Source organism: Mytilus edulis, chromosome 12, assembly GCF_963676685.1.
Source record: "Mytilus edulis chromosome 12, xbMytEdul2.2, whole genome shotgun sequence".
Lineage (NCBI taxonomy): Eukaryota > Metazoa > Mollusca > Bivalvia > Mytilida > Mytilidae > Mytilus > Mytilus edulis.
In genome coordinates, this window is record NC_092355.1 from 41,939,555 (window position 1) to 42,051,471 (window position 111,917).

The window sequence follows — 111,917 nt, forward strand, 5'->3', positions numbered from 1 at the left end:
AAATGTAAAGAAAAGTTACAAAAAGGATACCACATGAGTATAGAATGGTCTTAGGCCATGTAAGATTAAAGATTATTTAGAGTCGATTTAGGCTGTAGCACATATTTACATATAAAAATGCATACAGAAGCTATCTGAAATGGAAATTTGTTACTGTTTGTTTATTTCTATGCTAAGATGATATATGATACAAGAAGTCTAATTGCAAAAATACTCATGCAAAATTGCATTCAACTTTTTTTGCAGACAGCATGGTCTGATGCACAGTTTTTTCACTTTTCAAGGAAAACTTGCATGCTGTTTTAGTCTCAATTGGCATATATTTGAACCACTAACTATCCTAAAGAAGACATTGAAGGTGGCATATGAAATGAATAAGGTGTACTGATCATTGTAAAGTGGTTGTTTTTTTTTTTTAGATTTAGTAAAATATTTATGATTGACTACAGATGGACACATACATGAAACAGGTTGTTTAACCAGGGCCATGAAATACAACATATTTTGCACATTTTTTCTGTGTTAAAATCTACTTTTTTATAGATTCAAAGTTCACTAATGGGTTATATAATTTGAATTATGTACAGAAACACAAATATCAAAGCATCAAAAGCTTTCAGATAAAAAGTCAGCATGCCTCTTATGCATAAACATGGAAACTGCTTTAAAATGCTTATTTAGCCGTAAAATGACAAAATTTCTATCAAACAAAGATTTAAATTCTTTACTTTTATTGAGTTTGACAAATTGAAACCAGCAAACTATTCAGGGAAGTTGCCAAAGTACAGAATCTACATTTACTGATTTTATCTCTTAGGCCTGAGAACAGTTATTTCGTAGTGCATTTCTTTTAGACAATAGATTCAAATTTAAAAAAATCTCACCAGTTCAATCTCAAAAAGATTTTTACAGTGTAGTGTACTACTATTGGGACAAATAATAGCAAAATTTTAGAAACTTCTACCAGCTCTAACTCAAAATATTGACAATTCTGTGTTTAGGGGGTCTAAAATTCAGTTTGACAGCTTCAGACATACTAATTTTAGACCTTTTGTAACTGGACCAAATCACTACTTAACATAGTTGAATCAGTTCGTTTTATGTAATGATAGGTGTTTATTCGCCTATAGTATGCATTTAGAACATAATAAGGTTTTAACTACATACAAAAGTTAGCTTCCATTAGGGATGGTGATAATAATTAATCCTGGTATTTTATAATATTATTTTTAAAGTTTTATTTATAGGTGATGTTCTATCTATAGCAGACTATAATATGTTATATCAATTAAGGAATACTTGCATTGATTAAACTTCAATATGTAGAAGTTAAGTTAATTGATTGACCTTGACCACTGCAGAGGTTATTATATCTGACATATTTTTGTTACGTTTGTAGGCAATGATAGGTGGCCGACTGAATAGTTTACATCCAGTAGGGTCATTAAGTATAATTGACCAATGTTTTCGTAATACTGATGATAGCTTCCGAATCGAGGGATGGTACTTAGTGACCATAGTTAAAGGGGTGCCCTTGTTATTATATTTCTTTTTATATTTCATTGCATTTTCTCTTTTAGTATTTAAGGCTGAATTTATGCAATTGTGAATTTCGTTGGATGAGTAACCTCTCTCTAATAACTTAGATTCAAAATGTTTGATAACCTTTTCAAGATTAGATTGATTGCTGTTTAAACGTAAATGTCTTAGGGTTTCCCCTTTTACAAAACCTTTAAATGTTCCAATAGGGTGTGCACTTGTTCTATGTAGAAACTGATACGTTTCGGTTTTTTTAATGTAGGATTTTGTATCTAATATATTAGTGGACTGAAAACTATCGCCCTTGTATATTGTGACGTCTAAGAAATTAACAGACGTTTTGGAATATTCAAAAGTAAACTTCAGTAGTTCATGTTCTGAATTTGCTATATCGAATAGCACTTTAAGTTGTTCTAATTTTCCAGAAAATAAAATCAAGCCGTCATCGCGAAATCTTTTGTGTAAGATAACTTGTTTATTAAATGGAAATTTTTCCAAGATTGAGCTGATAAATGTGTAAGCTCTAACATCACAAATAGAGGGTGGCGGAACTGCACCCATTGAACAACCAATTCTCTGGACGAAATGGTTTCCGGCAAATTCAAATTCATTAGTATATAGTACTAGTTTGAGTATATTTATAAGATAATTTTTATTGATTAATGGGATTTCATAATCGCTTTGTCTCATGTCAGTGTACGCATTTTCTATGGCGTTTATAAGTTCATTATAGTACATATTGGTATACATGCTTCCTAAGTCATAGGTGCATAAAATTATATCATGAGGACATACAGTATTTTCTATTACTTAAAGTATTTGTGTAGTGTCCCTAGTATATGTATTTTGTCGTTTCACTACGGGTTGGAGAAAGTAATTTAATAATCTACCAATTAATTCTGTAGGGGAACCACATTGTGAGATGATGGGTCGTCCAGGTATCTTAATTGTAATTCTATTATGAATGTTTTCTAGATTGTTTATTATAACGGTTATTACAAACCACTACATCCCTTTTACATTAAATCTGTATATACACCTCAATTTGCTAATAATGCAATCGAAACTTATATATTTCAAACAAAGATGGAAATTGACAACTTAAAATTTTCAACACACTATAGTAACTTATCTAAAAACGAATTACTGTCCAGGAACAAACAAAGATGTTACCAGTTAAATTAATCAATTAATCAATTAAAATTAACTAAAGATTCAAAAATATCCAAAAAGTTTAGAAGAAATAATAACTTTCTTTACAAGGAAAAATATAATAAAATTAAGCTTCTTACCTGGGAAAGAATAAAGAATTATAAATACATTTTCATAAAATTTATTTTACATGTGGTATGTCGGCTTATCAGCAATATAATGATAAAACCCGATGCATCTCGCAGGATACACATTATACCGTAAATCACCTAAACAACTGTATTGAAATTGTTACTATAATAATATAATAAAAATAGGATCCCTACTTTTTACAAAACTTCACTGTCTCACATATTACGGATCATTGTTTACAAACAAATCCATATGGCATAGGCTTTTCATCTGATAATCTATGTGATTCCTAAAGTAAACAAACTTAATTGCTTGAAGAGATTCGTTTCTATTGTTCTTGACCCATAATGCGTACACACGGAAGAAACTTTTTTAAAATCACAATCTTCAGCTTTTATTTTCTAGAGTTTATAATTTGAACAACGTTCATCTTGCTTAATACTGCAACTAGTTGTTATTTTCTAAATAAAGTGACACAGCTATATTTTATGCAATGTCAATTTTATCATGGAAGACTTTTTCCACAGTCAGGGGTTCATTAAAGGATGAAAATAAGTTTGAAATTTGTTTGACTGATTCAAATAGCTATGAATTTATTTATTTAAGTTGTAGTATGAAAACAATATTAGGTCAATGTCAGAAAAATATCAACTTTTTTGTACTCGGGACAACACTTGGGAAGGGCTCGGTAGAACCTCGTCCTTCCCATGTTTCTCAGCCTCATACATTGTCATACAAAAACAATGAAAAAGTTGATATTTTTCTTACATTGACCTAATATTGTATATTAATTAAGCTTTCAATTTTGATTGCTCCTATATATTTGAAGCCCAAAGTATATTTCGTACTAGCTTTTAAACGAAATTCTAAACATTGACATACTTATAATAATTCTACTTTCGTTATTGTACCTGATCGGATTCGGGTTACACATTTTATAAATAATGTAAATGTACCTGTGTTCATATTCCTTAAACAAAAATGACAAAATAATTCCAATGTTAAATATAACAGTATGATTGTCATTTAATGAACATAAATATATAATTGAATTGAAAACATATTTATAACTTTCATATATTTTCACGCTTCGATGATTTAAGTTCACACGCCTAAGATTAAATGAAACCACACAAACATGACAAATATCAACAAGAATTAAATAAAAATACAAATCTCAGATGAAAAATAAATCATACCAGGTTTGTCCTTTTTTCGAATTCCTTTGTCGATAGTTAGATTAATGTAACATGTGTAAGCAATCAATGTTTAACGAGCCTAAACAAAAATATAACACAACACGGAAATGATTGACACAATTAAATATAGCACACTTCTAAAACAACGTAGTCGGGTCTAAACATGTTAAAGGTTAGACATATATATATATATATATATAATAACTTTTAACATGGTAGATAAAGATTTATTATTTACACACTATGATTTTCATCATATTAATTAATTGTTTACAATATTAATGACAGGGGCGGATCCAGCCATTTTAAAAAGGGGGGGGGGGGGGGTTCCTAACCCAGGACAAAGGGGGGGGGGGGGTTCCGATTATATGTCCCCATTCAAATGCATTGATCGACCAAAAAAAAAGGGGGGGGGGTTCCAACCCCCGGAACCCCCTCTCTGGATCCGCGCCTGAATGATATCTGCTTTATTAGATACACGAACACTTTAATACTGATATCTTTAAAGGGGTATACCTTAATATATAGATAATAATAGTGCATTGACTTGACATATCAACGATATAAGGATGAAGCTTAGAAACGGGGAAATGCGAGGCTGTGCCGAGCTTTTTCCCCGTTTCGGGCCGAATCCTTATATCGTTGATATGTCAAGTCAATGCACTATTATTGTCTTTATACTGCAATCTAAAAAAAACATTTTCAATTGTTGTTTAATGCGTCAAGGTTATTTATTTGATTTAACAGGTCGGGACCACTACCTTATATGGAAATGCATAAATTAGCATACTTATGTTCCCGCACATGTAATTGTTTATTTACATGTGACGCAATTTATTTTTACCTAGGTTTTTGACCAATCCACTAAATTAGTCACAATGCATGATGGACTACTACGTGTTTACAATCAACCAAGAACACGTGTTATTTACTGAAATACAACACATTTTTTCGTGCAATGCGGGATTCACAATTTCGCTTAATTTTTTCATTTTGTGTATCCTCATTTATAGTTCATGATATAAAGTATTACTTCCATGCTCAGATTAACGAAGAGTTAATTCTATGCGAAGAAAAAAGTGTTTGAATTACCCGATATATAGTCATTAACATGTTTGATGATGGCACAGAGATTTCATGTATTTGTCCACCAGAAGCTACGAAACAACAGCGAAAAAACACAATTACCCATGAGACAAACTTACTGGTGTAAAGTAAGCCGTCGATAACAGCCGGTGCTGATATTCAAGAGTACAGCAATGTTCGTATAGATATTTAAAGACAAATGTGGGATCATTGAATTTTGTGATCGTAAAAAAGGCGAAGAAATATTTACATACATGGCAGTGTTAACAAAATCTATAAGTATGTTTGTTGGTCACATTTCAGTATATGGGAACTTTCAAACTGTTCCCTTTTTTATTAAGGTAGTGAAGTCAGCAACTGTAGTTTCAGTTTGTTCGTTTTTTAACGGACTCGGACATTTGCCAAACTGAATAAAATCATTACAGCTGATTTCTTAAACCTGCAAAGTAAAACTTTGGTTGGCTTGCTTGCTTTGTTTGTATAGTTGTTTATACAAGCTTTGAAAATAAGATTGACATCTTTAAATAATATATATATATATACAGGAAATACAGGCTCCTATACAACATTTTTTTTTTTGATGGGATAGATTTCTTGTCCTTTTATATATTTAATTGGGCCGTTTTTTTTTTTGTTTTTTTTTGGATAGTTTTACACAAGTAATTTTTGGGTCATTAACAGCTTACCTTTCAGCATTGGACCTATGACTGCTTACTTTACTAAATTATGTCTTTGTTGGAAAGATGTCTCATTTGGCACTCATACCTCATCTTCTTATTTCTATATACAAAGCACGTTTTAGAAAAAAATAAAATAATAGGTAATGTGGCACCCACTATGATCCAGAGACTTTTAATATTGGAGATATTGGAGATATTTTACATATGTCAACAGGACATGTAGCAGCCGAACGATAAAAAAAACCCTCTGAGGTATATGTTGTGATAAAATTAGCAACAAACGGATATTATCGATGGATGAAACTATAAAAAATGTATTGAGCTATATACCGTACCCGCTCAGTGGCGGATCCAGGGGGCGGGGTTCCGGGGGATGGACCCCCTTTTTTTGGACGATCAGTGCATTTGGATGGGGACATGTAGTTGGAACCCCCTCCCCTTTTGTCCAGGGTTAGGACCCCCCTTTTTAAAATGGCTGGACCCGCCCCTGCCGCTTTCATAACACTTCTTTTTAGCATACTGAATATTATGATGTTCAGGTCCTGATAAAAAAAAATACACATTCAGTACAGAAAGAAGTGTTTCAATGAAAGTTTCGTGTTTTTCTAGGCAGAAATGATTTTGCAATGACATTATACAGGTTTAAAAGAGCTCAAATGATTTTCTTACTGGACAGTGGTCACTTCATTGGATATTTCACTGTGTCATGTCGTGAAATTAATGCAGGTTCAATTCATAACAATGCACAAAACCGGTTCTCAACTACTTTTGCAAGGCGAAAAAGAAAGTCGAATCGTGAAGCCAATAAACAATATTTTTTTAATCTGAGCATGCAAATTGAAAATTACGTTATATATTTTACATTAAATATATTTGCAGAATAAAAACTTTGGTAATGAGAGTCCCAGACAATATATTAATTGACTGTTTTCCCACTAATTCCACGTGTTTTAAGTAGTAGTTTACTCGTAGTAGCCCACAATGCATTGTAGTTCATTGAGTCGATTGGTCAGTTTTTCAATGCCATATTGGCCTTGTGTTTTGGAAATTACTATGCAAATATATTCTGACGTCAGAAAATCTAGAGTTCTCGACCTGTTTAAATATTGGGGAAAATATCCTTTAAAAAGGCCTAACATCATGCTCGCGGAAAAATATACAACGCAATGAAATTTACATTTACCTGTTGAAACAAACACTCGATGGTGAACGAAATCGTTTGAGTATGGACTTAAATATCAACCATAAGCATAAATAGGTTGCAAACAAACAATATTAACAAATTAAATATGTTTTTCCAATAATTCTAAAAGAAACAATGTTGAGTCGTTCCACGCATTGTTGTATGCATTTGAAACAAGAACAGGTTGAAGAGGTCGTATGAATATTTCAATATTATTTCGGCAATTTTTATTTGAATATTCATGAGGAAAAGTGATATCGGGTCAGTGACTGTATATGACATAGAAATATACAGTCAACGCATTTTGACTGCTCAAATAGAACGAGTGCAGTATAAAACCTTATATTAAGGTATATAGGATTTTTTTTTCTGAGACAAGTGCCTGTGAAAGGGGACAACTAAGCTGGCAAATTCATATCACCGATTTGACTCAAATTATCATATTTGATTTATAATAATGTAAATATTTATACAAACGATTAAAAGTCTAAAATACACAATTTACAGATCATGAGATCAATAATATGAAGCTTCGTTTCCATGTGTATTATAGTCATAGACGCCATGATCTAATTAAATATCGAGTTGACCTCGTTAACCTGCTGATGCCCATATTAGGTATAATAAACATAAAAATTGATATAAATAGATTAAGCCAAATCGTGAAATTGGATTTTTCTATGTCTATTTAATTTTATATGACCCGAGAACACAGTTATTTCGTAGTGCATTTCATTTAGGCAATAAATTCAAATTAAAAAAAAAATTGCACCAGGCGGCCGTGTTTTCAAAAGTGTCCAAATTATAGGTATTTCTTATTACATATCTCAGACTGTACATTGAAGCCCGGCAGTGGCGGATCCAGAACTTGTCATAAGGTGGGGGCGCTGACTGACCTAAGGAGGAGCTCTCTCCAGTTATGAATCAGTGATTCCCTATATAATCAACCAAATTTTTCCCACGAAAGAGGGGGGGACCCAAGCCCCCTGGATCCGCCTATGGAAGGTATCCTAAGATAATGTAAGCAAGGATGTCCTATCGTTAATTTAGCATGCTGATGTTTCTAGTATTCATCAAATCATCAAATTTCAATAGGTTTGGTCTATTTAGTTAATATGGTTTCAATTTTTTCCCTCGTTCATGATTAAATTTCAAACATTTGAAAATATAGTAGATTTCATTCCCAATATCTCCTGAATTGCATAGTGTACAATTATGAATTTCTCAAGGTACATTTTTTCACCTTCCAGTTACACTAGGAAGTTCATGACTGAGTGAGTATCCTGAATCTACAAAAAGTAATATTATTTTTATTCGGATTTACTTTGAAATTATGTATTATACAGAAATTGTCCTCAACAAGTAGTCGTTTTTAATAGAAAATTTGTTCCTTCAAGTTCCTTATTATAATTTGGTCTCGGTTATGGATAGTCCTATAACATAAGAGCATATCCTTTGCATTTAACGATTTTTATCGGACATTTTTTTTTTACTTTCAATGCTGAACCAATATAGATTTGTGATTGCTAAGCATGAGATTACAAAGTTTCCAATGGTATATGCTATTTGAATAATTTTTATTGAAATATCCAGTGGTAGGAAATTTATCAAAACTGATCGATACACTGAAATGCATATATGAAATGTGAAGATTCGACTAAATTGTTTTAATCTTAATCCATGTAATCAGTTTATTACACGCCCATGATAAGAAGAGATATTTAAAATTATCCAAATAAAAAAGTATATTTTGAGGAAATTTCAAGATTTTAAGATTTTTAAATCCAGTTTATTATTATCAGTAAAATCTGTGCCTTGACCAGAGATAAGAAATGACTATTTGTTGCTATTTGCCAAGCCTATTGACGAACTGGCCTTTGTTTGTCCACTGAGGGAGATTAAAAATTCCTCGGTTACCAGATTTTTCCGTATTGAAGCAGTATATAATATTTACAACTTAAAGTAAACACACGAAAATGAAAATCATGTGCAATTTGAAAAGTAACAAGACTAAAAAACCTTTATACAAATTAACAGTTGTTGCCTGGAAGTAATTTCTTTGTAGAGTATCGACGAAAATAAATTTTGTTTCAATAATGAAACCCTGTTAAGTCATACTAGAATATGTCATAATGTAAGTGACACGGGTAAATACGATTGATAAAAAAGGGCCCATTTATTTTCACTGAAAAATAATTTAAGTTTTAGTAAAGTCATTTCCTAACCGCTCTTGTTTTGCAAAATGAAGTTTGAATGCAGAAAAAAAAAAAAAAATTAAAAAAAAATATTCATCAGAATTGACACAAATACATTGAAGACTAGATCAGCCTTTTCGCTTATGAGAATAAAAAAAAATGACCGAAGTTTGCAGTCCGATAAATATATTTTATAGATTAATCCAGAGACATCTATTATGATATTATTACGTGAGTATTTCTGTATTGGCCTTGTTATTGGTCCGAGGCTTGCTGTACTATAGCACCACGAAATCACGTCAAATTCATAGGTTCGTGCAATATATATCAATGTAAAAATATACCTGTACGAATATATTCTAAATAAAGTGTACAGGTTGAAAACCCATTTAATTTTTAACCGTGAGAATTTAGACGCCATTAAATTCCATGGAGATCTTCAATTCCCTTCCGTACATATTGGAAACAAATACACAGTTTTAATACGTTGTTATTGATGTTTGCAGTTGTACAAATTAGTATCAAACGCTCAAAGAAACATAAATTTCGTCTCGTTATTATGATTTTCCATGATGCATTACTAATTTCGGGACCTATATTCAAACAAAATTTGTGTCTTGTTTATTGGTATACATGTATATTGCTAAATTAAATTTCGTTATAACATAGATGTAAATGGGTATTACATCTATGGTTATTATAAGTCCGTTTATTATAATTGTGAAAAAATGCATCTTTTAGATACATGCAAACACGACGAAGTGAAATATATATAAAAATAAATAACTTCAAAAAACTTAAAGTTAATGTTAACACAAAAATTGCATAATTATATCAATATCTTTTTATTATTATTTTTTCTGTTTTATTTGTTTCCCATGATTACGTAAAAGATCGTCAGTTGCATAAGTGTAATAGAAACATGAAAGTAGTATCTGGTTAGATGTAACGTTAAATTGTTTCAGGTCTGGCTATTATCATCTTCAACCTTTCGACATAAGGTTACATAGATAAAATGTCTTAAGTTCCTTGGGAAATCTTTTTCTATAAAAAAATTTCAACAATCAAAATGACTTTTAGAATACATATTTTTATAAGGACAGTTTTTATTGGTTAGATCTCTTTTACCTTATTCACATTTTTGCATAATTTGGGGTTACTATTTTTAATTACTTAATACCTTGTTTTTACGGCCATTAGGGAAATCCGATTATTTTGGTTAGATAGAATTCTGGGTGAACAATAGAAAAGAATTTGATATATATATATATTTGCTAAAGAAAATACTTCTAAGAGTTTAAGCTGTCAAACCTTATTTATATCGTTAAGTGTCAAATAAGAAGATTCAGTTTCACATCTAATACTTATATATCAAAAGTTACATAACATTATAGTCTTTCTAATTATATCTTTTTATAGAAAAAGATTTATACAAGAATTAGTTATTTTCTTCAATTACAGAAGATTCACTTAGTTTTATATGAAATACTAACTCGAATAATTCAAGCCCTTACCGTCTCCGATTCTCTCCACCTTTCGCCAATAATCCAGTCGTTATATTACGCTCCCTATCGATCACTACATTAACGCCTGAATGCATCTACGATAAAAACGCGTCAGACCGGAAAATTGTGACGTGTTGAATAATAAGTGCCTGTGAAAGGGGACACCTAAGCTGGCAAATTCATATCACCGATTTGACTCAAATTATCATATTTGATTTATAATAATGTAAATATTTATACAAAGGATTAAAAGTCTAAAATACACAATTTACAGATCATGAGATCAATAATATGAAGCTTCGTTTCCATGTGTATTATAGTCATAGACGCCATGATCTAATTAAATATCGAGTTGACCTCGTTAACCTGCTGATGCCCATATTAGGTATAATAAACATAAAAATTGATATAAATAGATTAAGCCAAATCGTGAAATTGGATTTTTCTATGTCTATTTAATTTTATATGACCCGAGAACACAGTTATCACCGTGTAGAACGCCACATGCGGGGTGTCGGCTATGTTTGACATGGGGTGGCAATTTTGAAGCGACGAAAAAGTAACAAGGTAAGTTCAAGCATCAAAATTTCTTATTTTTAGAACTCTCAGTACCATATAATATATTGCACGGAAGGAACTGCAACGTAATCTATTTCCTGAAAGCAGAAGCAGTCGTTTTCAGTGCTCAGTTTTCTCAAACACCTCGCCCTAGTTTTCCGTGTTGCAGATTTTGAGGCTTTATATGCCAATTTCGGTATAAAAAACTACTTTACACAGCTACCCTCCGTATCATTTATATAGAATTGTATTCCTCTCATTGACTTATACCAAATACCAGTTTCTTAGTTAAAATCAATTGGTTTTAAAACTGTTATTCATCAAAATATAAAGTGTCGCTCGGGGTGTCAGATTTTGCGTCGCAAGGGGTAGAGGCTTGTCATAAAAAAATACATATTTGCATGTAAATTAGCCTTCATATGATACATTTTATTTCAAACACATCTACTTTACCATGGCAAAACAAGGATTTTTCATTTTGCCTGTTTTTGGTCTTATAAAAGATATGCTTTTGATTTCATTCACATCTACTTTACCATGACAAAATAAGGGTTTTTCATTTTGCCTGTTTTTGGTCTTATAAAACATGTGCTTTTGATCTCATTCATAGTAAAAAATGGCTCAAAATATTTAGTTTCCAAGCTGGTAAACGATTTTTTCCTTTTTCAGTCACTACCATGGTAAAAAAAAGGCAAGGCTATGGCTCAATAAACCAAAACATGGTGGAAAATCACAAAATAGTGATATGCCCGAAGCCTCCACCAGCCAAAATGCATCATAGTTCATCACCAGGTTTATCTAAAAAGCACTCGTGCACGCCGCCAAAAACCATCACTCCTAAAAGAATTAGAACACTCTCTCCAATAAAACACTCATTGAACTGTATGTGTGCACTAGTCTGAATAATTACCCATAATTATGCCCATGTTTACTGATCTATCTTAAAGGTAAGGTAATTGGTTCGTTGATCCCTTTTATTCAAAAAGAGCTCTTTCCAGGAGAATATCATAATAATATAGACAAAAGGGAAGGATGTGGGGAAAGCAACAAATGCGGCAAAATATGACATATAGAAAACAAAATGGTTATGGAGTAAACATTCGTGTGACAACAACTCAGACGATACATAAAAATCAGAATAATGAAGAAAAAGTTGGTTTCCCTATATACGTGTACCTGCAGTGTTAGTGTACGAGGCACGTTTATGATTTTCATTATGTTACTTGATATGAAAAATTGAAAAAAAATAATATTTTACTTGTAAAAGTAAATCCTGAGCCTGTAGTAGCTGCTTTTCTTGTTCCATTTGAATTTATAGAAACAACGCTGTCGCCTTTCTTGTTCTCATAGAATCATATGATATGAGCTCCATGTTTTGTGAACGTCTTTCTTAACTGTGGTATTAGACTGACCAGTGCATATCGCGCATGGCACTTTAAATGTATTTTAGCGCGAAAATTAACTTACATTTAGCTGGATTTATTGCCGTCGTAGTTCCATCTTGTCGCCTTCGTACTTTTATTCGATGGCAACACGACGGGATAACGAGGTCTTCACGAAGTCGTGTTGCCATCGTAAGACCTTCGGGTAGCTTCGTGATTCATTCGTGTAGACATCGTAATGTCAAAACTGCCCGATGGAAACGATGGAAACACGAATGCAATACGATGTACAAAGATGCATTCCCGGTGACATTACGATGGTGAGGATGGTGATACGAACTCAATACGAACCCTCAACATCGGACGCACCTTCGGGGATTTTTTAACATGTTAAAAAATTTAGAACCATTCCCGAAGTTGTCCCCGAAGGCTAGAAAAAGTGGCCGATGGTTCTACGATGGTTAAAGATGGCACTACGAATAGCCCGATCTGGATACGATCAGTTCCGATTTTGAAAATTTCCATTATCGTGTTGCCATCGGCGTAAAAATCGGGACAGTGTGACGCGGGCATAAAGACCTACATCGGGTAAATAAGTTCGAGGTACAATAAGTAGACAATAGAAATCCTTTGTGAAATAAGATCATCCCAGGTATCTTAGAAAATAAATTTGCGTTGAATAACAATGAAAAATGCACGAGCAGGTTTGTAAATGTCCATATTTTGTATATTTTTCTGTCACTATAGTAGTTCTTACTACAATTTTCTCGTTGCGGTATAATGATGCAATTATTTTAACAATAATATACACAAACAGTAGTATTTCTGTATGCTACTTAAGGTTTCACACATATTTTAAATCAAGTAAAAGGAAGAAAATAAAGAGGAAAATGCAATTTAAAATAAATACAATTCATACTGTTAAATTGTGTACACATGCATATACGGTAAAATAGACGTTTAGTTAAATTATATAATAAATAATAAGATGGACGAACTCAAAGATTTTTTAGTTCAAAGGGGAATCTCGTGTAATCTTGGTATAAAAACTCGAGACATAAATCATTTATTGAACAAAGAAAAGTGAATCATAATAAAACACTTAGATTTCGTATGTGTGTGGTTTTTTTTTTGGTTTTTTTTGGGAGGGGGGGGATATGAGTTCACTCCGATACAATTGTTTTGACAAAAACAACTTATCTTTTAACTTGACAAGCCGACAATTTATTTTTAATTTGAAAACAAACAACTGTTTTTATATATCCATTGTCCCTTGTCCCTACCCCTTCCTCAATCCCCGAATTTCAAATAGTTGCTATACTAGTGCATGATGACGGCAGCAATGTTTGTTTATATGCTAGAACATCGACTATCCTAAGACAGCTTATTCGTTGTCCTACAGCTGGAACCAAAATTAGGAGATATCATAAGATAAGATCTTTTCGATAACACGACTAAGAGCAAAAAAGTCCTAGGCGCCTTCGATAACACGGTCCCTGTTTTATATCAGTTTATAGATTACAAATATATGTAAATCATCGTTTTTACCTGTATAGACGTTACGCATGGTATTCTGTCTATGTTTCATTTGATCATTTGAACAGTAGGACAAAAACAAATCATTTCGGCGTATTATTAAATAGTAACTAGTCTTGATTCATCATTTGAATCGAAATTAAACAAAACCTGATTTTAATAAATTTAATGTTATGTATTATTACATAATTAAGCAATGATTCCGCGATCATACTGCCATTTTTGTCGTGTAAGACTTAACAACAATAACTGACCATCCAAATATAAACGAAGAAAAAAAAACCAAACTACTGAATGGATTCCGATGAAATTTGTAAATTTGGGATATAATGTGATCATGTTCATGTTGTGAAAAGGTCACGATAAATATCATGTCAGTTCGCAATCTGTTACATGGAGTCGTGGCTATATTACAGTACATTGTATCATGAATATTCATATTTTAGTAAACCAACCGTTGACAAGGACGAACCAAGCAAGCCAAGTAGGTGGAGCCGAGGAGGAGGGCTTGAGCAGCCTTGCCAATATGTGATTTGGGTTGGTAGACTGATCCTTGAAAAGGTAACAAAAGATTTAGAGGAATTAGATATCAGGCGGGTTTATCTAAGAGAAGGCCTTTGAATTTGAATTGATCAGGGTGACCAATGGCACGGTGGGTATGGTTGTCCTGCGAGAGAACGTTCTGTGCTGGTGATTCGGTCCTGACGGGTGCTGGTGATCAATGAAAAAATGTAAACAAAGACGAAAATGATGATTTTTGACGTTTTCACTCATAAAAAAATGGAAGAAAACAGTTGAGATTTTTCAATTTTGTTTCTTATGGGTTCATATGTAAACCATTGAAAACTTGACTCTCTAAACTGTTTCAGTAAGCGTAACACAAAAATGCTCATTTTCAGAAAATCTAGACCTGAAAAAATAAAACAAAAATGCTCATATAGTCCGCTTTCTACACCGCAATCCACACGACAAAACTATTTTGTGAAAAAACATTGCAATTTATTAAAATTTAGCATTTTCTCAATTTATTCATGTCCTGATACTGTGCTGGTGGGTCCTGTCTTTGTGCTGGTGGGTCCTGATACGGTGCTGGTGATTTTGGATAAGAAGTTGGTCGTATTTGAAACAAATGTTACAAAATCAATAAATTGTTGTCTATAGGATCTATGGCTCATATTTTAGCTCTTGTGCATCCATTTGGCTGTTTAATATGTGTTTTCAAATGATCGTAAATTGTATTACATAATTACATAAAAGGGCAACATCTTTCGTCCAATATAAGATTACAATATATAGTATCTAAAATAAGAATAGTTTTATTAAGATATTAAATGCCCTTAGGCAGCAACCATTTGATTTTCTGGGGGGGGCTATGGTTTTTTTTTCTGGACAAATTTTTTTTTTCGCCTGCGGTGAAAAACAATCTATTTTTTTCGCGACAAGTCGAAAACAATTTTTTTTCTTTCAATTTTAGCATTACATATAGTGGCAGCTGAGGGTGAAACAAACAATTTTTTTTTCTCAGAATCAAAAACAAATTATTTTTTTCTCCAAAAACTGGAAACAAACTTTTTTTTCCAAAAAAAACCATAGCCCCCCCCCCCCCCACCCAGAAAATCAAATGGTTGCTGCGTACATTGATGCTTCAACAATGATCAAAGCCCATGCCGCATAGACATGTTTGTTAGCGCTCCGCATACCCGCAGATACTGAAAGTTAGTTCAAAGCCGAATTTTCAACTAATAGATAAACCATGTTCTCATATACAAAAATCCTAATCGTGTCGATTAAAAAAGTCATAAAACTTAAGTTCACATTTTAATGTTTGATGAAGCAGAACTTTAAAAGTGTGCAGTGAATCTTGTGCTCACAACAGTTATTGTCATTATTATGATTACATAAGACTTCTGAAGGAATTAAGAAGGTATCAAGCAATATTTTACAGTTCAATTTAATGATCATGAATGGAAGGAAATGGTACGGAAGTTTACATAGGACAAAAAGAAATTGATAGTATTTTTTGGCGAAAGACTTAAACGCTTCTTTGCATTATATAGTACAGCTCTTCTATAAAAGCATGCAAAAAAAAAAACTTTGATTGACTTACTTGCTATGTTTGCTTGGATGTTTTCAAACAATAGGTAGGCGGAGTTTCAATACATACTGGGATTTGATTGGACAAATACAAACAGACAGGAATTGAAGTTAATGTTTATTGTCCAAACAAATTCTAGTATATAGTAAACAGACTACTTACCTGTCGTTTACAAACATCCAAACAATCATAGCAAGCAATTTGATCAATGGTTTGCTTTGCATATATATATTAATAGAAGAGCTGTAAATTCTAAAAAAAAATTCTTGTTGTCGTAGATGGTTAAATCCTCAACAAAATCTCAATAACTTTGTTGGAACGAATAAAGGTTTTAAATCAAATTTTCGTTGACTTTTTAGCTTCCACCCTGACGAGGCATATTAGCTGTTCGTATGCTGTTGCACCTGACACACGGAAACTTTCACATTTCCATCTTCTTTTCTGAAATATTTTACCAGCTCATACTTAACAGGATTGTTATCCTAGTAAAAGGTGTAACCAATGAATTGAACACAAATTAAAAATTCCACAATACTATATAATCCATTTTATGTGTCAATTTGTTCGAAAAAAGTCGAAAAGAAGAGAGTTTTTTTAATGTAATGATTATCTGCGCTTTCTAGATATATGCTTAGCATTTGTTTCAGATGACATGGACTCCTCATCCTGGTGATCCTGCTGCCTTTCATAACTTTATCCGTATACATATTTTAATAGATAAACAAAAGGTTGCAACTGGTATTTTTGTATTTAAAATGATTCGTTGTAACGAGAATATTTGTAGTGAATGGAAACTGTGAGTGTCAAAATCTTAAAATTGCTTATAAATGTTGCTGGACCAAGTTTCGTTATCTGATCTGAATTTTCTGAAATGTGCAAGGTAGATAGACACTGATTTTTTTTTACTTGGTAAGTTTTGCCCTAATTGCTTGAACTTTTGCAATATTAAAGCCGATTTCAATGAGTGTGTAGACAAAGGGAATATCTTTGGTTATCTCGCTTGCTGAACAGAAAAGTCATTGTTAGCTTATGTAAACTACCCTACTTTAAGAGTAGACTAGTCCGACAAATGACACATCTTTCTGTCTGTAGGACCAAGATACTTCGAAAGGAGGGTAGTATACCTCACCTAACAATGACTTCACGGTTTAGCTAACAATTAAGCTGACCAAAAATATTACCTTTGCCTACATACTCAATGGAATCGGTTGTAACTAAAAACTCGAATACATTTTAACAGACCGTGGTCATGTTTGTTGATGAATATTGTTTTTCCTAGATTCACTCTTGAAAAATCATTTGGTAACATTTGGTCAAGTAATTTCAGAAAAGATCTTTTTGTAATTGCGGACGCCAAGACAATACATGAACCTCACACGACCCCTCGACACAGGTGAGCTTATATATGATCTTATAGCGATTCGGGTTTATAACCAGTTGAAACTAGGCCAGTTTTGTGTGTGTGTAGATTTGTATTGTTTTAAAATGTTATGACCTTTTAAAGTTAAATGCAGGTGTTTAATCTAAGAATTTCTGTTTTAAACTTATATACTTGTTTTATACTCAATTGGTTGTATGAAGCTACGAGATATTTTAATGTTTGAAATTGACATATTCTAGTCTGCCCTTTCATAAAATAGTGAAATTTTTTTAGTGTTCTATCGAACTTTCGAAAAAAATACCTGATAACCGTTCAGACAAAAAAATTATGTTGAAAAAATCTTACAGATACAGCAAGTGATTCTTAATAGCTATAAGATACATTTTTCTTTTAAAATACAAGTTTTAAATCTTACGGGAAACTATTCCAAGCTTAAAACTTTCACTGTAACCTCGCTCTAACTTACCCCCCCCCCCCCAAAAAAAAAAAAAACCAAACAAACCCGCAATACTATTGTCATTTTTATAGTCAGCACTTTTAAATTGTTCACAAACAAATGTGTTTTAACCTGATAAAGACATATGATTCAAACGCTCAGAAAGTCCTTTGTTCTATATATTTGCTCTCCATTTTTATGCAAAACCTTTTACATTTTTATTTTATGGGTTATTGTTGAAAGTCGTACGATGACGTATGGTTGTTAACACATACTTCCTTTGGTTTCTTATGGAAATTTGTCCATTGACAACAAACATACCACATCATCTACTTTATATAAGTTTTGTATAAATTACAACGTATTTTGGTGATCTTGCAAAATTATCGTAATCCCGAAAATCGTAAACATATTTTCTTATCTTAAAAGGGGGCAAGAAGGGTTCCTTTAACAGGCCAATAAATAAGATTACAGTTAATTTAAAAAAAAAATATAAAAAAACAGGGGTATTTTTTTTCTCTCATAATAACAGTAAACAGATTCACAACAATGTCAATTTCAAGAAAGCTGACAACAGTTAATTAGTCAATAACAGTACAGCATCAATGATCTTGAATATATGCCACTTTTAACTAAAATATAAAGGCACAGAACCAGGACCGTTTTTCTTATCACCAGCACAGCGTCAGGACAAATCCGTCTAACGAATTTACACGACTTTTGCAATATAATATTGTTGTAATATACTTTGCATGGTACTTATGACGTATCAGAGAAAAAATTAAGCAACAAAACAGTCGTTTTATTGCCGTTCTGATACAATGTAAACAAACCCACCAGCACAGAATCAGGACCCACCAGCACCTGACAGGACCAAATCACCAGCACAGAACATTCTCTCGCAGGACAACTATATCCACCGTGATGGTCTTAGTAGTTTATTTACAGTAGTCTCTAGGGGGAACAACACGTGAAGGTTTTGAAATTTTTTACTTCTTTGCATGTAACATTCTGATCAGTACTTTGTCCCAATCCCAAATCAGACTTATTGTTTCTTGTTTTATAGTTTTAGTGTTCGAAACATGATAACCTAGTAAGATCTCACTAAACCGTATTGATATTGTTCATTGTCGAAGGCCATATATATGGTGATATATATCATTTGGATTCTAGTTGATTGATAGACAGATGTTTTATTGTTAAAATACTAGCATATTTTTTATATTATTTTATTTTCAGTTTACTACCAAATTTCTATGGTCGTTTCTTTCTTATGTATTGAGATTCTTCTTTTAACAAAATTTTTTATCATGCTTAACGATACCTGAAATCACCCACCGTTTTTGTTGGACTTGTGTTGTTCAGTCTATGTTGTGTCTTGTGTTTGTCTGTTTGTCCTCAAGTTTTCTTTTTAGCCATGGCGTTGTCGGTTTATGTTTTATCTATGAGTTTGAATGTGCCTTTTTATCTTTCGTCCCTCCCTTAAAGTAGGCTATATGTTCTCCCATTTGTAAATTTAGATCCTCCTTTAATTGTTTGGCATACGAGTTGTATTGATTAAATATCTTTTTGCAAATTAATTTAATCTTTTATATCCTTGGCTAAAAACAAATTCTGGCATGTATATATCAATTTATACTGCAATTAGCTATTTTACTATACAGATAAAGCTATACGTATAAACGTAAGCTTTATACGTCAATGACCTCGACTGACCTATAGGCCACGCCTACTTACCGGAACTACTTTTTAACAATGTCACGTCACTTCCTTGGGAATTGTGTCAACAATCGTTAAACTGTCGATAAACTGTCGGTGTTAAATAATAGAAATAATAAAAAAAATAATAATAGATTCGATAGTTTTGTTTTCTTACACCAATTATATGTTTGTTTTTATAATTTTTGACAATTTCAATGCATTCTTGAAAAGCCAACATATTCCAATGCCATAAACCCTCCCCCCAAACTTCGTCTGCTAAATTTCCAGAAAATGTCGGACGAAGTCGCAAATTTCAATCTCCTGTGGTCTCCTATGAATTTATTACAAGATGAACAAGATGTTAATCCAGATATTGATGAAGATCTGGAAAATGTCCTGATCCAAATAGATATGTTGGCTGATCAAGGAAGTACTGAAGTATGTCCTGAATACTCCCTTGAAACAAACACCACTGAAACTACAAATACATGTATTGCAACGGTTCCAACTGTTCCAGACACAACACATGAAAACATGGAACTTGAAGATAAACAGTTTGATGAAGAGTTTTTACATCTTGATGACAATGGTGTACAAAACTTTCTAGACAAACAGCAAAACAAAAACACTGCAAAGAAATCCTTTTATGATCTAGCATTGGTTACCAGGTTTCTTAAAAAGAAAAAGGAAACAAGAGAAATACAAACTATACCAGTCGTTGAGCTTGACTCGCTTCTGTCTAACTTTGTTTTAACTGTAAGAAAAAAAGATGGCCAAGAGTATGAACCGTCCACTATCCGTGGCTTCATAAGTAGTGTAGAAAGAAAACTGAGGCGCCACAAATATGGCCACTCTATCATGGGAGATGATAATGATGAGAGTTTCCATCTTACCAGAGAAACATTGAAGGCAAAGCAAAAACTATTGAAACAAAAAGGCAAGGGCAACAAACCTAAAAGGGCCCAGCCATTAACAGATGAGGAGATTGCCATGTTGTTTGACAAGAATGTTCTTGGTGACAATTCTCCAAAAGCCCTCCTCAACACAGTATGGCTGAACAATTGTGTTCAATTTGGACTGAGAGGTGTCTCAGAACATTACTCACTTCGGTATGTTTTTATATGAAATAAAATTTAAAGTTATTGTTAACACACACATTTATCTCCTAAATCTTGTCCAGTTGTTTCATAAGCAATCATATCACATCACATTTTTTTTAAAACATGCAGAAAAAAAATCAAAGGAATAAATCACATTTTATTTCTATAAAATATTTGGAAACCACAAGGATAACTTTTACTGCACATTTTCTCTAGTACAAACTAGATGGATCATTTTTACTGCTCATTTGCTCTAGAAACCACAAGGATAATTTTTACTGCACATTTTCTCTAGTAGAAACTACATGGATCATTTTACTGCACATTTGCTCCAGTAGCAACCACAATGATAATTTTTAATGCACATTTGCTCTAGAATGTAATCCAATTTTCATCAGTTGATTGATTGATTGAACGCCACTTTCCGCCCGCACAGTTATACATGTTTTGTGGTAAACAGTTACGTGTACCATATTTAGTGTACAAACTGCATCTGGTTGTCGCTTTTAATACACTGAATAATACATTTGTACATGCATAATAAATCCACTCGATGAATAAACTTAATACCAACTCATTCTTTACTATTATTATCTTCATGTATGTTTGTATCACATCTTCATCTGTTATAAACTACTGCCAGTGAAATTTTGCATCATACATTTAGTATAAAAAGTTTCTGTCACAGCTTGGAGTTTTTAATTCTATAAGTAATTCTAGCAGAATACTTGAGATCACTTGCAAATATCTATCAAATTCAGACGAATACATGTTACAACTCCTTAGTTAGTGAATGGTACATTTGTAGTGTTCAACTTCTTGCAGATAGCTATATAGCAGAACAGAATCTGAAAATATAAATAAATACAAAATTTAAATGAGACTAGCCACTTAATTAAGGTGATTGGAGTATAATTCATAATAATAAAATTAAAATACACAACAAACATGACATAAAGTGTACGATTAAATAAGACATTTTGTTTTCTTGTTAAAATAGAACATTTTGGCCCTTTATATATTTTCTATACATTGTAGAAGGCTCAAATATCAGATACATTTTTGTCAATCTACAAACAAAATTAGTCCAAATAATTATGACACCTTGGACGGCTATATAATTTTTTTGCTTTGACGTCTTCCGCCTTTCTATAGATGTATGGCGTCAAAGAAAAATATATAATAGCCTTTCAAGATGTCATAATTATTTGGACTACAGCAAAGTAATCAAAGAGCTGATAGCTCTGAAGTGGAAGAAGGTGAATAAAAGGTAACTTGAATTACCATAAAAGCAGCCCCACTTACCCAGGCTGCTTTGTTCCATTATCGTTAAAATGTATTTTTTTTCTTCAAACAAGAAAAGGTCATAAGTACATGGATTTCCCATCCGTACAATCATTTTCTATGTTCAGTTGACTATGAAAATTAGGTAAAATCTTTAATTTGGCAGTAATTAAGATCATATCAAGAGGAACACATGTGTACTAAGTTTAAAGTTGATTGGATTTCAACTTCATCAAAAACTACCTCGACCATAAACTTTATAACCAGAAGCAGGACGGACGGACAGACTAGAAAACATATTGCCCATAAATGGAGCATAAAAATAGTAAGACTTGTTACATACCTGCCAACTTTTGAAAGTTCCCATATGGGTTTTTACTGCACAACAACAAAATTAAAGGTTACAATTTTTAGCGATGTATTTTGCAAGATCTGGATTGTCTAGAAAAAGTGTCATATTTGTATGAACTTACATGACTTACATGCCTTTTCCTTAAGTCTGTTTGCATAATTCTAGTTATATATTAAATCGGTAGAAAAATTATACATGAAGCTAGCAGAAGCTAGACTATTTGCCTGGTTGCACATATTGTATGTTGACTTATAACCAATTATAAACAAATTTAATATATAAACTTCAATTTAATCCTTGAAAGGAGGTCTAAATTAATAAAATAATTTATAAATTTTAATTTTTTTATTTGTCCAAAATCATTTAAATTCATTTAATCAACATCCTTTTATGATTATTTGATTAAAATATTAATCATTTATAGTCTTTTTACCATTTACATTTTTAAAAGCAAAATAACTGAAAACAGGATAAAACAAAGGGAAGTAACAAAAAAGTATTTCAATATTCCCAATACACATCGTTTTGATAACACAACGGCAGTTAGCCGGAGGTAAACATCGTTGATTACCAGTATGTTTGACACCAAAGCTGTCAAGTGAAGCCATATAATTATACATCTTCTTTGATGTTCAGGTAAAATTTAACACAGGTGTCAATTACACCCGTACAGTAGTAAGAAATGATCAAATATGGCGTCTGAAAAATTTCATACACGGGAGTTTGTTCTCCTAAACGGGAGGTTCACATGTATGTTACGAAGGGCATCTAATTCACATGACAAAGGAAACCCATGAATAAAGATAACACTTTATATATCCTTTTTATTTATATAAAAATAAAATCTTCTTGTCTGCAGGATTGCAAATTCGTTACTTCAAGGGCGAACTTGTAAACAGGGCGAGTTGTACCGATACCAAATTCACGCATGCGTAATACAAATATCTACAGTTAAAACATCCTGTTACAAGTAAACAAATTACGTTCATGTGGATGAGATGAAACCTAATAATTTACATAAATAAAAGGGTCATATTTACGATAGTGATTGTTTTACAATCATAATTTACAAATTAAATGATTCAGATGCCCAATCATGTGTAAAAATCGGTGTCAGGAATCTAAGTTGTTTTGAAATTGTAATACACGAAATGAATGCGGCATACGGAGACTCAAAGCAAATGGTCGGCCCCTTAAGTCTTCAGAAGACTTGACGTCTTCTTCCACTAAAAACTAATTGTCTAATATCATGACATTGTTAACTGTGATTGACATAGTCCACTTGTGTAACTGTTCATAAATAAACTATTAAATTTTCAAATTGTAAAAAATATGATAACACTGTTGTTTTTTTTTCAGTTGGGGAGATGTTACTTTTAACACAGCATCTGATGGCACAAAATACCTAGAATTGAATGAAAGACAAACCAAAACTCGTACAGGGGCAAATGTCGCAGATGTTAGAGAAGTGTCCCCAAAAATATATGGAACAAATGGGGATCATGATCCAATTAAGTATTATGAAATATATAAATCCAAGAGGCCACAAAATTTCTGTGATGCAGAGGACCCATTTTACTTGGCACCGCGCACCATTTCATTGGCCGACACACGCTCCGAAATATGGTTTCTTCGCCAGAAAATAGGAGAGAGAAAAATGGGTGCAATAGTGAAATCCATGAAGATTGAAGGCGGGCTAGATGAGAACAAGCGGTTAACAAACCACAGTGCCCGAAAGTATCTCGTTCAGAAACTTAGATCAAATGAAATTCTAGCTGCGGAACCGTAGCTCTTAGGTCCTTATGTTATTTTTTGACTATTTGCGGACCATAGAGGTCCTTATGTTATTTTTTGACTATTTGCGGACCATAGATATCTATGGTCCGCAAATAGTCAAAAAATAACATAAGGACCTAAGAGCTACGGTTCCGCAGCTAATGAAATTCCTGACACGGACATTATGCAAATTTCGGGTCACAAGAATGTGAATTCCATAAACAGTTATAGTTCAATTTCAGAAAACAAACAGAGAAAAATTTCACATTTGTTAAGTAATACAAGCAGCGAGGAATCTTTAACTTGTCACACTTCCACCGGGCCAAACTTACCGTGCACATCAGCTTCAACAGTTCTCCCATCTTTGTCTCAGCCTGTCAGTCAACATAACAACCTTGATATGATGGCACCTTCTATTAGCTCTCAAACCAACATGTCGAGCCGTATTAATTCCATGTTTTATGGCGCTACTCTCCATATCAGCTCCCTCAATGTTTACATGGACAAACCGCCTCAACAGTAATGGCCGCGCGCCAAATACCGTTGGATCACAACGTGTAGTAACATTTGTCAAACTTTTGTAAATTTAAACTTTTTATGTCTTCAAACTGTTAATTTACATATTATATCTATTAAATGTCACTCTGTAATTAATCTTGTTCATTTTCTATTTCAATTTCCTAAAAATATCAATGTCTTATCGCCTGGACTTTTTAAATTACTACGCTATCAAGGGAAATACCCATAAATTGTACCCCAAAAGGGAAATTCTGAACACTTTTTCTTCTTTTTAACAATAAATATGTTACGATATTTATTTTTTATATTTTTTTATCGATTTCAGTATAAAAACAATATACGTATAGTGTCTTGAAATATGAAATTTATTTGTATTCGGCCTCATACAAATAAATTTCATATTTCAAGACACTATACGTATATTGTCTAATTATACTAAAGCTTTAAAAAGTCACTTTGCTGTTTATGATTGCAAATAACAGAACATCGGAATTAAGTCTAGACCACCGAACCTTAGTTTTGATCATCGCGTGTTGGCATCCCCATCACACTTAAGGGTCCTTACTATATATATTACATATTATACGAAGCTGTACAGAAATAAAATTTGAATATCTTATTTCTGAAATCTGTCCTAAAGGAAAAATTAATATAAATACAAATGATTACAGGAACCTCGCGGATTGTTTTTACCAAACGAGGTTATACGATATAGGTCAAAGATGAGGGGTTTACTTTGCACTCGGTAACAATAACAGTCGCAATGACCTATTAAATTACAGAACAGAAGAGGCGAAGCGAAATAGTTCCGTTTGATTTAACATACAATCCCGTTACACCAAAAAGTATCTAAGATCTTTCTCAAACCTCAGGCGCGGATCCAGAGGGGGGATTCCGGGGGTTGGAACCCCCCTTTTTTTTTGGCCGATCAATGCATTTGAATGGGAGCATATAGCTGGAACCCCCCCCCCCCTTTTACTCTGCGTTGGGAACCCCCCCCCCCCTTTTTAAAATGGCTGGATCCGCCCCTGAACCTTCTGTCTAAGATCACTGGGCCGATCTCAAAAACCTTACCATTACTATCATAGACCACAACGAGGATTGGTCAAGGGCACCAACAGACTTGCTCGGAAAATATTTGGATAATAAAGTTGAGGAGAGTTTCCCCAAGGGACATTAATGGAAAAAAATGAACATAAAATGAGTCCCTTCCATCGTTTGTTTTCAGCAACTTAAGCTTCAGTACATGACTTTTACAGTTTTGAGGAATTAATTCTTCCTCCCAAAAATCAATTGATTCGTGATAATTTGTATAACGATTAAGATTATTATTTCAGTTTTACTACCATATGCCAAGATAAGAATTATTTGATATCTTACTGATGAAGAATAGTTTCCAGAAATATTTAACATTTTTTCAGGATTTTACTAGTTTATTTATGAAGTATTCTTTTAGATAGTATTTTTTTTAATGTACTGTATCATATATAATATATATATATATATATATGATCCATTGCCCCGTAACATTTATAATTGGCTGTTATTTGTATCAGACTTTATATATTTAAGGAATGACTAATATTTTTCTGTCTATGAAGAAATAACATAAAAAATTTGGTGCACTCTCAATACCGCACGTAGCGGGATATTTAACAGTGTGCACCACATTTTTTATGTTATTTCGAATAGACAGAAAAGATATTACATTCATTTCTTATAATTAATTCTAAATTCCATTTTAAACCGTAGAAAACCACGAAGAAACGTTGATGACGTCACGGTCACATGACTAAAGTATGTGTGAATTTTTGATGAACAAATATTTTCATCTGAAGACATGTGAATTTTCGGTTGAGTCGGAATTTTTGAGGAAAATGTATTATCATCATTTGAAGGGTTTGTGCCAACGGTTATCTGAGCCCAATCATCCATTCTTTGGTTTGAGATAAATTTAACTTTAGATTCTCTTCTATTTCCTTCGTCAATTGTTGGGACTGATTTCGATATCTTATCTTCAGTTGCTGCATCATTTCTATACCAATAAAACAAAATCGATTTATTTTGAAGGAGATCAATTGAAACATTTACAGCCGATTACATTGTTAGCTGAACCGTGAAGACATTATTATGTTAGGTAAACTACCTTCCTTGAAGAGTAGACTATTCCGACAGATATTTAATCTATCTGTCTGTAAGACTAGACTACTTCGACAGGAGGGTAGTTTACCTTACCTAATAATGACTTCACGGTTCAGATAACAAGCAAGCTAACCATGGATTCTACCTTTCCTTACACACTCAATACAATCGGCTGGTAATCATAAATGATTATTACTTTATAATGAGACCCTTTTATTTTATTTCTCTGATTCGTATAAATCGAGTGAATTTGATGATGTTAATTTGTTGACGTCATATAGTGAGGAATCAATGAAGCCTACAATCCACAATACCAAATGCATATTTTCTGTGTACTTTTTTTGGTTATCATTTTGGATTGCTTATTATCAGAAATAACTAAGTAAAGAGAACATAGAATTGCAAGCGGTTTCTACTTTGGTGATTTAAATATTGAACCCAATTAGAAAATTGCACTTAACTTAATTTTAAACGAACCCAGTTCATAAGTAGAACAGTCATTAAATAAACTCATCATAGATACTAGAACTAAATTTTGTATATACGCCAGACGTGCGTTTCGTCTACAAAAGACTCATCAGTGACGCTCGAATTCAAAAAAGTTAAAAAGGCCAAATAAAGTACGAAGTTGAAGAACATTGAGGACCAAAATTCCTAAAAGTTCTGCCAAATTCAGCTAAGGTCATCTATGCCTGAATATTTGGCAAAAGCATGCAAATCATTGAACAAGCATGAAAATAATATAACGTACAGTTCATAACACAAATATTATGCGGTTTACTTAGCTTCTCTGTCATTTGGTTTCTGGTGGAGAGTTAATTGTCTCTTTTGCAATTATTCCACATCTTCTTACTATCATATATACGTTGTGTTCCATGTGCATTATAATGAGAATGATTGCAAATGAGACAACACTCGAGCAGAGGCAAAATGACGCAAATGTTGGCAAATATACGACCTTCAACAATGAATGAATCTAATGGATGTAAAAAAGGATACTAGTATAGATAAGCTTGACGAATGAAAACGTGCAGAGCTGCCAAGTATTGACAATTGAAGAAAAGAGAAAACCAGGTGGTGAAAAATAGCACAGATTCGCTGTATGTCATTGATATGTGTAGGAACAGATTTGAAAGACCCCCATCTTTAATAAGCTCAGAGATATTCCAAGCAAAATGATTAATTTACAAGAAATTAATTGGAGACATTCCAAACACTGACTTTTTAAAACTGATATCACGCAGTATTTTGAGTCAACAAATGTATCCTGTTGAACTGTTTGGTAAAAATCTCTAGACGATATGACCAACTATACATGTATTATAATGAAGGAGATATTATTGAATATGGTATGAACAAGGGGACTGCTGTTGTTAGTACCGGTTTCTTGAGAAAAGGTGTAGTGATACAATTCAATTAGTGTCCAAGACGAGGCACTTATACACAGTCAAGGATGAAATAACAGACGCCAGATACAAATTACACAATACAAAAATACAAAATTAAAAAAAAAAACGGATGTAAGGACTAGAGTGATGTGTATGTGATATCTACAATCGGGACATAATAGCCACTAAACAATTTTAAAACTGATGATTATCCGATCAATTATGTCTTACCGTAAACCAACACAAAGCATAGTTATTGAACGTCAAACGGACGGAGATCGTTGCATATGTTTGGAAATAAATTAATTTTTAAACGTTATGATCGTTATGGGGTATTTGTTTCACACTTCTCGAAACCAGAATCATGTACTCATTTTCGCAAATCAATGTGGCCTACTTAAAAAGACATGCTTTGTCACATGATTTGAGCGATACTACAGGTGAAATATGTGGATCAGGAACTCATTACCCTTCCGTATCACCTGAGATCAGCCTGGGTTTTTGATGGGTTCATATTGCTCAGTTGCAATTGGGGTTTTCTATGTTTTGTTTTATATTATGTTGTTTGTCACTCGATTGTCTTTAGTTTTTTTGTCGCGACATGTTCTGTTTGGCTCTTGTTATGAATTTGAAGGGTCCTTTGCTATTTTCGTCTCTTTCTCGTCGTAATTTTATCATTTTCATTGAAAACAGCAGTATTTTATTGAAATAAAGAATTTTGCTAGAAATGCTACGGTTCCGTAACATTGAAAGGGTAGGGGGTGAGGTGGGGGAAGGGACACATGATACGTTATCGTTACTGTTATATTCCCCAGTGAGGAATATTGCCCATGACATTAAGTTATGAAAAACAAGGTACTTTTTAGTTTCATCTTTCTTTGGTTTCTTTTCAGGTGAAGGTTGATGTGTCACAGCTGCTGGTGCAGGTCTTTCTGAGAGAGAGAAAAAGTTTATTAAACATAAACATATTGCATCAAATATAATGAAACGGTAACTTTTATATATTTTATAGAGACGAACCTTGCACCAACTTTTTCTGAGGTTTTTATGTTCCAGTCACTGCAAGCAGGGGACGATGACTACAAAAAAAGTGCATCAATGCAGACTGAATTGACAATAGCTATAAGAAGATGTGGTATGAGTGTCAATGAAACAACTCTCCATTCAAGTCACAATTTTTAAACAGAATCTTAAAGATCAAAGTACGGTCTTCAACATGGAGCATTGGCTCACACCAAACAGTAAACTATAAAGGTCCCACAAAATGACAAGTGTAAAACCTTTCAAACGAGAAAACCAACGGTCTAATCTATATAAAAGCGAGTAACACTTATGAACCACATACATAAACGACAAATACTGAACATATAGTTCTTTTAGGTACAATATATATCTTAAATACTACATTTTGACAAATTATTAAAAAACTACATTTTGATTGTTAACAACGAAGTTGTGGTTTTTATATCCTTACATATATGACGTTTACATTTTGACAAATTATTAAAAAAATCTATGAATTTTAATCAAGACGCCCCAGTCACCTGCACTCCTTTTAATTGATTTTCATAGTTCGTCTTCTAACTTTGTATTGTTACACCACTGTCCGAGGTTGCAAACTAGTTTACTCCCATCATATTATGTATGCGCATGTCCCAAATCAGAAGCCAGAAGTGTATTTCTGTCATGTTTTGTAATTTGCATATTGTTTTGTTAAAACTTAGGTTATAAGTTAGCCAAATTGAATTGTTTCATATTTTCATGTCGGAGCCTTTTATTGTTATATCTGACAAAACGATTCAGTTGCATATAATTGCTTTCATCCACTTCATTTGAATTTTGGTGGATAGTTGTATTTTGGTGGCATACAAAACATTTTATTTTTATACTGATCATCTAATTGTTAAAACTTTCTTGAGCAAGGAAAAAATACTAATTTATCGAAAGGGACAAACTGTAACACAAATAATTAAAACATTTCAAATAATGAGTAAACTACATTAACAATATGCTAATGCTCTTTGACCATTCGTGAATTAATGCGTTGTTCCTTCGCTCGCTGAATATTTCGCGATATTAAAGTTATTGCAATAGTTGAACTATATGTATAAAGACAGTAAAAAAAAAATCAAAATGAAGTTTTGTTTATGTTAAATCCTAAAGCATACATAATTGAACGTAGTTAGAGTACTTACTAAGTATTGTTGGTTTTACTTTAACCTCTACATTAACATCACCCCTTTTCAAACTCTGATAGTATAGTTTTTCTTTTGCAAGTAAGAGAGGAGGTCCATTTACCCTATCTTCGTTGTTCACAAACTTTTCTCGTATTTCATTGGAGCAAGATAGAGAGTAGATTACAATTGTTCTGCTCAAAAACTTTGCCATGGTTTCAACAACTTCTCTGTCCTTTTCAATAGTTGTTAAGTGTGTGTCCCAACTTTCATTGGCTAAATTGATAGATTTTTTCTTTTGCTTTAATAAAAATACTATTTGTTTGTATATTACGTGCATGTGTATCAATCTTTAACCTAGTGTGTAAATAGCAGAAACGAAAATCCATCTTGATTTGAAAAAAATAAATAACTGGCAATAACATCTCAATTTGATAACACTTGTAGCCCATGTGACCGTTTCTTATGTTATTATGTTATAGATAAAGCATAGGTTAAGGTTTTCTTTGATTGATAACACATCGGGGATATCAGGAATGTTCAAATGACCGATCGTAGGAATGTCTTTATATGGGGAATTCGGACATACCAAGATGCTCTAAAGTGCTCTAAAGAGCAAGCAAAGCTTTAAAACATAACTATAGGCATAATGACATGTATGTCACTTGAAAGATTATCTAAAGGTAATAGTTCAAATATAAACTGTATTATTTAGAATGATATACAAAAAATAGATATGAGAAAGCGCAAGTATTTCCCCACCCTTCCCCTATCCCGGATCCAATCTAAAAACGGTTCTATTACAATATTTCCTCTTTTTTTTTTATAAAAATACTACTACAGGTTTCACCCTATTTCAATCCTTTGTTCATTAAATGATCTAAATACCTGTTAGGTTATACGATATATGTCCTAAGGGAAAAGCTACTGAGCATTTGTTTACATAACAAAGTCTTATTTAGACAATACAATTACGTGTTATAACTCTTGGAATGAATTGGAATACTAAAGAAAATGAGAACAAGAGTTTATTAAAACTTTGCAATGCTACTTAGACAACTTCTGTTAAGATTTTTAAGTATGAGCTTATTGAGAACCCCATAAAACCCCGATTGAATGATGTGCATTGTTGCTAATTCATCTGTTATTTTTAAAAAAAATTTTTGTCACAATCGTCGTTGACAACACAACACAAAGAGGTAAAAATAACAAAATAGGATTAGTATTTAGGCGTATTTTTTGGCAAGGAATCGAACCAAATAAAACAATATGAAGCAACACAATCTGTAGCATATTTTTCCGGAATGAATTATGTAAGAAATGTGTGCACTTGTCAACCAAATACAAAAAGATAAAATGGGAAGAAAATATTATAACATTACATCAAACTTATCTCTCATTTGTAGAATAATAATTTGCCGAAGTTGTAAATGATCCAATTTAGGCAATCCAATACGACTCATCTGATCGCTACATGCTCGGCAAAATGAGTATTCATCATTTGTATCTTCGCAGCAGGAGTATAATCCGTTTTCTAGCAACTGACGATTTAGATGTTCAATTGCTGTTTGCTGAACATTGGTATTTGAAACTTGTAAAAACAAAAAACACAATACGTTATAAATTTTATATCAAAAGCGCTTTACACGAATTCATATCCACCAGGAACGCTCAAAGCCGAATATTTCTGACGTAAAGACCCTATGAGTTAATCAATATAAATTTAAAAACACACACACACATCTTTAATGGCTTGACAATAGTATCGTACCAATATCCGTTCTGAATAAGTCTGTTTAAACAAGTTTAGGGGTTGATTAGCTTTTGACGTGAATGACGACATTTTTGTTCTTTGAATAAACTTATACCATACAAGATAAATGGGATGTGAAAACCCTGAATGTTTAAGATGTATGATGTCCTTGCATACTCAATTAAAATTACAAAAAATCTTAATTAAATTACAAGCTATGCAGAGTTTATCGAATCAAAACAAAAAGTATAAGTGATACATCCAGTTTGATATAATTCATTACATGAACTCCTTTAATCTTTAGGTGGTATAAGGAGACATAAATTTGCCCCATCAGGCATATCTTAAAAAACAACAAAAAAACAAACGTAAAAAACAACATACCTGAATAGGCTTGTGATTCATATTCATCATCCTGTAACGGTCAAAACTAAATTAATATACGTTTGGCTTAAATTGCAATTTGACCGGTTATGATGCAGACAACACGTTACTGGAAGTACAGGGAAAGAGAAATACAAGTTAAATTCAATAATATTGCCCTGGACTCTTTATCTTTCGATGGTACTTTTGTAACATTGATTTGTTGTGACACTGTTGTTTTTTTTTGGAGAACCTACAAGTTATGCAGACCAAGTTCAAGTTAGTTTTCAGCTTTTTTTCACGTATCTTCGCGTTATTTGAACTACGAAGATGAATCTCTGAATGTTCCATCATCAACTTCCCATATAAACTTTCTGGTCTTCTCTTATGTCAGACAGGGATTTATTTGTCTTGTTCATAACCGATTAATCATGCGAGTAGTTGCTGCATTAGATGATTTAAAAAATGGATTTTTTATCTAAAAATGAATATAAATATATTTTTTTTTAATTTTCATTGTTCAAGCTCTTTTGTGGTTTACTATTTAATTTCTATAAACGAGTTAATTGTTTATTTGCACATCTAGATATTTTAATTTGTTTATATTTACCTTTATTCAAAACCTGGGAAGCTCATACTTACAGAATTAGAAGATTCTGGCTCAAGTTTATACGCTACATACACAATTCATCCCTTGTATGTTTCCTTTGATACATTTCCAATTTCGAATGATTGATTACGCATTCTTTCGTCCGGTTTGATTAATGCGAAATATTGAATCAAAGCTTGCTCCAGGGCAAGAGCATAATTTTGCTGATTCATTGCGATTGTTTTCTTATCCATTTGAATTGCCCTCTTGTTGCATTCTTTGATATTTTGCGGAATCAGATCCCTTTCAATGCATGCTAACACAATTAAACCGTCAAAATCATTTTGTTTGTAAAATTGCCATCTCCCATTTATTCCTCCTCCAAGAGACCACGAAGTCGGTTTCATAGGGTTAAAGATAGCCCCCAGTTTTTGTTTTACAAATGTTTTACCAATTGTATAATCGGTCACTTTTCGTGTAGTCTGTATTTGCAAATCACTAAAAGAATCTAATATTTTTAGTTTTAGACTTTTCAAAGCATCCAAAAAAGAAACTGCATGCCTATGTTGATTCAATTCGTCATGATCACATAATTCGAACAAGGCTGCAAGGTTGTACGAGTAGCCTTGATGGCCGCGGCAAAGGTCGTCAAACTCTGTAAATCCACGGACTGATCCAGTTGCTGACATGATTTAAGTTCTATAATATATTTTAAAAAGATATAAAATGTATAATTAGTTATCAAAGATACCAGGATTCTTATTTAGTACGCCAGATGCGCGTTTTGTCTACATCATAACATAATTTCATTAAAGATATTTCGTGCAACTAAAACCTTCAACACGCATGACCACAAATTAAGAAACCAACATCTGTTTACCGATTTACAGCATTTAAATCAAACCTATATATGATTTGCTGTTGCCTTTATTGATACCGATGTGTTTTCTTCAGCGTACACTGATCCTGTTGCAGGCTTTGGTGCAGCTCTCAAATATTTTTATCGAGAAAAATTGAAAACAAAATATCACTCTTCCCTATGATAACTCTTCAATTTAAGACAAGAATCTGTAAATAAATGTCACCCGTTTCAATTTAACCTGTATATAATTCGATACCAAAATAAAGGCAACAGTAGTATACCGCTGTTCAAACTCATAAATCCATGGACAAAAAACAAAATCGGGGTAACAAACTAAAACAGAGGGAAACGCATAAAATATAATAAAATTTAAAATACAAAATTCTTGCTGCTTCGAAAAACAAAACATGACATTTAAACATTGCTTAGTTTCAAGCATATTTCTATTGTGGCATAATATGCTGACCAGTTATATTAGTGTAACGACCGACACAAAATAAGCTTTACTGGATGTGTAATTTTTTACCAAGATCTGATTTTACAAAACATCACATATAATATTCTGAACACATTCTGTTATATTTTTTTTTGTGGCCAACAGTAATTGGATAAACTAAATAAGAAAAGGTGCTCACGAAATTTCAATAGAGAATATTAACCCCTTCTTCGAAGAATGGAATATATATGCCATTTGTTTAGGGACCTTTTGCCGTTTTGAATTTTTCTCGGAGTTCAGTATTTTGTGATTTTCCTTCTTATATATAAAGTAACTGAGACAAATACAGGAATTGTTAATCCGAAAGGAATATGATTTGAGCAGATTTAAGAAAAGTAAAATACTTGTATCCAATAAATGAAAGAACAATATTAGGTTTAAATACATTGCAGCAGTTTTCACATAACATATCAAAGTTTACGTGGGGGCCTCGGTGGCCGAATGGTATAAGTAGTTACTACTGTAATCACTAGCCAGTCAACACTAAGGTTGTGAGTTCGAACCCCGCTCGTGCGGGTGCACTTGACTGCAATCTTATTTGACTAGGATTGACAGTTTTCCTATCGAAGGTCGGTTGTTTTCTCCGGACACTCCTGCTTCCTCTGCCATTAAAACTGGCCTGCTTAAAAAAACACAAAAAATCAATCAATCAATCAAAGTTCACGTCCTTGTCGCGCAAAACAACAACAATAACATCAGAAATGATTTTGTAAAGATTGAGAGTCAAACGAGTTCTTTAAAAATTAAAACAAAACCAAATATCAGACAAAAAAACCAGAAGATGAACAGTGCAAATACGGAAAAAGGAAAAAGAATTTCCTGAAAAGCTTCGATGAATTATGATAGTTTTTATGCATGTACTGTAACTGTCAAATTATGAATATATAAATATTACACCTAATTCTAAAGTAAAAATATTTTTTTCTGATAATGGATATCCCATCACTCTGACGAGTATTTGTGTTTATTGCTAAGAGACACAGTTAAAAATACATACCATTTAGTGGGAGATATTATTGACATAATTGTGCAAATCGTGATACAAGCATAAAATTTGGTATATGGGTGGAGTAAATTATAATTAAAAAGATTCTGCTGCTGGCCATAAAAAAAAATAAAAAAATTTCAAGATGGCCACCGCTCATTTCGCCAATGGCGTCATATCCAATTGGTTACATTTCGTAAATCTTTTGAAAGCTGTGTAATAGGTATAATCCAATGTAAGTTCTGATGAAACTTAAATAACAGTTCCTAAAGTACGAAAAACCAATTCCTACATGAAGAAAAAAGTGACTTCCGGTCCTAAAATGGCGGCAAGACATGGAAAATGTCAATTTTATCATTTTTATCATCTTAACAATAAATATCACTGACTTTGTTTAGTTCAAATGCATATATATATCTGATATCTGACAGTTACCAATACACAAACCTGTACACGGAAGACCAGAACGGTAGCATTTAGTTACCAACACAGCTGAATTTCTTGCATCCGCATTCAAAAAAATCATGACACGAGGATCCGCAGCTACCAAAGAAGTCCATTTTGGTTTTCAATTGTCATTATTTATTTTTACTTTAACCGAACTCCTGTGTTCATGACTTGGTACATGAACCTGTCGCATGCATAAATCCGGAGGAGCCCAAACATGCCCACCTTGATATGCTTCTCTTTTGATGTGCTCCAGAAGATTACAATCGTTTGCAAGGAAGCAGCGGCCTTATGATGCTATTCCGCCTACCAAAGGTAATGATAATGATTTTGTGGTACATTTCCGTACATGATGCAAACACATACTTCTATGATGTCCATGTCTGTGTCTTCATACAAAATCGGGCAAAAACGTCCGTTTCATCTGAGAATACTTCCAATGTCTGCAAACTGACTTCTTCACTTTACGATGAAGCCGACACAGTGCCACACCCACTAAATGCAAGGAAGAATGGAAAAGCTGCTACATGAAATGTACAGGAAACCCTCGAAAGTCTTTATTCCTTCCAAAACCTATCCACAACTTGTCCACACCTAATCTTGCGATAACTGCAATTCCTAATACTACTACATCTATGTCAGTACTAATTAAAATTACTTTTTACAACCATTTTCAGTAGCATGCTTAACATGGACATTCATTCGTGTATCTGCTTTTTCATGGTTACAAGGGGATAGCTGGACAGTATCCGTATTGAATTTGCAAAGACTGTATCACCTTGAGTAGCATAAGCATTTTCATTAGTGTATAAAGAAGCAATTCTGTCGGCAAGAATATAAACAATTCCGTTTTGTTGTCATCTTCACAGAAAAAAATACTCCAAACCCTGGCGTTCTACCAGAACCAACAACTTTCCATCTAGCACCAGTACTTTGCCTTTTGTTTTCGTCCCAGTCTTTAAATAATTAATTTAGTAAACATCAAATCGATGTCTACTCTTGGAATCTTATTTAAGGGGAAGATTTTATGTAAGGTAGTATGATATCATTTGCATAATCATCAAATATGTTTTACCCAAGTGGTGGCAATAAATTAACCATTGCTGCCCCAACGATAAATGCCTCAGAATTTGGATCAGTTGATGGCAAATCGCAAGTATACCCATTTGCTGCTGTTTAATACCACAGAGGAGCAGTTTGGTTTTCATGGCTAAATAAGAAATTAAAAGTCTAGAAAAGAGATTGCAATCAGTGTTCAGGTTCTCTAGCTTTGTTTTTTTTTTTACAAAAAAGTTTCCAGTTTCATTTTTTCGGGTTTTATATGGAAAAGTTCTTGTTCATCTGGTAAAAAAAAGTAGATTATCATTCGTTTCGCATTTGCTTCAACCGATCGTACTGTTTGGACCCAATATCTTGGAGTTTATATACATATCTTACCTACTTCTGAATCAACAATTTCCTTAAAAGAGTAAATGTTGTACAAATCTGACGACTCTTCTAGAAATGGATTTCCAAACTCATTACTTAAGAAAATCTTTAAAGTTTTTCGAAGAAATCTTCTTCTGTTTTCGTAGAGTCTTCATGACGTCGTTCGTCTGTTGTAGAATGACCCAAACCACTAAATCATTCATATTCATCTACCAGTCTACTGACTTCTGGTCCAGCTACCATCCATCGTCTCGAAGGGATCTTATATTAAACGTATGGTACCAACATCGCCGTTCACGACTCATTATTATGTGTTTGTGCCTGAACAATTGTAATATAAGAAATAAACTTGCTGGTCTTACGTACAGAAAAAAAATACCATTTGCAAATTTCATTGACACCTGTGGGTGATTGTGAAGGGAAGCGATATCTTGGAGATGGATCGGTAACCATCGAGCAAAATCTACACGATCAGTACCAAGATTGGCATCATGCTTGGTATGAACTGTTTGTAAAGTACGATATCTGACTCGTGAAATAAGCGTACTACAGAGGGCACACTAAGTTCTTATATAAGTTCTCATAATTGAACGCCAGAAATGAAACTGTGGTCGATCTGACTCTCTTTCCTTACACCTGTTGATCACATACTTGAACGTCACAGAGTCATGCACTATATTTTCTGTGTTTACGCTTTCATAACGGCTGACATTATCAATTCAAGCAAACCACATGCAGTTATCTGATGCGCGTGTCTATTCCTAATTACATTTGAACATACATGGAAAGCATCTGCAATTCTAGGTGTTGCAATATCGGCTTCAGTGAGTGCACATGTCCATCCACTATCACGCAATATATCACTCAGAATTTTAAACAAGCCATTTTAATGTACAATCCACCAAACATGACGATAAACTTACGTTCTCCGTACAAACTGTCCGTACAACTGAGATTGCTTAGCCAATACCAAAGGGTTTATCTGCAGCTATAATTGATGTTTGCCCGATATTTAGAAAGTTAACCATCTTTTCACCTTATCCATCGAATGCTTGATTATTGCAACTGAAAGGGCGTGTTTTCAAATAGTTGCATCAAAGAAGTAACACTCTATACTCAAACAGAAGAGCCTAGATGCTTAGAGGAATGAATGACGACCAAGATATGATGAAGAAATTCAAATCATCATCTGTTAGAAGAACTACGATTTCCATCAGTGTGCCCTTGTAGTGCGTGTAATTCGTTCTTTATTTATAAATAGTTGTTAAATAAATAAATTGTTAAACGCATGTGTATCCTAACCTTAAAAAACGTCATCAACAAAATTCATAACATCATTAAAAATTCAAAAGCGCTAAGCATATAATAAATAGTTCAAATGTTTGTGTGTGAATTTTGTATCATTTTCACACATGCGCAAACCCAGAACATGTCAAATATTCATTTCTAGTATATATGTCACATGTTAAGAAGGTATCCACCAAACCTGATAATATTTTTTACTCAAAAAAGGTAAAAGTAAACGTTTTCCAGAACAATAAGTATTTCAATCTGGAAAAAAACAGCCATTTTAGAAAAGATGGTGGCCATCTTGAAAAAATAAAATTTTCTTATGGCCAGCAGTTTTTTCTTAAAAAGTATATGATAATGATGCTTCTTGCTAACTTTCATGCTTGCATCATCATTTGCACAATTCCCTCGATTTTCCTTGCTAATATCTTCCACTAATTCCTCGATTTAAATGATTTTGTCAATAAAAAAAATACATCATTACATCAAATATGTGAAAAGCTGGCATATTCTATAGCTAGTGACCACAACATATATTTGACAAACATAAAGAACGCATTCAAAATTCTAAGGTACCTTAATTTTTAATTGTCTGAATAGAATTTTATTTGATGGTCATCTGGGTTTTGTTCATACATTGTTGTCAATAATTTGAAACACTATTCGACTGTCAAACAAGTGAGAGGTTAAGCCAGCGATTAAACCAATTTTAATCCACCATTTTCCAAAGAGGGAAATGCCTGTACCACGTCAGGAATATTGAAGCTATTTTCCATTCATTTGATGTGTTTTAGCTTGTGATTTTGACATTTTCAATCTTCCTTGGAGTTAGGTATTTTTGTTTTTTTACTTTTCAATATTGTTTACTTTTTTTCTTATGAACCGTTATCTGAAATCTTCGTTTATTCATCAATTGGTTGCTTTCGTGTTGCTTAATGTAGGTCATTGGTATACGTTTCCCGAGATAGAATTTTCTTATTATTTGCCAAAATGAACATTTTACTTACGCTCTTTTCAAAAATATAATAGAAAGGATGGGTCAAGCTAAACGTTGTTGAAAATTGCCTAAATTTGCTCGTTGTTGAAGACCGTACTTTGACCTATAATATTTAACATTTACAAATTGTGACTTGAATGGAGAGTTTTCACATTGGCACTCATGCCATATCTTATATCTTATATCTATTTTAAGAAAACATGCTGAAGAGTGTTTTTTATGATTTCCATTGTACTTGCCTCACGACGTATCGCACTGGGAGGAATACAGTTTGTTTAAGCTCGCAAGCTTTTTTAAAATTCTATCTCAGCTCTGATTTTTCAATTTGAACAACATACTTATTGCATGTCTTGCTACGTGTAGCTATAATTTTCTTTTACTGATAGTTTGAAAAGTACAAAGCCTCATTTTATACAAGAATGTACAGGAAATGTTGAAACATTGTTTTATCTTCAGTATTGTAGCTGCTCGGATTCGAATTACAAATTTCTCAATAATGTATTTCAATGTATCTGTTTTCATATTTAAAAAAAATGATTTCACGCTTATATAATTTAAGAACACACGCTATGTCTCAAGTATAGCAAACAAAAATTCACAACCAATTGCAACTGAAATATAAAATGAGAATAAACATACCAAAGTTGTCTTTTTTCGTCCCTTGGTCGAACCAGTAAATAATATTTGATATAATTGATAGTCACTCAAATGTCAATCATAGTCTATGTGTAAAATTTGACACAACAGGAAAATAGGTAAGTATGATAGTTATTTATGTTAGATAACGGGGATAATTATTTGAACAATATGGTTTAACGTATGTTGATTATCGGCTGTTGTAAGATACTAACGAAATTTGATATTGATATCTGTAAGCAAATTTAAACCCTGAAAATTTAAATCAACATTTCACGATGGTGATTATGACAGCTATTAGTTAAATTTTTAAATTGATTGGAAGTGAAAAATTATTCTGTTTAAGTTATTTGAGTCAATGGGTGGAAATATAACATTGACAAACAATAAGTTTTCTCTTTTATCCATATATATTGATATAAATAATACATAAACAGAAATCTGAAGTCATAACAGGCTTGTTTGAGTTTTGATGCCATGAACAGTTACAACTATATACAAAAAGTTACGACAACAGGTTCTGTTTTTCTTTCTTTACTGTATGTTTTTTTTTCTTTTTCGGAAATAATATTCTTAAGACATAGTTTTATGGTGTTCATAATACAGAAACTCTGTAATTAGATAATTGAATATTGTTTTCATTGTAATAAATATTGATTTTGTTATCGGGTAGATTAAAATCCTACAAAATATTATAGTAACATACATATGTTTCACAGTTCTCCAATTTCTTTATACCTATATTTTAGATTGAATCTAAGGAATGAGAATGTTGAATTTGTTCTGATAGATATTTTCGTTATACATATATTAATTATTTTGTTGTTATTTGCTCTGAACTGTCTCTTATGCAAAAAGCTTCATGTTTCAGTTATATATCGAATTTCCGTCCTTCTGCTTACAAAACATACGTGTAGTATTTATTGAATATTTTCTTTCTCTCCATCTGCGTATCTGACTTGGACTTCCAATAAAGCACCTTGTATATTTGATAAAATACTACAAACATCACTGTTTAATTGAGAAAACTACATCATGATGTCTGCAGCACTACTTCCGATGGAAACTAATTTTGAAATGCTCAAGTTAGACGTTAATTTTACGAATGCAAATTTTTGCTTGAATTGAAGTATAAATAGGACATTAGAACATGAGACTCATTTAAGGTAGCACAATACAAAGATGTTTTTACTTCCAATCTCCAACATTTGAAAAGCTGTTATTTTCTTATTACTGCATATATCTTTATAAAAGAAGTATAAAAGAAGTATATATAGATAGATAAAAGATTAATCTTTCAAATGAATGCAATACTTTTGTTATGCAATCATTATGTAATCAATTATTATGCAATTAATGGCAAAATCTTGGTCAGTTCACATAAATGAATTTGGCTCTGACAAACTACACAAGAAATTTTATAGTAATCTTAACACAGCAGGAGCTACAAAAGGGTGTCTCTAATTATCGCTATAGTATTCCATTCTCTCATCAATCTGTAATTAGTGTAAACATCCTTACCACATAAAAGTAGAGATTGTTTTGTTAGGTGTAAAATTTGATCTATACATTCTATCCACAATATGAGACACCCTTTTGTAGATAATTGCTCTAGGAACAAAATATAATAAAATCAACCCTCTTGGGGTATCCATGAAGAAGCTAGTTTGAATCGAAAGTTGAAATTTCTTGTAAAATATGGTAGACACAATTAAAATTATAATGGATTATATAAATGTTGTAAAATATTAACATTGCATTAATTTGAAAGAGTTATCTGTTAGCTAAAAATACCAGTTTTATAAATTTCCAAGGATTATAAAGAAAGTTGCAGCATTTTAAAACTGGGGAGACAGAGGTATAAAATCTTTGTATTGTGCTACCTTAAATTGTTCGTTTTACCCAAACATAAATATGGTAAAATACTATTATGCTGGAAGCTTGGGTAAAGTCATATGTCATTATTGTATTTATCCCATTCTGCAACAAAACCCTGCTAAAAAAGGATGTTGGATTGTTTTGGATGTTATAATACTAAACCACAAAAGAATGAGGGACATTGGGCTTGAACGTACACTTTTTTTAAAAATATGTATTTTAACAGCTATCCCGAGTTACCTTCTTTGTATTTTTCTGGGTGACAAATTCGCTATGTAATGACTGAAAATATGAATTTCTTCTTGTTTGTCTAAGTGAGCAAGATATAATTTTGTTCAGAATCTGCTTCAGAAAAGCACGTCAGTTATGATTTTGAATTTGAGCAACTGCAAAAGGTTTGTTCCGATTTTTATCGTCACAAGAACAAATTATAACACATGTATAGCAAAAAAGACTCTTGAAATACATGTAATGTAGTGTACAAGAATAACATACAATTGTTGAAATTTGTTCGCTTTCATTCATTTATATTGCATGCAAATAAAATGCATAACATCATAGTTATGAGTTGACTTTTAACTGAAAAGGTACATAGGAGCAATAATAAAAGAGGGGCGAAAGATACCAGAAGAACAGTCAAACTCATAAATCGAAAATAAACTGACAACGCCATGGCTAAAAATGAAAAAGGCAAACAGACATATCATAGTACACAAGAAACAACATAGTATAATCCGGAAAAAATAAATAAAAATACGTGATCGCCATTGCTAATATTGACAAATAAACAAACAAAGTTCACAGCTAGGATTACACAAACTAGACACACAAGAACACAAACCAGAATAACGTCAACTGGAGCTAAAAGAACAAAACAAAAACTGATATCAGATTATTCAGTAAAAGTGTTTTTGGAATAAGAAAGTGTAATTTCAATATTATCAAACTACATATTAAAAACTATTAAGAAGACACATTTCAAAGAGTGCACCAATTCCAAAAGATGTAGCACGTCTCATGGTATGCATGGATCATTCAACAAGAGGATCAATTGTAACTTTATACATGTATACATATAATTATGGACAGCACAAGATTTTTTAATTCTTTTTCATTCTTTATGGCACAACATCTCAATTAAGATAAAGGTCCTGTTTTAAATGCATATGATATCAGATTTGTTTTATGTATTATTTATAGCATAATATATAAATAATATAAAAAGGGAACATATATCGATGCGATATATACTAAACAGCTCAATGAAACAATATGCACATCGTTATCAATAAAGTTGTTTTTATTAACTAACTATTTATAGACCCTTTATATCATGCTATTCGGTGTGAGCCAATGCTCCGTGTTGATCTGAGCGTCACTGATGAGTCTTATGTAGACGAAACGCGCGTCTGGCGTATAAAATTATAATCCTGGTACTTTTGATAACTAATTATAGACGGTACTTTGGCCTATACTGATTTTTCTTTTACATATTGTGACTTTGATGGAGAGTTGTTCCATTGGCAGTCATACTAGTGGAAGATATTAGCAAGCAAAATCGAGGGAACTTTGCAAATGATGATACAAGCATGAAAATTACCACAAAGCATCATTATTATATACTTTGTAAGAAATAACTGCTTGCCATTAAAAAAAATATTTTTTTCAAGATGGCCACGGCCATTTTCTAAAATGGCTGTTTTCTTTAGTTTGAAAATACTGATTTTTCTGGAAAACTTTTACTTGAACTTCTTTTAGTAAAAACCAATTCCTAGGTTTGGTGGCTACCTTCCTTACATCATATATTTATTAAAAAATGAATACTTGACATATACAGTATTTGCGCATGCGCGAAAATGTAACAAAATTCTTTCAACAACATTTGAACTATTTACTATATATTTCGTGTTTTTGGATTTCTAATGACATGAATGATATTATGAATTGGTTTAATAACATTTTTCAAGGTTATGAAACACATGTGTTTCACACTTTTGCGCATGTTCAAACTATTTATAGACATCAAGAACGATTTGTATGCACTACCAGGCAATTCTCAGGTATTCGATGGTTAAGGCGAAAATGTGGTTAATCCGGAGAAACATCAAATGTAACTGCATATCAGCCACTTTTAGAAATGCCTAAGCAAATTCAGTGGGAATGGCCTGATTTATGAGGAAAATATAAGTGTATCGTCATCTTTGGTGGATTGCACATTGAAGTGACTTGTGATATATTGCATGATAGGGGATAGACATGTTGTCTTACTGAAGCCAATATTGCAACACCAAGAACGGCAGATTCTTTTTATGTATGTTCAAATGTACCTAGGACTAGACAGGCGCATCAGACAACTACATGTATTTTGCTTAAAAATTGTTAATTTCAGATTATGAAAGCTAAACACAGAATATATAATTATGTCATAACTCTGTGACGTTCAATGATTTAAAAGACTGGTGTAAGGAAATAGAGTCATCTCGACCACAGTTTAATTCCTGGCCTTCAATTATAAATTAAGAACTTCTGATTTAAGTATTATGCTCATTTCATGAGTGAGATTTCGTACTTTTCAAACAGTCCATATAAAGCATGATAGCGTATTGTTTTAGGTCTTGATCGCGTAAATTATGCTCGATCGTTACCGACTCATCTCCGAGATATGACTTCCCTTCCCGAACATCACCCACAGGTGTTAATGAAATTTAAAAATGATAATTTCACTGTACGTAAGGCCAGCAAATTTCTTTCTTGTAACATAATTGATCAGGCACAAAAACAGAATAATGCAATTGTGAAGGGCGATATTGGTGCCATAGGATTAACCGAAGATCCCTTTTAGACAAATGTATGGTAACTGGACCAGGAGTCTGTATACTAGAAGATTAATTTGGAAGATTTAGTGGTTTGGGTCATTCTAAAACAGACGAACGACATAATGAAGACTCTACGAAAACACAAACAGATTTCTTTAAACAGCTTTAAAGGCTTTGCAAAGTGATTAACGAGTTTGGAAATTCATTTCTAGAAGAGTCGTCAGATTTGTAAAAATAATACTCCATTTAGGAAATTGTTGATTCAAAAACAGGTAAGATATGTAAATAAACTCCAAGATATTGGTCCAAACAATACGAAGATCTTTTGAAGCAAATGCAAAACGAAGGAGAACCTGCTTTTTATAACCAAATAAAAAAGTACAACTTCCTATTTTGGCCGCAAAATGAAACTGGAAACGTCTTTGTCAAAAACAAAGCTAGAGAACCTTAAAAGTGATTGCGATATTTTTTCTAGACTTTTCATTTCTTGTCACAGTAGACAGTTTTACTTGGAATATTTCTTTATCCATAGAAACCAAACTGCTCCTCCGTCTTTATCTCAGGATGTCACTTGAAATAGTGGTATTAAATCGCTGCAAATGGGTTTACTTGAAACATTCTGCGATTTGCTGATCCAAATTCGGACGCATTTATCAGTGGGGCAGCAATAGCTAATTCCAGGTCACAAAGTTGGGCAAAAATATTTGATGATTATGCTAATGATGACATACTGCCTTATATAAAATCTTGCATCGATAAGTATTCAAAAGTAGACCTTGTATTTGATGTTTACTAAATGAATAATTTAAAGGCTGTGACAAGACAAAGGCAAGGTTCTTGTGCCAGATGGAAAGGTGTTGGTTCTGGTAGAACACCAAGGGTATGGAGTAATTTTCTCTGTGAAGATGACAACAAAACGAAATTGTTCAAGTTTCTTGCTGACAAAATTGCTTCTTAAGAGACTAATAAAAATGTGTATGTTACTCATGGTGAAAATATTCTTTGCAATTTCAATAAAGATACTTCCTATCTATCCCCTTGTAATCATGAAGAAGCAGATACACGAATGTTTGTCCATGTTCGGCATGATTATGAAAAGTGCTGTAAAATGTAACTTTAAGTAGTACTGACACAGATGTAATAGTATCAAGAATTGCAGCAATCGCAAAATTAGGTAGAACAAATTGTGGATAGGTTATGGAAGGAATAACGACTTTTGATGGCTTCCTGCACGTGACATATCAAATGCGTTTGGTCCTTGTGTAGCTGCTCTTCCTTTCGTCCATGCATTAAGTGTATGTAGCACTTTGTCGAATTGTCACGAGAAAGACAAAAGGTCAGATTGGCTAACAATGGAAGGTTTTCCAGATGTAAAGGATGTTTTTTTTAGACTTAAGTATGAAGCGAGGCACGATGTGAATTGTTTGCCAGGAAGCAGCGGCATTGTGATGCAATTCCGCCTACAAGAGGTTCTTTTCCAGAGGACATCAAACGAAAAGTATATCAAGGAGGAGGGCTCAGCCTGATTCATGTATTCGACAGGTACGTGTTCCAAGTCATGAACACTGGGGTTGGATGAAAGAAAGAATCAATGACAGTTGGAAACCAAAATGGACTTCTTTGACTGCCGTTGCATCCTCGTGTTAGAAAATTTTGAAATGCGGAGGATAAAATCCAGCTGTGTTGGTAACTGTAGATGCTACAGTTCGGGCCTTCCTTGTACGGGTTGTTGTATAGCCAACTATCAGATAATTATAAAATAAGAAACCTGTCTTTCTAACCAAACTAGGCATTTAAACTTAACAAAGAGTGTTAACACTTGTTAAGTTGATGGAAATTATAAAATTATTTTCTACGTATTTGCCGCCATTTTGGAACAAGAAGTCACTATTTTTCTTCATTTATGGGTTGTTTTGTCGTACTTAGGAACTTTTATTTAACGTTTTATCATAACTTACATTGGATTATACCTATAACACATCTTTCAAGGATTTTCATCCCTTGTGAAGTTGCTTGAAAGTATAAAAATGGAAATTTTTTACTTTTTTGCCGGCATTTTGAAACCGGAAGTCACCTTTAGTTTCATTAATGTATTGTCTAGTCGTAATTTAGGAACTGTCATTTATTTTTTATCAAATCTAACATTGGATTTTACATATAACACACCTTTTAAAGGATTAACGAATTATTGTCAATTTGTAATGACGCCATTTCCGAAATGTGTGGTGGCCAATGAAAAACTGATTTTTTTTTCTGGCAAGCAGCGGATTTTTTTTAAGTATCATTTAGTCAACCTTTATACCAAATTTCATGCTTGTATCACGATTTGCACAATTATGTCCATAATATCTCCCACTACGGGAATGATGTATCAATTAGGAGAATTAAACTCAGTATGCAAGCGCTGCTAGAATGTTGCTTCATAGAAATTGAAAGTTCACAATTGGGAAGCTGAAATCATCTCTTTAATCGTAAAGTTTTGTTTTCAATCGACCCTCATTGTCAATTTCTAGATGTAAGTCAAGATATGAGGAAGACGAAACAGACGAAAACTTTAGGAGAAATCTTATAAAGTTTATCAGATATCTTGTGAAATATATAAGATATCTTTAATATAAGATATCTTATAAAAACAGATTATGTATGAAACCTGATATATTATGTGAGATAACTTATAAACTAAAGAGATATCATATAAAGTTTATGAGATATATTTTAATTTATATACGAAATCTTTTAAACTATACACGATATCTTATAAACTATATAAGGTATTTTATAAACTATATAAGATATATTATCATCTTTATAAGTTATCTTATAAAGTATATAAGATAACTAATGTAAAAAAATATCTTATAAACTTTAGAAAATATCTTATAAACTTTAGAAAATATCTTATAGAGTATATAACATATCTTATATTGAACTATATGAGAAATCTTATACAACATACAAGATATCTTTTATTACGTAATGAGATAATTCATATAATATATCAGATAAACTATATGATATATGAGATGCACTATATAATATATAAGATATAAGATATATTATGTAAGATAACTGATATAATCTATAAGATATCTCTTATATAATATATAAGATAAAAAGATATTAAGGTAGACACATGGTATACCGCCATCTTGGATTGTACAATCACAGTAAAAAAATCGGTCAAGTTATTTGCCTAAATCTGCAAATTTGGAGACAGATTTGCAATTTAAAGGATAGACTGTTAAATAATAATAAGAAAACTTGGTAATTTACTGTATAATACAAAATATTTAAACAAATATCATTTGTTTTGCTTAAAGAATATTTTTTCTCAAATGAGCCATTTGAGGGAAGATAACTCTTTTAGTAAAAAATTTACACTGGACGGATAGGGAATTTTTTTCTTTTTACAAGAAAACAAGTTCGGTGACACCATTTTTTCTTTTCATTTTCTTTAAATATATTACAAAACCTATCTTTTCACAATTTATTTCAAAATTCTATCCCATAGATTTTTTTTTATGCCCACAAATGTGGTTTTCCATGAACAATCTAACCAAATTTAGGCAATTTTCAAAGACTCATAGCTTAAAAAAAAGCACGGTGACCCATTATTTTTATTATATTTTTGAAAAGAGCATAGTAAAATCTTCATTTTTGCTAAGTATAAGAAAATTCTGTCTCAAAAAATATTTACTTATGATCTACCTTAATTTTATAATAGATATCTTGAAATTCGAATAAATAATAAAACGGCGTGCCATATGACTAGTATACGTTGTTTAAAAGTGTGTATATTTTATTAGGTCAAGCACGTTAAACGTGGATTTTGATTAACATTGAAAGACTATTAGTTCAATCTAGTTATCGACAAAGAAACTCGGAAAAAGAAAATAATTGGTATGACATTTTTCTTATCTTTTCAGCTTAGATTTGTTATTTGTGAATCTTGTTAATATCTATATAAATGAAAATCATAGTGTGCAAATAAAAAATCATTAATCTTACATGTTTAAAGTCAAAAGTTTTTATATGTATCTGTCTAATCTTTAACATGTTTAAATTTAGTCGACCTTAATTGACCCAACTACGTTGTAGCTTGTTGTACGTTTTTCAAAATTGCATGTGTAATAATATTTAAGTAGGTCAAACAACCATTTCCTTGTTGTGTTATATTTTTGTTTAGGCACGTTAAACGTGGATTTTAATTTTAAAACATTGAGGGAATATAAGTTCAATCCAATTATCGACAAAGGAACTCGAAAAAAGGGACAAACCTGGTATGATACATTCTTTTTTCATCTCAGATTTGTAATATTTTATATTTCATGTTCTTGTTAATATTTGTGTGGTTTAATTCAAACATAGCATTTGTTATCCAATATCTCAGTCCAATATAATACAAACGGGAAGCGTGAAAATATATGAAAATTAGATAAGTTTTAAATACAATAATACATTTATTTCATTAAATGGAAAGCATAATGCTATATTTTACATTGGAATTAGTTTGTCTTTCCTTTTTGAATGAATATGAACACAAGTACATTAACTTCGTCTTCTTCTTCTTTCCTGTAACTTCCTCCTACTAATGAGAAACACATCCAATAAGGATTTAAAACAGTTTATTGCTTATATACACGGGCACAATATTGTTAATCACCAATAGGACTTATATTACACGGGTAAAATTGGCGATGAGATCCATTTAAGAATATATCACTTTAAACTGCACATATTAAAAGTTTTTCATTTCCCATAACACATCTATTTACACGATTAAATGTAAAAAAATCCCGGCAATTGGAATTTTACAGTAAAAATATTGTTGAAGTATTAAATCAACACAACATAGCAAGACCATTTTAAAAATTATGCTTTTTAGGTTTTAATGTCAATGAGGCAAGCATAAACAAGCACTGTAGGTTGCATTTCTGTAAATATTGACAATGCAATTTCCCATAGGAACTCCTTTTACGGCGAAAACTGTACCACTTTTACTATGAAGTTTTGAAAAAAATCTTATCATAGAATTGAAAGTTCATATGCACCACAATTTTTTTCAAAGGTCAAAATATAGGGCTGTGCGGCATATTTTCAACGTTTATATGCCCTGAACTTCTCAGAGTTTAAACTAACACTAATTTTCTTAACTACCCCTACCTCGAATGAAAGGTTACCACAAATTTCAATGTAAACAATATGCACATGTATATTTACTGGTAATATTCCCAAGTTATGTCTCTGTGAGATGGAACACAGAGAGCATAACTGGGAACCAGTATGTAAACAAAATAAATTTTCTATGAATATTCAAGATATCCCCAAAAGAGGCGTGTTTTGAGAAACAGCTGTATTTACAAAGTGCAACCTGTAAACCACATAAATAATTTAGCCATTGATGTTATACAATCAAGCGTGCAACAGTCCAAGCACAAGGTGAAAATGAAAATTCACCAGTACTACTTTATATTAATTGAATTCAGACGTTTCACATGTAGGTTATAATTAACACATCCTCTATATTGTTCATTAAATCTGAATCGTGCTGTAAATATTCGACAGCAAGTTTTCTGCAGTCTGTAATTAATTGACAGATAATGTCTCTATTTCTAAATTTTTTATTCCACTGATCATTTCCAATTTTAAGGATAATTAGCTGTTTTATTGAGCCAAAATAATTTCTACGAATTCCTTCAAGAGCTGGACATCTGGTGATAAAATGTATCAGATTTTCATCTTCAGTAAAACAAATAGGGCAAGTTGCATTTACGTTTTCGATACCAAATTTTGCTTTATTAGATTGTAACATATAGGTTCCTGTAAGAATTCTTGCCTTGACAATAGCTCCTTTTGTTTCGCCCGGAATATTTAGAGCTGAGTTCCATACTGGGTGAGTTTCACCAATTTTGATTGAGTTTGTATCTAAACGATTTAATGTTGATTTTTGAGCTATTTCAGTCCTAAAAGTGTTGTTCTATTGTTGGCAGATTATATTGCTGTAAAACAGAATCATAATTAACATAAATTATTAAATTTGTAATCCGAATCCGATCATGTACAATATCGAAAGTAGAATTTTTACAAGTAGGTCAATATTAAGAACTACCTCAGTCTACAAAATAGTATTAAACTAGGATGTATACTTCAAACAAAAGACCAAATTAAAAGCTGCCTACCTCAATAAAGGCAACAGTAATATAACACTGTTCAATCAATAGTTGAAACTGAAGCAAGAAGTATATTGTTCAAATTCTTCAGAGCTTTCAAACATTGGTATCTTCTGCGTGTTCTAAGTTGTTTGTCAGGAACAATAGAAACGAAACTCTTCAACCAATTTTATTTGTTTACTTTAGGAAACATCTTGATAAACAGATAAGAAACATGTATAATATATTGATTTGTTGCAGAACACTGATCCGTTGAAGTCTTATTTGAAATATAAAAGCAAAGGCTTCACTTCTGTTGATTTTTCTAATACCCATAACGTTGTTATGTATGCGACGTCATAGTAAAAAACTTTAAAGTTAGATTCAACTGTAAAAGACAAAAATGATAGAACATTCAGTATAATTAATTAAATAACATATAGCTGAGAGGGTGATAGAGCAGATTGGTACCCCTCGAAAAGGCATTGTAAACCTTGGCTTTGCCTCAGTTGACTATGTTTTCTCGGGGTAACAATATGCTCTATCATCCTCTCAGCTATGTGTCTTGACTTCATAAAAAATGAATATATTGGTATAAACAAATCGATAAATAAAGTTGAATTTGCATATTTCAAAGATATAATATTTTATTTCGTATAAACCTAATAACTGTCATCCTGTACCGAATGAACAATTATGAATATAGTTGGTACATATGGACTGACGATGCAAGACAAGGTAAACAATAGTTACAAGTGTTTACATTGTTACTCGGATTTTAAATACATGCATTTAAACATAGTACTTAATTTCAGCCATTTGTTGTTTAAACTCATTAGGCTGATATTTTATTTACATGCTGTTTCTGATTAGCATTCGCTTTAAATGTACATTTTATTCTCTTTACAAAATCTTGTTAAATAGATACACAAAAGGGTTTTTTATACATGAAAAAGTTCACGAAACTTAAATGTAGAGGACATTGTGCACATGGATAAAAACATTTCCAGTTGTTATAAAAGTATGAATAAAAGAGAGCTAGACGATATTATTAGTTACACAGTGTGCTAGTGACCTAATACGGTATATATGGGGTCGGTAAATTCCATATTGGGTGAAAGCGAAGCTCGAATCCCCATATGGAATTTACTGACCCCATATATACCGTATTACGTCACTAGCACACTATGTAATGAATTTATCTTACCGACTTTTTGAATGTGTGAAAGTAAGACTAGTGATTTTCAAAATGAGCAAGTCTTCAATACTGTTAGCATTAAGAAAATACTTCCATTGATCCTACAAAAACAGATACCAACAATAACGACGTGTAGGTTTAAATGAGTTTTATGAATTTATTTCAATCTTAATCATCAATTTCTTCGTCTGTTTGAACTTTTAAGATTTTTTCTCAGTACCGTTTTGTTTTAATAAAGGGACATAAAACCATTACTAACCGTGTATGAAATAAGCCCCGCCCCTTCTTGCCTAATATGGAGTATAAAGGGACATAACTCCACTACTAACCGTGTATGAGATAAGCCCCGCCTCCCTACTAACCTAATATCAAATATACACGGTTTGCACGCGGACGCTTTTAACCAATCATATTCCTGGAAATGTATAGGAGGTATGATAAGTATGAATGCCCGTATGAATGAACTGTACATACGTTTTATAATTGAACCCCCTTGAATAGTCATTGCAAGGTTGATGAAGGTAATGTATCAGAATATTTCGAACAATTGTTTTTCTTAACACAATTTTGTTTATTATTAGCTAACGATCAACTTAAAATGGAGGCATTTACATCCGACAAGGAATGTTTGTACTACATGAAACTTCTGACTTTTACCCTTGGAATCGGGATGGATGTTCTCCACAATTACTTTGAGCAGAAAATTTTGAATGCTACAGAATTCTACCTATTTTTAGAGACACACAAACATTATTTGTTTCACGAATGTTATCCCAGAGTCCAGTGTTGTTGCTGTTCAAACAATTGTCTTGCTTCGTCTTCCAAATTCGGATGTTTGAATAAAAGTCAGTTTCAGTTATTGTTTGACATTGCATCTCCAAATGAAAATGACCATTGTCAAATAGGAAGACATAATGAGATTACAAAGGATTGCTTGTGTAGAATTGATGCGAAAAGATCAAATGAAGTTGACTGCATGGATATAACCTTAATGTGTGCAATTATCAAATCATGTTTCGTAGACAACAATAGAAGCATACACGGAAACCCAAGAGATTTTGAAACTATAAAAAATACGAGAAATTTTTTAGCCCATGTATCTGGCAAACGCATTTCTGAGTCCGATTTTAACAGCAAGTGGGATGAAATGGAGCAGGCAATTTTAGCAATAGCCCGTGCTGTGGGAAATTATTTTGCTAAAGCGACCAAACGGAAGATAAATGAATTCAATAGCAATGAGCTATCAATGGAAAAAATCAAAGAAATCATCGAAAGCAATGCTGATGATGTAAAGAAGGTAGGAAGAAATATAAAAGTTTTCCAGAAACATCTTTCATGGAATCAGTATCATTCATATATATTTTGAACAAAACAGACTATTTTCTAACTTTTGCCATAAAAGTATGCTTAATGAATGCGCATCAGACATGCTTTTACACTACGCCTCTTACAATGTAGCTATGCGTAAAGGTTAATATTGTCAAAACTATATGCAAAACATGCGCCGAGGAATGATAACAGTAACAACCCACACCTACAATAGAAATATTTACACAACGACTACATCAAGGGGAATAAATTTGTAAAACGTAGGGCTCTCAGATTCGCGCATAATAAGTGATATTTCAACTCTTTTAGCGACTCCAAATATTCATAAAATTCCAAACTGACTATTTTATAGGGATTTTTATGTAAATTATTTATGACAATAGCCGTTTATTAAGGAATAGAGGAAACCATGGAGACAATCAAAACCACAAATTTGAGAAATAAGACAACACCAATGAAAATAAAAGTCTTAAAAAACTACGAAAAAGACGAACACCAGTCTACAAACACCACACAGAAAAACTGAAAATTGCCAATCACAATCCCAAACAAAAGCTGAGCATAATATCAGGTGTTCCGGGAGGGTCAGTATTTCTTCACCAACAATTTGAAAGGTAATACCAAGCGATTAGGTGTGACCAAATAAAGAGTGTACCATTATTTTAATTAGATTTGAATAAAAAAACTTAAGTCAATATCAACAACGAAGGATTTCAAGGGCAATAGACAAACAAGTGACCCGACGAAAGTGCGTGATAAATAATCACAAAAGAAGACAAACAGCGTACAATAAATGAAAATAACTATAGAAAAATAATAATGATGATAATCTACAATCCCATTCAATGTATGCGTTCATATAACACACTAAAACTTGTTAAACAATAGTAATTCTTTATATTTTTAGAATCTTCGAGCCCTTATTGAAACCCAGAGGGAAAATACACTGTTGGTTCAACATGTTAAAGATGAGATGGGTAAGTGTTTGCATATATATTTGCATATTATATATATATATATTTATATCTCGTATCCCAATAGAATGAGTTCGAATACCGGCGAGGGAAGAACAAAAATTTGCTTCCGCAAATTAGCAGATTTAACATTATTGTGCTGATATTTAGAGAAGTTATGAATATAAAATTTGTTTTCAGCCATGTATCACCTTCACTGGTGATCCAATGAATGGATCTGTTGTTTAGACGTACTTATCAAAATAATTATTTCTTTGACTGTTTCATACGATCCCTTACAATAGATATTTAGCTAATTTGCAATCAATTCTGTTTTCATGCATTATATCTTGAACTGTGTCACAAGAGTCTATCCTAAATTGAGGTAAATGTTATGGCCTTCCAAATACCGTTTCGATTCCTAACATCACTGAAGAGACATTAATTGTCGAAATCCGGATATGGAGTACCAATTTTTGCACCTCATGTTTGCGGTATACCATCTTTTCCGCAAGTTTATTGTTTTCTGTTTGGTAATAAATTCATAGTTAAGATCTATTTTGTTACATTTGGTGATCCGTTTATTTGATTTCGCAATGGCAGTCAGCAGGGTTTAAGAACGTCCGTTGTTCGACCTGTTAGTCAAATGCGTTTTGTTAAAAATACTTCACTTTTTTGGTCTTTTGGAAAATGTTGTTTGTGCTGTATTTAGACCCCTCTACCAAGAAATTTGTTTTGCATGCCAAAGTATAAAAATTGCGGTTTTTATCCAACGAAATTATATGTTTGAACGTTGTTTTCAATTAAGAATTGTATATGAGTTGTCTAGCGCGTCGGATACAGTGCAGGCGATTTGGTGTCACGATATCTCAGTAGCATGAGTTCGAATCCCGGCGAGGGAAGAATAAAACAATTTGCGAAAGCAAATTTACATATCTAACATTAATTGTTGGGTTGATGTTTAGATATATATGAAATGTAAATATAAACGCCTAAAAAAGTGTACACAACATTTCCAAATACAAAAAAAATTGAACTATAAAAATCGGATTTTATTCAGATACATTTGAATCTATTATGAAAGTGATGTGTTTTTAAGTGTTTTTACTTCACTTGGATCGTCATATCAGATTTTTTTCATCTTAAAACATAATAAATGCAATAAAACTATTTATGTAACCCACTGATTCTATAACTATAAAAATTAATGTAATTATTTATAAATATTTCGGATAACAGATATCCTTCCTCAGTGAGATTCTGATGTTAAATGAATCATCTTTAAGTCTTCTTAGATTAAACTGAAATGTAAATATATATATATTTTAATGAATATTTTACTTCGTTAATGCCAGAATGATGTATGGTATTATTAGATCAATTATGAAATGCATGGTTCACGCGGTTATAGAGTCCTAATGCGGCTGAAAAGTTTACACAACCATAATATATTATTAAAATGAGGTATGGATAAATGGAATGGGAAAGATAGTCAAACGATTGATATAAAGAAAAACATTACATGAAAAAATACGGTTCACAACAATAGGTAACTGTCTACACAATATGTCGCTCCTGATCTAATGAAATTTGTATAGTGTTATGGTGTATGGTGCAATGGTGTATGGTCTATGGTGTTATACTGTTAGGTGTATTGTGCAAGAGGCATGTTGTAGAGGTTTTATGTTTAACTTAAATTCATAAAAGATGTATTGAAATTTGCAATTCCCTTAAACATTTTATATTGCGGGTAATTGTGAAAGCAGCGAAGAGTGTATGACTAATATGGAAAGAGAAAAGGGGTGTGGTGTATGGTATCTTGGGGGGGCTGCTGTATGTTGTAATGATGTATGATGTACAGTATAAAGGTTTATTGTATAGATGGAAATTTTAACCCATTCAAGGACTATAGTTAGGTTGTCCAAAGTCAGGAGTCGCTGCAGTGCTTCGTTTGCTGCTTTCAACTTACTAATTGAAAATACGACATTATGTGACGGACAATGCATTCTTGGACGGAGATCCTAATTCTTTTCATGCATTTTGGTCTTTATATTTTGATTCAGAATTTACTCACTGAAATATGTGTGATTTGAACCTGATTTTATGAGATGGTAACCAAATAAAAAAAAATACCTGTCTCTTCCTAAATTTTACTTTGTGCACTTACACATGCATTGATATTTCATTATTATTCAACGTGTTTGCATTGGATTGACTATTCTATTTTCCGCGGAATATTCTAACTAAAATTGTACAGATTCCGGATAGATAAAACTATCAGCAATTTCGTCAAATTCGTCAGATTTGTCGGGCGATTTGTTCACTTGAATGAAATAGTTGCCACTTGACATTTAACTTCAAACAAAATCAATCAATTGACATATTAGATTGACTGTATACTATTCCCAGAAGAGAACCTTATGTACTTTAAAAAAAACACCGTACAAATGAATTCAGACATGTCAGACATGTCAGTGTTTGTACTAGGATGATGGGGCCTAATAGTTTTGTTTTACACACCATCCTGAACTACTATCTCTTGTGACTGTTTAATGTTATTAATACAGAGATGAAATGCTGACATTCTCAATTGATGCGGAAACAAATTTGCATTATTCATTTGCCAATATTATTGCTCACATTTGCCGTCCTACTAAAATGTGCCAGGAGAAGACATAAAGGCGCCAGGTACAACCCATCGAAACATTTAAAGAAAAAATCTGATTTATTATGCAGCCATATAGATTTACAAATTAAAGTGTACATATGGTCAGTTTTGGTTGAAGCGGTCAAGTAAATTTATTGTAATTACAAGTCAGCATGAGGAATCAAAACTACTGAAATTCTGTTACATATCAATATTTTGAATATAAGGAGAACATTCTGGCACCCTTAATTTATGCGAACACAAATTTGTTGTTATTGTATTGCAATATTGCTGTCCATTGTATTATACATTGAATCCTGACATAAAAAAATATGGCTGATTTACTATGGATATATAGATTTACAAATTAAAGTGCACATATGGTCAGTTTTGGTCGATGCGGTCAAATAATTTTGTTGTACAAGTCAACATGAGGTATCAAAACTCGACCAAGATCGTTTTTTAATTGATAATAAATTGGCAGATCGCAGATAAATTTGTGTAACAAGCAACGTTTTATGCGTACTTTATTTTCAAATATTTGTTATAAATCCTGTTTATATAACGGATGTATTAGTTTTACTTTATTTTCGATGTGTATACTACGAAACAAAGATATTAAAAGCATCTTTAAAAAAACTGATGTAGAGCGGTACTGGTTACAAGTTAACTTAGTGTTGAGCAGACCAGTCAAAAGTTAACTTGGGAACAGGTCTGGTTTCGATCGGATTTGTCAAAGTAAAAGTTAACTTATGTTAACCTTGTGACAGGACTGGTTTCGAAGTTAACTTATGTTAACTTTACGGCAGGACTGGTTTCGAAGTTAACTTCTGTTAACTTATGACAGAACTGGTTCGAAGTTAAATTATATCAATACCGATCCTGTTTCCAAGTTAACTTTTTGGCAGACATAAAATCAGTCCTAGGACCAAGTCTGCTTTTCGAGTTAACTAGATTTTGGTCCTAGGACTGGTCAGAGCAGTCCTAAATCTGGTCACAGGTTAACTTTGACCAGTCCAAATGACTGGTTATGAAGTTAACTTGCTATACAGGTTAGGCAGCAACCATTTGATTTTCTGGGGGGGCTATGGTTTTTTTTTCTGTGCAAACTTTTTTTTTCGTGACAAGTCGAAAACAATTTTTTTCTTTCAATTTTAGCATTACATATAGTGGCAGCTGAGGGTGAATCAAACAATTTTTTTTTCTCAGAATCAAAAACAAATTATTTTTTTCTCCAAAAACTGGAAACAAACTTTTTTTTCCAAAAAAAACCATAGCCCCCCCCAGAAAATCAAATGGTTGTTGCCTTAGGACTGCACCCATCTGTACTATATATTGTACTGTTTTTATCCGTTTGAAATGTGCATCTCTTAGTTATGAGTAACTGATGATTTAAAAAACCAACCCTATATTGCATTTTGATTTGCTTAATAAGTCTTCAAGAATGCATGCTTTCTGTCTGCATTTTGGTAGTGTTTGCTTAACCTTTTGTTTTTGATGTAGTGCATTGTAATGACGTTGCACATGATGTTGCGTTACACGACGTTCCTCAAAATAAGGCGATTTCGACGATTGTAAAGAACGTTTCAGGCGTTCAAGCATATAATTGATGGGGTCAATTTTACTGTTGTCAATTTGGTAACCGATTTCGATTTGTCTGAAAAACCGCATAGTTTTACAAATAAAACTCAAAGTGGTCGTATAGATATTTTTTTAACTTGATGATGAATATTCATTTACAGGAGTTGTCAGTCTTTCTAGGCCACAATTGATAATTTCCCTATTGGCAGCAGTTCGCACTAAAGAATCATACATTAATTTCTAAATTTAGACAGATTTATTTTTAATATAAATTGGATTTTGAATTCATTTTCTCCTATTTTTTGCATATCTATACATACTCCTTTTGTTGCATTTCTTTCTGTTTCCGTTTCCGTTTCCGTTTCCTTTCTATATTTTATCATTTCCCGATGCTTTCTTTGTCGCAAAATATCTAGCATGTCTAGGTAGTTTTAAAACATTTTGGATTCATGTTTTTCTCATTTCCGTATTTTTGTGGCATTATGTATAATTATCCTGTGTTTGTTGTAATTGCCAGAAATGGTTTTTCTCTATTTATCTTATTAACAAAAAGTTATACGTGTTGCTTTTGACGATTTAGAACTTGCAGATAGACAATGTTCCTTAAATAAAACAAATATGTTATAAAAATAACCTAACATTCCGATATTTTATTGTATATCAATCTCATTAGGTCAACATTTGAATTTAAACTTAAACTATTCCTTTCTCATACATTGGTTGTATTGTAAAAGAGGGACGAAAGATACCAGAGGTGTACCAAATTAAAAACCAGAGCATGACATCAATTACGTACGTTTTGCGAACGTTAGGAAAAAATGGCTATACTTTTTGAAACGATCTAAAAACCTTGTTGCCGAAAGAAAAAATGTTAAACACTATATTGTTTAAAAAGAAAAATAAAAAAACTTTTACCGCCAAGTTTTATTTTCTATGTTCTGACTATGCTTATTTGAAAGACAACTGGTTGAAACCCCAATTTTAAAGAAAATACAGCGTTTTTTTCGTTGTGACAAGATGGCTAGACTTTTTGAAGTCAATGCAATATAAACTTTGATCATGGTTTCCGGCTAAAAATATCATGAACCAGGAGAAAAGTAAAATAAAAAAAATATAATAAAAATGTTTCCTCTCAGTTTTTACAATTTCACGGTATAAATGCGCAAACCCGAATTATACTTACCTTGTATATGCTTGGGCAGTTTTCAGACCGTTTAAAAATATAACATTTTCCGGACTACGGTTTCGATGATATTGATTTTATTTTTACATGCCAATAACTATAATAATAGCCATATTCTTGTGAAATTTTACGATGATCAGAGAAAATATACCGTAGAAAAGAAACGGAACTCTGATCTTTTGTAAACAAAATGTAACGTTGGACATTACGTTTTTGCGTAAAAATGGGATAATTAAGTGTTATAATTCAGGGTATTTTAAATGTCGGTTCCCTTTTTTCTTTGATTTCAAGTCTAATGTAATGAATTCAATCAGAAATCACTATATTTTTTATCGAACTAACCAGTCTACGTATTTTTTTTGGCTAATCTATAGCAAAATGGAATTGGTACCAATATCATGCGCAACGTCATTACGTTGTTTGTCCTTGCACAATTTTATCTTATTGTCGGTCCTTATTATATTTAGTTTGTTCATTTGCTTTTTCTTAGACATTATACATATCTGCCCTAAATTTCTAAAATAGGATCAGAACAAAAAATAAAAGTTGTTTCTTTTATGACGAAATATATATATATTCTTGAATCAGTAGATATGGTTTATGTTTTCAGATGAACTATCAGTTGATATAGGAAAACTACGATTTGAAGTAAAACAATACTCATTAGCTGTGACTCCTTCCTCCCAAGAAGAGACGTTAGATAATCAAGGTAATTTTAGAATTATGTAAGGTATCCCTGATTGCATTTATAATACAAACTTAATATCAAGATTGTTTTTTTTTTGAAAGATTAGAACTTGTTCTAAATCTTTACTAAGGCACCGGCCTCCCTTACAACACGACAGTTTAGCTACTGTTACTAAATGTATTCACACTTAAATATAGTTCCCTATGGTTCTCATGTATGTGCACATAATACTCATATAAACTGAAAAATGGATATATTATTGGAGCAGTTCATTTAAGAATGTATGTCATTAAGGTGTGTTCATTTGCAGACTGTTTATTAATTAGTTTGATTAACTAATTGAGTATTGATACAATAATAGTTTGATTGACAACTGTCATTACCACTAAACAATCAGAGACAAGGTGGACCTTTAATTACAATGCCCCACCTCCTAAACTGTCAATCAAATTGACCACATTACCTATCAACCTAAGTCTTACATAATTATACAGATCCAATATACAGTGTACAATATACTTCTCAATAAACAAATATTTGACCTCATAATTGAATACACTAATGTATATATTAGATGTTTTATATATAAGGATGATTTATTTATAAGTGATTCTGTAAATTATATCTGAAAGATAAATGATTAATTAAGGATTAACAAGATCTCTTAATATAAATATGAATATATATAAAAGGTATTCAAGTAAGGCCTATCATTTACTTGATAAATTTCCAATATTCATCTATAATTAATCAACAATTTGGATAAGTTCACATTTTTAGCTCACCTGGCCCGAAGGGCCAAGTGAGCTTTTCTCACCACTTGGCGTCCGTCGTCCGGCGTCGTCGTCCGTCGTCGTCGTCGTTAACAATTTACATTTTGAACTTCTTCTAGAGAACCACTGAATGGAATGGAACCAAACATGGCATGAATGTTCCTTATGAGGTGCTGACCAAGTGTTGTTACTTTTTAGCCAATCCATCATCCAAGATGGCCGCCAGCGGGGGGACTTAGTTTAACATAGGACGCTATGGGAAATGCATACAAATGACTTCTTTTAGAGAACCATTGAATGGAATGAAACCAAACATGGCATGAATGTTCCTTATGAGGTGCTGACCAAGTGTTGTTACTTTGTTGCCGATCCATCATCCAAGATGGCCGCCAGCCGGGGACTTAGTTTAACATAGGACCCTATGGGAAATGCATACAAATGACTTCTTTTAGAGAACCACTGAATGGAATAAAACCAAACATAGCATGAATGTTCCTTATGGGGTGCTGACCAAGTGTTGTTACTTTGTAGCCGATCCATCATCCAAGATGGCCGCCAGCGGGGACTTAGGTTAACATAGGACCCTATTGGAAATGCATACAAATGACTTCTTCTAGTGAACCACTGAATGGAATGAAACCAAACATGGCATGAATGTTCCTTATGTGGTGCTGACCAAGTGTTGTTACTTTGTAGCCGATCCATCATCAAAGATGGCCGCCAGCAGGGGACTTAGTTTAACATAGGACCCTATGGGAAATGCATACAAATGACTTCTTTTAGAGAACCACTGAATGGAATAAAACCAAACATAGCATGAATGTTCCTTATGGGGTGCTGACCAAGTGTTGTTACTTTGTAGCCGATCCATCATCCAAGATGGCCGCCAGCGGGGGACTTAGTTTAACATAGGACCCCATGGGAAATGCATACAAATGACTTCTTTTAGAGAACCACTGAATGGAATGAAACCAAACATGGCATGAATGTTCCTTATGAGGTGCTGACCAAGTGTTGTTACTTTGTTGCTGATCCATCATCCAAGATGGCCGCCAGCCGGGGACTTAGTTTAACATAGGACCCTATGGGAAATGCATACAAATGACTTCTTTTAGAGAACCACTGAATGGAATAAAACCAAACATAGCATGAATGTTCCTTATAGGATGCTGACCAAGTATTGTTACTTTGTAGTCGATCCATCATCCAAGATGGCCGCCAGCGGGGGACTTAGTTTAACATAGGACCCTATGGGAAATGCATACAAATGACCTTTTCTAGAGAACCACTAAATGGAATGAAACCAAACATAGCATGAATGTTCCTTATGGAGTGCTGACCAAGTGTTGTTACTTTGTAGCTGATCCATTATCCAAGAAGGCCGCCAGCGGGGGACTTAGTTTAACATAGGACCCTATTGGAAATGCATACAAATCACTTCTTCTAGTGAACCACTGAATGGAATGAAACCAAACATGGCATGAATGTTCCTTATGTGGTGCTGACCAAGTGCTGTTACTTTGTAGCTGATCCATCATCCAAGATGGCCGCCAGTGTGGGACTTAGTTTAACATAGGACCCTATGGGAAATGCATACAAATGACTTCTTTTAGAGAACCACTGAATGGAATGAAATCAAACATAGCATGAATGTTCCTAATGTGGTGCTGACCAAGTGTTGTTACTTTGTAGCCGATCCATTATCCAAGATTGCCGCCAGCGGGGGACTTAGTTTAACATAGGACCCTATGGGAAATGCATACAAATGACTTCTTTTAGAGAACCACTGAATGGAACAAAACCAAACATTGCATGAATGTTCCTTATGAGGTGCTGACCAAGTGTTGTTACTTTGTAGCCGATCCATCATCCAAGATGGCCACCAGCAGGGGACTTAGTTTAACATAGGACCCTATGGGAAATGCATACAAATGACTTCTTTTAGAGAACCACTGAATGGAATAAAACCAAACATGGCATGAATGTTCCTTATGAGGTGCTGACCAAGTGTTGTTACTTTGTAGCCGATCCGTCATCCAAGATGGCCGCTAGTGGGGGACTTTTGAATGAAATTAAACATGTTCCTTTCCTTATAAATGAGGTTGTGTTGTCACTTTTAGCCAAATTTTATATTTTTTTATATGATTTCAAAAACCCAAGTAGAATCAGGTGAGCGATACAGGCTCTTGAGAGCCTCTAGTTTTTATCAGGAATTGGCTTGAAACAGTTTTATAATTTTAAAAGTTTTAATTATAGCAAACCATTGTTTATTGGGTTATTCCCCATCAATCAGTATGTCTATTTTAGCAAGAATTTGTATAGTGCATGTGTCTTACTATACAAATCCTTGATTTTAGTCATTTAAATTTTTATTAGAAGTGAATATATATTTTTGCAATCAAGAAATAATCCACATTTCAATAAATAAGTTTTTTAATTTGTTTATGTTGAAAAAGTACATTTTCAATGCCCTGTGTTGAAAAGTACTTTTACAAAAAATTAATCAAAAGGCACTCTACAACTTTTAATCTTCAATGTCATATAACCTCTGTTTCAACTTACAAAATGCCCCAAAACAACATTTTTAGATTATTGTTGTTGACACTTTAAAGTTCTTAGCTGTTGGTTTAGATTTTATGTCTTACAAGTATACATACCTGTCAACTGACCCGGATTCTGCGGGTGTGACCCGAGATTTTCACAATTCTGAGGGATCACCCGGATCACCCGGCGGGTCATTGAAATAACCCGGAAATTCCGAAAATGACCCGATTTCACCCGTATTTCTTAGCCTTCAGATTGATTTTCATAAGTAATATTCCTTTGAAATACCGGCAAATTCGTAATTCTTCCATGAACATGCAGTTCATCTAGCTATGTAAACTGTCAAATTATGTGACCCATTAAGTGCATGGCTTCACTTGACAGCTTTGGTGTCAAACACACTGTTGATTAACACCAATTACCTTAGCTTTAGGTCGTAAATAAATTGCCCTGTTGTTTTACAAAGATATTTCAACTAAGAGTTACTTCCCCTTATTTGTCACCATTCAAAATTATTCCTTATATTTACGTTTTATGGGTGAAAAAGATTAAATCATAATAATATAAAATTCAAATACATATTGAAAAATAACTTTTCATTATTTTTATACCTTTATACAATTTTTCAAAAAAAGTTGAAAATTATTTTTTACATTTATACTTCCTTTAACTGTATTACTATATTTTATCATAATCTAATTTCCTTGTCAATAGAATCAAAGGCCAGTCAAGGTCGTTAAACACCACCACATATACATATAGAATGATTTTAAAATTTCATTTAAAAAATGAATTTTAGATGATGACTAATAGTAAAGGACATAAGAGTGTGATACTCAAGTTTATAAAAATCTTTAAAAGTGTAATGAAATAATAATTAATAAGATTTAAAATGACTTAACCAAGTAAACATGCAATGATGTTTTGGTTTCTTTGATATACATTATAAGAAAATGTACCATAAATACTGAAATTCAGCTCGAAAAAGTTCGTACGCGTTATGACCTGAGATTTGATTCTTCAATGCAGGTCATGACCTGCATTTTCATCGTCACAGGTTGACAGGTATGAGTATAGTTGGTAACATTTACTAGAAGAATTTTTGATTTTCAATTTTTTGTTATTTTGAAACATGTTCAGAACAGGCAACATTATAAACTGCAGTTTGAATAAAATTTTGCAAATTAAGAGACCCACATTATTTAATTTGAGCTCATTTTATCCTCATTCTGGAAAAGCAAGTTTTCTTCTAAAGACCTGCTGTTAATGCAATTTTCAGCAATAGTGCTTTATTAATGTTCATTTTTCCCCACCATACCTTAATATGAAATAATTCAAACTACTCTTCTAATCTTTCCATGAGTGATTTCCATCACTTTGATTATAAATGCCATGGTAGTTAATTGCTACTGAAGAAACCTGCCTCTTACTAATGAAACAATATTACACTATATGACTGATATATTAAAGGAGACGTGACAACAATTTTTTTTTTTTTTTTTTTTTTAATTAATTAATAAATATTGGTCAAATAACATATTGTAATAATTTTTTCTTGTCAAAACCTCATTTAACGGCCTTTTAATGGTCAAAGAATCTAGCGCTTGTCGTAATCTTTGATTTTTAATGAGATACCGGTCACGTGATCGTGATGACGTCAGTGGATACAATCTGAGTAAATGTCTCAAAAAGGACGAAGTCGATCATATTCCTGTAAAATTAAACAATGGACGGTGTTGACAGCAGTTTTCAAGGCAATTACTAATAACCTTAGGAATAACCTTAGGAATAAACTTTAGATATTCAACCGTATCAGTTTGAGCCGTTACTTGTTGAAAATAATCAAGTAGAAGATATAAATTCGTCATCCGACATTGACGATCTTTCAAGCAATGCCGATATATCGGCATTGCTTGAAAGATCAATAATTAATTTCACCAAAAATAAAGAGATATTTCTTAGAAATGTTTACGTTTAACAGGTAATTGAATTAAATTTAATAATACAAAAAGACAGGTCATAAATAATGTAGGACAAAAAGTCACAGCCAAAAAGTCACGGACAAAAATTCACAGACAAAAAGTCACAATTTATTTTCGAAATTATTTTTCATATAACAAGAAAAAATAATTTAAAAAAATACAAAATTCTTGATCTATTATATATTAAGTAACTTTGTTACTAAAATTTATTCAAATAATTGTTATAAAAACAACATGTCAAAGTGGCTTGGTATCTATAAATGGCTTCATTGTGGCATGAATTATATCCTTTGCATGATTTAAATTTAAATTTTTTTCATTAATCAAGCTTCATGAAAAATTTCCAAATTCGAAAATGAATAAATGTAATAAAATAAAATATTTCAAGATTTCAAGATCACTCTCTTATAATTTAAAAACAATTCTTAACAATCGTCATAAATTACCTATCACCTTACCAAGAGTGTTGGGTGTAAAATTTGAATTATTAAAGCTGCCCCAAATAAATGTGTAATAAGTATGACATAACAAGGGGGGGGGGGGGGTATTATAAGTAAGATTTAAAGATTTAAAACAGTAATATATATTCATATGTATTTTTCTCCTCCATAATAATCCCATTGAAAATGTTCTATGAGTACTGGCTTATTTTTTGTGATATTTTTTCCGTGTGGTATATCCTCAGTCTATAAATTGTTTTGTATTTTGTGACTTCTCTTCAACTTCGACAAAATTTGGCATAGGGGCCTCATATGTAAAATGAAAGCTTATGGTATTGACGGAAACTTATTGAAGTGGTTTCAGGATTATCTACACGACAGAAAACAGAGAGTAGTAATGCATAACAGAAAGAATTAAAAAAACGATAGGCCAATATGTAAAATTGAAACGTTTCATTTGTACGGTCCAATGAAATTGAATATCATCTAACGCAATTGAGATGTTCCCCTTCATTCTTAAACAATGATCTATTTAAAACTAACTAGAACACACCCGTATATCGCGGGTCCGTGACTGAATTAAAGTATATAACTATGCGCAAGCCTTATTTTAGTATTAGTATTGTCATCTGATAAAGTCATGTTGATTATAAGATACACAGTTTTCTCTGCTTTCAAATCTTTCTGTTTGAACCCGTCGAACTGGAACTTATCAATTATTGGTAATATTAATTATTTGGAAAACAAAAGGTCATGGAATGGAGTATTTTTTAACCAACAGCATTGTCCTATATAAGTTATAAATATTGATTTCTTTGATTCGCTGTTTTACGTCATGCCCGCTAACAAATTGAAAACTGTACCTATACGCCTTATTTTAGTCCCGATTTTTAGTATTCGTATTGTTATCTTAGAAAGTCTAACTGATTAAAATACTACAATAGGTAACATTTTGACAATTAAGTAGTCGTGTAATACTATATAGCATATTAATCCTGAATACACCGTTTGGTGGTGCGCCTGTCAGATGCGGAACGTACAGATAAGGTACTCGGTAACAGGTGAATATACTATTGGTATCGGTAGTGGACTCGACCCGGAACTTCTTAATTATTGGCAATATTAATTACGTGGAAAACAAAAGGGCCTGGAGTGGTGTAATTTTTAATCTACACCTTTGTACTATATTAGTTATATATAAAGTTGAATTTTTTGATTCGTCGTTTTTACGTGATGACGGCTGACAAATTGGACCTCGTAATTTTAGTATTATAGATATTATAAATTTATAAATGATCCTTCTTGTCACTGTGAGTCAGATATTGATGGTGTCTACCATTACTTCTTTGTTTGTCCAAAATACACACTATGTAGAAAAACCTTATTCAATAATCTCAACTGGCTATCCGAAAACATTGTTTTAGATACAAAACTATTAATTTGCGGACACATGGAACTTTCGAATGAACAAAATATTCAAATTTTCAAACATGTTCAAAATTTCATAAAATGGTCAAACACATTTTTTATGCCTTGATAGAGGTTATTGTTACTGGCACGGAACATCATTGTCATCATCAGTACACACGTCACCGTCACAGAATCATATGACTTTTCAAACTTTCTTTTTCTCTTTCAAGTTTACATATGAAGTCTAGCATTATTCTATAAACTGTTTTCCTTATATGCATGTCGATTATATCATACTATTATTGTAATTTTATATTGTATTATAGAGAAGACTTCATAAGTATGATTTACTTGTGTCTAATCCTTTTTGTTTTAATTCAGCAAGTAAAATATGTTTTAACTAACTCAGTCTATACTATACATTATCAACTACTCCCAGGTCTGTATCAATTGGATTTATCTGCATTATTTAAGTTGAAACTATGTTATTCATCTCCATGTCTTATGCAATATAAAGACTTGCATACATTCACTAGCCAAAATATTTGTTTCTCATTCAAGTCACCTTTTGCATATAATTTTTCACCACGATAACCTTGCATCAATGGTCTGTCATTTTAAAAGCATCACTTGATATCTCTTCACAATTTATTTTTTATTAAGAAATAAAATGATTTTTAATAAATAAATGGAATAGGTAAGTACTAATAACTTATTGCAATACACCTTTCATACCTGCCTTATTTTTATTAGAAAACTCAGAAGGAAATTTATGTACCCACTACAGGTTATGTATTAGTTATGGGGACTGACAGGCTTTTTTTTTTTTGTTTTTTTATTAATTTTTTACTTAAGAAGCATTTCTTCTTAATTCTCTATTTATTTTGCTTATCTATTATTATTATAGATACTCCATTCTTTACTAAGTAAATTCACAAACACATTATTTTGTATCTGCCCCCTTTTTTAAGCTGCACTGTCAGTCCTCTTTTCTCTATTCTGTAAACCCCCATATCCGACAGTAAGGTATTGACTATTGTTTATTCAAACAGGTTAAACATATATGCATTACGTAACTTATATCTGTAACCATTGCTCTAGTATATTTTCCAACCTCACCTGTGCACCCAGCAGGTGATCATGGATGTACACAGATTCGACGCATGTTACGCAATAGTGCGTATTGCCGATGTCATATATATATCACCACCCGGGGGCATGACACCTGTAGCTTTCAACTTCAAAGGTAACCCAGCACTGCAGAGAAAGTGTGCCGCATACCTGTGACTTCTGATCGATTTTGATGACTTTTAATTTATTATGTCCAATTTCAGTGTACACACCTGCACACGTGAACAGGTAGTGAGGTACATGCAGGTACACCATACCAAATTTTAAACATTGAGATATATTTGGCTATAAAATTATACACAAATATGACTAAACTATTAAAAAAATTATTAATAAGGGACGAAAAAAATATTTGCGAAGAAAAAGATTTTTTCCTCCCTCAGCCATTCTCCGCTTCTCACAAGCTCCCCGCTTAGGTGGGGCTAAGCTGTTGTTGGTTGTGTCAATGGAATGTCAGGTACCGCATTTGGACGAAGTTTTGGCTTCATGCCGGGTAGGACATCCCTCGAGATTCTTCATAACTTCTGGGTCACGATCGTAACATGCATTTGTAAAGTGGGGGAACAAAGTCTATATGACTAGTGCTTGGTAGGAAGTCCTATCTCTTCCTGGGACTAGTCTGCGGGTTACTCAGAAAACGGATTTTTTTTTTATCAAATAGTCCTTATGCCTATTGTTGCATCTACTGGCAGAACACAGAACCATTTTTAATCACTGTCATGGGTTTTGTTGGAAGATATTTGAATATGAAATTGCGCTTATTATGCCTTTACACCCGTCAGTCAAATATGATTGATGTAACCACTGACGTCACAGCCTCGTTCTGAGTGACTTCCGGGATTGAAATATGCATAATTAGTATGTCGACAGATCGATACATTTAAATTTATTTTTTATCCATTTAAACGATAATTATATTGTTATCGATGTTTTTTGGGGGTAATTATGTATAAATAAATATTTATTTAAAAAAAAAAAAAAAAAAAAAAAAATCATGTCACATCTCCTTTAATAACTATTGGATAATTATTGTCAGGTCGAGATCACAAAATTGACACGACAGCCTGTGTTTCTGACGTAAAAATGAGTGGAAAAGATAAGGGTAAGTTCAGTTATTAGTATAGTATGCTAATCGATTTTTATATAGAGGACATTCATATATTTATTGTTTGGTTTCTTTATATCTTTACCTTATCTCACATTATTTAATAAAGGGAGACAAAACTTCGATCAGGTACAACAAACCAAATCGCTATAATTTACATGTAAAAACGCTGAGATGATGAGCTTCAATACGGGATAACAACAATAACAAAATATCATATTTCAGGACCTGTTGAGTCATTTGATTCCTTTTACAACTAAATTTCTTTTAACACGAGACTGTGAAACAATTAAGTTTGGATATGATCCATATGACCATGCTATTTTAGGGGACATTATCACCTTTCAAGACCGAGAGGTTATAAACATTCAACAATGTGGTTAAGGTATGACATGAAAAATACACTGAATTCTAAAGAATTAAATCATAAATTCTTTTACATTCAACAGAGAATCAAATATTGGAAATCATATCATTACCACTTTTTACTCTTTTGCCTCTTCTGAACATTTGAAGGTCCCAACTATGTATTGGATACTCAAACTTCGCATCAACCTGTAAAACATTGTTTAATCTCGGCTGATAGTAAGTGTTACAACTACAACTTTCTGTCTGTCGTTTTTACTAGTTCCCGGACTACAATTAAAGAACTTATTATTGATTTTGTAAAAATAAGATTGAAAACAGTTATTTTTTAGTTAAAAATCTTTGAATGTTCGAGATAAATTACATGCTTATGTGCTCGTTTCGATTCGGTTGATATTATGACCTTTCGACTGTTAACACTACAATTCCAAACACTGTTTATCAAACAGAGTTTTTTTCATATTTAATCAAATGGGTCTCAAAAAAGTTTGATTGCAAATTCATTTGTCCACTCATATTAAGCCTTCTGTAATTGAAAAAAGGTCACTTTTCTTTATTTACTTACTGGAACTATGATGGGATGAATAAAGCCGTTAAATTTCTCCCTGTCTAGATCTATGTACTTTCCATATACCCCTACATAATTCACGAAAAAAAAAGACTTTAGAAATCCCAAATCGTCCTTCTTTACTTTGGTATCAACATAACAAAGGGCAATACAAATCTTTCTTCTTTATACTGGATACCTTACGTTCGCACAAATCCTTACAAAAAATACATATATACAGCCGGGTGGTCAATATGTTCGATATACATATTTCTAAAGTTCTTGCAACAATTATTTCTATGGAAATATTGTAATGATGTACATATCAACTAGGTGAATCAATTTGTTGTATATCCTTAATTCCTAATTCTTAAGATCTACTCCAAAATATTCAAAACACAATCTTTACAAATTTTCAGTTATATCAAAACTTTTGATGTGTATACGCTTCACACTACTATTCCCCTTACTCAATTGAAAGATCGATAACATCGTCTTATGTCAACAGAGCTTTTTTGCAACAAATCTTTGTTTTTTACTTTGTGAACCACCACATTGATTCCATCAACAAATACACCGTAGATGATATCATCTAAAAGCTTGAATTTTTTATCGACAATATATTTGTTGAGTTTTGTGGATCGATATTTCAACAGACAGTCGTTATTTCAATGGGAACCAGTTGCGCACCCCTACTGGCTGAATTGTTTTTGTATTCATACGATACAGAATTCATATATAACCTTATCAAAGACAAGAAGTAAAAGCATCTTGCAAAGTTCTTTAATTTCACTATCAGATATATTGAAGGTATCCTGATACTCAATAACCCACATTTCAGTGAGTGCATGCAATTCATATTTCCCAATGAACTTGAGATTAAGGATACTATCGAACTGGTGGGTCTACTTCATATCTGTACCCGCGACATTGACCGAAATGGACGACTTCAAACTGGAATCTATGACAAACGTGATGGTTTCAACTTTCCAATTGTCAACTTCCTATTTCTCATAGTAACATACCCTCTGTACTATCGTATGGCGTTTACATATCTCAAGTAATACGTTACGCTCGTGCATCGTTTCGAAATATGGAATTTGTTTACATGGTAATGATCTTTTCACAAAATCTGCTCCAAAAGAGTTATGACGACGAACGTCTGTTATCCACAGAACGTAAGTTTTACAGTCACCATCACTAATTGGATGACCGAAATGTTGTGTCTGAGTCTGAACTCACTAGCGATGTGTTTTTCGCGGCCTTAGCTCTTTAAATACCAGAATAGTCGTGTGATCTGTAATTTGATCTATATATGGTGTCCCATTTCTAATTGTGACATTTTTGACACAATGTTGATTCGCAAGGCGGGTAATGCATGTATCTTCTTAGTCGGTTTATGAAATTTGAACATCTGTTAACTAAACATGCCTTAATTCGGCATACTTATGTGCAACGCTTGTATCCCATATATAGCAAACTAGTTTATGTATTGTTATGAATCATCACAGTTTATTGCCAATCTCAATAAAGTTCCATCTAAATTAATATTCCATTTATTTAATAAACCTATTAACAATTAATGTTACTTTGGTGATATTTTTACTTTAGGCCACACCAATTTAATTTCTTGTTCTACGGATTTTTGGACTCCAAAATTTGGGGCGAGCGAGCGATTTGAAAATTTTAATAAAAGTATTTTTTCCCTGTTCACCAAGAAATAATTAAATCTGGTCTATGTATGTGTGACTGACAATGAGACAATTCTCCATCCAAGTCATAATCAGTTTGGGGACAACCCCTTTATGTTATAAATATCCCTTTTACATGTTTTATGAGGGATCAATATAAGTTATAATAGATTTGTTTGTACAAAAGGGCTCATATTTTCTCAAAGAACTATATATCTATCTGGTATTAAATGGTCAAAACATGTCCAAGAATTTTGTAATATTCCTGGACTTTAACCATGTTAACACATTTACTTTAACAGTTTAATATTATTCAAAATAAGTGGACCCCTCTTTTAGAAAAATTTGTTTACAATATGATGTAACTTTTCTCTTTTTGAGTAAAACATTCTAAGTTTTCAAAGGTTTTGTATAGAAGAACTATACAAATTCTTGGTATTTCTATTTTCTTTTCTACATCAGTAAAATGACCCCTTGTCTGAGGGAGGGTTGTTCTTTGATACAGACCAAACAGCAGGCTATAAAGGATCCCAAAATTATTAGCGTACACAATTCAAACAGGAAAACCAACGATCTAATTTATATATCATGTATATCCAAACGGGAAAATACCAATAAACAACATCAACAAACGATAACTGCTGAACGACAGGCCCCTCAATCAATCAGGACAGGTGAATAAACATGCAGCGGCTATGGATAGTTTTGTTTCGCCAGCATACAATATAACTGCAGTTGAAGGCAAATCCTTCAGAAGTTCTTTGTACTTTATTCTAACAACGAACATTTTTTGATAGGGAATAAATGTAAGGGGGAGAGTAACCAATATTTTGTTCTTTACAGGTTTTCGCTGTTATAAATTTATTTCGGAGCACTCCCGCTTTGGATAAATAGGTTTTATGCTGAAACAAATATTCTCACAGATATTTACAAAGTGTGGTGGGGTACTTTTATGTTTAAAATCGTTATATACAGGTTAGACTGTGATTTTAAAAACAAATGTTGATATCTTTTTATAATATTTACAAAAAAAAACGGTGCGGGAAATGGACATGATTACATTTCCGGATGCGGGAAGCGGGAATATAAAAAAAATAAAAAAATTCTGTTTTGAAAAAAATAGGTGCGGGCGGGTCCGTCAAACAAGGAATCAAATTGGTGTGGCCTTAAATAATAAAGAATGATCTATTGATACTACGGAAATTTAAGATTTCTTCAAAAAACGTAATCCATGTTTAATTGGTAAATCATTAAGTCATAGGTTTTTTTCCTTAAAACCTTGGTATAATGATAGCAAAGACGACACCTTATGACAATGTTATGGACATTAATGTAATAAAGGTTTATCAGGAAAGCTGCCTGTTGGAAATAAAAGTAAACATAGTAAACCGTATACTGCTCACACAACCTAGTAATAATAGGAAACTAAATGAATTATATTACTAAGTATTTAATTTTAATTTGTCTTCTGCAGACGTAAATAAATGTCGTTTGGAATGGAGACTAGAAACACCAGACACATGGAATTTAACAGAAATAAAAGAAACACTAGAAAGGTTTTCTGGAGTACTACGACCATGGTTTGAAATACAGTTTGTTTATATTGGATCCTTAGTTATAAAAACATTAGTCCAAAAGAAAATTCTGAATGATCGCGATCAAATGCGAACATCAGTACATTCATTTTTGGAAAAGTTTGTTGAAGTTTGCCAGATCAATACAGATGTACCTAAAGTCATCAAAATAGCTTTAATAGTTGAGCCCGACGCATTCGATTACGAAGGTAAGATATATCCTTTATGCATGTGAAAGAAATATAATGCATATAGAACGATCACTACGATAAACATATAGATATTAAGTTACTGTATGTATGAGTGTTACTTATATTTTGTGTGTTTTATTGATCAAATACCTGGCTTCGTAAACATTGTTAATTTGAGATCTTCTAGCCCTACAGCAAAACAAAGCTCAGTGTATCTATGGTTCTGTATACCTCTGTCCATCCTTGAGGGAAATTACAAGAAATACACTGTAGTAGTCCATGCGAGGCAAAATTGTCTTAAAAATGAATAAAACAATTCACAGTAATACATTTACTCATGTGAGCAGACGGAAGATAAAACACTATCAACAGACATAGACATTGGCGTAATCAGTATACACATTCTGGTGTACGATCATTTAAAAACTATTTCTAAACCCGCCTTTAGGTGAAGGAAAACATATCGTAAAAACTCATCATAGATTGCAGACTTATAACTCAGAAACACATTATCAAACACTTTCATAGTTGCAAAAAATAGAAAATATCTTTATCATTTGATTTTTAGCTCACCTGGCCCAAAGGGCCAAGTGAGCTTTTCTCATCACTAAAAATAGAACGTAGGGGTAAAATGTAGATTTTGGTTTATAACTCTGAAACAATAGCATTTAGAGCAAATCTGACATAGTAAAATTGTTCATCAGGTCAAGATCTATCTGCCCTGATATTTTCAGACAAATCAGACAACCCCTTTGTTGGGTTGCTGCCCCCGAATTTGTAATTTTAGGGAAGTTTTCCAGTTTTTGGTTATTATCTTCAATATTATAAAAGATAGAGATAAACTGTAAACAGCGATTATGTTCAGAAGAGTAAGATCTACAAATAAGTAAACATGACCAAAATTGTCAGTTGACCATTTAAGGAGTTACTGCCCTTTATAGTCAATTTTTAACCATTTTTCTAAAATTTGAGTAGTCCTTTAAAAAAATCCTTTCCTGAAACTACTCAAATTTAGTCAAACTTGGCCACAGTCATCATTGGGATATAAAGTTTTAAAAATGTGTCCAATGACCCGGCCAACCAACCAAGATGGCAGACATGGCTAAAATTAGAACAGAGGGGTAAAATGTAGATTTTGGCTTATATCTCTGAAACAAAAGCATTTAGATCAAAAATGGTTTATCAGGTCATTTTCTATCTGCTCTGAAATTTTAAGACAAATCGGACAACCTGTTTATGGGTTGCTGTCCCCGAATTAATAATTTTAAGGAAATTTTGCAGTTTTTGGTTATTATCGTTATTATTATGATAGATAGAGATAAACTGTAAACAGCAATAATGTACAGCAAAGTAAGACCTACAAATAATTCATAATGATCAGAATGGTCATTTGACACCTTAAGGAGTTATTGCCCTTTATAGTCATTTTTTAACAATTTTTTAAAATTTGGTAAATTTTGGTAAATTTTTACAAAATATTTTCCTCTTTAACTACTGGGCGAAGCTCATTATAGATAGAGATAATTGTAAGCAGCAAGAATGTTCAGTAAAGACTGATCTACAAACAAATCACCATCACCAAAACACAATTTTGTCATGAATCCATCTGTGTCCTTTGTTTAATATGCACATAGACCAAGGTGAGCGACAAAGGCTCTAAAGAGCCTCTAGTTCTCTATTTGTTTTTATTTTTTTTCCATTATTCTCTTTTTTGTTTTCCATTATTCTCTTCTTTGTTATTTTTTTCCATTATTCTCTATTTTGGTTTTGTTTTCCATTATTCACTATTTTGGTTTTGTTTTCCATTTTTCTCTAATTTTTTATTTTTTTCCATTATTCACTATTTTGTTTTTGTTTTCCATTATTCACTATTTTGTTTTTGTTTTTCCATTTTTCTCTATTTTGTTTTTGTTTTCCATTATTCACTATTTTGTTTTTGTTTTTCATTATTCACTATTTTGTTTTTGTTTTCCATTATTCACTCTTTTGTTTTTGTTTTCCATTATTCACTCTTTTGTTTTTGTTTTCCATTATTCTCTATTTTGGTTTTGTTTTCCATTATTCACTATTTTGTTTTTGTTTTTCCATTTTTCTCTATTTTGTAATTTTTTTTCATTATTCACTATTTTGTTTTTGTTTTCCATTATTCACTATTTTGTTTTTGTTTTCCATTATTCACTATTTTGTTTTAGTTTTCCCTTATTCTCTATTTTGTTTTTGTATTCCATTATTCACTATTTTCTTTTCGTTTTCCATTATTCTCTATTTTGATTTTGTTTTCCATTTTTCTCTATTTTGTTATTTTTTTAAAACGTAGAAGGCCTGAGAAAGTGCATTTTTTGTACCTGCGATTTCCGTCTTGAGATATTTAATCAAAATATTGAATTTGTTATGTTGATTTTTGTTGACTGAATTATCTTATACAGTTTAATGTTATTTAATTCATATTTCTTTGATGAAAGAGGTCAATTTGATCTTGTTTATTCATAAAATTTTTATTTGTTCATAAAATTATGGTAAACTCACTATGCATGTTATACATGTTATAGTAAAAATCAAGGTCTTGGGACAATGACATATTTCATAATGACCCTACACAATGCATGACTGTTGTCGGTTCATTTGATGGTTTAAGAATAGATCTCTCTATCATTGACCGTGTGAATGACTATGTTTTTGAAAGAAAAAAACACTGATATTTTCTGATTTTAAAGAAACTTGTCTATATGATTACAATATTGTATAATGAAGCTCATCTTCTATCATTTATTTATTGCCATAGTCATAACTTGTCATTTTTTTACACTTAGTTTTAGAGACAGAAGATAAACCAGTAGAATCAGCGACATCTGGTGAGAACTGGGATGATGAGATAGAAGATATTGAGATACCAGTAGACAACCCATACAGTAAGATCTGATCTATTTTAAGAAATATATTTAGTAACTCTATAGACCTTCTAACTTGGCTGCCACTACTGAAAGGAAGGGTAAAAATAAAAATGTTTATAAGACATCATGACCAGCTCATACTAGCATATGTCCATGTTCAATGAACCGTGAAATTCAGGTCAAAATGGTAATATGGTATATGGTTTTAAAATATATATCATCATAATGAACATGTGTACCATATTTAGTTTACAACGTAATAGATAACTACCTTTACAAAAAGCTTTAACCAGATATACATGATATAGGACAGGTGGAGGTACAGACCAGAACACATTACACCACATCCTCTCCCCTAGAAACTTTGTTAAAAATGGAATTAAAAGTAAAAGCTGTCTTTATTAGAAATTGCATAAGGTTCTTCACAACAAACAAGTTTTTATTAGCTCACCTGGCTCAAAGGGACCAGTGAGCCTTTCTCATCACTTTGTTTCCGTCGTCTGTCGTCGTTGTTAACTTTTACAAAATCTTCTATGAAACAACTGGGCCAAATCAAACCAAACTTGGCCACAATTATTATTGGGGTATCTAGTTTAAAAATGTGTCCGTTGACCCGGCAAACCAACAAAGATGGGCCCCATGGCTGAAAATAGAACATAGGGGTAAAATGTAGATTTAGGCTGATATTTCTAATACCAAAGCATTTAGAGTAATTCTGACTGGGTAAAATTGTTTATCAGGTCAATTTCCATCTGCTTTAAAATTTTCAGACAAATCTAACAACCTGTTGTTGGGTTGCTGTCCCCAAATTAGTAATTTTAAGGAAATTTTGCAGTTTTTGGTTATTATCTTCAATATTTTGATAGATAGAGATAAACTATAAACAGCAATAATGTATAGCAAAGTAAAACCTACAAATAAGTGAACATAAGCAGAATGGTCAATTGACCAATTAAGGAGTTATTGCCCTTTATATTAAATTTTTAACAATTTTCATGAATTTTGTAAATTTTGGTAAATTTTTACAAAATATTTTCCTCTGTAACTACTGGGCGAAGCTCATTATAGATAGAGATAATTGTGAGCAGCAAGAATGTTCAGTAAAGAATGATCTACAAACACATCACCATCACCAAAACACAATTTTGTCATGAATCCATCTGTGTCCTGTGTTTAATATGCACATAGACCAAGGTGAGCGACAAAGGCTCTTTAGAGCCTCTAGTTCTCTATTTTGTTATGTTTTTCCATTATTCTCTTTTTTGTTTTTTTTCCATTATTCTCTTCTTTGTTTTTGTTTTCCATTATTCACTCTTTTGTTTTTGTTTTCCATTATTTACTATTTTGTTTTTGTTTTCCATTATTCTCTATTTTGTTTTTGTATTCCATTATTCACTATTTTGGTTATGTTTTCCATTTTTCTCTATTTTTTTTATTTTTTTCCATTATTCACTATTTTGTTTTTGTTTTCCATTATTCACTATTTTTTTTTTTTTTTTCCATTTTTCTCTATTTTGTTTTTGTTTTCCATTATTCACTATTTTGTTTTTGTTTTCCATTATTCTCTATTTTGTTATTTTTTTTCCATTATTTTCTATTCTTTATATTATAGACTATTGAAAAAACGTAGAAGGCCTGAGAAAGTGCATTTTTTGTACCTGCGATTTCCGTCTTGAGATATTTAATCAAAATATTGAATTTGTTATGTTGATTTTTGTTGACTGAATTATCTTATACAGTTTAATGTTATTTAATTCATATTTCTTTGATGAAAGAGGTCAATTCGATCTTGTTTATTCATAAAAATTTTATTTGTTCATAAAATTATGGTAAACTCACTATGCATGTTATACATGTTATAGTAAAAATCAAGGTCTTGGGACAATGGCATATTTCATAATGACCCTACACAATGCATGACTGTTGTCGGTTCATTTGATGGTTTAAGAATAGATCTCTCTATCATTGACCGTGTGAATGACTATGTTTTTGAAAGAAAAAAACACTGATATTTTCTAATTTTAAAGAAACTTGTCTATATGATTACAATATTGTATAATGAAGCTCATCTTCTATCATTTATTTATTGCCATAGTCATAACTTGTCATTTTTTTACACTTAGTTTTAGAGACAGAAGATAAACCAGTCGAATCAGCGACATCTGGTGAGAATTGGGATGATGAGATAGAAGATATTGAGATACCAGTAGACAACCTATACAGTAAGATCTGATCTATTTTATTAAGTAACTCTACAGACCTTCTAACTTGGCTGCCATTACTGAAAGGAAGGGTAAAAAGGAAAACGTTTATAAGACATCATGGTCAGCTCACACTAGCATATGTCCATGTTCAATGAACCGTGAAATTCAGGTCAAAATTGTAATATCGTATATCACGGCTGGCAATCTACACACGCAGAACATTTGGTTCTGCAATGAAAACCGTGAGAGGATTTTCCGGTTGTGCTTGAGTGGAGTAATTGTCACCGCTTCAAAAGGTATGTACATTTCTAAATCTCAATTTTCTTATTCAACTGATCAAAATATTGAAAATCGGAGAATGCTATGCTGTGGTGAATACTTTAACGAAGAGATACATGTATCATTTCCTGTTGTACGTAGAGTTGAACTCCTACAAAATCAGTTGTCCCACGAGAAATTGCCTAAAAATGTGACATTCCAATTTTGAAATGGTTCTATTTACAGACCTACAAGTTCAAATTTAGTTTTTTTTCGTGCAATGGATATGAATGTTGTTTTTGGCGGTGTGTGCGCTGTCCTGTGTTGATAGACGTCTTAATAATTCCAAAAACTACATTTTTTCATGAAGTCATGCGTGAGGGGATCGGTTCTGATTGAGGACATCGTGAATGCGTGAGGGGAGGTACAAATCATATCTTTATATTCAAGCTATGAGTCGTTGAAGCTTACCTAAATTTGGCTACATTGTTCATGAAAAAAACATATGTGAGTGTGCTTAAAAAAGTTTATGAGATTGGATTATGAAATAATTGTAGGAACCTAGGTTTAATAATATGTTTCACGAAGAATAAAGACAAAAAATGTTGTCAACGATTTTGTTTTCTTGCTACAAGTAAAAACTAGACCGATTATTTGCCCACATCTGCAAATTTGGAGACAGATTTGCAATTCAATAGTTAGACTTTATTCATATAAAGAATATGTATTTGGTGATTGATTGTATAAATCAAAATATTTAAACAAATATCAAATTTTATGTTTTTAGAATCATCTTTTTTTTTAAATAAACTAATTTAGGGGAGATAACTCCTTTCATAAATGTGTATAACATGATTTTTCCATTAAGCTTTTTTCAACTGATTTTTACAGTTCCCAGAGGGTTTAGTTCACTTCGAGGGCGGGGATAACTTGTATCTCCATGGCTTTTTGTAGAGAGTCAATTTCAGTCATCTTTTCCTTTTCCCCTCACGCATCCACGATGTCCTCAATCAGAACCGATCCCCTCACGCATGACTTCATGGAAAAATGTTGTTTTTTTGGAATTATTAAGACGTCTATCAACACAGGACAGCGCATACGCCGCCAAAAACAACATTCATACCCATTGCACGAAAAAAAACTAAATTTGAACTTGTAGGTCTGTAAATAGAACCATTTCAAAATTGAAATGTCACTTTTTTAGGCAATTTCTCGTGGGACAACTGATTTTGTAGGAGTTCAACTCTACGTACAACAGGAAATGATACATGTATCTCTTCGTTAAAGTATTCACCACAGCATAGCATTCTCCGATTTTCAATATTTTGATCAGTTGAATAAGAAAATTGAGATTTAGAAATGTACATACCTTTTGAAGCGGTGACAATTACTCCACTCAAGCACAACCGGAAAATCCTCTCACGGTTTTCATTGCAGAACCAAATGTTCTGCGTGTGTAGATTACCAGCCGTGATATGGTTTTAAAATATATAACATCATAATGAACATGTGTACCATATTTAGTTTACAACGTAATAGATAACTACCTTTACAAAAAGCTTGAACCAGATATAGGACAGGTGGAGGTACAGACCAGAACACATTACACCACATCCTCTCCCCTAGAAACTTTGTTAAAAATAGAATTAAAAGAAAAAGTTGTCTTTTTAATAGAAATTGCATATGGTTCTTCACAACAAACAAATTTTAATTAGCTCACCTGGCCCAAAGGGCCAAGTGAGCTTTTCTCATCACTTTGCGTCTGTCGTCTGTCGTCGTCGTTAACTTTTACAAAAATCTTCTCTGAAACTACTGGGCCAAATTAAACCAAACTTGGCCATAATCATCATTGGGGTACCTAGTTATACCCCATCTACGGGTTGCGGAGGGTATTATGTTTTTGACCCGTCCGTCTGTCCGTCAGTCTGTCCGTCAGTCCTGTTTCTTGTCATCGCAACTCCTCTCAAACCACACAACAGAATTTCACGAAACCTTTTTAGATGAAAAGGACATATTATGTAGTTGTGCATATCGACAGGAAATTACGATTCAATTTTTTTTCTAGGAGTTACGCCCTTTGAACTAATTTGCTTCAATGTACTACTGCAACAGTTTGTCATCGCAACTCCTCTGAAACCACACAACAGAATTTCATGAAACCTTTTTAGATAATAAGGACATACTTTGCAGATGTGCATATCGACAGGAAATTACGATTCAATTTTTTTTCTATGAGTTACGCCCTTTGAATTTATTTGCTTCAAAGTACTACTGCAACAGTTTGTCATCGCATTTCCTCTGAAACTACACAATAGAATTTTATGAAACCTTTTTAGATAATAAGGACATACTTTGTAGATGTGCATATCAACGGGAAATTACGATTCAATTTTTTTTCTAGGAGTTACGCCCCTTTTAACTTATTTACTTTAATGTAGTTCTGCAACAGTTTGTCATCGCAACTCCTCTGAAACTACACAACAGAATTTCATGAAACCTTTTAAGATAATAAGGACATACTATGTAGATGTGCATATCGACAGGAAACTACGATTCAATTCTTTTTCTAGGAGTTACACCTCTCTAAACTTATTTGCTTTAAGGTACTACTTCAACAGTTGGTCATTTCAACTCCTCTGAAACCATACCACAGAATTTCATGAATCTTTGTAGATAATAAGGACATACTACGTAGATGTGCATATCGACAGGAAATTATGATTAATTTTTTTCTAGGAGTTACGCTCCTTTGAACGTATTTGCTTCAATGTACTTCTGCAACAGTTTGTCATCTCAACTCCTCTGAAACCACACAACAGAATTTCATGAAATTTTGTAGATAATAAGGACATACTATGTAGATGTGCATATTGACAGGAAATGATTATTCTATATTTTTTCTTATACAATTTTTATTTCTTACACTTATTTAATTTCTCCAATGACAATGTGGGGACGTGGGGGTATGTGAGCGTGCTCACTAAGGTTCTTTAATTTGGAAAATGTGTCCAGTGAACCGGCAAACCAACTAAAATGGGCCCCATGGCCAAAAATAGAATATAGGGGTAAAATTTAGATTTTGGCTTATGTCTCTGAAACCAAAGCATTTAGATCAATTCTGACGGGGTGACATTGTTTATCAGGTCATGCTCTATCTGCTCTGAAATTTTCAGATGAATCAGAGAACCTGTTGTTGGGTTGCTGCCCCTAAATTGGTAGTTTTAAGGAAATTTTGCCGTTTTTGGTTATTATCTTGAATATTATTATAGATAGAGGTAAACTGTGAACAGCAATAATGTTCTGCAAAATAAGATCTACAAATAAGGCAACATGATCAAAATGATCAATTGATCCCTTAGGGAGTTATTGCCCTTAATAGTAAATTTTTAACAATTTTTCGTAAAAAGCTTATTTAACCACAATCATCATTAGGGTATGTGTCCGATGACCCTGGCGAACCAAGATGGTAGACATGACTAAAAATAGTACATAGGGTAAAATGCAGTTTTTGGTTTATATCTCTGAAACTGAAGTATTTAGAGCAAATCTGACAGGTAGCAAAAATGTTCATCAGATTTAGATAAATCTGCCCTGAAATCTTCAGACAAATCCATCAACCAGTTGTTGGGCTGCTGCCCCTGAATCAGTAATTTTATGGAATTTTTGCATTTTTTTTTGCTATTATCTTAGATATTATTATAGTATCTAATGATCATGATGATATCTTGTACTATAAATTATGATTTTAACCTTATTTTACAAAGCATCAGTAAATACAGGTGAGTGACACAGGCTCTTTAGCAAATGTTTAGAGCCTCTAGTTTAGTACGTGAACGTTCGTAATTCAAAAGGAGCCTTAACTAAAAAATGTAAAAGAAAGCCATGCAGATAGGTTCCGCATGACTTTGTGTCAAAGTGAAGGATGTTTCAAATTCTCTTGAATTTGGTGTTTTAGACTGACTGGCAATGTTTTATTAAAGCTAAGAGTCCCTCAAATACATTCAACACTATTTAACTTTTTTAAGTTATGTTCCTTTGTAATATTTACAATGTATTTATAATATGTTTTCTACGAACAAATTTGTTTGCGATTTACATATACCTTTTAAGTTTCCAGTTAGTGACAAACCTGGAATGTTTGTGGTTTTTTTGTGGGTTTGTTTTTTTTCTATAATTCTTTGGTTCGTTCTATATCATTTTTTTGATAAGGATAGAGTATTTTCCAATGGAAATGTTTTGGGCATAAAATCCGGCTCTGGGCTACTTCTAAATTTTATCACCCACCTCAAGGCTTTACATTTTAGACTCTGGGCTCCTTTCAGCAATATTTCTTTGATTCTAGGTAAAACTGAAAGGGCTTCGTAGCTTAAATATCAGGAATTAAGTTACCAGAGGTAGCCAGATCTGGGCTCCAAAAGGAATTTATAAGGCAATGTTATCACTACAAATTGTAGCAATTTAAACATCAGCAGAAAACCTGAAATTTATCTAATCACTACACATTTTTTGTTCTGAACCCTGTGGCACAAAAGATGTATTGAATATAAATATGGATTGAAACACTTATTTATGATAATCATGATATATGAAATGCACCATATAAATATTAAAATGATTTTGATTACACAAACATGCGATTCCGCAGGAGTTGACCAAACTACTTGTGTTGAGACAATAAATAAATACTGGAAATTTCTATATAGATATAGACGAAGAAATCTGATTTACAATACCTCGTTTCATTTGATTATCAAGTGTCAGTAAATCATTATGTTTTATATTCTATGCTAGTAAAAGCGTTTTAACATAAAAGCTAATTGTTTTAGTGGTGATATGAAATTATTTCGAGACTTGTGAAAACGGAGCTTATCTTGTACTTGTTCTAAAATTCAAGCATGCATATTTCTTAGTTTAAGGTAGCACAATACAAAGATTTTATAACTCCAACTCCCAAGTTTTAAAATGCTGTAACTTTCTTAATAATGCTTGTAAATTTATAAAAGTGGTAGTTTTGGATAGCTAACAGATCACTCTTTCAAATAAATGCAATGTTAGTATTATGCAACAATTATGTAACCAATTATAATGTTAACTGTGTCTAAAATATTTTTCACCAAATTTCCACTTTCAAGTGAAATTAGCTTCTGCATAGGTATCCCTAGAGGGATGATTTTATTATATGTTATTCCTATGGCCATTATCTACAAAAGGGTGTCTCAGATTTCAGATAGAATGAATAGAACAAATTTTACACCTAATTGAACATTGTCTTCTTTTATGTGGTTCGGATGTTTACACTAATTAGAGATTTATGAGAGAATGGAACACCATAGAGACAATCTGAGACACCCTTTTTGAAGCCCATGATGTGTTGATTAAGATTCCGTTAAAATTTTCTGTATAGTTAAAGAGATGATAGAGCTAAATTCATTCAAGTGAACGTACCCAGATTTTGCCTGTAATTACATAATGATTGCATAATATTTTATATTGCAACCATTTAAAAGAGTAATCTTTTATCTATCTATATATACCTCTTTTATTATTTTCTATGCATACATAAGAAAGTTACAGCATTTTAAAGGTTAGTGATTGGAAGTAAAAAAATCTTCGTATTGTGCTACCTTAAATATGAAACAATAAAGATAGCTTGCAATATTATTTCATCAGTTGATATTTCATTCATTTTCAATTAAGTCAATTATTGTTGAACGTTCGAATTCGGAGCACCTAAATCAACCAGTTATTCTATGTTGTCATTTGATCTTAGATCTTACGAATTTTAAATTTTGTGTTTAAACTATGACTCTTAAATTGTACATTTTTAACCGGATTTTTGTGACAAAAATGTCGGTTATTGATTTGGGGATGTACGGCGGGCGGGCGGTCGGTCGGTCGGGCGGGCGGGCAGCAATCAAATGTTGTCCGTGCATTAACTCATGAACCGTTCAACCAAAGCTTTTAAAATTTCAATATGTTGTTACTGACAACTAAATGAAGGTCAAGTTCAATAATGGCGATTTTGACTTTTACCGTTCAGGAGTTATGGTTCTTGAAAGATTGAAAAATGGAGTTTCCAGTCGTTTTCGTGCATTTACGCATGAACTGTTCTACCTAAGCTTCCCAAATTTTAATATTTTGTTACTGATGACAAAATGAAGGTCAAGTTCAATAATGGCGATTTTGACTTTTACCGTTCAGGAGTTATGGTTCTTCAAAGATTGAAAAATGGAGTTTCCAGTCGTGTCCGTGCATTTACGCATGAACTGTTCTACCTAAGCTTCCCAAATTTTAATATGTTGTTACTGATGACAAAATGGAGGTCAAGTTCAATAATGACGATTTTGACTTTAACCGTTCAGGAGTTATGGTTCTTGAAAGATTGAAAAATTGTGTTTCCAGTCGTGTCCATGCATTTACGCATGAACTGTTTTACCAAAGCTTCCGAAATTTTAATATGTTGTTACTAATGACAAAATAGAAGTCAAGTTCAATCATGACGATTTTGACTTTTACCGTTCAGGAGTTATGGTTCTTGAAAGATTGAAAAATGGTGTTTCCAGTCGTGTCCGTGCATTTTCTCATGAACCATTCAACCAAAGCTTTTGAAATTTTTATATGTTGTTACTGATGGCAAATTAGAGGTCAAGTTCAATAATGATGATTTTGACTTTTACCGTTCAGGAGTTGTGGTTCTTGAAAGATTGTGAAATGGCGTTTCCATTCACGTTGTTGCATTTACTCATGAACCATTCAATCTAAGCTTTTCAAATTTTAAGATGTTGATACTGATGACAAAATGGAGGTCAAATTTGATATTGACGATTTTCACTTTCACCATTCATCAGTAATGGTTCTTGTGATATTGCCAGGACACAAATAAATATTAATAAATCCGGTTTGCTGTCGTTGTGACAGCCTCTTGTAAGTTTTTGTTGCATTGCGATTGATATGTGATATCAGCATCAATATGGACTAAAATGCATAACTTCGCACCGGTTGTGTCTTGTAATGAAACATTTTTAAATGATACAGATCTATAAAACCGTCTTTTTCAGAAACTGGAAAAAAAACTGCGACACAATTCAAGTCTGACTTGTACAAACTACCACCTGGTAATTATTAATGTACTTTCAAATTACTTCTTTCTGCTCTGTTCAGTTATTGTAAAGATGAGATATTGCAATCACAAAAATGTAAAAGCGATATTGTTGTCTTTGCATACATCGCCCAGGTAGAACATTATTCTGAAAATGAATCAATTTAGATAGAGTGCAGTATTATATCATTTTATATGCTCTTAATTTACAATTGAATCTTAGATTATCTTTGAATGTTTGATACACCTGAACTAACCAGTTTTCATTTTATTTTTAGCTCACCTGGCCCAAAGGGCCAAGTGAGCTTTTCTCATCACTTTGCGTCCGGCGTCCGTCGTCGTTAACTTTTACAAAAATTTTCTCCTCTGAAACTACTGGGCCAAATTAATCCAAACTTGGCAGCAATCATCATTGGGGTATCTAGTTTAAAATATGTGTCCGGTGATCCAGCCAACCAACCAAGATGGCCACCACGACTAAAAATAGAACATAGAGGTAAAATGCAGTTTTGGCTTATAACTCAAAAAACAAAGTATTTAAAGCAAATCTGAAATGAAGTGTAATTGTTTATCAGGTTAAGATCTATCTGCCCTGAAATTTTCAGATGAATCGGACAACCCGTTGTTGGGTTGATGCTCCCTGAATTGGTAATTTGCTGTTTTGGGTTATTATCTTGAATATTATTATAGATAGAAACAAACTGTAAATAGCAATAATGTTCAGCTAAGTAAGATTTACTAATAAGTCAAATGATCGAAATGGTCAGTTGACCCCTTTAGGCGTTATTGCCCTTTATAGTCAATTTTTAACCATTTTTCGTAAATCTTAGTAATCTTTTACAAAAATCTTCTCCTCTGAAACTACTGAGCCAAATTAATCCAAACTTGGCCACAATCATCTTTGGAGTATCTTGTTTACAAAATGTGTCAGGTGACCCAGCCATCAAACCAAGATGGCTGACATGGCTAAAAATAGATTACTGAGGTAAAATGCAGTTTTTGGCTTATAACTCAAAAACAAAAGCATTTAGAGAAAATTTGACTGAGTTAATTTATAAATCTGACATGTGGTAAAATTGTTTATCAGGTCAAGATCTAACTGCCCTGAAATGTTCATATGATTTGGACAACCCGTTGTTGGGTTGATGCCCCTGAATTGTTAATTTTAAGGAAATTTTGCTGTTTTTGATTATTATCTTGAATATTATTATAGATTTACTGTAAACAGCAATAATGTTCAGCAAAGAAAGATTTACAAATATGTCAACATGACTGAAATGGTCAATTGACCCCCTAAGGAGTTATTGTCCTTTATAGTCAATTTTTAACAATTTTCATAAAATTTGTAAATTTTTACTAGCATTTTCCACTGAAACTTTACTGGGCGAAGTTCATTATAGATAGAGATAATTGTAAGCAGCAAGAATGTTCAGTAAAATAAGATGTACAAACACATCACCATCACCAAAACACAATTTTGTCATGAATCCATCTGCTTCCTTTGTTTAAAATTCACATAGACCAAGGTGAGCGACACAGGCTTTTTAGAGCCTCTAGTATATGTTTTTAGACAATGTGTGTGCTGTAATTCAGAAAAAAACACAATAAGAGTTAAACAGCCCTTTATTATCAGATATCATTATATTGTTTAATTTTTTTTTAGAAATGGTTGAAGATTCCTCCAAATCAGGGTCAGGGTTACCAAAATTATTTGGTAGGTACACATTGAACTTCTATTTATTCGTCATAAGGAGGAGGTATAATAAGAGCCTTTATTTTTTACTGAAATTGAATTCATAATAAAATTATTCAAGCTTTAAAAAATCGTGAAAACTCTATTGATACATAAACATGTAAATATGATCTGGACACTTAAGAGCAGAAAGCTCAACTGTAATGTAACTAAACCGTTATACCTATTTGACCTAAAAGACCATTTCACGCATAGTTTTTGGTCAACATATGTATGATCAACAGGTTTAATCAAAGAGATATTTTACAAACATTATTGTTTTTGTAAAATAAGTTTTGTAGCAATTTATCTTTTTTTGGAAAGCTGTTCCTCATATCCAAATAATAGTTGCAAGACCTCAATATGAGGCTTTTTGCAGTTTTTCTGTTGTGCATTAAATATAGGAAGCCTAAATGCCAGTATCTAAGACGTATTTAAATTTACATATAGTTCTTATTGTATTCAAGACATTAGACAAAAACTCAAAAGGGCAATGACTCCTATAAGAAGTAGTGATGCATTCAAACCTCTGTATTGTATTTTACCCATGTCAACCAAATTGGTTGACAGGCGGGCTCATCGTTCAGAGTTGAAACTAGATACCAAAATGATGCTTGTGTTAATTAACGTCTCCTCGAGGACGTTATTAAAAATTGAACGATGGACGACAGCAGTGCGCTGAATGCTTCTTACTACCTGATTGGAAGATATTAGGAGACGTGAATAATCAAAGTTCGTTGCTTGGTTAGGACAATCCAAACCAAGTAAATGTCTTTCAATCCCGTAGAGTATCGGATTTGTCTTCTGTATTTTAACAATTACATTATGCCTGGTGATTAATCATGCATATTGGTACACAGGTAACTTTTATCTATAAATAGCCGAATCTTCTGGAGTTTTGTAAACACGCACAACGTTAAACGATATACTACTTCATAACGTGTGACTTCACGTGTGTGGTTAAATTTGTTGATTGATATGCAAGGCTATTCGGAATGAATTATTAAATCTACAAAGCGAGAATACTTTCCATTTTCATCAGCTAAGAGAGGCTAGCCTTTTTTAGCTCACCTGGCCTGAAGGGCCAAGTGCGCTTTTGTCATCACTTTGCGTCCGTCTCGTTAACCTTTACACAAATCTTCTCTGAAACAACTGGGCCAAATGAAACCAAACTTGTCACAATCATCATTGGGGTATCATGTTTATAATGCAAATTTGTTTATCAGGTCAAGATCTATCTGCCCTGAAATTTTCAGATGAATCGGAGAAACCGTTGTTGGGTTGCTGCCCCTAAATTGGTAATTTTAGGAAATTTTGCAGTTTTTGGTAATTATTTTGAATACTATTATAGATAGAGATAAACTGTAAACAGCAATAATGTTCAGCAAAGTACGATCTACAAATAAGTGAAATGGTAAAAATGGTCAGTTGACTTTGTAAGGAGTAATTGGCCTTGATAGTCAATTTTTAACAATTCTTTAGTAAATTTTTGTAATCTTTTACAAAAATCTTCTCCTCTGAAGGTACTAAGACAAATGCCAAATTTGTCAACAATCATCAATAGGGTATCTAGTTTAAAATATGTGTCCGATGACGACCCCGCCAAAGAACCAAGATGGCCGACATGGCTAAAAATAGTACATTGGGTAAAATGCAATTTTTGGACCATATCTCTGAAACAAAAGCATTTAGAGAAAATCTGCTGTTGATAAAATTGTTCATTAGGTCAAGATCTATCTGGCCTGAAATTTTCAGACCAATTGGGCAACTTGTTGTTAGGCTGCTGCCCCTGAATTGGTAATTTTAAGAAAAATTTTGCAGCTTTTTAATATTATCTTGAATATTATTATAGATAGAGATAAACTGTAAATAGCAATAATGTACAGCAAGGTATGAGCTACAAATAAGTCAACTTGAGCAAAGCGGTCCATTGGCCTCTTAAGGAGTTATTGTCCTTTATAGTCAATTTTTAACAATTTTCATAAATTTTGAAAATGTTTGTAAATTTTTACAAAATATTTTCCACTGTCACTTCTGGGCCAATTTTATTATAGATAGAGATAATTGTAAGCAGCAAGATTGTTCAATAAAGTAAGATCTACAAACACATCACCAACTTCAAAACACAATTTTGTCATGAATCCATATGTCTCCTTCTATGTTTAAATTTAAAAAGCACATAGATCAAGGTGAGCGACACAGGCTCATTAGACCCTCTAGTTTGAAAAGCTTTTACTTGTGTTTGGTTAGATTTGACCAAGTAGTTGCAGATTTTTGTCAGGTTAACAGACGACGACGGCGACAACGAACAACGGCGACAACGGACGACGGCGATAACTGACGACGGACGCCAAGTGATGGAAAAATCTTTCTTGGCCCTTTGGAAAATTAAATTTTGCACATGTGCACATGCGCAGACTTATACTTATGTAGACAACGTGGTTCTTTTGTTCATAAACTTTTTTAATTTGATCATTTAATCATGTTAAATATTTGTTCAATCAACATAATCATCTACTGATAAAAAAAAAATGTAAATCAGTTAAATGTGAGAAACAATTTCAAAAGCATCGATTGATGACCTGTACTTTATAGTTACCTGTTAGGCCAACAGGTCAATCTTAGCTGTCAGTCAACCAAAGAAGCTTAATAGAAATAACTATTTAGACGGAGGGTTATTTAATCAAGGCTTGTTCCATAGTAATTACTTCTCGTATTACTTTTATGACCGGGAAAGGGTATTTGTGAAAAAGATAAGTAGAAAAGATAGCATTAACCTTAGGTTTTTTTTATCTGAATTATATCAAAGTTGCAAATCCACATTCCATGCCCAGTTTATCCATACACCAGCTGGTCAAACATAAAAGTTACTAGCTATTGTCCTCATAAACTCAAAATTCCCAATTTCTAGAAATGCCATATGATTTATTTAAGTTGTGATTTGAATTTGTTTGAATTATGTATAGCAGGTCAATTGAACTTTGAGTTTTATTCAAGCTATAGTCAACTATTTATTCTGCCTTTGATAAAGTTTTAAAAATTTTCAGAACGAGCAGCATCAACAGAATCAGCACCAAAATATCGATCATCACCAGAAAATGAAATTCAGAAAGAAAATATGAAAAGGTCAGTTTTTTTTCATTTAGTTTCCTCTGTGTTTGTTTATTCTCTCTTTTAGTGGAATAATAAGACTGAATACTGACGGTGCAGATAAAAGGCGATCCATATAAGCTGATAACTATTTAAGCAATACTGCGAAAGGACCGTTGTACCAGTTTGATTATATTTATCAAAGGTATCAGGTTTATAATTTAATACACCAGACACGTGTTTCGTCTACATAAGACTCATCAGTGACGCTGAAGTACAAAGTTGAAGAGTATTTAGGACCCAGAACTCTAAACAGTTGTACCAAATATGACTAAGGTAATCTATGCCTGGGATAAAAAAAAATCTTGGTATTTAGAATAATTCATACTTTTGCAAACAGTAAATTTATAAAAAAAAATTAACATATAATTGATATCTATGTCAACACCGAAGTGCTGACTACTGGGCTGGTGATACCATCGGAGACGAAACGTTTACCAGCAATGGCATCGACCCAGTGGTGTAAATAGTTATCAAAGGTACCAGGCTGTCTCGTCTCTTTATTTTTAATATACACCTGCTTTGAGAAGTGTTTGGTATGACCATAAATTGTCACTTCTGTTCTCGTACTACAAAATGTATAAACAAATTTTTTGGAGGAAAATATTTCAGTTGTCCATTTATACTGTATACCTTACAACAAAATTATTTTCATTTACCTGTGTACATTATTCTATTTGGCGGGATTTTGTTCAAGGTTTTTGTTGTTTTTCAGAAATTGTTTTAACATCTCATGGCGGTAAACAACTGTTGCCTTTATTTATTCACCCTTCATTTTATTGATTTTATGTTTACAGTGTGCATTGTTGTGTCATAGATAAAACGTATTTATTCAGTGTATGTTCTCTTGTGTTAATATGTCTTTTGATTGAGTTCAGCCTTTTCAATTGATATGTTATAGTGTGTCTTTCTATGTTGTGAGGTTACACCATTGATTTTGATTAGGGTGAAGTTTGGTACCTATAAAAACGTTTAAACCCGCTGCATTTGTTTGCACCTGTCCTAAGTCAAAAATCGGATGTTCAGTAGTTGTCGTTTGTTGATGTGGTTCATAAGTGTTTCTCGTTTCTCGTTTTTTATATAGATTAGACCGTTGGTTTTCCTGTTTGATTGTTTTTACACTAGTCATTTTTGAGGCCCTTTATAGCTTGCAGTTCGGTGTGAACAAAGGCTCCGTGTTGAAGACCGTACTTTTACCTATAGTGGTTTACCTTTACAAATTGAGCCTCATTGGCACTCACACCATATCTTCTTATATCTATTATAATTTGATATGCCAGACGTACATTTCGTCTCCGTATTTGGCAAAACTTTTGGGAATTTTGGATCCTCAATGCAACTTTGTACTTGTTTGGCATTATAAATATTTTGATATGAGCGTCACTGATGAGTCTTATGTAGACGAAACATACGTCTGGCGTAATGAATTATAATCTTGGTGACTCATCAGTGACGCTCAGACAAAAATAGAAAAATAGAAAGCCAAACAAGTACAAATTTGAAGACAATTAAGGACCAAAAATTCCATTATTCCAAAATTCCAAAATTGCTGTACGGTATGGGCCAAGGCTCCGTTGTTGAAGACCGTACTTTGATCTATAATGGTTTACCTTTATAAATTGTGACTTGGATGTAGAGTTGTTTCATTGGCACTCATCCCACATCTTCTTGTGTCTAGTTGTGCCAAATACGGCTAAGGTTATCTATGCCTGGGATGAGAAAGTCCTTAGTATATCGAATAATTATACTTTTTCAAACAGTAAATTTATAAAAATGACCATATAATTGATATTCATGTCAACACCGCCTTTTGAGATTATTATAGCATTTTCCAGTAAATTGTTATCCATGAAATGGTGTATTCTGGACATCAATGTTTCTGATGGAATTAGTGACGGCTGATTGAAGTATTTTGCTGGGATACTTTGTCTGTTTACACGCACAATCATGGAAACTATAACTGAAATCAACTGATGCTCGTATTTTTAGCTCACCTGGCACGAAGGTCCAAGTGAGCTTTTCTCATCACTTTGCGTCATGCGTTCGTCGTCGTTGTCGTCCGTCGTTAGCTACAAAAATCTTCTCCTCTGAAACTACTTGGCCAAATTAAACCAAACTTAGCCACAATTATCATTGGGATATTTAGTTTTAAAAAATGTGTGGCGTGACCCGGTCAACCAACCAAGATGGCCGCCATGGCTAAAAATAGAACATAGGGGTAAAATGTAGATTTTGGCTTATAACTCTGAAACCACAGCATTTAGAGCAAATCTGACATGAGATAAAATTGTTTATCAGGTAAAGAACTATCTGCCCTGAAATTTAAAGACGAATCGGACAACTGGTTGTTGGGTTACTGCCGCTGAATTGGAAATTTTAAGGAAATTATACCGTTTTTTGGCTATTATCTTGAATATTATTATAGATAGAGATAAACTGTAAACAGCAATAATGTTCAACAAAGTAAGATCTACAAATAAGTTAGCATGACTAAAATGGTCAGTTGACCCCTTAAGGAGTTATTGCCCTTTTTAGTAATTTTTTACCATTTTTTCCCAATTTTTTCTAGTCTTTTACAAAAATCTTCTCCAAATTTAACCATACTTGACCATAATCATCATTGAGGTATCTCAATTAAAAAATGTGTGCGGTGACCCTGCCAACCAACCAAGATGGCCGCCATGGCTAAAAAAAAGCACATAGGTGTAAAATGTAGATTTTGGCTTATAACTCAGAAACCAAAGCATAAATAGCAATTCAGACATGGGGTTAAATTGTTTTGCAAGTCAAGACCTATCTGCACTGAAATTTTCAGATCAATCTGACAACTGGTTGTTGGGTTGCTGACCCTGAATTGGAAATTTTTAAGGAAATTTTGCTGTTTTTGGTTATTATCTTGAATATTATTTTAGATAGAGATAAATTGTGAACAGCAATAATTTTCAGCAAAGTAAGGTTCCACAAATAAGTCAACATGACCAAAAAGGTCAGTTGACCCCTGAAGGAGTTATTGCCCTTTGTAGTAAATTTTTAATAATTTTGTAAATTTTGTAAATTTTTGTAAATTTTAACAAAATATTTTCCTCTGTAACTAATGGGCCAAGTTCATTATAATTTGAGATATTTGTAAGAAGCAAGAATGTTCAGTAAAGTAAGATCTAGAAACACATCACTATCACCAAAACACAATTTTGTCATGAATCCATCTGTGTCCTTTGTTTAATATGCTCATAGACCAAGGTGAGCGACACAGGCTCTTAAGAGCCTCTGATTGGTTATTATCTTGAATATTATTATGAATAGAGATAAAATGTAAACAGCAAAAATGTACAGCAAAGTAAGACCTAAAAATAAGTCAACATGACCAAAATGGTCAGTTGACTCCTTAAGGAGTTAGTGCCCTTTATAGTCAATTTAAAACCATTTTTCATAAATCTTAGTAATCTTTTACAAAAATCATCTCCTCTTAAATTACTGGGCCAAATTAAACCAAACTTGGCCACAATCATCATTGGGGTTTCTAGTTTCAAAAATGTGTCCGGTGACCGAGCCAACCAACTAAGATGGCTTACATATCAAAGACCAAAGCATTTAGAGCAAATCTGACAGGTGGCAAATTTGTTTATCAGGTCCAGATCTATCTGTCCTGAAATTTTCAGATGAATCGGACAACCCGTCGTTAGGTTGCTGCCATTGAATTGGTAATTTTAAGGAAATTATACCGTTTTTTGGCTATTATCTTGAGATTATTATAGATAGAGATAAACTGTCAACAGCAATAATGTACAGCAAAGTAAGACCTAAAAATAAGTCAACATGAAAAAATGGTCAATTGACCCCCTAAGGAGTTATTTCCCTTTATACTAAATTTTTAACAATTTTCATAAAATTTGTTAATTTTTACTAACATTTTCCACTGTAACTACTGGGAAAAGTTCATTATAGATAGAGATAATTGTAAGCAGCAAGAATATTCAGTTAAGTAAGATCTACAAACACATCACCATCACCAAAACTCAATTTTGTAACTTTTCTACATTGGCTAGAGGTATAGGGGGAGGGTTGAGATCTTATAAACATGTTTAACCCCGCCTCATTTTTGCGCCTGTCCCAAGTCAGGAGCCTCTGGTCTTTGTTAGTCTTGTATTATTTTAATTTTAGTTTCTTGTGTACAATTTAGAAATTAGTATGGCGTTCATTATCACTGAACTAGTATATATTTGTTTAGGGGCCACTGAACTAGTATATATTTGTTTAGGGGCCAGCTGAAGGACGCCTCCGGGTGCGGGAATTTCTCGTCACATTGAAGACCTGTTGGTGACCTTCTGCTGTTGTTTTTTCTATGGTCTGGTTGTTGTCTATTTGATACATTCCTCATTTCCATTCTCAATTTTATCTATAACTAAATATGTATATATGTATATATTTTTAAGAGCTAAAGCCATGTCAGCAACTGGATCAGTCCGTGGATTTACGGAGTTTGACGATCTTTGTCGAGGCTGTCAAGGTTACTCGTACAACCTTGCGAGTTTGTTTGATATATGTGATCATGACCAATTCAATCGGCATACACACACAATTTCTTTTAAGGAAGCTTTCAAAAGATTGAAATTGACAATTAAAGAATCTTTTAGCAATTTGGAAATACAAACTGAACGAAAAGTTACAGACTTTACAATTGGTAAGACATTTGTTAAACAAAAACCGGGGGTTTACTTTAACCCTATGAAACCGATAACGTGGTCTCTTGGAGGAGGAATAAATGGTAGATGGCAAGATTACAAGAATGATGAATATGACGGTTTAATTGTGTTGGCATGCATTGAAAGGGATTTGATTCCGCAAAATATCAAAGAATGCTACAAGAGGGCGATTCAAATGAATAAGAAAAAAATCGCATTGCATCATCAAAATTATGCTCTAGCCCTGGGACAAGCTTTGATACAATATTACGCATTTATCAAACCAGACGAAAGAATGCGTAATCAGTCCTTCGATATCGGCAATTTATCAAAAGAAATATGCAAGGGAGGAATTGTGTATGTAGCGTATAAACTTGACCCAGAACCTTCTTATTCCGTAAGTATGTGCTTCCCAGGTTTTGAGTAGACGTAAAATAAAGTTTTATTTTAATCCAAATGTGCAAATAAACAACACGTACATCAAAATTAAACGGTGAAATACAAAAGAAAGTGGAAAACGAAAAAACAAGACAAATATCACAATTGTTCAGAAAAAAACCCATCATTTATCTACTTCATCTCATGCAGCAACCGTTCATATGATGCATTGGCTGTGAAAAAGACAAATATCAGTTATTTATAAGAGAACAAATAAAATATATTATTGTATAGCAATATAATATTAACAACAGAAAGTAACCAAAAGTTAGCGTGCAATAAATTCTATTATTGCACTAGTGCAATAAATCTTCAAAATTCATGACGTCATCAACGACAAAATCTTAGTTTAAACCAATTTTTACTTTCAAATATTATATTGCTATACAATAAAAGGGTTATTGCATGAATATTGGGGAATATTGTCCCTCGTAGAACATATATTGCACTCGCAAGCTCGTGCAATATAAAATTCTACTCGGGACAATATTCCCCAATATTCATGCAATAACCCTATAATATGAGAAGTTGATAATGGAACATTAAATTAACGCGTACAAAAGTAAATACTAAAAGCATATGAAAGTTGCATAACTAACTTAGTTTTAGATTACAAAGCTTTTAAGTTATCCGATACTCCATGAAAAAAATCTTGTTGATCTTTAAAATATAATAATTGGAAAATGAATAAAAGGCAATATGATGTTTATGTTAGTGACACAACAACCTAACGTTACAAAAGTACCAACAAAAGATCTAACGATCAGCGCAATATTCATGATATTATTGCATTTAACTTTAATTTCTCGTTATCTGCGTTTTCAGTAACTTTTTGTCTGCATCATGCATATAACCAGCCAAAGGTGTTCTGAATAAATATGTCTTTGTCCGACACACGCACGCATGTTTTATTCAGATTAACAGTGGTAATTTTTTTTATTCACACACATTGCACTACTGCTGTTAACAATTTACTTCACTAGTCCAGCATGGTCCCCATTTTTTACAAGAAATCCAGGTGTTACTCTTTGATGAGCATCATCATATTCGACAGTAATAACTTACATCTAAATAATATCATATAATATCATTATCAACCATGAACTAAACAAATATATATGAAAATACTCAAATATGTATCATCTAGCGTGTTTGGTAAAAACTGTTTCTGGAAACAGTGGTCAGTTTGAAAAGGCAAACTACCATGTAATCTAGTTTTGTACATTTCAGGATGATGAATTTGAAGCACATGATAATTCAGGTATGTTGTTTTTGCGTGTCATGTATTATTCTGTAGGTTTCAAATTGATATTTATATCATATATCTTACTCATAAATATTTTAGTAATATGTTCAGCAACTTCACATTTTCATGCTTACAGTAAGAAAATAAAACCGTCTTGAAAAGTCAAAATCAGAAGTTATTAGTCGAAGATTGACTGACGAATTCATCACAAAAACTACTAATGATTACAACATTCTACACAATGCTACATACAAAACAAAAACCCCACCAGAAAATCGGGCTTAATCTTTGTTGCTCCGGATTGGTCGGCCGAAATTTTTGAAATGTGTGGGAGTTCCTGCTGGAGCAAATAAAAAAAAAGCGTCGGACGCACTTTTGACGTTTTTAAAGTGTAATTTTCATTTTATTAGTATAGGAAAGGAAGCAAAACGCTGACAACATAAAGAAACAAAAACAAAAAACAAAAACAAAAACAAAAAAACCAAAAAAAAACCAAACGTTCATCTTGAAATTAGTATTGCTTTAATCCAAAAGAGGAAGTTTTAGTTTAATTACTTTTGTTTTCTCTTTTTTCATTAAGATTTCATGAGTTCCTTTAATGAGGGTGGTAAAGGGTTATTTTCGTGCAACGTTTTCGGCCTTTTTATTTCACGTGTTTTCGTGTTTTTGTGTTTTATTTCTCGTTTTCTCGTGTTTGGTTCGATGTGCGTGCTTCGTATTTCCCCTTATTTATTTTCCGTGTTTCGTGTCGGTGCTCTTAATTTCTCGTTCTTGCATTGTTCCGCATTTGATTAAAAAGTAAATTGGAACTAACTCAAAGTCAGTAAGTTATAGTACCTTTTGAAACTTGTGTAATATAATAGAAATTGATGTATATTGTTACCATTCTACTTTCTATTGTATATGTATGCTATACATGTAATAGAGTCCATCATAATAATTTTTTTTTCAAATCAGATGCAAGTAGCACAGGCTAGCCTAAAAAGTGACCACAAGGTCTTTATGTCCATTAACAATGAACGGCTGAGTAATAACTGCTGGTACTTTTTTTCTTAATATTTACGATTTTATTTCTCGTGCTTCGTTTTTCCCGATTTTTATTTTTCGTGCTACGTTTTCGCGATTTTTATTTCACGTGTTTCCGTGTTCAGTACCCCCCTTTACCACCCTCTTTAATAAATCATGGCAAACTGGATGATTTATCCTTTTTGTTTCTATTTAATAAATTCTGCATGGCACTCATTTAATATTAAAATGATGAACTTTTAATAGTGTATTCCATTTGTTTTGACTCTGTAATATTCTTTACTATACCATGTACGTACCTTCGTTTTATGTAATTCACTTCTCGAAATCGATGCTTTAATACCTTGCAATTTATTGAGGAACTTTATAATATTTATGGTGTGAACAAACGTTGACTGAACCTCATTCTATTGTCAGTCATTCAAAATATGGATTCTAACGACATATACATCACTTATATTATTTAGCACATACTTACAACTTTTCGTCCAATCAAATTGTTTAAATTTGTCTTTTAACTTTCATAGTACATACTTTGTCGTGTACTAAGTAACTACGCATGAATGACCACAAGGGTAAGATTTCATTGTATCGTAATCAAGATATTGAAATACAAATTGCTACTGGCTATTTTGAAAAAAAATGTTGTGTTCCAAATTAAACTAAATAGTTTGTAATTAGTTTTCAAATTAATTTTTAAACATCCCACTATTTAATCTTTGGATCAAAAACTGTTTTTGACAATTAAAAGTTTCTTTCAATTAAATAAAGAGTACAAATATACATTGTAGTTCATTATAACTTGATTAGAGTACAATGCCATCCAAAATTGTAATCATTTATTTTATCTTCCATGTAATTACTTTGTACACAAAAATAGAGTGAACCATGAAACCTTGTAAAGGGAAATAAAAGCAATTTGATATATTTCGTCATGAATGGAATGATTATTGGTTGCTTAATGTCCAGTGACAGATATTTCATGCATGTAAACTATTCACTAGACTACCTATGGATACATACCAGGGGCAGATCCATTCATTTTTAAAGGGGTTCCAACCCAAAATAAAGGGGCAGGGGTTCAACTGTATGTTCTTATTCAAAGCATTGATCATCCCCCAAATAAGCCTTTTCCACCACCCTCTTTTGGGATCTGCCACTACAAACTATCTATATGTTTTGGGATGTATCATGTATAGTAAAACACAGCTTTATACAAATATACCAATAAACATACTTACACCAGCAACTACAATCTTTCATTCTGAAGTCAATTTCTTACAGTGATGATAGTGAGTAGATTTAAAAACTATGTAAATGAGCTACTGTAACAGATAGTCAGCCAAAACATATCAATAGACTAATTACAGGATTACTCAAGTTGGAAATATGTGCTAAATTGGATATTGTATAGAAAGGTATATACTATGAAAATAAGAGTTTGGGGCAAGGCCCCGCGCTCTAATTTTCATAGTATATACCTTTCTATACAATAACCGAGACATATTTGTGAAGTTGTTCTCACCAAATAATGAAAACTAAGACCCCGTTCACACTAACATTTTTTTATCGATCTAATCTGAATCGATCTAATTAAAACCAGTTAGCGTTCACATTTTCTTTAATCATAACGATCTCTATCGGTCTAATCTGAACCACTGCGTTCACACTACAATTAAAAACGCAATCGATCTAACCTTTTTGCCCATAAAACTGTAAACACTGTGTATTTATAGAAATGATTTATCAAATTCATGTGTTGATACACTGATACACACACTTGGGAAAAAAATTGGATAAAGTTATTGTTTCTCTTGAATCACAAATTAAAATTTTGATACTGGTGTTATTGCAGTTATCCGTTTAATATTGAAAAAAATCATTGTAGCAACGAAGTTATTCAACATGACGCCGGAAATACTGCTATTTTTGATTCAATCGTAATAGTTTAAACCGATCTATGCGTTCACATCTAAAGTAAGATCGGTTTTCTTTAGATCGATTCAAACTTAACTACCTCTTTTGGTGTTTTAGTTTAGACCGACTGAAGATCGATTCAATGTGTTCACATTAGCCCTTAAACCGATCTAAAGAGAACCGGTCTAGTTTAAATCGTTAAAAATGTCCCTGTGTGAACGGGGTCAAAAAGGAGTGAAGAGAGGGGTACCTATAAAGTGCGAAACGGAAGAAAATTGGAACGAATCGAACGATCGACGCAATACAAAATGAAATGTACTGGAAATATTATGTATAAAATTTAGCAAGAGTCAAATAGTAAAATTAATGTAAGCGGTTAAATTCATTCACAATGTAAGATTTTGCATCTATTGCAAAGATAGAGCAGGTACCTACTAGGTTTTTTTTTTAATGTACAACTTAAGATTGATACATTAAGTTGGAAAAGCATCAGTAAGGAGTCGAAGTAAGCTAAAAATATTGACAAGTTATGAAGCTTGTTATCGAGACTATACCATACCCGCGAATTCGCAGGTTTGTACCAGAGTTTAAAAACATACGCTTTATTTTTAGCCTAGATTTTTAGAAATCATATTGTTGTTTGGTGAAATCAAGCTTATAATAAGGTGCACAGTTATGTCCAATAACGAAGTCCATGAGTAGCCATTAATACATATAACATACACATTATTTTTAAACTGCATACCGGGGTTTGTATGTGATAGTTGCCGCAGTACATTTAGTTCTACCTAAGTCCTTGTAAAATTAACCTGGCTACAAGCTTAAGCCTGGCTACAAACTATTATTTTCTATTACTCTTAAATTCAGAGCGTGTATCAGTGTAAAATATATAATTATCAACAATATTCCTACTTTCGAGGTTAATAAAATTATCATTGCGACACCATGGCTTCATTTTCTTTCTGTACCAATTCTTAGCACTAATATCAATGATATACCGCAATATATAATCGTTATGTAATCGATAAGAAATAAAGACAACACGTTAAAAGATCCAGGGTTGAGTTCAATATCGTAGCTGCTACGTAGCGGCTACGTAGCTGCTATCAATATCTATGTTACAAATAGTCTATAGCTATACGTTAAATAGTTAAAATCTACGTAGCACTACGTAGCTGCTACGATATTGAACTCAACCCAGGAATCCGAAGTCTCATTTGTGGATTCTCTTTATGAACGACCAAAAGCCGAATAGTTTATAAGAACTGCAATATAGCTGATTAAGTGTTAAGCTTCGGGCACACCTTACCGGATAGCACGAACGGACGCCTAACGGATGAAAATAAAAGTTGTCCGTTGACAAAATTGTTATCTGTTGGGAGTCCGTTGATGTAGTGGCCGAATAAAACGGACGCGTAACGGATGCATAACGGACACACAACGGATATGCAACGTACGAGAAACGAAAACGTACCGGACAGAACGGATGTCGAACGTACATCCAACGGACGAGTACCGCATAAAACGGACACATACCGGAAGCGTACCGGATAAAACGGATGAACATGATATACGGAAAAATCGCATGAATATTCAAAACGTTTCTGTGTAACTGGCTTTGGTTTGGTCTTCAGAATTCCGCCAACGGGCAGTGTCTGGCCTGAATAAGAGCTGCTTGATTGTGAAGACGTGCTTATACTCCAAGATCGATTATGAATAATAAGAATTCACGAACCTTAAGAAATCTGACATACCAATAATTGGCATTTCTAACGCGAAATTTCCAATTGGCATTTATCCGTTTTAGATCCGTTCATCATCCGTTTTATCCGTTATACATCCGGTATGAGTCCGTTTCTCATCCGTTTTATCCGTTAAACGTCCGGTAGAAGTCCGTTGGTGAATTTATCTTCCAGACCTCCAACGGATGTATAACGGACACGTAACGGATACAAAACGGAAATGAAATGAACGAGTACCGTACAAAAAGGACGCTTAACGGACGTTCAACGGACATTTTATCCGTTGGACGTCCGTTCAAAGTTTTGAACATGCTCAAAGTTTTCCACTGGACAGAACGGACGTCAACGGATAAAACGTACGCTTAACGGACATGCAACGAATATGGACGGACGTCTAACGGATAAGAACGGACGTTTAACGAACATGAACGGATTGAAAAAAAAATGTCCGTTAGGCGTCCGTTCGAGCTATCCGGTAAGTGTGACGGAGGCTTTAAAGATATATTTAACAAAAAGTGTTAACAATGTCATCTGCCGACATGATTGCAGATAAAAAAAGTCGTAAATAAAATAAGATTAAAACAAATATGAGGGAATACATGTGTATTTAATAACTTTATGCCTTTACGTACAGTAAAACAATATATTAATACACAACCCTAACATACTTTTTGGCTTAATGCGAGTTGATTATTTTTCACTGCTGCTCCTAAATGATGAGCGTTTGAAATACATCAGAACTGTGTATGTTTAATAATTCTCTAGCTTAATTTCTGCCTACCATTAAAAGAGTAACAAATAACATTGTTTGTAGCAAATCATATATGACATCTGAGTATATTACTTTTATTTTTAAAATTCATTAATAAAAGTTTGTCTAAATACTCGAGTTATGGTCATTTGTCAAAGTTACGACCAACATCCAAAATACTTTAGTTGAAGTTACGACCATTACACATTTAAAGTTACGACCATCATGCTCGAATTTTTGAATGATTTTATCTATTAAATTTGGTTTCAATATCAATGCACTCACGATAAGTGTATATGCAACAAGCGGTTTGGCTCAAATGAACCTTTTACTGCACAAAAATCGGAAAAAAATTTATCTCTAGAGTTGTCTTCCATCTCCGGATGGTCGTAACTTTTAGTTACGACCATGCGCTTACCACCAGTGATACATGCAATGCAATTATTAGGCATTGCCAACAAAACGCCAAATATCATTTGTTATTTCTTTGCATATAATTTAACCAGTTCCGGCCATCAATGTCAAACAAGCAGCAATTGATCGTCTAAATCTTCAGTTGAAGAAAAACGGATTATATTTCTGCTGTGATATTTCAAATGATGGGAACTCGTTTTTCCGAGCATGCAGCGATCAGCTGAGTCGTCTTGAGTTAGCTAAGATGGATCATTTACAACTCCGGCAACTTATTATTCCACAACTGAGAGATGTGTCTGATGTAAGTTTACAAACTTTTCTTTCACATTTCGTCTTTTTGTATTTTGTTTAAGAGTGCATATATATATACATATATTGAATAATCTACTATTTTTGCATACGAAAAAAAAAACAAAACTGACACAACGAAAAGTATGTTGATTTGTTTATTGTTTGATTGACGGTTCCTTGCCAAAATAGCAAAAATGCTACATTGTTTCGAGCTAGGTATTAATCCTATTTTTGTCATTTGTTCATTCTGATATTTGTAATGGCAACTGCTGTTTTTGACAAAGATATGCCACATTGTTTCGAGCTAGATAGTAATCCTATTTTTGTCATTTGTTCATTTTAATATTTGTAATGGCAACTGCCGTTTTTGACAAAGATATGCTACATTGTTTCGAGCTAGATAGTAATCCTATTTTTGAAAATCTTAAAATCTGACAAGTTTGAGCTTTCTAAAAAGCTGTGGACTACTTCGCTCTATTTTGTTTTTAGTTAATATGTGTGCATGTGGTTGTTATTTTAGTATTGGAAATGTATTGATTTTAGATATTGATTGGAATAAAATGGATGTCAATTTGATCACTTTACTTGTTGAAAATTAAAACAATTACAAATAGGTGTGCCTAGATTGGCAGAAGTTATAAAATACAGATAATGCAGTTTTGTTAACGTTGTATAGAAAAATTGTTTAGAATAAAAAATCGTGCATATTGCAGATCAACAAAGCAAATAAACTCGTATTAATAATTGATATTTCATTATTGAATTTCAGTGTGCAATATATGCATATTAAACGAACATGATTTAATGACAGTTGATCTAACTAAAATACACATATTAAAATTGAATACAAAGACATGCCTAAATCTAGCGTTGAATTTTGATTAAATCTTGTATTGACGATTACATGTGCTAACAGTGTTAGAAAGTTGAGGTTTTCTTGCCAGTCATTTAATATCATTTTCATTTTTGTTTTTCATCACAACATTGCTAAACACTGATGAAAAGATTGATACATTTACACATAATATATTTATATGAAAAAAATATTCTAGGAAAAGAAAGAATCTATCAACTTAGCCAACGAAAGTTGGGAAACATATTTGACAACAATTGAAAAGGAGGGAAATGTTGTCGGGGATATTGTTGTGGAAACAATGGCAAAGTATTGGCGCAGAAAAATTGTTATCTACTCTCGTTCTTATCCCGATGAAATAACAGAAGAATTTGTAAACGAAGAAGCTTGGGTAAATGGACCTCCACTCTTACTTGCAAAAGAAAAACTATACTATCAGAGTTTAAAAAGGGGTGATGGTAACGTAGAGGTTAAAGGAGAATCAACAATCCTAAGTAAGTACATCAACTACGTTTGACTATGTATGACATAGAATTTGATATAAGCAAAATGTTATGTTGCATTTTTTCTCCTATATAATATTCAAACAACTATGATTTCATTAACTTTCATAACGTTAAATAATTAACGAGCGAAAGAACAACACATTAATTCACGAATGGACAAAGCGCATTAGTAGATTATTAATATTCTTTGCTCAAGAGTTTAATATTCTTGGTTAGTTGTGTAACGGTTTGTCTCAATCTTCGCTAACGCATAAATTTTGCAACATCAAAAGGTCATCAAAGGTTTTGACAGATAAGATTTATGTTCTGTGCTCATGAAAGTTTTGAAGAATAAATATAGGAATAAGGAGATGTGGCATGATTACCAATGAACAACTATCCACCAGATTTTAAATGATGAAAGGATGCAAGCAATTATAGGCTACCGTACCAACTTTTGCAAAGAAAAAAATCCAACATATCGTATCGTCGACTATAAAAGGCACCGACATGAAAAATATGAAACACAAATTAATTGAGAAAAACTAACGGGCTAATTTATAACAACAAAACAACTTACGAAAAACAAGTATGAAAGACATCATGACATGAACCAACGGCAAACCACCGAACTACACGCTCCTGACTGTGACAGACACATACATAATATTGCGGGTTTAAACAAGTTTGCTGGCGCGAAAACCTCTCCCCTAACCAGGGACAGTTGTGTAACAGTACGACATAAGAACAAACGATAAAAATCAATTGAAAAGGGCTAAAACCCTGAGATCAATACAAAACAAAAAGACCTAACGAAAACACTACCCGGACGTGGCAGCGTATCTTTATGTTACAGTGAATTTGTAGAATGAGGAATTATGTTATGTATAATCACCGGTAGCTTTAGTGATTATATATAATTACTAAAAAATTCAGGAATTATGCATAATCACTAGAACAAATGTCAGGTATTAAACATAATAACTGAAATGAAGAGACAATGAATATAATTAAAATATTTTATTTAAACATCTTTAAAAATATAACTATCAAATCTTAAGCACAATACTGTAAACCAACTTATTTTCGCGGATTCTTTATTTCGCGTTTTACCCTTTCTTGACCACCTTGCGGCTATTTAATTTCGCGATTTTCTGATTAACTTGATTAAGTTTAATAGGAGATAGATCCAAGGTTTACATATTCGCGACGATTTATATTCGCGTTATTTTCTACTCGCAAAAGTCGCGAAAATAAATCGCTCGCGAAAATAAGTTGGTTTACAGTAGTTTAATACATATCATTTATTTTTACAAACTGCATTGAAAATTTGGATGACCTCTTCTATTAGGGTCTTTTTTTTTTTATTTTTAAGATAATTATTCTCGTTTGTTTCTTTATTTTGCCCATTATTCTCTATTTTGTATATTTTAGTACACTATTATTCTCCATTCTGATTTCTTTTGTCTATTTTTGTCTATTCTTTAATTTTCAATCCATTATTTTGCACTGTTTGCCCATAATACTCTATTCTGTAAACCCAATCCAGACCCCCTACCATTAAACTTTTATCTGCGTATTCATTTTTGGTTTGTTTTCATCAAATAAAAAAAACAACCTTAGACTTTCATATATTGAATCTGATTTTACTGCACTTTAACATGTTTAAAGAGAAATAAAGTGTTCATCTGAATTGGCTAAAAATGTCAATCAGACACCTCAAATCGATTACTTGTGTATAATCTGAGAGTTATTAAATGTTTCGTAGTCAGTCATTATCCTTTTCATTCCTTTTATTAACGATGGCCATTATGTTTTTGGGGTCTCCTTTTCAACGATCACACTGCGGCCTCCACCAAAATTGTGTTCAATCTATCAAGCATTTGTTCAGTTCAGTTTGTGTTCCTAGACGTTAAGTTGCATATCTTTGCCTAGCTTGAATTCCTTGTTCGTTAACTTTCATCCCCCTATTTGTTTTACAGCAAATTACATGATCTGTGCATTTATTTGCTTACGAGTTTAAAAATGTGGTTTAACACAGTTAAATAGAATATCACCAGAAAAAACTGTTCACTCTTAATAAAATCAGATTTGATAAATGGTCAGGAATAAAAACTGACCACCATAAAGAGGTTATTTTATATTATAAGGACAAACAGAAAACATGTCAAAGTAAGTTGAATTGTTATCATTCATTTAAGAATTAAAAGCTTCTTTTTGTAAAATCAATGGGGTTTAAAAGCGTTTACCGAAGTACATTTGTATGAAGCGCTAAAATGTGTGCACGGTCAACACTTTTACAACCCTATGAAATTACCTTATAATAACATTTTTTTCGCTATAATCTTTAAAATGAAGTTTTTTTTCTTTTATTTACCTGTGCACTTTATCATAGAAGCACATGTCAACATGCATGTTACAATTCATTTTAAAATGAAGTTGATTAAGGAATAACGCGAGATTGCGGTTAGCCAATCAGAATAACGTATTATAATGAAACATACATCTTATGTAATTATATGGTTTGATTTTATTATTTCGATAAATCTTGCTGTTTTTTTTGGTTAGCTCTTAACTGGCAAACAGAATACAATATATTCTAAGAATCTATAAAATAGACTTTGTCATAAAGCATCCTTCATGAAAACTCAGTTTAACAAAGAATGAACCTCCTCCATTTAGTATATTTAGCATTTACAAGATAATGAAATGACAAATTATTTCCTTTGTTTACATTGACTTTAATGAAAGCGTTGGGTGTTACATTACAATAAAAAAACTTATCACTCCACCAAAAAAGAAAAAAAAATACAACCACAAGACAGAACCACAAACACATAAAACAGCAACGTTTTTAACCTGAAAAATTCTTTTACAACATTATGCATGTTATTGCAGTATTGTGCACATATCTAAATAATTAAAGTTTGCATCGTGTTGAAACTAAACAAAAATATGTGATGAGTATACACATATGAGAGGGTCTGAATGGAGGTTTACAAAATAGAGATATGAAGAGTAGAAAAAAAGGTCAAAATAATAATAATAAAGAAAAATGGGGTGCTAAAATATAAAAAAATAGAGAATAATGAGCTAAAAATATAAAGAATAGAGAAAATAGGTCTAAAAAAAATTAAATTACAGAATTTAAGCACCCCATCCAATCCCTAACATGCCTAATATGAGGTTCAATTTGTACTTTTAGATTTATTATGTTGAATTTTTTTTTATAAATTTGAATTCGGAGATGCATTTGTAAATACAGAAGTCCTGTATTATAAGTAAGAATTGTAATAAATTGTTAGAATTAGAGGCATTTGGATAAAGATCTGTTGTTCTTGTATTTCCCAGAGAGACCAGCGAAGAATGTTCACTTTGCTGACGATGTGTCACTTGCTAAACAACCAAAACTAGAAAAAGAAGTAGACAGGTATGATTTCAAAGTGTATATATACCCAACATATCCATGATATATTTTCTCTGTTTACAATATATCTGTTTCTCTGCACAATCATACATCTCACTTGTTTTCATTGTACTGACATTTTTATCATCACCATCTTCATCCTCATCTTCTTCCAATAATGTTCAGGAGTCGTAGACGACCATGCCAACGGACAAATGCATATGGTTAATCCGACAGCCATAGCAAGAAATTAAATGTAAGATGATTATCATAGTCAGTTCTACTTCCTCACAAATGTTCTTTTTTGGAAGTTATTGATTTGCCAGAGATAAGAAAATATTTCATGTACCCAAAGTATTCTTAATTTTGAAAAAAACAGAGTATTCCTTAAATATTGTATGATTTCAAGCCTTAGATTAATCGTATTAGTTAACAATAATCAAATCATTCAACCACATATTCTTGACAGAGGTGGACTTATAAAACCATTATTGACTGGCAATTTACTCATAATTATACCCCACGCAACGAAGTTGCGGAGGGTATAATGTTTTTGACCCGTCCGTCCGTCCGTCAGTCCGTCAGTCCTGTTTCCTGTCATCGCAACTCCTCTCAAACCGCACAACAGAATTTCATGAAACCTTTTTAGATAATAAGGACATACTATCTAGATGTGCATATCGACAGGAAATTACGATTTAATTTTTTTTCTAGGAGTTACATCTCTTTTAATTTATTTGCTTTAGGGTACTGCTTCAACAGTTTGTCATCTCAACTCCTCTGAAACCACACAACAGAGTTTTATGAAACTTTGTAGATAATAAGGACATACTAGGTAGATGTGCATATCGACAGGAAATTACGATCCATTTTTATTTCTAGGAGTTACGCCCCTTTGAACTTATTTGCTTCAATGTACTTCTGCAACAGTTTGTCATCTCAACTCCACTGAAACCACACAACAGAATTTCATAAAATTTTGTAGATAATAAGGACATACTATATAGATGTGCATATTGACAGGAAATTATTATTCAATATTTTTTCTTATACAACTTTTCTTTCTTACACTTATTTAATTTCTCCAATGACAATGTGGGGACGTAGGGTATGTGAGCGTGCTTTCTAAGGTTCTTAAATTTTTTTAAGCAAAGTCATATTTAAATATGGTAAGATTCCAAGCCTTGTATAGCAATAAATCAAATAAGTAATTGATCGTATAGTTTTCTTTTCAATTTAACAACCAACAAATATATCAACCACTGATCATTGATAGAGGTGGTCAAAACACTTCAGTGACAATTTAAGTCTTCTTTAATGTATACAGACATTAAATTTGTCACGGTCCAACTTGATTGCAGGTTTTGATTTCTGCGTTTTCTTTTTAGTCAAATCTTCCTTATACATGAATATTTATTTTTATTCATTGTCGATTTTATTTTATCTTATTTGAAAAATTGGCAACATTAAATTTCTCGTAAAATTGTGCATCTTGCGTTATTTGTTAAAAATTCTTTGTTTTAATGAGTTAAATTATATATCGGAGAAACAAGGGAAAAAATTACATGCTTCAACTATGTTTTTTGTTTTTTGTTTAAATCATCGTTGATTATGTAAAATTGTAATAAATTGTCACACTTGATATCCACAGGAACGCAGAAGTGGTATCTAGTGGAAAAGTTAAATCAGACAAGGACTCTCACAAGTCTACACCAGTGAAGATACTACAAGCGGGACCATCAACTGAAGGAGCGTCAACTAAATCAAACACAAAACAAGTTAATACACCAATGAAGAAAATAACAAAAGATGAAAAGTTATTGATACTACGCTGTTACCATGCATTAGAGGTGAAAAACTGGGATAAATTGGTTGAAATGGTGTACAACAAAAGATACGAACGATTATCACGTGAAATAGTTCATCATTATGAACAAAACTTAGATCTGAAGACAACACTAAAGAGCAGAATAAAAGATTACGTAACGAGAGTAAAAAAAGACAAAGGAAAAAACGAGAAGGACCCAGACGTAAAGGCTTTAATACAGCTAATTTGATTGCTCACTTATGAATTTCGTATACAGAAAATATGCATTCAATACGCCATATATATGTATATGCATAGACAGTCTTCCGAAACATTATATCCTGATGAATTTTCGGAACGATATTTAATTCACCAATGTGTTTAATTCCTTGAGGTGTATCATTTTCATAGAACTCATGATTGTTTCCTTTTAGTTCAGTTCAGTGAATATTTTTTTTGCATCGTGTTGTTATATTGCATAGTTTCATTTATGTCATGCAAGTTCAAATTGCTTGCATTGTTTTGTAATTTTATATGATTCATGTTTCTTAATTCATCATTTTAGTTAAGGTCATTGTTTCGCATTTTTAAAACTTTATATAATATATATTTTAGTTTAATTGATTAGTTCGCTTTGCATATATTTTAATATCATTCATGTTTATTATTAACTATAGTTGATTAAGCTTATTTGTTTGCATCGCTTTGTATGTTCATATAGTTCATAATATAGATATGTACCACACCACTTATTTAATAAAAAAAAAAAAAAGTTGAGAGTTATCGATAAATTTTTGTTATATGTATATGTAAATTATAGGACACATTTGAAGAACAACAACGACACAGTTAAACCACACTTAGAACATGCTTTTTATACGACCGCAAAATTTGAAAAATTTTTGGTTGTTTATTGGTATCACGTTGGCCTCGTCGTTGTCCGTAGTCGTCGTCGGCGGCGTCCGAAGACTTTTGGTTTTCGCTTTATAACTTTAGTATAAGTAGATA

The 111,917-nt window shown here is 32.5% G+C and overlaps 3 protein-coding genes and 1 long non-coding RNA gene across 9 annotated transcripts in view; 2 read left to right on the forward strand and 2 right to left on the reverse strand.

Moving 5' to 3' along the window:
* The window catches only part of LOC139498503 (uncharacterized), a 19,561-nt gene extending 16,707 nt beyond the window's left edge, over nucleotides 1-2,854 (reverse strand). Inside the window, exon 1 of the mRNA XM_071286917.1 lies at nucleotides 2,832-2,854. The gene's annotated coding sequence lies outside the window, so the exon portion shown is untranslated. The remainder of the gene's footprint in view (nucleotides 1-2,831) is intronic.
* Nucleotides 2,855-20,051: 17,197 nt separating this feature from the next.
* On the forward strand, nucleotides 20,052-20,885 carry LOC139497627 (uncharacterized protein KIAA1958 homolog). The gene has a single exon (XM_071285858.1). The coding sequence runs from the start codon at nucleotides 20,052-20,054 to the stop codon at nucleotides 20,883-20,885; it is 834 nt and encodes a 277-aa protein (XP_071141959.1).
* Nucleotides 20,886-26,605: 5,720 nt separating this feature from the next.
* On the reverse strand, nucleotides 26,606-31,600 carry LOC139498505 (uncharacterized). Its single transcript, XR_011657950.1, has 3 exons — nucleotides 30,517-31,600; nucleotides 29,181-29,253; nucleotides 26,606-26,826 (listed from the first exon to the last, which is right to left on the reverse strand). It is a non-coding gene; the product is annotated as an uncharacterized lncRNA (long non-coding RNA).
* Nucleotides 31,601-48,782: 17,182 nt separating this feature from the next.
* On the forward strand, nucleotides 48,783-111,686 carry LOC139498500 (uncharacterized). 6 transcript variants are annotated; one of them, XM_071286909.1, is made up of 17 exons: nucleotides 48,783-48,935; nucleotides 52,964-53,679; nucleotides 54,619-54,688; nucleotides 60,686-60,784; nucleotides 70,080-70,145; nucleotides 74,227-74,535; nucleotides 77,328-77,426; nucleotides 79,532-79,630; nucleotides 86,929-86,985; nucleotides 88,633-88,683; nucleotides 91,749-91,827; nucleotides 96,285-96,930; nucleotides 98,202-98,232; nucleotides 104,160-104,368; nucleotides 105,411-105,705; nucleotides 109,048-109,126; nucleotides 110,754-111,686. In XM_071286909.1, the coding sequence occupies exons 2-17, from the start codon at nucleotides 52,981-52,983 to the stop codon at nucleotides 111,157-111,159; spliced, it is 3,294 nt and encodes a 1,097-aa protein (XP_071143010.1). In that variant the 5' UTR covers nucleotides 48,783-48,935; nucleotides 52,964-52,980; the 3' UTR covers nucleotides 111,160-111,686. The 6 variants fall into 6 exon arrangements, with proteins under 6 accessions (XP_071143010.1, XP_071143009.1, XP_071143011.1 ...); XM_071286908.1 differs by lacking the exon at nucleotides 48,783-48,935 and adding an exon at nucleotides 49,157-49,315; XM_071286910.1 differs by lacking the exons at nucleotides 48,783-48,935; nucleotides 88,633-88,683 and adding an exon at nucleotides 49,157-49,315.
* Nucleotides 111,687-111,917: the final 231 nt, after the last annotated feature.

Excerpts from the sequence above, each read along its gene's own strand:
- LOC139498500 (XM_071286909.1), top strand. The coding sequence starts at position 52,981 with ATGGAGGCATTTACATCCGACAAGGAATGTTTGTACTACATGAAACTT. Across the intron at positions 70,146-74,226 it reads AATGAGTGGAAAAGATAAGG|ACGTAAATAAATGTCGTTTG; the intron begins GTAAGTTCAGTT and ends TGTCTTCTGCAG. Across the intron at positions 109,127-110,753 it reads CTAGAAAAAGAAGTAGACAG|GAACGCAGAAGTGGTATCTA; the intron begins GTATGATTTCAA and ends TGATATCCACAG.
- LOC139497627 (XM_071285858.1), top strand. The coding sequence starts at position 20,052 with ATGTCGGACGAAGTCGCAAATTTCAATCTCCTGTGGTCTCCTATGAAT.